Below are 144,179 nucleotides of genomic sequence, written 5' to 3'. Positions count from 1 at the left end.
AACTGACAGGTACAGAGTAAAATCAACATTTACGTAACAGGAACTGACAGGTACAGAGTAAAATCAACACTCACATACCAGGAACTGACAGGTACAGAGTAAAATCAAAATTCACACTCCAGGAACAGAAAGGTATAGAGTAAAATCAACATTCACTGACCAGGAACTGACAGGTACAGAGTAAAATCAACATTCACAGACCAGGAACTGACAGGTACAGAGTAAAATAAACATTCACAGACCAGGAACTGACAGGTTCAGAGTAAAATCAACATTCACAGACCAGGAATTGACAGGTACAGAGTAAAATCAACATTCACATACCAGGAACTGACAGGTACAGAGTAAAATCAACATTCACATACCAGGAACTGAAAGGTATAGAGTAAAATCAACATTCACATACCAGAAACTGACAGATACAGAGGAAAATCAACATTCACATACCAGGAACTGACAGGTACAGAATTAAATCAACATTCACATACCAGGAACTGACAGGTACAGAGTAAAATCAACATTTACAGACCAGGAACTGACAGGTACAGAGTAAAATCAACATTCACATACCAGGAACTGACAGGTACAGAGTAAAATCAACATTCTCATACCAGGAACTGACAGGTACAGAGTAAAATCAACATTCACATCCCAGAAACTGACAGGTACAGAGTAAAATCAACATTCACATACCAGGAACTGACAGGTACAGAGTAAAATCAACATTCACATACCAGGAACTGACAGGTACATAGTAAAATCAACATTCACATACCAGGAACTGACAGGTACAGAGTAAAATCAACATTCACAGACCAGGAACTGACAGGTACAGAGTAAAATCAACATTCACATACCAGGAACTGACAGGTACAGAGTAAAATCAACATTCACAGACCAGAAATTGACAGGTACAGAGTAAAATCAACATTCACATACCAGGAACTGACAGGTACAGAGTAAAATCAACATTCACATACCAGGAACTGACAGGTACAGAGTAAAATCAACATTCACATACCAGGAACTGACAGGTATAGAGTAAAATCAACAGTCACATGCCAGGAACTGAAAGGTACAGAGTAAAATCAACATTCACATACCAGGAACTGACAGGTACAGAGTAAAATCAACATTCACATACCAGGAACTGAAAGGTACAGAGTAAAATCAACATTCACATACCAGGAACTGACAGGTACAGAGTAAAATCAACATTCACATACCAGGAACTGACAGGTACAGAGTAAAATCAACATTCACATACCAGGAACTGACAGGTACAGAGTAAAATCAACATTCACAGACCAGAAATTGACAGGCACAGAGTAAAATCAACATTCACATACCAGGAACTGACAGGTACAGAGTAAAATCAACATTCACATACCAGGAACTGAAAGGTACAGAGTAAAATCAACATTCACATACCAGGAACTGACAGGTATAGAGTAAAATCAACATTCACATGCCAGGAACTGACAGGTACAGAGTAAAATCAACATTTACGTAACAGGAACTCTCAGGTACAGAGTAAAATCAACACTCACATACCAGGAACTGACAGGTACAGAGTAAAATCAAAATTCACACTCCAGGAACAGAAAGGTATAGAGTAAAATCAACATTCACTGACCAGGAACTGACAGGTACAGAGTAAAATCAACATTCACAGACCAGGAACTGACAGGTACAGAGTAAAATAAATATTCACAGACCAGGAACTGACAGGTTCAGAGTAAAATCAACATTCACATGCCAGGAACTGACAGGTACAGAGTAAAATCAACATTCACATACCAGGAACTGACAGGTACAGAGTAAAATCAACATTCACATACCAGGAACTGAAAGGTATAGAGTAAAATCAACATTCACATACCAGAAACTGACAGATACAGAGGAAAATCAACATTCACATACCAGGAACTGACAGGTCCAGAGTAAAATCAACATTCACATACCAGGAACTGACAGGTACAGAGTAAAATCAACATTTACAGACCAGGAACTGACAGGTACAGAGTAAAATCAACATTCACATACCAGGAACTGACAGGTACAGAGTAAAATCAACATTCACATACCAGGAACTGACAGGTACAGAGTAAAATCAAAATTCACATCCCAGAAACTGACAGGTACAGAGTAAAATCAACATTCACATACCAGGAACTGACAGGTACAGAGTAAAATCAACATTCACATACCAGGAACTGACAGGTACATACTAAAATCAACATTCACATACCAGGAACTGACAGGTACAGAGTAAAATCAACATTCACATACCAGGAACTGACAGGTACAGAGTAAAATCAACATTCACATACCAGGAACTGACAGGTACAGAGTAAAATCAACATTCACAGACCAGAAATTGACAGGTACAGAGTAAAATCAACATTCACATACCAGGAACTGACAGGTACAGAGTAAAATCAACATTCACATACCAGGAACTGACAGGTACAGAGTAAAATCAACATTCACATACCAGGAACTGACAGGTATAGAGTAAAATCAACAGTCACATGCCAGGAACTGAAAGGTACAGAGTAAAATCAACATTCACATACCAGGAACTGACAGGTACAGAGTAAAATCAACATTCACATACCAGGAACTGAAAGGTACAGAGTAAAATCAACATTCACATACCAGGAACTGACAGGTACAGAGTAAAATCAACATTCACATACCAGGAACTGACAGGTACAGAGTAAAATCAACATTCACATACCAGGAACTGACAGGTACAGAGTAAAATCAACATTCACAGACCAGAAATTGACAGGTACAGAGTAAAATCAACATTCACATACCAGGAACTGACAGGTACAGAGTAAAATCAACATTCACATACCAGGAACTGAAAGGTAAAGAGTAAAATCAACATTCACATACCAGGAACTGACAGGTATAGAGTAAAATCAACATTCACATGCCAGGAACTGACAGGTACAGAGTAAAATCAACATTTACGTAACAGGAACTGACAGGTACAGAGTAAAATCAACACTCACATACCAGGAACTGACAGGTACAGAGTAAAATCAAAATTCACACTCCAGGAACAGAAAGGTATAGAGTAAAATCAACATTCACTGACCAGGAACTGACAGGTACAGAGTAAAATCAACATTCACAGACCAGGAACTGACAGGTACAGAGTAAAATAAACATTCACAGACCAGGAACTGACAGGTTCAGAGTAAAATCAACATTCACATGCCAGGAACTGACAGGTACAGAGTAAAATCAACATTCACATACCTGGAACTGACAGGTACAGAGTAAAATCAACATTCACATACCAGGAACTGAAAGGTATAGAGTAAAATCAACATTCACATACCAGAAACTGACAGATACAGAGGAAAATCAACATTCACATACCAGAAACTGACAGATACAGAGGAAAATCAACATTCACATACCAGGAACTGACAGGTCCAGAGTAAAATCAACATTCACATACCAGGAACTGACAGGTACAGAGTAAAATCAACATTTACAGACCAGGAACTGACAGGTACAGAGTAAAATCAACATTCACATACCAGGAACTGACAGGTACAGAGTAAAATCAACATTCACATACCAGGAACTGACAGGTACAGAGTAAAATCAACATTCACATCCCAGAAACTGACAGGTACAGAGTAAAATCAACATTCACATACCAGGAACTGACAGGTACAGAGTAAAATCAACATTCACATACCAGGAACTGACAGGTACATAGTAAAATCAACATTCACATACCAGGAACTGACAGGTACAGAGTAAAATCAACATTCACATACCAGGAACTGACAGGTACAGAGTAAAATCAACATTCACATACCAGGAACTGACAGGTACAGAGTAAAATCAACATTCACAGACCAGAAATTGACAGGTACAGAGTAAAATCAACATTCACATACCAGGAACTGACAGGTACAGAGTAAAATCAACATTCACATACCAGGAACTGACAGGTACAGAGTAAAATCAACATTCACATACCAGGAACTGACAGGTATAGAGTAAAATCAACAGTCACATGCCAGGAACTGAAAGGTACAGAGTAAAATCAACATTCACATACCAGGAACTGACAGGTACAGAGTAAAATCAACATTCACATACCAGGAACTGAAAGGTACAGAGTAAAATCAACATTCACATACCAGGAACTGACAGGTACAGAGTAAAATCAACATTCACATACCAGGAACTGACAGGTACAGAGTAAAATCAACATTCACATACCAGGAACTGACAGGTACAGAGTAAAATCAACATTCACAGACCAGAAATTGACAGGTACAGAGTAAAATCAACATTCACATACCAGGAACTGACAGGTACAGAGTAAAATCAACATTCACATACCAGGAACTGAAAGGTACAGAGTAAAATCAACATTCACATACCAGGAACTGACAGGTATAGAGTAAAATCAACATTCACATGCCAGGAACTGACAGGTACAGAGTAAAATCAACATTTACGTAACAGGAACTGACAGGTACAGAGTAAAATCAACACTCACATACCAGGAACTGACAGGTACAGAGTAAAATCAAAATTCACACTCCAGGAACAGAAAGGTATAGAGTAAAATCAACATTCACTGACCAGGAACTGACAGGTACAGAGTAAAATCAACATTCACAGACCAGGAACTGACAGGTACAGAGTAAAATAAACATTCACAGACCAGGAACTGACAGGTTCAGAGTAAAATCAACATTCACATGCCAGGAACTGACAGGTACAGAGTAAAATCAACATTCACATACCAGGAACTGACAGGTACAGAGTAAAATCAACATTCACATACCAGGAACTGAAAGGTATAGAGTAAAATCAACATTCACATACCAGAAACTGACAGATACAGAGGAAAATCAACATTCACATACCAGGAACTGACAGGTCCAGAGTAAAATCAACATTCACATACCAGGAACTGACAGGTACAGAGTAAAATCAACATTTACAGACCAGGAACTGACAGGTACAGAGTAAAATTAACATTCACATACCAGGGACTGACAGGTACAGAGTAAAATCAACATTCACATAGCAGGAACTGACAGGTACAGAGTAAAATCAACATTCACATCCCAGAAACTGACAGGTACAGAGTAAAATCAACATTCACATACCAGGAACTGACAGGTACAGAGTAAAATCAACATTCACATACCAGGAACTGAAAGGTACAGAGTAAAATCAACATTCACATAGCAGGAACTGACAGGTACAGAGTAAAATCAACATTTACATCCCAGAAACTGACAGGTGCAGAGTAAAATCAACATTCACATACCAGGAACTGACAGGTACAGAGTAAAATCAACATTCACATACCAGGAACTGACAGGTACAGAGTAAAATCAACATTCACATATCAGGAACTGAAAGGTACAGAGTAAAATCAACCTTCACATACCAGGAACTGACAGGTACAGAGTAAAATCAACATTCACATACCAGGAACTGAAAGGTACAGAGTAAAATCAACATTCACATACCAGGAATTGACAGGTACAGAGTAAAATCAACATTCACATCCCAGGAACTGACAGGTACAGAGTAAAATCAACATTCACATACCAGGAACTGACAGGTGCCGAGTAAAATCAACATTCACATACCAGGAACTGACAGGTACAGAGTAAAATCAACATTCACATACCAGGAACTGAAACTACAGAGTAAAATCAACATTCACATACCAGGAACTGACAGGTACAGAGTAAATTCAACATTCACATACCAGGAACTGACAGGTACAGAGTAAAATCAACATTCACATACCAGGAACTGACAGGTACAGAGTAAAATCAAAATTCACACTCCAGGAACTGACAGGTACAGAGTAAAATCAACATTCACATACCAGGAATTGACAGGTACAGAGCAAAATCAACATTCACATCCCAGAAACTGACAGGTGCAGAGTAAAATCAACATTCACATCCCAGAAACTGACAGGTACAGAGTAAAATCAACCTTCACATACCAGGAACTGACAGGTACAGAGTAAAATCAACATTCACATCCCAGAAACTGACAGGTACAGAGTAAAATCAACATTCACATACCAGGAACTGACAGGTACAGAGTAAAATCAACATTCACATACCAGAAACTGATAGATACAGAGTAAAATCAACATTCACATACCCGGAACTGACAGGTACAGAGTAAAATCAACATTCACATACCAGGAACTGACAGACACAGAGTAAAATCAACCTTCACATAACAGGAACTGACAGGTACAGAGTAAAATCAACATTCACATACCAGGAACTGACAGGTACAGAGTAAAATCAACATTCACATCCCAGGAACTGACAGGTACAGAGTAAAATCAACATTCACATACCAGGAACTGACAGGTACAGAGTAAAATCAACATTCACATACAAGGAACTGACAGGTACAGAGTAAAATCAACATTCACATACCAGGAACTGACAGGTACAGAGTAAAATCAACATTCACATACCAGGAACTGACAGGTACAGAGTAAAATCTACATTCACATACCAGGAACTGACAGGTACAGAGTAAAATCAACATTCACATACCAGGAACTGACAGGTACAGAGTAAAATCAACCTTCACATACCAGGAACTGACAGGTACAGAGTAAAAACAACATTCACATACCAGGAACTGACAGATACAGAGTAAAATCAACATTCACATACCAGGAACTGAAAGGTACAGAGTAAAATCAACATTCACAGACCAGGAACTGACAGGTACAGAGTAAAATCAACATTCACATACCAGGAACTGACAGGTACAGAGTAAAATCAACATTCACATACCAGGAGCTGACAGGTACAGAGTAAAATCAACATTCACATATCAGGAACTGAAAGGTACAGAGTAAAATCAACCTTCACATACCAGGAACTGACAGGTACAGAGTAAAATCAACATTCACATACCAGGAACTGAAAGGTACAGAGTAAAATCAACATTCACATACCAGTAATTGACAGGTACAGAGTAAAATCAACATTCACATCCCAGGAACTGACAGGTACAGAGTAAAATCAACATTCACATACCAGGAACTGACAGGTGCCGAGTAAAATCAACATTCACATACCAGGAACAGACAGGTACAGAGTAAAATCAACATTCACATACCAGGAACTGAAACTACAGAGTAAAATCAACATTCACATACCAGGAACTGACAGGTACAGAGTAAATTCAACATTCACATACCAGGAACTGACAGGTACAGAGTAAAATCAACATTCACATACCAGGAACTGACAGGTACAGAGTAAAATCAAAATTCACACTCCAGGAACTGACAGGTACAGAGTAAAATCAACATTCACATACCAGGAATTGACAGGTACAGAGCAAAATCAACATTCACATCCCAGGAACTGACAGGTACAGAGTAAAATCAACATTCACATACCAGGAACTGAGAGGTACAGAGTAAAATCAACATTCACATGCCAGGAACTGACAGGTACAGAGTAATATCAGCATTCACATCCCAGGAACTGAAAGGTACAGAGTAAAATCAACATTCACATACCAGGAACTGAAAGGTACAGAGTAAAATCAACATTCACATACCAGGAACTGACAGGTACAGAGTAAAATCAACATTCACATATCAGGAACTGAAAGGTACAGAGTAAAATCAACCTTCACATACCAGGAACTGACAGGTACAGAGTAAAATCAACATTCACATACCAGGAACTGAAAGGTACAGAGTAAAATCAACATTCACATACCAGTAATTGACAGGTACAGAGTAAAATCAACATTCACATCCCAGGAACTGACAGGTACAGAGTAAAATCAACATTCACATACCAGGAACTGACAGGTGCCGAGTAAAATCAACATTCACATACCAGGAACTGACAGGTACAGAGTAAAATCAACATTCACATACCAGGAACTGAAACTACAGAGTAAAATCAACATTCACATACCAGGAACTGACAGGTACAGAGTAAATTCAACATTCACATACCAGGAACTGACAGGTACAGAGTAAAATCAACATTCACATACCAGGAACTGACAGGTACAGAGTAAAATCAAAATTCACACTCCAGGAACTGACAGGTACAGAGTAAAATCAACATTCACATACCAGGAATTGACAGGTACAGAGCAAAATCAACATTCACATCCCAGGAACTCACAGGTACCGAGTAAAATCAACATTCACATACCAGGAACTGAGAGGTACAGAGTAAAATCAACATTCACATGCCAGGAACTGACAGGTACAGAGTAATATCAGCATTCACATCCCAGGAACTGAAAGGTACAGAGTAAAATCAACATTCACATACCAGGAACTGAAAGGTACAGAGTAAAATCAACATTCACATACCAGAAACTGACAGGTACAGAGTAAAATCAACAATCACATACCAGGAACTGACAGGTACAGAGTAAAATCAACATTCACATACAAGGAACTGACAGGTACAGAGTAAAATCAACATTCACATACCTGGAACTGACAGGTACAGAGTAAAATCAACATTCACATACCAGGAACTGACAGATACAGAATAAAATCAACATTCACATACCAGAAACTGACAGGTACAGAGTAAAATCAACATTCAAATACCAGGAACTGGCAGGTACAGAATAAAATCAACATTCACATACCAGGAACTGACAGGTACAGAGTAAAATCAACATTCACATACCAGGAACTGACAGGTATAGAGAAAAATCAACATTCACATGCCAGGAACTGACAGGTACAGAGTAAAATCAACATTTACATAACAGGAACTGACAGGTACAGAGTAAAATCACCATTCACATACCAGGAACTGACAGGTACAGAGTAAAATCAACATTCACACTCCAGGAACTGAAAGGTATAGAGTAAAATCAACATTCACAGACCAGGAACTGACAGGTACAGAATTAAATCAACATTCACATACCAGGAACTGACAGGTACAGAGTAAAATCAACATTCACATACAAGGAACTGACGGGTACAGAGTAAAATCAACATTCCCATACCAGGAACTGAAAGGTATAGAGAAAAATCAACATTCACGTACCAGAAAATGACAGATACAGAGTAAAATCAACATTCACATACCAGGAACTGACAGGTACAGAGTAAAATCAACATTCACATACCAGGAACTGACAGGTATAGAGTAAAATCAACATTCACAGACCAGGAACTGACATGTACAGAGTAAAATCAACATTCACATACCAGGAACTGACAGCTAGAGTAAAATCAACATTCACACTCCAGGAACTGACAGGTACAGAGTAAAATCAACATTCACATACCAGGAACTGAAAGGTACAGAGTAAAATCAACATTCACATACCAGGAATTGACAGGTACAGAGCAAAATCAACATTCACATCCCAGGAACTGACAGGTACAGAGTAAAATCAACATTCACATACGAGGAACTGAGAGGTAAAGAGTAAAATCAACATTCACATGCAAGGAACTGACAGGTACAGAGTAATATCAACATTCACATACCAGGAACTGAAAGGTACAGAGTAAAATCAACATTCACATACCAGGAACTGAAAGGTACAGAGTAAAATCAACATTCACATACCAGGAACTGACAGGTACAGAGTAAAATCAACATTCACATACCAGAAACTGACAGGTACAGAGTAAAATCAACATTCACATACCAGGAACTGAGAGGTACAGAGTAAAATCAACATTCACATGCCAGGAACTGACAGGTACAGAGTAATATCAACATTCACATACCAGGAACTGAAAGGTACAGAGTAAAATCAACATTCACATACCAGGAACTGAAAGGTACAGAGTAAAATCAACATTCACATACCAGGAACTGACAGGTACAGAGTAAAATCAACATTCACATACCAGAAACTGACAGGTACAGAGTAAAATCAACATTCACATACAAGGAACTGACAGGTACAGAGTAAAATCAACATTCACATACCAGGAACTGACAGGTACAGAGTAAAATCAACATTCACATACCAGGAACTGACAGATACAGAATAAAATCAACATTCACATACCAGAAACTGACAGGTACAGAGTAAAATCAACATTCAAATACCAGGAACTGGCAGGTACAGAGTAAAATCAACATTCACATACCAGGAACTGACAGGTACAGAGTAAAATCAACATTCACATACCAGGAACTGACAGGTATAGAGTAAAATCAACATTCACATGCCAGGAACTGACAGGTCCAGAGTAAAATCAACATTTCCATAACAGGAACTGACAGGTACAGAGTAAAATCACCATTCACATACCAGGAACTGACAGGTACAGAGTAAAATCAACATTCACATACCCGGAACTGACAGGTACAGAGTAAAATCAACATTCACATACCAGGAACTGACAGGTACAGAGTAAAATCAACATTCACACTCCAGGAACTGAAAGGTATAGAGTAAAATCAACATTCACTGACCAGGAACTGACAGGTACAGAGTAAAATCAACATTCACAGACCAGGAACTGACAGGTACAGAGTAAAATCAACATTCACAGACCAGGAACTGACAGGTACAGAATTAAATCAACATTCACATACCAGGAACTGACAGGTACAGAGTAAAATCAACATTCACATACAAGGAACTGAAAGGTATAGAGTAAAATCAACATTCACGTACCAGAAACTGACAGATACAGAGTAAAATCAACATTCACATACCAGGAACTGACAGGTACAGAGTAAAATCAACATTCACATACCAGGAACTGACAGGTATAGAGTAAAATCAACATTCACAGACCAGGAACTGACAGGTGCAGAGTAAAATCAACATTCACATACCAGGAACTGAAAGGTACAGAGTAAAATCAACATTCACATACCAGGAACTGACAGGTACAGAGTAAAATCAACATTCACATCCCAGAAACTGACAGGTACAGAGTAAAATCAACATTCACATCCCAGAAACTGACAGGTACAGAGTAAAATCAACCTTCACATACCAGGAACTGACAGGTACAGAGTAAAATCAACATTCACATCCCAGAAACTGACAGGTACAGAGTAAAATCAACATTCACATACCAGGAACTGACAGGTACAGAGTAAAATCAACATTCACATCCCAGAAACTGATAGATACAGAGTAAAATCAACCTTCACATACCCGGAACTGACAGGTACAGAGTAAAATCAACATTCACATACCAGGAACTGACAGACACAGAGTAAAATCAACCTTCACATACCAGGAACTGACAGGTACAGAGTAAAATCAACATTCACATACCAGGAACTGACAGGTACAGAGTAAAATCAACATTCACATACCAGGAACTGACAGGTACAGAGTAAAATCAACATTCACATACCAGGAACTGACAGGTACAGAGTAAAATCAACATTCACATACCAGGAACTGACAGGTACAGAGTAAAATCAACATTCACAGACCAGGAACTGACAGGTACAGAATTAAATCAACATTCACATACCAGGAACTGACAGGTACAGAGTAAAATCAACATTCACATACAAGGAACTGACGGGTACAGAGTAAAATCAACATTCCCATACCAGGAACTGAAAGGTATAGAGAAAAATCAACATTCACGTACCAGAAAATGACAGATACAGAGTAAAATCAACATTCACATACCAGGAACTGACAGGTACAGAGTAAAATCAACATTCACATACCAGGAACTGACAGGTATAGAGTAAAATCAACATTCACAGACCAGGAACTGACAGGTACAGAGTAAAATCAACATTCACATACCAGGAACTGACAGCTAGAGTAAAATCAACATTCACACTCCAGGAACTGACAGGTACAGAGTAAAATCAACATTCACATACCAGGAACTGAAAGGTACAGAGTAAAATCAACATTCACATACCAGGAATTGACAGGTACAGAGCAAAATCAACATTCACATCCCAGGAACTGACAGGTACAGAGTAAAATCAACATTCACATACCAGGAACTGAGAGGTAAAGAGTAAAATCAACATTCACATGCCAGGAACTGACAGGTACAGAGTAATATCAACATTCACATACCAGGAACTGAAAGGTACAGAGTAAAATCAACATTCACATACCAGGAACTGAAAGGTACAGAGTAAAATCAACATTCACATACCAGGAACTGACAGGTACAGAGTAAAATCAACATTCACATACCAGAAACTGACAGGTACAGAGTAAAATCAACATTCACATACCAGGAACTGAGAGGTACAGAGTAAAATCAACATTCACATGCCAGGAACTGACAGGTACAGAGTAATATCAACATTCACATACCAGGAACTGAAAGGTACAGAGTAAAATCAACATTCACATACCAGGAACTGAAAGGTACAGAGTAAAATCAACATTCACATACCAGGAACTGACAGGTACAGAGTAAAATCAACATTCACATACCAGAAACTGACAGGTACAGAGTAAAATCAACATTCACATACAAGGAACTGACAGGTACAGAGTAAAATCAACATTCACATACCAGGAACTGACAGGTACAGAGTAAAATCAACATTCACATACCAGGAACTGACAGATACAGAATAAAATCAACATTCACATACCAGAAACTGACAGGTACAGAGTAAAATCAACATTCAAATACCAGGAACTGGCAGGTACAGAGTAAAATCAACATTCACATACCAGGAACTGACAGGTACAGAGTAAAATCAACATTCACATACCAGGAACTGACAGGTCCAGAGTAAAATCAACATTTCCATAACAGGAACTGACAGGTACAGAGTAAAATCACCATTCACATACCAGGAACTGACAGGTACAGAGTAAAATCAACATTCACATACCCGGAACTGACAGGTACAGAGTAAAATCAACATTCACATACCAGGAACTGACAGGTACAGAGTAAAATCAACATTCACACTCCAGGAACTGAAAGGTATAGAGTAAAATCAACATTCACTGACCAGGAACTGACAGGTACAGAGTAAAATCAACATTCACAGACCAGGAACTGACAGGTACAGAGTAAAATCAACATTCACAGACCAGGAACTGACAGGTACAGAATTAAATCAACATTCACATACCAGGAACAGACAGGTACAGAGTAAAATCAACATTCACATACAAGGAACTGAAAGGTATAGAGTAAAATCAACATTCACGTACCAGAAACTGACAGATACAGAGTAAAATCAACATTCACATACCAGGAACTGACAGGTACAGAGTAAAATCAACATTCACATACCAGGAACTGACAGGTATAGAGTAAAATCAACATTCACAGACCAGGAACTGACAGGTGCAGAGTAAAATCAACATTCACATACCAGGAACTGAAAGGTACAGAGTAAAATCAACATTCACATACCAGGAACTGACAGGTACAGAGTAAAATCAACATTCACATCCCAGAAACTGACAGGTACAGAGTAAAATCAACATTCACATCCCAGAAACTGACAGGTACAGAGTAAAATCAACCTTCACATACCAGGAACTGACAGGTACAGAGTAAAATCAACATTCACATCCCAGAAACTGACAGGTACAGAGTAAAATCAACATTCACATACCAGGAACTGACAGGTACAGAGTAAAATCAACATTCACATCCCAGAAACTGATAGATACAGAGTAAAATCAACCTTCACATACCCGGAACTGACAGGTACAGAGTAAAATCAACATTCACATACCAGGAACTGACAGACACAGAGTAAAATCAACCTTCACATACCAGGAACTGACAGGTACAGAGTAAAATCAACATTCACATACCAGGAACTGACAGGTACAGAGTAAAATCAACATTCACATACCAGGAACTGACAGGTACAGAGTAAAATCAACATTCACATACCAGGAACTGACAGGTACAGAGTAAAATCAACATTCACATACCAGGAACTGACAGGTACAGAGTAAAATCAACATTCACATACCAGGAACTGACAGGTACAGAGTAAAATCAACATTCACATACCAGGAACTGACAGGTACAGAGTAAAATCTACATTCACATACCAGGAACTGACAGGTACAGAGTAAAATCAACATTCACATACCAGGAACTGACAGGTACAGAGTAAAATCAACATTCACATACCAGGAACTGACAGGTACAGAGTAAAATCAACATTCACATACCAGGAACTGACAGATACAGAGTAGAATCAACATTCACATACCAGGAACTGAAAGGTACAGAGTAAAATCAACATTCACAGACCAGGAACTGACAGGTACAGAGTAAAATCAACATTCACATACCAGGAACTGACAGGTACAGAGTAAAATCAACATTCACATACCAGGAACTGACAGGTACATAGTAAAATCAACATTCACATACCAGGAACTGACAGGTACAGAGTAAAATCAACCTTCACATTCCAGGAACTGACAGGTACAGAGTAAAATCAACATTCACATACCAGGAACTGAAAGGTACAGAGTAAAATCAACATTCACATACCAGGAACTGACAGGTACAGAGTAAAATCAACATTCACATCCCAGGAACTGACAGGTACAGAGTAAAATCAACATTCACATACCAGGAACTGACAGGTGCCGAGTAAAATCAACATTCACATACCAGGAACTGGCAGGGACAGAGTAAAATCAACATTCACATACCAGGAACTGAAACGACAGAGTAAAATCAACATTCACATACCAGGAACTGACAGGTACAGAGTAAATTCAACATTCACATACCAGGAACTGACAGGTACAGAGTAAAATCAACATTCACATACCAGGAACTGACAGGTACAGAGTAAAATCAACATTCACATACCAGGAACTGACAGGTACAGAGTAAAATCAACATTCACAGACCAGACATTGACAGGTACAGAGTAAAATCAACATTCACATACCAGGAACTGACAGGTATAGAGTAAAAGCAACATTCACATGCCAGGAACTGACAGGTACAGAGTAAAATCAACATTCACAGACCAGGAACTGACAGGTACAGAGTAAAATCAACACTCACATACCAGGAACTGACAGGTACAGAGTAAAATCAACACTCACATACCAGGAACTGACAGGTACAGAGTAAAATCAACATTCACACTCCAGGAACAGAAAGGTATAGAGTAAAATCAACATTCACTGACCAGGAACTGACAGATACAGAGTAAAATCAACATTCACATACCAGGAACTGACAGGTACAGAGTAAAATCAACATTCACATACCAGGAACTGACAGGTACAGAGTAAAATCAACATTCACACTCCAGGAACAGAAAGGTATAGAGTAAAATCAACATTCACTGACCAGGAACTGACAGATACAGAGTAAAATCAACATTCACATACCAGGAACTGACAGGTACAGAGTAAAATCAACATTCACATACCAGGAACTGACAGGTACAGAGTAAAATCAACATTCACATACCAGGAACTGACAGGTGCTGAGTAAAATCAACATTCACATACCAGGAACTGGCAGGGACAGAGTAAAATCAACATTCACATACCAGGAACTGACAGGTACAGAGTAAAATCAACATTCACATACCAGGAACTGACAGGTACAGAGTAAAATCAACATTCACATACCAGGAACTGACAGGTACATAGTAAAATCAACATTCACATACCAGGAACTGACAGGTACAGAGTAAAATCAACCTTCACATTCCAGGAACTGACAGGTACAGAGTAAAATCAACATTCACATACCAGGAACTGGCAGGGACAGAGTAAAATCAACATTCACATACCAGGAACTGACAGGTACAGAGTAAAATCAACATTCACATCCCAGGAACTGACAGGTACAGAGTAAAATCAACATTCACATACCAGGAACTGACAGGTGCCGAGTAAAATCAACATTCACATACCAGGAACTGGCAGGGACAGAGTAAAATCAACATTCACATACCAGGAACTGAAACGACAGAGTAAAATCAACATTCACATACCAGGAACTGACAGGTACAGAGTAAATTCAACATTCACATACCAGGAACTGACAGGTACAGAGTAAAATCAAAATTCACATACCAGGAACTGACAGGTACAGAGTAAAATCAACATTCACATACCAGGAACTGACAGGTACAGAGTAAAATCAACATTCACAGACCAGACATTGACAGGTACAGAGTAAAATCAACATTCACATACCAGGAACTGACAGGTATAGAGTAAAAGCAACATTCACATGCCAGGAACTGACAGGTACAGAGTAAAATCAACATTCACAGACCAGGAACTGACAGGTACAGAGTAAAATCAACATTCACATACCAGGAACTGACAGGTACAGAGTAAAATCAACATTCACATACCAGGAACTGACAGGTACAGAGTAAAATCAACATTCACACTCCAGGAACAGAAAGGTATAGAGTAAAATCAACATTCACTGACCAGGAACTGACAGATACAGAGTAAAATCAACATTCACATACCAGGAACTGACAGGTACAGAGTAAAATCAACATTCACATACCAGGAACTGACAGGTACAGAGTAAAATCAACATTCACGTACCAGGAACTGACAGGTGCTGAGTAAAATCAACATTCACATACCAGGAACTGGCAGGGACAGAGTAAAATCAACATTCACATACCAGGAACTGACAGGTACAGAGTAAAATCAACATTCACATACCAGGAACTGACAGGTACAGAGTAAAATCAACATTCACATACCAGGAACTGACAGGTACATAGTAAAATCAACATTCACATACCAGGAACTGACAGGTACAGAGTAAAATCAACCTTCACATTCCAGGAACTGACAGGTACAGAGTAAAATCAACATTCACATACCAGGAACTGAAAGGTACAGAGTAAAATCAACATTCACATACCAGGAACTGACAGGTACAGAGTAAAATCAACATTCACATCCCAGGAACTGACAGGTACAGAGTAAAATCAACATTCACATACCAGGAACTGACAGGTGCCGAGTAAAATCAACATTCACATACCAGGAACTGGCAGGGACAGAGTAAAATCAACATTCACATACCAGGAACTGAAACGACAGAGTAAAATCAACATTCACATACCAGGAACTGACAGGTACAGAGTAAATTCAACATTCACATACCAGGAACTGACAGGTACAGAGTAAAATCAACATTCACATACCAGGAACTGACAGGTACAGAGTAAAATCAACATTCACATACCAGGAACTGACAGGTACAGAGTAAAATCAACATTCACAGACCAGACATTGACAGGTACAGAGTAAAATCAACATTCACATACCAGGAACTGACAGGTATAGAGTAAAAGCAACATTCACATGCCAGGAACTGACAGGTACAGAGTAAAATCAACATTCACAGACCAGGAACTGACAGGTACAGAGTAAAATCAACACTCACATACCAGGAACTGACAGGTACAGAGTAAAATCAACACTCACATACCAGGAACTGACAGGTACAGAGTAAAATCAACATTCACACTCCAGGAACAGAAAGGTATAGAGTAAAATCAACATTCACTGACCAGGAACTGACAGATACAGAGTAAAATCAACATTCACATACCAGGAACACACAGGTACAGAGTAAAATCAACATTCACATACCAGGAACTGGCAGGTACAGAGTAAAATCAACATTCACATCCCAGAAACTGATAGATACAGAGTAAAATCAACCTTCACATACCCGGAACTGACAGGTACAGAGTAAAATCAACATTCACATACCAGGAACTGACAGACACAGAGTAAAATCAACCTTCACATACCAGGAACTGACAGGTACAGAGTAAAATCAACATTCACATACCAGGAACTGACAGGTACAGAGTAAAATCAACATTCACATACCAGGAACTGACAGGTACAGAGTAAAATCAACATTCACATACCAGGAACTGACAGGTACAGAGTAAAATCAACATTCACATACCAGGAACTGACAGGTACAGAGTAAAATCAACATTCACAGACCAGGAACTGACAGGTACAGAGTAAAATCAACACTCACATACCAGGAACTGACAGGTACAGAGTAAAATCAACACTCACATACCAGGAACTGACAGGTACAGAGTAAAATCAACATTCACACTCCAGGAACAGAAAGGTATAGAGTAAAATCAACATTCACTGACCAGGAACTGACAGATACAGAGTAAAATCAACATTCACATACCAGGAACACACAGGTACAGAGTAAAATCAACATTCACATACCAGGAACTGACAGGTACAGAGTAAAATCAACATTCACATCCCAGAAACTGATAGATACAGAGTAAAATCAACCTTCACATACCCGGAACTGACAGGTACAGAGTAAAATCAACATTCACATACCAGGAACTGACAGACACAGAGTAAAATCAACCTTCACATACCAGGAACTGACAGGTACAGAGTAAAATCAACATTCACATACCAGGAACTGACAGGTACAGAGTAAAATCAACATTCACATACCAGGAACTGACAGGTACAGAGTAAAATCAACATTCACATACCAGGAACTGACAGGTACAGAGTAAAATCAACATTCACATACCAGGAACTGACAGGTACAGAGTAAAATCTACATTCACATACCAGGAACTGACAGGTACAGAGTAAAATCAACATTCACATACCAGGAACTGACAGGTACAGAGTAAAATCAACCTTCACATACCAGGAACTGACAGGTACAGAGTAAAATCAACATTCACATACCAGGAACTGACAGATACAGAGTAGAATCAACATTCACATACCAGGAACTGAAAGGTACAGAGTAAAATCAACATTCACAGACCAGGAACTGACAGGTACAGAGTAAAATCAACATTCACATACCAGGAACTGACAGGTACAGAGTAAAATCAACATTCACATACCAGGAACTGACAGGTACATAGTAAAATCAACATTCACATACCAGGAACTGACAGGTACAGAGTAAAATCAACCTTCACATTCCAGGAACTGACAGGTACAGAGTAAAATCAACATTCACATACCAGGAACTGAAAGGTACAGAGTAAAATCAACATTCACATACCAGGAACTGACAGGTACAGAGTAAAATCAACATTCACATCCCAGGAACTGACAGGTACAGAGTAAAATCAACATTCACATACCAGGAACTGACAGGTGCCGAGTAAAATCCACATTCACATACCAGGAACTGGCAGGGACAGAGTAAAATCAACATTCACATACCAGGAACTGAAACGACAGAGTAAAATCAACATTCACATACCAGGAACTGACAGGTACAGAGTAAATTCAACATTCACATACCAGGAACTGACAGGTACAGAGTAAAATCAACATTCACATACCAGGAACTGACAGGTACAGAGTAAAATCAACATTCACATACCAGGAACTGACAGGTACAGAGTAAAATCAACATTCACAGACCAGACATTGACAGGTACAGAGTAAAATCAACATTCACATCCCAGGAACTGACAGGTATAGAGTAAAAGCAACATTCACATGCCAGGAACTGACAGGTACAGAGTAAAATCAACATTCACAGACCAGGAACTGACAGGTACAGAGTAAAATCAACACTCACATACCAGGAACTGACAGGTACAGAGTAAAATCAACACTCACATACCAGGAACTGACAGGTACAGAGTAAAATCAACATTCACACTCCAGGAACAGAAAGGTATAGAGTAAAATCAACATTCACTGACCAGGAACTGACAGATACAGAGTAAAATCAACATTCACATACCAGGAACTGACAGGTACAGAGTAAAATCAACATTCACATACCAGGAACTGACAGGTACAGAGTAAAATCAACATTCACACTCCAGGAACAGAAAGGTATAGAGTAAAATCAACATTCACTGACCAGGAACTGACAGATACAGAGTAAAATCAACATTCACATACCAGGAACTGACAGGTACAGAGTAAAATCAACATTCACATACCAGGAACTGACAGGTACAGAGTAAAATCAACATTCACATACCAGGAACTGACAGGTGCTGAGTAAAATCAACATTCACATACCAGGAACTGGCAGGGACAGAGTAAAATCAACATTCACATACCAGGAACTGACAGGTACAGAGTAAAATCAACATTCACATACCAGGAACTGACAGGTACAGAGTAAAATCAACATTCACATACCAGGAACTGACAGGTACATAGTAAAATCAACATTCACATACCAGGAACTGACAGGTACAGAGTAAAATCAACCTTCACATTCCAGGAACTGACAGGTACAGAGTAAAATCAACATTCACATACCAGGAACTGAAAGGTACAGAGTAAAATCAACATTCACATACCAGGAACTGACAGGTACAGAGTAAAATCAACATTCACATCCCAGGAACTGACAGGTACAGAGTAAAATCAACATTCACATACCAGGAACTGACAGGTGCCGAGTAAAATCAACATTCACATACCAGGAACTGGCAGGGACAGAGTAAAATCAACATTCACATACCAGGAACTGAAACGACAGAGTAAAATCAACATTCACATACCAGGAACTGACAGGTACAGAGTAAATTCAACATTCACATACCAGGAACTGACAGGTACAGAGTAAAATCAACATTCACATACCAGGAACTGACAGGTACAGAGTAAAATCAACATTCACATACCAGGAACTGACAGGTACAGAGTAAAATCAACATTCACAGACCAGACATTGACAGGTACAGAGTAAAATCAACATTCACATACCAGGAACTGACAGGTATAGAGTAAAAGCAACATTCACATGCCAGGAACTGACAGGTACAGAGTAAAATCAACATTCACAGACCAGGAACTGACAGGTACAGAGTAAAATCAACACTCACATACCAGGAACTGACAGGTACAGAGTAAAATCAACACTCACATACCAGGAACTGACAGGTACAGAGTAAAATCAACATTCACACTCCAGGAACAGAAAGGTATAGAGTAAAATCAACATTCACTGACCAGGAACTGACAGATACAGAGTAAAATCAACATTCACATACCAGGAACTGACAGGTACAGAGTAAAATCAACATTCACATACCAGGAACTGACAGGTACAGAGTAAAATCAACATTCACACTCCAGGAACAGAAAGGTATAGAGTAAAATCAACATTCACTGACCAGGAACTGACAGATACAGAGTAAAATCAACATTCACATACCAGGAACTGACAGGTACAGAGTAAAATCAACATTCACATACCAGGAACTGACAGGTACAGAGTAAAATCAACATTCACATACCAGGAACTGACAGGTGCTGAGTAAAATCAACATTCACATACCAGGAACTGGCAGGGACAGAGTAAAATCAACATTCACATACCAGGAACTGAAAGGTACTGAGTAAAATCAACATTCACATACCAGGAACTGACAGGTACAGAGTAAAATCAACATTCACATACCAGGAACTGAAAGGTACAGAGTAAAATCAACATTCACATACCAGGAACTGACAGGTACAGAGTAAAATCAACATTCACATACCAGGAACTGACAGGTACAGAGTAAAATCAACATTCACATACCAGGAACTGACAGGTATAGAGTAAAATCAACATTCACATACCAGGAACTGACAGGTACAGAGTAAAATCAACATTCACATACCAGGAACTGACAGGTACAGAGTAAAATCAACATTCACATGCCAGGAACTGAAAGGTACAGAGTAAAATCAACATTCACATACCAGGAACTGACAGGTACAGAGTAAAATCAACATTCACATACCAGGAACTGAAAGGTACAGAGTAAAATCAACATTCACATACCAGGAACTGACAGGTACAGAGTAAAATCAACATTCACATACCAGGAACTGACAGGTACAGAGTAAAATCGACATTCACATACCAGGAACTGACAGGTACAGAGTAAAATCAACATTCACATACCAGGAACTGACAGGTACAGAGTAAAATCAACATTCACAGACCAGAAATTGACCGGTACAGAGTAAAATCAACATTCACATACCAGGAACTGACAGGTACAGAGTAAAATCAACATTCACATACCAGGAACTGACAGGTATAGAGTAAAATCAACATTCACATGCCAGGAACTGACAGGTACAGAGTAAAATCAACATTTACGTAACAGGAACTGACAGGTACAGAGTAAAATCAACACTCACATACCAGGAACTGACAGGTACAGAGTAAAATTAAAATTCACACTCCAGGAACAGAAAGGTATAGAGTAAAATCAACATTCACTGACCAGGAACTGACAGGTACAGAGTAAAATCAACATTCACAGACCAGGAACTGACAGGTACAGAGTAAAATAAACATTCACAGACCAGGAACTGACAGGTTCAGAGTAAAATCAACATTCACATGCCAGGAATTGACAGGTACAGAGTAAAATCAACATTCACATACCAGGAACTGACAGGTACAGAGTAAAATCAACATTCACATACCAGGAACTGAAAGGTATAGAGTAAAATCAACATTCACATACCAGAAACTGACAGATACAGAGGAAAATCAACATTCACATACCAGGAACTGACAGGTCCAGAGTAAAATCAACATTCACATACCAGGAACTGACAGGTACAGAGTAAAATCAACATTTACAGACCAGGAACTGACAGGTACAGAGTAAAATCAACATTCACATACCAGGAACTGACAGGTACAGAGTAAAATCAACATTCACATACCAGGAACTGACAGGTACAGAGTAAAATCAACATTCACATCCCAGAAACTGACAGGTACAGAGTAAAATCAACATTCACATACCAGGAACTGACAGGTACAGAGTAAAATCAACATTCACATACCAGGAACTGACAGGTACATAGTAAAATCAACATTCACATACCAGGAACTGACAGGTACAGAGTAAAATCAACATTCACATACCAGGAACTGACAGGTACAGAGTAAAATCAACATTCACATACCAGGAACTGACAGGTACAGAGTAAAATCAACATTCACATACCAGGAACTGACAGGTACAGAGTAAAATCAACATTCACAGACCAGAAATTGACAGGTACAGAGTAAAATCAACATTCACATACCAGGAACTGACAGGTACAGAGTAAAATCAACATTCACATACCAGGAACTGACAGGTACAGAGTAAAATCAACATTCACATACCAGGAACTGACAGGTATAGAGTAAAATCAACAGTCACATGCCAGGAACTGAAAGGTACAGAGTAAAATCAACATTCACATACCAGGAACTGACAGGTACAGAGTAAAATCAACATTCACATACCAGGAACTGAAAGGTACAGAGTAAAATCAACATTCACATACCAGGAACTGACAGGTACAGAGTAAAATCAACATTCACATACCAGGAACTGACAGGTACAGAGTAAAATCAACATTCACATACCAGGAACTGACAGGTACAGAGTAAAATCAACATTCACAGACCAGAAATTGTCAGGTACAGAGTAAAATCAACATTCACATACCAGGAACTGACAGGTACAGAGTAAAATCAACATTCACATACCAGGAACTGAAAGGTACAGAGTAAAATCAACATTCACATACCAGGAACTGACAGGTATAGAGTAAAATCAACATTCACATGCCAGGAACTGACAGGTACAGAGTAAAATCAACATTTACGTAACAGGAACTGACAGGTACAGAGTAAAATCAACACTCACATACCAGGAACTGACAGGTACAGAGTAAAATCAAAATTCACACTCCAGGAACAGAAAGGTATTGAGTAAAATCAACATTCACTGACCAGGAACTGACAGGTACAGAGTAAAATCAACATTCACAGACCAGGAACTGACAGGTTCAGAGTAAAATCAACATTCACATACCAGGAATTGACAGGTACAGAGTAAAATCAACATTCACATACCAGGAACTGACAGGTACAGAGTAAAATCAACATTCACATACCAGGAACTGAAAGGTATAGAGTAAAATCAACATTCACATACCAGAAACTGACAGATACAGAGGAAAATCAACATTCACATACCAGGAACTGACAGGTCCAGAGTAAAATCAACATTCACATACCAGGAACTGACAGGTACAGAGTAAAATCAACATTTACAGACCAGGAGCTGACAGGTACAGAGTAAAATCAACATTCACATACCAGGAACTGACAGGTACTGAGTAAAATCAACATTCACATACCAGGAACTGACAGGTACAGAGTAAAATCAACATTCACATACCAGGAACTGACAGGTACAGAGTAAAATCAACATTCACATACCAGGAACGAACAGGTATAGAGTAAAATCAACATTCACATGCCAGGAACTGACAGGTACAGAGTAAAATCAACATTTACGTAACAGGAACTGACAGGTACAGAGTAAAATCAACACTCACATACCAGGAACTGACAGGTACAGAGTAAAATCAAAATTCACACTCCAGGAACAGAAAGGTATAGAGTAAAATCAACATTCACTGACCAGGAACTGACAGGTACAGAGTAAAATCAACATTCACAGACCAGGAACTGACAGGTACAGAGTAAAATCAACATTCACAGTCCAGGAACTGACAGGTTCAGAGTAAAATCAACATTCACATGCCAGGAATTGACAGGTACAGAGTAAAATCAACATTCACATACCAGGAACTGACAGGTACAGAGTAAAATCAACATTCACATACCAGGAACTGAAAGGTATAGAGTAAAATCAACATTCACATACCAGAAACTGACAGATACAGAGGAAAATCAACATTCACATACCAGGAACTGACAGGTCCAGAGTAAAATCAACATTCACATACCAGGAACTGACAGGTACAGAGTAAAATCAACATTTGCAGACCAGGAACTGACAGGTACAGAGTAAAATCAACATTCACATACCAGGAACTGACAGGTACAGAGTAAAATCAACATTCACATACCAGGAACTGACAGGTACAGAGTAAAATCAACATTCACATCCCAGAAACTGACAGGTACAGAGTAAAATCAACATTCACATACCAGGAACTGACAGGTACAGAGTAAAATCAACATTCACATACCAGGAACTGACAGGTACATAGTAAAATCAACATTCACATACCAGGAACTGACAGGTACAGAGTAAAATCAACATTCACATACCAGGAACTGACAGGTACAGAGTAAAATCAACATTCACATACCAGGATCTGACAGGTACAGAGTAAAATCAACATTCACATACCAGGAACTGACAGGTATAGAGTAAAATCAACAGTCACATGCCAGGAACTGAAAGGTACAGAGTAAAATCAACATTCACATACCAGGAACTGACAGGTACAGAGTAAAATCAACATTCACATACCAGGAACTGACAGGTACAGAGTAAAATCAACATTCACATCCCAGAAACTGACAGGTACAGAGTAAAATCAACATTCACATACCAGGAACTGACAGGTACAGAGTAAAATCAACATTCACATACCAGGAACTGACAGGTACATAGTAAAATCAACATTCACATACCAGGAACTGACAGGTACAGAGTAAAATCAACATTCACAGACCAGGAACTGACAGGTACAGAATTAAATCAACATTCACATACCAGGAACTGACAGGTACAGAGTAAAATCAACATTCACATACCAGGAACTGAAAGGTATAGAGTAAAATCAACATTCACGTACCAGAAACTGACAGATACAGAGTAAAATCAACATTCACATACCAGGAACTGACAGGTACAGAGTAAAATCAACATTCACATACCAGGAACTGACAGGTATAGAGTAAAATCAACATTCACAGACCAGGAACTGACAGGTACAGAGTAAAATCAACATTCACATACCAGGAACTGAAAGGTACAGAGTAAAATCAACATTCACATACCAGGAACTGACAGGTACAGAGTAAAATCAACATTCACATCCCAGAAACTGACAGGTACAGAGTAAAGTCAACATTCACATCCCAGAAACTGACAGGTACAGAGTAAAATCAACCTTCACATACCAGGAACTGACAGGTACAGAGTAAAATCAACATTCACATCCCAGAAACTGACAGGTACAGAGTAAAATCAACATTCACATACCAGGAACTGACAGGTACAGAGTAAAATCAACATTCACATTCCAGAAACTGATAGATACAGAGTAAAATCAACCTTCACATACCCGGAACTGACAGGTACAGAGTAAAATCAACATTCACATACCAGGAACTGACAGACACAGAGTAAAATCAACCTTCACATACCAGGAACTGACAGGTACAGAGTAAAATCAACATTCACATACCAGGAACTGACAGGTACAGAGTAAAATCAACATTCACATACCAGGAACTGACAGGTACAGAGTAAAATCAACATTCACATACCAGGAACTGACAGGTACAGAGTAAAATCAACATTCACATACCAGGAACTGACAGGTACAGAGTAAAATCAACATTCACATACCAGGAACTGACAGGTACAGAGTAAAATCAACATTCACATACCAGGAACTGACAGGTACAGAGTAAAATCTACATTCACATACCAGGAACTGACAGGTACAGAGTAAAATCAACATTCACATACCAGGAACTGACAGGTACAGAGTAAAATCAACCTTCACATACCAGGAACTGACAGGTACAGAGTAAAATCAACATTCACATACCAGGAACTGACAGATACAGAGTAGAATCAACATTCACATACCAGGAACTGAAAGGTACAGAGTAAAATCAACATTCACAGACCAGAAACTGACAGGTACAGAGTAAAATCAACATTCACATACCAGGAACTGACAGGTACAGAGTAAAATCAACATTCACATACCAGGAACTGACAGGTACATAGTAAAATCAACATTCACATACCAGGAACTGACAGGTACAGAGTAAAATCAACCTTCACATTCCAGGAACTGACAGGTACAGAGTAAAATCAACATTCACATACCAGGAACTGAAAGGTACAGAGTAAAATCAACATTCACATACCAGGAACTGACAGGTACAGAGTAAAATCAACATTCACATCCCAGGAACTGACAGGTACAGAGTAAAATCAACATTCACATACCAGGAACTGACAGGTGCCGAGTAAAATCAACATTCACATACCAGGAACTGGCAGGGACAGAGTAAAATCAACATTCACATACCAGGAACTGAAACGACAGAGTAAAATCAACATTCACATACCAGGAACTGACAGGTACAGAGTAAATTCAACATTCACATACCAGGAACTGACAGGTACAGAGTAAAATCAACATTCACATACCAGGAACTGACAGGTACAGAGTAAAATCAACATTCACATACCAGGAACTGACAGGTACAGAGTAAAATCAACATTCACAGACCAGACATTGACAGGTACAGAGTAAAATCAACATTCACATACCAGGAACTGACAGGTATAGAGTAAAAGCAACATTCACATGCCAGGAACTGACAGGTACAGAGTAAAATCAACATTCACAGACCAGGAACTGACAGGTACAGAGTAAAATCAACACTCACATACCAGGAACTGACAGGTACAGAGTAAAATCAACACTCACATACCAGGAACTGACAGGTACAGAGTAAAATCAACATTCACACTCCAGGAACAGAAAGGTATAGAGTAAAATCAACATTCACTGACCAGGAACTGACAGATACAGAGTAAAATCAACATTCACATACCAGGAACTGACAGGTACAGAGTAAAATCAACATTCACATACCAGGAACTGACAGGTACAGAGTAAAATCAACATTCACACTCCAGGAACAGAAAGGTATAGAGTAAAATCAACATTCACTGACCAGGAACTGACAGATACAGAGTAAAATCAACATTCACATACCAGGAACTGACAGGTACAGAGTAAAATCAACATTCACATACCAGGAACTGACAGGTACAGAGTAAAATCAACATTCACATACCAGGAACTGACAGGTGCTGAGTAAAATCAACATTCACATACCAGGAACTGGCAGGGACAGAGTAAAATCAACATTCACATACCAGGAACTGACAGGTACAGAGTAAAATCAACATTCACATACCAGGAACTGACAGGTACAGAGTAAAATCAACATTCACATACCAGGAACTGACAGGTACATAGTAAAATCAACATTCACATACCAGGAACTGACAGGTACAGAGTAAAATCAACCTTCACATTCCAGGAACTGACAGGTACAGAGTAAAATCAACATTCACATACCAGGAACTGAAAGGTACAGAGTAAAATCAACATTCACATACCAGGAACTGACAGGTACAGAGTAAAATCAACATTCACATCCCAGGAACTGACAGGTACAGAGTAAAATCAACATTCACATACCAGGAACTGACAGGTGCCGAGTAAAATCAACATTCACATACCAGGAACTGGCAGGGACAGAGTAAAATCAACATTCACATACCAGGAACTGAAACGACAGAGTAAAATCAACATTCACATACCAGGAACTGACAGGTACAGAGTAAATTCAACATTCACATACCAGGAACTGACAGGTACAGAGTAAAATCAACATTCACATACCAGGAACTGACAGGTACAGAGTAAAATCAACATTCACATACCAGGAACTGACAGGTACAGAGTAAAATCAACATTCACAGACCAGACATTGACAGGTACAGAGTAAAATCAACATTCACATACCAGGAACTGACAGGTATAGAGTAAAAGCAACATTCACATGCCAGGAACTGACAGGTACAGAGTAAAATCAACATTCACAGACCAGGAACTGACAGGTACAGAGTAAAATCAACACTCACATGCCAGGAACTGACAGGTACAGAGTAAAATCAACACTCACATACCAGGAACTGACAGGTACAGAGTAAAATCAACATTCACACTCCAGGAACAGAAAGGTATAGAGTAAAATCAACATTCACTGACCAGGAACTGACAGATACAGAGTAAAATCAACATTCACATACCAGGAACTGACAGGTACAGAGTAAAATCAACATTCACATACCAGGAACTGACAGGTACAGAGTAAAATCAACATTCACATCCCAGAAACTGATAGATACAGAGTAAAATCAACCTTCACATACCCGGAACTGACAGGTACAGAGTAAAATCAACATTCACATACCAGGAACTGACAGACACAGAGTAAAATCAACCTTCACATACCAGGAACTGACAGGTACAGAGTAAAATCAACATTCACATACCAGGAACTGACAGGTACAGAGTAAAATCAACATTCACATACCAGGAACTGACAGGTACAGAGTAAAATCAACATTCACATACCAGGAACTGACAGGTACAGAGTAAAATCAACATTCACATACCAGGAACTGACAGGTACAGAGTAAAATCAACCTTCACATACCAGGAACTGACAGGTACAGAGTAAAATCAACATTCACATACCAGGAACTGACAGGTACAGAGTAAAATCTACATTCACATACCAGGAACTGACAGGTACAGAGTAAAATCAACATTCACATACCAGGAACTGACAGGTACAGAGTAAAATCAACCTTCACATACCAGGAACTGACAGGTACATAGTAAAATCAACATTCACATACCAGGAACTGACAGATACAGAGTAGAATCAACATTCACATACCAGGAACTGAAAGGTACAGAGTAAAATCAACATTCACAGACCAGGAACTGACAGGTACAGAGTAAAATCAACATTCACATACCAGGAACTGACAGGTACAGAGTAAAATCAACATTCACATACCAGGAACTGACAGGTACATAGTAAAATCAACATTCACATACCAGGAACTGACAGGTACAGAGTAAAATCAACCTTCACATTCCAGGAACTGACAGGTACAGAGTAAAATCAACATTCACATACCAGGAACTGAAAGGTACAGAGTAAAATCAACATTCACATACCAGGAACTGACAGGTACAGAGTAAAATCAACATTCACATCCCAGGAACTGACAGGTACAGAGTAAAATCAACATTCACATACCAGGAACTGACAGGTGCCGAGTAAAATCAACATTCACATACCAGGAACTGGCAGGGACAGAGTAAAATCAACATTCACATACCAGGAACTGAAACGACAGAGTAAAATCAACATTCACATACCAGGAACTGACAGGTACAGAGTAAATTCAACATTCACATACCAGGAACTGACAGGTACAGAGTAAAATCAACATTCACATACCAGGAACTGACAGGTACAGAGTAAAATCAACATTCACATACCAGGAACTGACAGGTACAGAGTAAAATCAACATTCACAGACCAGACATTGACAGGTACAGAGTAAAATCAACATTCACATACCAGGAACTGACAGGTATAGAGTAAAAGCAACATTCACATGCCAGGAACTGACAGGTACAGAGTAAAATCAACATTCACAGACCAGGAACTGACAGGTACAGAGTAAAATCAACACTCACATACCAGGAACTGACAGGTACAGAGTAAAATCAACACTCACATACCAGGAACTGACAGGTACAGAGTAAAATCAACATTCACACTCCAGGAACAGAAAGGTATAGAGTAAAATCAACATTCACTGACCAGGAACTGACAGATACAGAGTAAAATCAACATTCACATACCAGGAACTGACAGGTACAGAGTAAAATCAACATTCACATACCAGGAACTGACAGGTACAGAGTAAAATCAACATTCACACTCCAGGAACAGAAAGGTATAGAGTAAAATCAACATTCACTGACCAGGAACTGACAGATACAGAGTAAAATCAACATTCACATACCAGGAACTGACAGGTACAGAGTAAAATCAACATTCACATACCAGGAACTGACAGGTACAGAGTAAAATCAACATTCACATACCAGGAACTGACAGGTGCTGAGTAAAATCAACATTCACATACCAGGAACTGACAGGTACAGAGTAAAATCAACATTCACATACCAGGAACTGACAGGTACAGAGTAAAATCAACATTCACATACCAGGAACTGACAGGTACAGAGTAAAATCAACATTCACATACCAGGAACTGACAGGTACATAGTAAAATCAACATTCACATACCAGGAACTGACAGGTACAGAGTAAAATCAACCTTCACATTCCAGGAACTGACAGGTACAGAGTAAAATCAACATTCACATACCAGGAACTGAAAGGTACAGAGTAAAATCAACATTCACATACCAGGAACTGACAGGTACAGAGTAAAATCAACATTCACATCCCAGGAACTGACAGGTACAGAGTAAAATCAACATTCACATACCAGGAACTGACAGGTGCCGAGTAAAATCAACATTCACATACCAGGAACTGGCAGGGACAGAGTAAAATCAACATTCACATACCAGGAACTGAAACGACAGAGTAAAATCAACATTCACATACCAGGAACTGACGGGTACAGAGTAAATTCAACATTCACATACCAGGAACTGACAGGTACAGAGTAAAATCAACATTCACATACCAGGAACTGACAGGTACAGAGTAAAATCAACATTCACATACCAGGAACTGACAGGTACAGAGTAAAATCAACATTCACAGACCAGACATTGACAGGTACAGAGTAAAATCAACATTCACATACCAGGAACTGACAGGTATAGAGTAAAAGCAACATTCACATGCCAGGAACTGACAGGTACAGAGTAAAATCAACATTCACACTCCAGGAACAGAAAGGTATAGAGTAAAATCAACATTCACTGACCAGGAACTGACAGATACAGAGTAAAATCAACATTCACATACCAGGAACTGACAGGTACAGAGTAAAATCAACATTCACATACCAGGAACTGACAGGTACAGAGTAAAATCAACATTCACACTCCAGGAACAGAAAGGTATAGAGTAAAATCAACATTCACTGACCAGGAACTGACAGATACAGAGTAAAATCAACATTCACATACCAGGAACTGACAGGTACAGAGTAAAATCAACATTCACATACCAGGAACTGACAGGTACAGAGTAAAATCAACATTCACATACCAGGAACTGACAGGTGCTGAGTAAAATCAACATTCACATACCAGGAACTGGCAGGGACAGAGTAAAATCAACATTCACATACCAGGAACTGACAGGTACAGAGTAAAATCAACATTCACATACCAGGAACTGACAGGTACAGAGTAAAATCAACATTCACATACCAGGAACTGACAGGTACATAGTAAAATCAACATTCACATACCAGGAACTGACAGGTACAGAGTAAAATCAACCTTCACATTCCAGGAACTGACAGGTACAGAGTAAAATCAACATTCACATACCAGGAACTGAAAGGTACAGAGTAAAATCAACATTCACATACCAGGAACTGACAGGTACAGAGTAAAATCAACATTCACATCCCAGGAACTGACAGGTACAGAGTAAAATCAACATTCACATACCAGGAACTGACAGGTGCCGAGTAAAATCAACATTCACATACCAGGAACTGGCAGGGACAGAGTAAAATCAACATTCACATACCAGGAACTGAAACGACAGAGTAAAATCAACATTCACATACCAGGAACTGACAGGTACAGAGTAAATTCAACATTCACATACCAGGAACTGACAGGTACAGAGTAAAATCAACATTCACATACCAGGAACTGACAGGTACAGAGTAAAATCAACATTCACATACCAGGAACTGACAGGTACAGAGTAAAATCAACATTCACAGACCAGACATTGACAGGTACAGAGTAAAATCAACATTCACATACCAGGAACTGACAGGTATAGAGTAAAAGCAACATTCACATGCCAGGAACTGACAGGTACAGAGTAAAATCAACATTCACAGACCAGGAACTGACAGGTACAGAGTAAAATCAACACTCACATACCAGGAACTGACAGGTACAGAGTAAAATCAACACTCACATACCAGGAACTGACAGGTACAGAGTAAAATCAACATTCACACTCCAGGAACAGAAAGGTATAGAGTAAAATCAACATTCACTGACCAGGAACTGACAGATACAGAGTAAAATCAACATTCACATACCAGGAACTGACAGGTACAGAGTAAAATCAACATTCACATACCAGGAACTGACAGGTACAGAGTAAAATCAACATTCACACTCCAGGAACAGAAAGGTATAGAGTAAAATCAACATTCACTGACCAGGAACTGACAGATACAGAGTAAAATCAACATTCACATACCAGGAACTGACAGGTACAGAGTAAAATCAACATTCACATACCAGGAACTGACAGGTACAGAGTAAAATCAACATTCACATACCAGGAACTGACAGGTGCTGAGTAAAATCAACATTCACATACCAGGAACTGGCAGGGACAGAGTAAAATCAACATTCACATACCAGGAACTGAAAGGTACTGAGTAAAATCAACATTCACATACCAGGAACTGACAGGTACAGAGTAAAATCAACATTCACATACCAGGAACTGAAAGGTACAGAGTAAAATCAACATTCACATACCAGGAACTGACAGGTACAGAGTAAAATCAACATTCACATACCAGGAACTGACAGGTACAGAGTAAAATCAACATTCACATACCAGGAACTGACAGGTATAGAGTAAAATCAACATTCACATACCAGGAACTGACAGGTACAGAGTAAAATCAACATTCACATACCAGGAACTGACAGGTACAGAGTAAAATCAACATTCACATGCCAGGAACTGAAAGGTACAGAGTAAAATCAACATTCACATACCAGGAACTGACAAGTACAGAGTAAAATCAACATTCACATACCAGGAACTGAAAGGTACAGAGTAAAATCAACATTCACATACCAGGAACTGACAGGTACAGAGTAAAATCAACATTCACATACCAGGAACTGACAGGTACAGAGTAAAATCGACATTCACATACCAGGAACTGACAGGTACAGAGTAAAATCAACATTCACATACCAGGAACTGACAGGTACAGAGTAAAATCAACATTCACAGACCAGAAATTGACCGGTACAGAGTAAAATCAACATTCACATACCAGGAACTGACAGGTACAGAGTAAAATCAACATTCACATAACAGGAACTGACAGGTACAGAGTAAAATCAACATTCACATACCAGGAACTGACAGGTATAGAGTAAAATCAACATTCACATGCCAGGAACTGACAGGTACAGAGTAAAATCAACATTTACGTAACAGGAACTGACAGGTACAGAGTAAAATCAACACTCACATACCAGGAACTGACAGGTACAGAGTAAAATCAAAATTCACACTCCAGGAACAGAAAGGTATAGAGTAAAATCAACATTCACTGACCAGGAACTGACAGGTACAGAGTAAAATCAACATTCACAGACCAGGAACTGACAGGTACAGAGTAAAATAAACATTCACAGACCAGGAACTGACAGGTTCAGAGTAAAATCAACATTCACATGCCAGGAATTGACAGGTACAGAGTAAAATCAACATTCACATACCAGGAACTGACAGGTACAGAGTAAAATCAACATTCACATACCAGGAACTGAAAGGTATAGAGTAAAATCAACATTCACATACCAGAAACTGACAGATACAGAGGAAAATCAACATTCACATACCAGGAACTGACAGGTCCAGAGTAAAATCAACATTCACATACCAGGAACTGACAGGTACAGAGTAAAATCAACATTTACAGACCAGGAACTGACAGGTACAGAGTAAAATCAACATTCACATACCAGGAACTGACAGGTACAGAGTAAAATCAACATTCACATACCAGGAACTGACAGGTACAGAGTAAAATCAACATTCACATCCCAGAAACTGACAGGTACAGAGTAAAATCAACATTCACATACCAGGAACTGACAGGTACAGAGTAAAATCAACATTCACATACCAGGAACTGACAGGTACATAGTAAAATCAACATTCACATACCAGGAACTGACAGGTACAGAGTAAAATCAACATTCACATACCAGGAACTGACAGGTACAGAGTAAAATCAACATTCACATACCAGGAACTGACAGGTACAGAGTAAAATCAACATTCACATACCAGGAACTGACAGGTACAGAGTAAAATCAACATTCACAGACCAGAAATTGACAGGTACAGAGTAAAATCAACATTCACATACCAGGAACTGACAGGTACAGAGTAAAATCAACATTCACATACCAGGAACTGACAGGTACAGAGTAAAATCAACATTCACATACCAGGAACTGACAGGTATAGAGTAAAATCAACAGTCACATGCCAGGAACTGAAAGGTACAGAGTAAAATCAACATTCACATACCAGGAACTGACAGGTACAGAGTAAAATCAACATTCACATACCAGGAACTGAAAGGTACAGAGTAAAATCAACATTCACATACCAGGAACTGACAGGTATAGAGTAAAATCAACATTCACATACCAGGAACTGACAGGTACAGAGTAAAATCAACATTCACATACCAGGAACGAACAGGTATAGAGTAAAATCAACATTCACATGCCAGGAACTGACAGGTACAGAGTAAAATCAACATTTACTTAACAGGAACTGACAGGTACAGAGTAAAATCAACACTCACATACCAGGAACTGACAGGTACAGAGTAAAATCAAAATTCACACTCCAGGAACAGAAAGGTATAGAGTAAAATCAACATTCACTGACCAGGAACTGACAGGTACAGAGTAAAATCAACATTCACAGACAAGGAACTGACAGGTACAGAGTAAAATAAACATTCACAGACCAGGAACTGACAGGTTCAGAGTAAAATCAACATTCACATGCCAGGAATTGACAGGTACAGAGTAAAATCAACATTCACATACCAGGAACTGACAGGTACAGAGTAAAATCAACATTCACATACCAGGAACTGAAAGGTATAGAGTAAAATCAACATTCACATACCAGAAACTGACAGATACAGAGGAAAATCAACATTCACATACCAGGAACTGACAGGTCCAGAGTAAAATCAACATTCACATACCAGGAACTGACAGGTACAGAGTAAAATCAACATTTACAGACCGGGAACTGACAGGTACAGAGTAAAATCAACATTCACATACCAGGAACTGACAGGTACAGAGTAAAATCAACATTCACATACCAGGAACTGACAGGTACAGAGTAAAATCAACATTCACATCCCAGAAACTGACAGGTACAGAGTAAAATCAACATTCACATACCAGGAACTGACAGGTACAGAGTAAAATCAACATTCACATACCAGGAACTGACAGGTACATAGTAAAATCAACATTCACATACCAGGAACTGACAGGTACAGAGTAAAATCAACATTCACATACCAGGAACTGACAGGTACAGAGTAAAATCAACATTCACATACCAGGAACTGACAGGTACAGAGTAAAATCAACATTCACATACCAGGAACTGACAGGTATAGAGTAAAATCAACAGTCACATGCCAGGAACTGAAAGGTACAGAGTAAAATCAACATTCACATACCAGGAACTGACAGGTACAGAGTAAAATCAACATTCACATACCAGGAACTGACAGGTACAGAGTAAAATCAACATTCACATCCCAGAAACTGACAGGTACAGAGTAAAATCAACATTCACATACCAGGAACTGACAGGTACAGAGTAAAATCAACATTCACATACCAGGAACTGACAGGTACATAGTAAAATCAACATTCACATACCAGGAACTGACAGGTACAGAGTAAAATCAACATTCACATACCAGGAACTGACAGGTACAGAGTAAAATCAACATTCACATACCAGGAACTGACAGGTACAGAGTAAAATCAACATTCACATACCAGGAACTGACAGGTATAGAGTAAAATCAACAGTCACATGCCAGGAACTGAAAGGTACAGAGTAAAATCAACATTCACATACCAGGAACTGACAGGTACAGAGTAAAATCAACATTCACATACCAGGAACTGAAAGGTACAGAGTAAAATCAACATTCACATACCAGGAACTGACAGGTACAGAGTAAAATCAACATTCACATACCAGGAACTGACAGGTACAGAGTAAAATCAACATTCACATACCAGGAACTGACAGGTACAGAGTAAAATCAACATTCACAGACCAGAAATTGTCAGGTACAGAGTAAAATCAACATTCACATACCAGGAACTGACAGGTACAGAGTAAAATCAACATTCACATACCAGGAACTGAAAGGTACAGAGTAAAATCAACATTCACATACCAGGAACTGACAGGTATAGAGTAAAATCAACATTCACATGCCAGGAACTGACAGGTACAGAGTAAAATCAACATTTACGTAACAGGAACTGACAGGTACAGAGTAAAATCAACATTCACAGACCAGGAACTGACAGGTTCAGAGTAAAATCAACATTCACATACCAGGAATTGACAGGTACAGAGTAAAATCAACATTCACATACCAGGAACTGACAGGTACAGAGTAAAATCAACATTCACATACCAGGAACTGAAAGGTATAGAGTAAAATCAACATTCACATACCAGAAACTGACAGATACAGAGGAAAATCAACATTCACATACCAGGAACTGACAGGTCCAGAGTAAAATCAACATTCACATACCAGGAACTGACAGGTACAGAGTAAAATCAACATTTACAGACCAGGAACTGACAGGTACAGAGTAAAATCAACATTCACATACCAGGAACTGACAGGTACAGAGTAAAATCAACATTCACATACCAGGAACTGACAGGTACAGAGTAAAATCAACATTCACATCCCAGAAACTGACAGGTACAGAGTAAAATCAACATTCACATACCAGGAACTGACAGGTACAGAGTAAAATCAACATTCACATACCAGGAACTGACAGGTACATAGTAAAATCAACATTCACATACCAGGAACTGACAGGTACAGAGTAAAATCAACATTCACATACCAGGAACTGACAGGTACAGAGTAAAATCAACATTCACATACCAGGAACTGACAGGTACAGAGTAAAATCAACATTCACAGACCAGGAACTGACAGGTACAGAGTAAAATCAACATTCACATACCAGGAACTGACAGGTACAGAGTAAAATCAACATTCACATACCAGGAACTGACAGGTATAGAGTAAAATCAACAGTCACATGCCAGGAACTGAAAGGTACAGAGTAAAAGCAACATTCACATACCAGGAACTGACAGGTACAGAGTAAAATCAACATTCACATACCAGGAACTGAAAGGTACAGAGTAAAATCAACATTCACATACCAGGAACTGACAGGTACAGAGTAAAATCAACATTCACATACCAGGAACTGACAGGTACAGAGTAAAATCAACATTCACATACCAGGAACTGACAGGTACAGAGTAAAATCAACATTCACAGACCAGAAATTGACAGGTACAGAGTAAAATCAACATTCACATACCAGGAACTGACAGGTACAGAGTAAAATCAACATTCACATACCAGGAACTGAAAGGTACAGAGTAAAATCAACATTCACATACCAGGAATGACAGGTATAGAGTAAAATCAACATTCACATGCCAGGAACTGACAGATACAGAATAAAATCAACCTTCACATACCAGGAACTGACAGGTACAGAGTAAAATCAACACTCACATACCAGGAACTGACAGGTACAGAGTAAAATCAAAATTCACACTCCAGGAACAGAAAGGTATAGAGGAAAATCAACATTCACATGCCAGGAACTGACAGGTACAGAGTAAAATCAACATTCACAGACCAGGAACTGACAGGTACAGAGTAAAATAAACATTCACGGACCAGGAACTGACAGGTACAGAGTAAAATCAACATTCACATACCAGGAACTGACAGGTACAGAGTAAAATCAACATTCACATACCAGGAACTGACAGGTACAGAGTAAAATCAACATTCACATACCAGGAACTGAAAGGTATAGAGTAAAATCAACATTCACATACCAGAAACTGACAGATACAGAGTAAAATCAACATTCACATACCAGCAACTGACAGGTAAAGAGTAAAATCAACATTCACATACCAGGAACTGACAGGTACAGAGTAAAATCAACATTTACAGACCAGGAACTGACAGGTACAGAGTAAGATCAACATTCACATCCCAGAAACTGACAGGTACAGAGTAAAATCAACATTCACATCCCAGAAAATGACAGGGACAGAGTAAAATCAACCTTCACATGCCAGGAACTGACAGGTACAGGGTAAAATCAGCATTCACATCCCAGAAACTGACAGGAACAGAGTAAAATCAACGTTCACATACCAGGAACTGGCAGGTACAGAGTAAAATCAACATTCACATACCAGGAACTGACAGATACAGAGTAAAATCAACCTTCACATACCAGGAACTAACAGGTACAGTGTAAAATCAACATTCACATACCAGGAACTGACAGACACAGAGTAAAATCAACCTTCACATACCAGGAACTGACAGGTACAGAGTAAAATCAACATTCACATACCAGGAACTGACAGGTACAGAGTACAATCAACATTCACATACCAGGAACTGACAGATACAGAGTAAAATCAACATTCACATACCAGGAACTGACAGGTACAGAGTAAAATCAACATTCACATACCAGGAACTGACAGGTACAGAGCAAAATCAACATTCACATACCAGGAACTGACAGGTACAGAGTAAAATCAACATTCACATACCAGGAACTGACAGGTACAGAGTAAAATCAACATTCACATACCAGGAACTGACAGGTACAGAGTAAAATCAACATTCAAATACCAGGAACTGACAGGTACAGAGTAAAATCAACATTCACATACCAGGAACTGACAGGTACAGAGTAAAATCAACATTCACATACCAGGAACTGACAGGTACAGAGTAAAATCAACATTCACATACCAGGAACTGACAGATACAAAGTAAAATCAACATTCACATACCATGAACTGAAAGGTACAGAGTAAAATCAACATACACATACCAGGAACTGACAGGTACAGAGTAAAATCAACATTCACATACCAGGAACTGACAGGTACAGAGTAAAATCAACATTCACATACCAGGAACCGACAGGTACAGAGTAAAATCAACATTCACATACCAGGAACCGACAGGTACAGAGTAAAATCAACATTCACATACCAGGAACTGACAGGTACAGAGTAAAATCAACATTCACATACCAGGAACTGAAAGGTACAGAGTAAAATCAACATTCACATACCAGGAATTGACAGTTACAGAGTTAAATCAACATTCACATCCCAGGAACTGACAGGTACAGAGTGAAATCAACATTCACATACCAGGAACTGACAGGTACCGAGTAAAATCAACATTCACATACCAGGAACTGGCAGGGACAGAGTAAAATCAACATTCACATACCAGGAACTGAAAGGTACAGAGTAAAATCAACATTCACATACCAGGAACTGACAGGTACAGAGTAAAATCAACATTCACATACCAGGAACTGAAAGGTACAGAGTAAAATCATCATTCACATACCAGGAACTGACAGGTACAGAGTAAAATCAACATTCACATACCAGGAACTGACAGGTACAGAGTAAAATCAACATTCACAGACCAGGAACTGACAGGTACATAGTAAAATCAACATTCACAGACCAGGAACTGACAGGTACATAGTAAAATCAACATTCACATACCAGGAACTGACAGATACAGAGTAAAATCAACATTCACATACCAGGAACTGACAGGTACAGAGTAAAATCAACATTCACAGACCAGGAACTGACAGGTACAGAGTAAAATCAACATTCACATACCAGGTACTGACAGGTACAGAGTAAAATCAACATTCACATACCAGGAACTGACAGGTACAGAGTAAAATCAACATTCACATACCAGGAACTGACAGGTACAGAGTAAAATCAACATTCACAGACCAGGAACTGACAGGTACAGAGTAAAATCAACATTCACATACCAGGTACTGACAGGTACAGAGTAAAATCAAAATTCACAGACCAGGAACTGAAAGTTACAGAGTAAAATCAACATTCACATACCAGGAACTGAAAGGTGCAGAGTAAAATCAACATTAACAGACCAGGAACTGACAGGTACAGAGTAAAATCAACATTCACATACCAGGAACTGACAGGTACAGAGTAAAATCAACATTCACATACCAGGAACTGAGAGGTACAGAGTAAAATCAACATTCACATACCAGGAACCGACAGGTACAGAGTAAAATCAACATTCACATACCAGGAACCGACAGGTACAGAGTAAAATCAACATTCACATACCAGGAACTGACAGGTACAGAGTAAAATCAACATTCACATACCAGGAACTGACAGGTACAGAGTAAAATCAACATTCACAGACCAGGAACTGACAGGTACAGAGTAAAATCAACATTCACATACCAGGTACTGACAGGTACAGAGTAAAATCAACATTCACATACCAGGAACTGACAGGTACAGAGTAAAATCAACATTCACATACCAGGAACTGACAGGTACAGAGTAAAATCACATTCACAGACCAGGAACTGACAGGTACAGAGTAAAATCAACATTCACATACCAGGTACTGACAGGTGCAGAGAAAAATCAAAATTCACAGACCAGGAACTGAAAGTTACAGAGTAAAATCAACATTCACATACCAGGAACTGAAAGGTGCAGAGTAAAATCAACATTAACAGACCAGGAACTGACAGGTACAGAGTAAAATCAACATTCACATACCAGGAACTGACAGGTACAGAGTAAAATCAACATTCACATACCAGGAACTGAGAGGTACAGAGTAAAATCAACATTCACAGACCAGGAACTGAAAGGTACAGAGTAAAATCAACATTCACATCCCAGGAACTGACAGGTACAGAGTAAAATCAACATTCACAGACCAGGAACTGACAGGTACAGAGTAAAATCAACATTCACATACCGGGAACTGACAGGTACAGAGTAAAATCAACATTCACAGACCAGGAACTGACAGGTACAGAGTAAAATCAACATTCACAGACCAGGAACTGACAGGTGCAGAGTAAAATCAACATTCACATACCAGGAACTGACAGGTACAGAGTAAAATCAACATTCACACACCAGGAACTGACAGGTGCAGAGTAAAATCAACATTCACAGACCAGGAACTGACAGGTACAGAGTAAAATCAACATTCACAAACCAGGAACTGACAGATACAGAGTAAAATCAACATTCACAGACCAGGAACTGACAGGTACAGAGTAAAATCAACATTCACATACCAGGAACTGACAGGTCCCGAGTAAAATCAACATTCACATGCCAGGAACTGGCAGGGACAGAGTAAAATCAACATTCACATACCAGGAACTGAAAGGTACAGAGTAAAATCAACATTCACATACCAGGAACTGACAGGTACAGAGTAAAACCAACATTCACATACCAGGAACTGAAAGGTACAGAGTAAAATCATCATTCACATACCAGGAACTGACAGGTACAGAGTAAAATCAACATTCACATACCAGGAACTGACAGGTGCAGAGTAAAATCAACATTCACAGACCAGGAACTGACAGGTACAGAGTAAAATCAACATTCACAAACCAGGAACTGACAGATACAGAGTAAAATCAACATTCACAGACCAGGAACTGACAGGTACAGAGTAAAATCAACATTCACATACCAGGAACTGACAGGTACCGAGTAAAATCAACATTCACATGCCAGGAACTGGCAGGGACAGAGTAAAATCAACATTCACATACCAGGAACTGAAAGGTACAGAGTAAAATCAACATTCACATACCAGGAACTGACAGGTACAGAGTAAAACCAACATTCACATACCAGGAACTGAAAGGTACAGAGTAAAATCATCATTCACATACCAGGAACTGACAGGTACAGAGTAAAATCAACATTCACATACCAGGAACTGACAGGTACAGAGTAAAATCAACATTCACAGACCAGGAACTGACAGGTACATAGTAAAATCAACATTCACAGACCAGGAACTGACAGGTACATAGTAAAATCAACATTCACATACCAGGAACTGACAGATACAGAGTAAAATCAACATTCACATACCAGGAACTGACAGGTACAGAGTAAAATCAACATTCACAGACCAGGAACTGACAGGTACAGAGTAAAATATACATTCACATACCAGGTACTGACAGGTACAGAGTAAAATCAACATTCACATACCAGGAACTGACAGGTACAGAGTAAAATCAACATTCACATACCAGGAACTGACAGGTACAGAGTAAAATCAACATTCACAGACCAGGAACTGACAGGTACAGAGTAAAATCAACATTCACATACCAGGTACTGACAGGTACAGAGTAAAATCAAAATTCACAGACCAGGAACTGAAAGTTACAGAGTAAAATCAACATTCACATACCAGGAACTGAAAGGTGCAGAGTAAAATCAACATTAACAGACCAGGAACTGACAGGTACAGAGTAAAATCAACATTCACATACCAGGAACTGACAGGTACAGAGTAAAATCAACATTCACATACCAGGAACTGAGAGGTACAGAGTAAAATCAACATTCACATACCAGGAACCGACAGGTACAGAGTAAAATCAACATTCACATACCAGGAACTGACAGGTACAGAGTAAAATCAACATTCACATACCAGGAACTGACAGGTACAGAGTAAAATCAACATTCACATACCAGGAACTGACAGGTACAGAGTAAAATCAACATTCACAGACCAGGAACTGACAGGTACAGAGTAAAATCAACATTCACATACCAGGTACTGACAGGTACAGAGTAAAATCAACATTCACATACCAGGAACTGACAGGTACAGAGTAAAATCAACATTCACATACCAGGAACTGACAGGTACAGAGTAAAATCAACATTCACAGACCAGGAACTGACAGGTACAGAGTAAAATCAACATTCACATACCAGGTACTGACAGGTGCAGAGAAAAATCAAAATTCACAGACCAGGAACTGAAAGTTACAGAGTAAAATCAACATTCACATACCAGGAACTGAAAGGTGCAGAGTAAAATCAACATTAACAGACCAGGAACTGACAGGTACAGAGTAAAATCAACATTCACATACCAGGAACTGACAGGTACAGAGTAAAATCAACATTCACATACCAGGAACTGAGAGGTACAGAGTAAAATCAACATTCACAGACCAGGAACTGAAAGGTACAGAGTAAAATCAACATTCACATCCCAGGAACTGACAGGTACAGAGTAAAATCAACATTCACAGACCAGGAACTGACAGGTACAGAGTAAAATCAACATTCACATACCAGGAACTGACAGGTACAGAGTAAAATCAACATTCACAGACCAGGAACTGACAGGTACAGAGTAAAATCAACATTCACAGACCAGGAACTGACAGGTACAGAGTAAAATCAACATTCACATACCAGGAACTGACAGGTACAGAGTAAAATCAACATTCACATACCAGGAACTGACAGGTGCAGAGTAAAATCAACATTCACAGACCAGGAACTGACAGGTACAGAGTAAAATCAACATTCACAAACCAGGAACTGACAGATACAGAGTAAAATCACCATTCACAGACCAGGAACTGACAGGTACAGAGTAAAATCAACATTCACAGACCAAGAACTGACAGGTACAGAGTAAAATCAACATTCACATACCAGGTACTGACAGGTACAGAGTAAAATCAACATTCACATACCAGGAACTGACAGGTACAGAGTAAAATCAACATTCACATACCAGGAACTGACAGGTACAGAGTAAAATCAACATTCACAGACCAGGAACTGACAGGTACAGAGTAAAATCAACATTCACATACCAGGTACTGACAGGTACAGAGTAAAATCAAAATTCACAGACTAGGAACTGAAAGTTACAGAGTAAAATCAACATTCACATACCAGGAACTGAAAGGTGCAGAGTAAAATCAACATTAACAGACCAGGAACTGACAGGTACAGAGTAAAATCAACATTCACATACCAGGAACTGACAGGTACAGAGTAAAATCAGCATTCACATACCAGGAACTGAGAGGTACAGAGTAAAATCAACATTCACATACCAGGAACCGACAGGTACAGAGTAAAATCAACATTCACATACCAGGAACTGACAGGTACAGAGTAAAATCAACATTCACATACCAGGAACTGACAGGTACAGAGTAAAATCAACATTCACATACCAGGAACTGACAGGTACAGAGTAAAATCAACATTCACAGACCAGGAACTGACAGGTACAGAGTAAAATCAACATTCACATACCAGGTACTGACAGGTACAGAGTAAAATCAACATTCACATACCAGGAACTGACAGGTACAGAGTAAAATCAACATTCACATACCAGGAACTGACAGGTACAGAGTAAAATCAACATTCACAGACCAGGAACTGACAGGTACAGAGTAAAATCAACATTCACATACCAGGTACTGACAGGTGCAGAGAATAATCAAAATTCACAGACCAGGAACTGAAAGTTACAGAGTAAAATCAACATTCACATACGAGGAACTGAAAGGTGCAGAGTAAAATCAACATTAACAGACCAGGAACTGACAGGTACAGAGTAAAATCAACATTCACATACCAGGAACTGACAGGTACAGAGTAAAATCAACATTCACATACCAGGAACTGAGAGGTACAGAGTAAAATCAACATTCACAGACCAGGAACTGAAAGGTACAGAGTAAAATCAACATTCACATCCCAGGAACTGACAGGTACAGAGTAAAATCAACATTCACAGACCAGGAACTGACAGGTACAGAGTAAAATCAACATTCACATACCAGGAACTGACAGGTACAGAGTAAAATCAACATTCACAGACCAGGAACTGACAGGTACAGAGTAAAATCAACATTCACAGACCAGGAACTGACAGGTACAGAGTAAAATCAACATTCACATACCAGGAACAGACAGGTACAGAGTAAAATCAACATTCACATACCAGGAACTGACAGGTACAGAGTAAAATCAACATTCACAGACCAGGAACTGACAGGTACAGAGTAAAATCAACATTCACAAACCAGGAACTGACAGATACAGAGTAAAATCAACATTCACAGACCAGGAACTGACAGGTACAGAGTAAAATCAACATTCACAGACCAGGAACTGACAGGTACAGAGTAAAATCAACATTCACAGACCAGGAACTGACAGGTACATAGTAAAATCAACATTCACATACCAGGAACTGACAGATACAGAGTAGAATCAACATTCACATACCAGGAACTGACAGGTACAGAGTAAAATCAACATTCACAGACCAGGAACTGACAGGTACAGAGTAAAATCAACATTCACATACAAGGTACTGACAGGTACAGAGTAAAATCAACATTCACATACTAGGAACTGACAGGTACAGAGTAAAATCAACATTCACATACCAGGAACTGACAGGTACAGAGTAAAATCAACATCACAGACCAGGAACTGACCGATACAGAGTAAAATCAACATTCACATACCAGGAACTGAAAGGTGCAGAGTAAAATCAACATTCAGCTACCAGGAACTGACAGGTACAGAGTAAAATCAACATTCACATACCAGGAACTGAAAGGTACAGAGTAAAATCAACATTCACATACCAGGAACTGACAGATACAGAGTAAAATCAACATTCACATACCAGGAACTGACAGATACAGAGTAAAATTAACATTCACATACCAGGAACTGACAGATACAGAGTAAAATCAACATTCACATACCAGGAACTGAAAGGTACAGAGTAAAATCAACATTCACATACCAGGAACTGACAGATGCAGAGTAAAATCAGCATTCACAGACCAGGAACTGACAGGTACAGAGTAAAATCAACATTCACAGACCAGGAACTGACAGGTACAGAGTAAAATCAACATTCACATACCAGGTACTGACAGGTACAGAGTAAAATCAAAATTCACAGACCAGGAACTGAAAGTTACAGAGTAAAATCAACATTCACATACCAGGAACTGAAAGGTGCAGAGTAAAATCAACATTAACAGACCAGGAACTGACAGGTACAGAGTAAAATCAACATTCACATACCAGGAACTGACAGGTACAGAGTAAAATCAACATTCACATACCAGGAACTGAGAGGTACAGTGTAAAATCAACATTCACATACCAGGAACCGACAGGTACAGAGTAAAATCAACATTCACATACCAGGAACTGACAGGTACAGAGTAAAATCAACATTCACATACCAGGAACTGACAGGTACAGAGTAAAATCAACATTCACATACCAGGAACTGAAAGGTACAGAGTAAAATCAACATTCACATACCAGGAATTGACAGTTCCAGAGTAAAATCAACATTCACATCCCAGGAACTGACAGGTACAGAGTGAAATCAACATTCACATACCAGGAACTGACAGGTACCGAGTAAAATCAACATTCACATACCAGGAACTGGCAGGGACAGAGTAAAATCAACATTCACATACCAGGAACTGAAAGGTACAGAGTAAAATCAACATTCACATACCAGGAACTGACAGGTACAGAGTAAAATCAACATTCACATACCAGGAACTGAAAGGTACAGAGTAAAATCATCATTCACATACCAGGAACTGACAGGTACAGAGTAAAATCAACATTCACATACCAGGAACTGACAGGTACAGAGTAAAATCAACATTCACAGACCAGGAACTGACAGGTACATAGTAAAATCAACATTCACAGACCAGGAACTGACAGGTACATAGTAAAATCAACATTCACATACCAGGAACTGACAGATACAGAGTAAAATCAACATTCACATACCAGGAACTGACAGGTACAGAGTAAAATCAACATTCACATACCAGGAACTGACAGGTACAGAGTAAAATCAACATTCACATACCAGGAACTGACAGGTACAGAGTAAAATCAACATTCACAGACCAGGAACTGACAGGTACAGAGTAAAATCAACATTCACATACCAGGTACTGACAGGTGCAGAGTAAAATCAAAATTCACAGACCAGGAACTGAAAGTTACAGAGTAAAATCAACATTCACATACCAGGAACTGAAAGGTGCAGAGTAAAATCAACATTAACAGACCAGGAGCTGACAGGTACAGAGTAAAATCAACATTCACATACCAGGAACTGACAGGTACAGAGTAAAATCAACATTCACATACCAGGAACTGAGAGGTACAGAGTAAAATCAACATTCACAGACCAGGAACTGAAAGGTACAGAGTAAAATCAACATTCACATACCAGGAACTGACAGGTACAGAGTAAAATCAACATTCACAGACCAGGAACTGACAGGTACAGAGTAAAATCAACATTCACATCCCAGGAACTGGCAGGGACAGAGTAAAATCAACATTCACATACCAGGAACTGACAGGTACAGAGTAAAATCAACATTCACATACCAGGAACTGGCAGGGACAGAGTAAAATCAACATTCACATACCAGGAACTGAAAGGTACAGAGTAAAATCAACATTCACATACCAGGAACTGACAGGTACAGAGTAAAATCAACATTCACATACCAGGAACTGACAGGTACAGAGTAAAATCAACATTCACATACCAGGAACTGAAAGGTACAGAGTAAAATCAACATTCACATACCAGGAACTGACAGGTACCGAGTAAAATCAACATTCACATACCAGGAACTGGCAGGGACAGAGTAAAATCAACATTCACATACCAGGAACTGAAAGGTACAGAGTAAAATCAACATTCACATACCAGGAACTGGCAGGGACAGAGTAAAATCAACATTCACATACCAGGAACTGAAAGGTACAGAGTAAAATCAACATTCACATAGCAGGAACTGAAAGGTACAGAGTAAAATCAACATTCATATACCAGGAACTGACAGGTACAGAGTAAAATCAACATTCACATACCAGGAACTGACAGGTACAGAGTAAAATCAACATTCACATACCAGGAACTGAAAGGTACAGAGTAAAATCAACCTTCACATACCAGGAACTGACAGGTACAGAGTAAAATCAACATTCACATACCAGGAACTGAAAGGTACAGAGTAAAATCAACATTCACATATCAGGAATTGACAGTTACAGAGTAAAATCAACATTCACATACCAGGAACTGACAGGTACAGAGTAAAATCAACATTCACATACCAGGAACTGACAGGTACCGAGTAAAATCAACATTCACATACCAGGAACTGGCAGGGACAGAGTAAAATCAACATTCACATCCCAGGAACTGACAGGTACAGAGTAAAATCAACATTCACATATCAGGAACTGACAGTTACAGAGTACAATCAACATTCACATAGCAGGAACTGAAAGGTTCAGAGTAAAATCAACAATCATATACCAGGAACTGACAGGTCCCGAGTAAAATCAACATTCACATACCAGGAACTGACAGGTACAGAGTAAAATCAACATTCACATACCAGGAACTGACAGGTACAGAGTAAAATCAACATTCACTGACCAGGAACTGACAGGTACAGAGTAAAATTAACATTCACATACCAGGAACTGACAGGTACAGAGAAAAATCAACATTCACATACCAGGAACTGACAGGTACTGAGTAAAATCAACATTCACATACCAGGTACTGACAGGTACAGAGTAAAATCAAAATTCACAGACCAGGAACTGAAAGGTACAGAGTAAAATCAACATTCACATACCAGGAACTGACAGGTACAGAGTAAAATCAACATTCACATACCAGGAACTGACAGGTACAGAGTAAAATCAACATTCACATACCAGGTACTGACAGGTACAGAGTAAAATCAAAATTCACAGACCAGGAACTGAAAGGTACAGAGTAAAATCAACATTCACATACCAGGAACTGACAGGTACAGAGTAAAATCAACATTCACAGACCAGGAACTGACAGGTACAGAGTAAAATCAACATTCACATACCAGGAACTGACAGATACAGAGTAAAATCAACATTCACAGACCTGGAACTGACAGGTACAGAGTAAAATCAACATTCACAGACCAGGAACTGACAGGTACAGAGTAAAATCAACATTCACATACCAGGAACTGACAGGTACAGAGTAAAATCAACATTCACATGCCAGGAACTGACAGGTACAGGGTTAAATCAACATTCACATACCAGGAACTGACAGGTACAGAGTAAAATCAACATTCACTTACCAGGAACTGAAAGGTACAGAGTAAAATCAACCTTCATATACCAGGAACTGACAGGTACAGAGTAAAATCAACATTCACATACCAGGAACTGAAAGGTACAGAGTAAAATCAACATTCACATATCAGGAATTGACAGTTACAGAGTAAAATCAACATTCACATACCAGGAACTGACAGGTACAGAGAAAAATCAACATTCACATACCAGGAACTGACAGGTACAGAGTAAAAGCAACATTCACATACCAGGAACTGTCAGGTACTGAGTAAAATCAACATTCACATACCAGGTACTGACAGGTACAGAGTAAAATCAAAATTCACAGACCAGGAACTGAAAGGTACAGAGTAAAATCAACATTCACATACCAGGAACTGACAGGTACAGAGTAAAATCAACATTCACATACCAGGAACTGACAGGTACAGAGTAAAATCAACATTCACATACCAGGTACTGACAGGTACAGAGTAAAATCAAAATTCACAGACCAGGAACTGAAAGGTACAGAGTAAAATCAACATTCACATACCAGGAACTGACAGGTACAGAGTAAAATCAACATTCACAGACCAGGAACTGACAGGTACAGAGTAAAATCAACATTCACATACCAGGAACTGACAGATACAGAGTAAAATCAACATTCACAGACCTGGAACTGACAGGTACAGAGTAAAATCAACATTCACAGACCAGGAACTGACAGGTACAGAGTAAAATCAACATTCACATACCAGGAACTGACAGGTACAGGGTTAAATCAACATTCACATACCAGGAACTGACAGGTACAGAGTAAAATCAACATTCACTTACCAGGAACTGAAAGGTACAGAGTAAAATCAACCTTCATATACCAGGAACTGACAGGTACAGAGTAAAATCAACATTCACATACCAGGAACTGAAAGGTACAGAGTAAAATCAACATTCACATATCAGGAATTGACAGTTACAGAGTAAAATCAACATTCACATACCAGGAACTGACAGGTACCGAGTAAAATCAACATTCACATACCAGGAACTGGCAGGGACAGAGTAAAATCAACATTCACATCCCAGGAACTGACAGGTACAGAGTAAAATCAACATTCACATATCAGGAACTGACAGTTACAGAGTACAATCAACATTCACATAGCAGGAACTGAAAGGTTCAGAGTAAAATCAACAATCATATACCAGGAACTGACAGGTCCCGAGTAAAATCAACATTCACATACCAGGAACTGACAGGTACAGAGTAAAATCAACATTCACATACCAGGAACTGACAGGTACAGAGTAAAATCAACATTCACTGACCAGGAACTGACAGGTACAGAGTAAAATTAACATTCACATACCAGGAACTGACAGGTACAGAGAAAAATCAACATTCACATACCAGGAACTGACAGGTACTGAGTAAAATCAACATTCACATACCAGGTACTGACAGGTACAGAGTAAAATCAAAATTCACAGACCAGGAACTGAAAGGTACAGAGTAAAATCAACATTCACATACCAGGAACTGACAGGTACAGAGTAAAATCAACATTCACATACCAGGAACTGACAGGTACAGAGTAAAATCAACATTCACATACCAGGTACTGACAGGTACAGAGTAAAATCAAAATTCACAGACCAGGAACTGAAAGGTACAGAGTAAAATCAACATTCACATACCAGGAACTGACAGGTACAGAGTAAAATCAACATTCACAGACCAGGAACTGACAGGTACAGAGTAAAATCAACATTCACATACCAGGAACTGACAGATACAGAGTAAAATCAACATTCACAGACCTGGAACTGACAGGTACAGAGTAAAATCAACATTCACAGACCAGGAACTGACAGGTACAGAGTAAAATCAACATTCACATACCAGGAACTGACAGGTACAGAGTAAAATCAACATTCACATGCCAGGAACTGACAGGTACAGGGTTAAATCAACATTCACATACCAGGAACTGACAGGTACAGAGTAAAATCAACATTCACTTACCAGGAACTGAAAGGTACAGAGTAAAATCAACCTTCATATACCAGGAACTGACAGGTACAGAGTAAAATCAACATTCACATACCAGGAACTGAAAGGTACAGAGTAAAATCAACATTCACATATCAGGAATTGACAGTTACAGAGTAAAATCAACATTCACATACCAGGAACTGACAGGTACAGAGAAAAATCAACATTCACATACCAGGAACTGACAGGTACAGAGTAAAAGCAACATTCACATACCAGGAACTGTCAGGTACTGAGTAAAATCAACATTCACATACCAGGTACTGACAGGTACAGAGTAAAATCAAAATTCACAGACCAGGAACTGAAAGGTACAGAGTAAAATCAACATTCACATACCAGGAACTGACAGGTACAGAGTAAAATCAACATTCACATACCAGGAACTGACAGGTACAGAGTAAAATCAACATTCACATACCAGGTACTGACAGGTACAGAGTAAAATCAAAATTCACAGACCAGGAACTGAAAGGTACAGAGTAAAATCAACATTCACATACCAGGAACTGACAGGTACAGAGTAAAATCAACATTCACAGACCAGGAACTGACAGGTACAGAGTAAAATCAACATTCACATACCAGGAACTGACAGATACAGAGTAAAATCAACATTCACAGACCTGGAACTGACAGGTACAGAGTAAAATCAACATTCACAGACCAGGAACTGACAGGTACAGAGTAAAATCAACATTCACATACCAGGAACTGACAGGTACAGGGTTAAATCAACATTCACATACCAGGAACTGACAGGTACAGAGTAAAATCAACATTCACTTACCAGGAACTGAAAGGTACAGAGTAAAATCAACCTTCATATACCAGGAACTGACAGGTACAGAGTAAAATCAACATTCACATACCAGGAACTGAAAGGTACAGAGTAAAATCAACATTCACATATCAGGAATTGACAGTTACAGAGTAAAATCAACATTCACATACCAGGAACTGACAGGTACAGAGTAAAATCAACATTCACATACCAGGAACTGACAGGTACCGAGTAAAATCAACATTCACATACCAGGAACTGGCAGGGACAGAGTAAAATCAACATTCACATACCAGGAACTGACAGGTACAGAGTAAAATCAACATTCACATATCAGGAACTGACAGTTACAGAGTACAATCAACATTCACATAGCAGGAACTGAAAGGTACAGAGTAAAATCAACATTCACATACCAGGAACTGACATACAGAATAAAATCAACATTCACAGACCAGGAACTGACAGGTACAGAGTAAAATCAACATTCACATACCAGGAACTGACAGATACAGAGTAAAATCAACATTCACAGATCAGAAACTGACAGGTACAGAGTAAAATCAACATTCACAGACCAGGAACTGACAGGTACAGAGTAAAATCAACATTCACATACCAGGAACTGACAGGTACAGAGTAAAATCAACATTCACATACCAGGAACTGACAGGTACAGAGTAAAATCAACATTCACATACCAGGAACTGACAGGTACAGAGTAAAATCTACATTCACATACCAGGAACTGACAGGTACAGAGTAAAATCAACATTCACATACCAGGAACTGACAGGTACAGAGTAAAATCAACCTTCACATACCAGGAACTGACAGGTACAGAGTAAAATCAACATTCACATACCAGGAACTGACAGATACAGAGTAGAATCAACATTCACATACCAGGAACTGAAAGGTACAGAGTAAAATCAACATTCACAGACCAGTAACTGACAGGGACAGAGTAAAATCAACATTCACATACCAGGAACTGACAGGTACAGAGTAAAATCAACATTCACATACCAGGAACTGACAGGTACAGAGTAAAATCAACATTCACATACCAGGAACTGAAAGGTACAGAGTAAAATCAACCTTCACATACCAGGAACTGACAGGTACAGAGTAAAATCAACATTCACATACCAGGAATTGACAGGTACAGAGTAAAATCAACATTCACATCCCAGGAACTGACAGGTACAGAGTAAAATCAACATTCACATACCAGGAACTGACAGGTGCCGAGTAAAATCAACATTCACAGACCAGGAATTGACAGGTACAGAGTAAAATCAACATTCACATCCCAGGAACTGACAGGTACAGAGTAAAATCAACATTCACATACCAGGAACTGGCAGGGACAGAGTAAAATCAACATTCACATACCAGGAACTGACAGGTACAGAGTAAAATCAACATTCACATACCAGGAACTGAAAGGTACAGAGTAAAATCAACATTCACAGACCAGTAACTGACAGGTACAGAGTAAAATCAACATTCACATCCCAGGAACTGACAGGTACAGAGTAAAATCAACATTCACATACCAGGAACTGACAGGTACAGAGTAAAATCAACATTCACATACCAGGAACTGAAAGGTACAGAGTAAAATCAACCTTCACATACCAGGAACTGACAGGTACAGAGTAAAATCAACATTCCCATACCAGGAACTGAAAGGTACAGAGTAAAATCAACATTCACATACCAGGAATTGACAGGTACAGAGTAAAATCAACATTCACATCCCAGGAACTGACAGGTACAGAGTAAAATCAACATTCACATACCAGGAACTGACAGGTGCCGAGTAAAATCAACATTCACAGACCAGGAATTGACAGGTACAGAGTAAAATCAACATTCACATCCCAGGAACTGACAGGTACAGAGTAAAATCAACATTCACATACCAGGAACTGGCAGGGACAGAGTAAAATCAACATTCACATCCCAGGAACTGACAGGTACAGAGTAAAATCAACATTCCCATACCAGGAACTGAAAGGTACAGAGTAAAATCAACATTCACATACCAGGAATTGACAGGTACAGAGTAAAATCAACATTCACATCCCAGGAACTGACAGGTACAGAGTAAAATCAACATTCACATACCAGGAACTGACAGGTGCCGAGTAAAATCAACATTCACAGACCAGGAATTGACAGGTACAGAGTAAAATCAACATTCACATCCCAGGAACTGACAGGTACAGAGTAAAATCAACATTCACATACCAGGAACTGGCAGGGACAGAGTAAAATCAACATTCACATACCAGGAACTGACAGATACAGAGTAAAATCAACATTCACATACCAGGAACTGAAAGGTACAGAGTAAAATCAACATTCACAGACCAGTAACTGACAGGTACAGAGTAAAATCAACATTCACATCCCAGGAACTGACAGGTACAGAGTAAAATCAACATTCACATACCAGGAACTGACAGGTGCCGAGTAAAATCAACATTCACATACCAGGAACTGGCAGGGACAGAGTAAAATCAACATTCACATACCAGGAACTGAAACTACAGAGTAAAATCAACATTCACATACCAGGAACTGACAGGTACAGAGTAAATTCAACATTCACATACCAGGAACTGACAGGTACAGAGTAAAATCAACATTCACATACCAGGAACTGACAGGTACAGAGTAAAATCAACATTCACATACCAGGAACTGACAGGTACAGAGTAAAATCAACATTCACAGACCAGACATTGACAGGTACAGAGTAAAATCAACATTCACATACCAGGAACTGACAGGGACAGAGTAAAATCAACATTCACATACCAGGAACTGACAGGTACAGAGTAAAATCAACATTCACATACCAGGAACTGACAGGTATAGAGTAAAATCAACATTCACATGCCAGGAACTGACAGGTACAGAGTAAAATCAACATTTACATAACAGGAACTGACAGGTACAGAGTAAAATCAACACTCACATACCAGGAACTGACAGGTACAGAGTAAAATCAACATTCACACTCCAGGAACAGAAAGCTATAGAGTAAAATCAACATTCACAGACCAGGAACTGACAGGTACAGAGTAAAATCAACATTCACAGACAAGGAACAGACAGGTACAGAGTAAAATCAACATTCACATACCAGGAACTGACAGGTACAGAGTAAAATCAACATTCACATCCCAGAAACTGACAGGTACAGAGTAAAATCAACATTCACATACCAGGAACTGACAGGTACAGAGTAAAATCAACATTCACATACCAGGAACTGACAGGTACAGAGTAAAATCAACATTCACATACCAGGAACTGAAAGGTACAGAGTAAAATCAACCTTCACATACCAGGAACTGACAGGTACAGAGTAAAATCAACATTCCCATACCAGGAACTGAAAGGTACAGAGTAAAATCAACATTCACATACCAGGAATTGACAGGTACAGAGTAAAATCAACATTCACATCCCAGGAACTGACAGGTACAGAGTAAAATCAACATTCACATACCAGGAACTGACAGGTGCCGAGTAAAATCAACATTCACAGACCAGGAATTGACAGGTACAGAGTAAAATCAACATTCACATCCCAGGAACTGACAGGTACAGAGTAAAATCAACATTCACATACCAGGAACTGGCAGGGACAGAGTAAAATCAACATTCACATACCAGGAACTGACAGGTACAGAGTAAAATCAACATTCACATACCAGGAACTGAAAGGTACAGAGTAAAATCAACATTCACAGACCAGTAACTGACAGGTACAGAGTAAAATCAACATTCACATCCCAGGAACTGACAGGTACAGAGTAAAATCAACACTCACATACCAGGAACTGACAGGTACAGAGTAAAATCAACATTCACACTCCAGGAACAGAAAGCTATAGAGTAAAATCAACATTCACAGACCAGGAACTGACAGGTACAGAGTAAAATCAACATTCACAGACAAGGAACAGACAGGTACAGAGTAAAATCAACATTCACATACCAGGAACTGACAGGTACAGAGTAAAATCAACATTCACATCCCAGAAACTGACAGGTACAGAGTAAAATCAACATTCACATACCAGGAACTGACAGGTACAGAGTAAAATCAACATTCACATACCAGGAACTGACAGGTACAGAGTAAAATCAACATTCACATACCAGGAACTGAAAGGTACAGAGTAAAATCAACCTTCACATACCAGGAACTGACAGGTACAGAGTAAAATCAACATTCCCATACCAGGAACTGAAAGGTACAGAGTAAAATCAACATTCACATACCAGGAATTGACAGGTACAGAGTAAAATCAACATTCACATCCCAGGAACTGACAGGTACAGAGTAAAATCAACATTCACATACCAGGAACTGACAGGTGCCGAGTAAAATCAACATTCACAGACCAGGAATTGACAGGTACAGAGTAAAATCAACATTCACATCCCAGGAACTGACAGGTACAGAGTAAAATCAACATTCACATACCAGGAACTGGCAGGGACAGAGTAAAATCAACATTCACATACCAGGAACTGACAGGTACAGAGTAAAATCAACATTCACATACCAGGAACTGAAAGGTACAGAGTAAAATCAACATTCACAGACCAGTAACTGACAGGTACAGAGTAAAATCAACATTCACATCCCAGGAACTGACAGGTACAGAGTAAAATCAACATTCACATACCAGGAACTGACAGGTGCCGAGTAAAATCAACATTCACATACCAGGAACTGGCAGGGACAGAGTAAAATCAACATTCACATACCAGGAACTGAAACTACAGAGTAAAATCAACATTCACATACCAGGAACTGACAGGTACAGAGTAAATTCAACATTCACATACCAGGAACTGACAGGTACAGAGTAAAATCAACATTCACATACCAGGAACTGACAGGTACAGAGTAAAATCAACATTCACATACCAGGAACTGACAGGTACAGAGTAAAATCAACATTCACAGACCAGACATTGACAGGTACAGAGTAAAATCAACATTCACATACCAGGAACTGACAGGGACAGAGTAAAATCAACATTCACATACCAGGAACTGACAGGTACAGAGTAAAATCAACATTCACATACCAGGAACTGACAGGTATAGAGTAAAATCAACATTCACATGCCAGGAACTGACAGGTACAGAGTAAAATCAACATTTACATAACAGGAACTGACAGGTACAGAGTAAAATCAACACTCACATACCAGGAACTGACAGGTACAGAGTAAAATCAACATTCACACTCCAGGAACAGAAAGCTATAGAGTAAAATCAACATTCACAGACCAGGAACTGACAGGTACAGAGTAAAATCAACATTCACAGACAAGGAACAGACAGGTACAGAGTAAAATCAACATTCACATACCAGGAACTGACAGGTACAGAGTAAAATCAACATTCACATCCCAGAAACTGACAGGTACAGAGTAAAATCAACATTCACATACCAGGAACTGACAGGTACAGAGTAAAATCAACATTCACATACCAGGAACTGACAGGTACAGAGTAAAATCAACATTCACATACCAGGAACTGAAAGGTACAGAGTAAAATCAACCTTCACATACCAGGAACTGACAGGTACAGAGTAAAATCAACATTCCCATACCAGGAACTGAAAGGTACAGAGTAAAATCAACATTCACATACCAGGAATTGACAGGTACAGAGTAAAATCAACATTCACATCCCAGGAACTGACAGGTACAGAGTAAAATCAACATTCACATACCAGGAACTGACAGGTGCCGAGTAAAATCAACATTCACAGACCAGGAATTGACAGGTACAGAGTAAAATCAACATTCACATCCCAGGAACTGACAGGTACAGAGTAAAATCAACATTCACATACCAGGAACTGGCAGGGACAGAGTAAAATCAACATTCACATACCAGGAACTGACAGGTACAGAGTAAAATCAACATTCACATACCAGGAACTGAAAGGTACAGAGTAAAATCAACATTCACAGACCAGTAACTGACAGGTACAGAGTAAAATCAACATTCACATCCCAGGAACTGACAGGTACAGAGTAAAATCAACATTCACATACCAGGAACTGACAGGTGCCGAGTAAAATCAACATTCACATACCAGGAACTGGCAGGGACAGAGTAAAATCAACATTCACATACCAGGAACTGAAACTACAGAGTAAAATCAACATTCACATACCAGGAACTGACAGGTACAGAGTAAATTCAACATTCACATACCAGGAACTGACAGGTACAGAGTAAAATCAACATTCACATACCAGGAACTGACAGGTACAGAGTAAAATCAACATTCACATACCAGGAACTGACAGGTACAGAGTAAAATCAACATTCACAGACCAGACATTGACAGGTACAGAGTAAAATCAACATTCACATACCAGGAACTGACAGGGACAGAGTAAAATCAACATTCACATACCAGGAACTGACAGGTACAGAGTAAAATCAACATTCACATACCAGGAACTGACAGGTATAGAGTAAAATCAACATTCACATGCCAGGAACTGACAGGTACAGAGTAAAATCAACATTTACATAACAGGAACTGACAGGTACAGAGTAAAATCAACACTCACATACCAGGAACTGACAGGTACAGAGTAAAATCAACATTCACACTCCAGGAACAGAAAGCTATAGAGTAAAATCAACATTCACAGACCAGGAACTGACAGGTACAGAGTAAAATCAACATTCACAGACAAGGAACAGACAGGTACAGAGTAAAATCAACATTCACATACCAGGAACTGACAGGTACAGAGTAAAATCAACATTCACATCCCAGAAACTGACAGGTACAGAGTAAAATCAACATTCACATACCAGGAACTGACAGGTACAGAGTAAAATCAACATTCACATACCAGGAACTGACAGGTACAGAGTAAAATCAACATTCACATACCAGGAACTGAAAGGTACAGAGTAAAATCAACCTTCACATACCAGGAACTGACAGGTACAGAGTAAAATCAACATTCCCATACCAGGAACTGAAAGGTACAGAGTAAAATCAACATTCACATACCAGGAATTGACAGGTACAGAGTAAAATCAACATTCACATCCCAGGAACTGACAGGTACAGAGTAAAATCAACATTCACATACCAGGAACTGACAGGTGCCGAGTAAAATCAACATTCACAGACCAGGAATTGACAGGTACAGAGTAAAATCAACATTCACATCCCAGGAACTGACAGGTACAGAGTAAAATCAACATTCACATACCAGGAACTGGCAGGGACAGAGTAAAATCAACATTCACATACCAGGAACTGACAGGTACAGAGTAAAATCAACATTCACATACCAGGAACTGAAAGGTACAGAGTAAAATCAACATTCACAGACCAGTAACTGACAGGTACAGAGTAAAATCAACATTCACATCCCAGGAACTGACAGGTACAGAGTAAAATCAACATTCACATACCAGGAACTGACAGGTGCCGAGTAAAATCAACATTCACATACCAGGAACTGGCAGGGACAGAGTAAAATCAACATTCACATACCAGGAACTGAAACTACAGAGTAAAATCAACATTCACATACCAGGAACTGACAGGTACAGAGTAAATTCAACATTCACATACCAGGAACTGACAGGTACAGAGTAAAATCAACATTCACATACCAGGAACTGACAGGTACAGAGTAAAATCAACATTCACATACCAGGAACTGACAGGTACAGAGTAAAATCAACATTCACAGACCAGACATTGACAGGTACAGAGTAAAATCAACATTCACATACCAGGAACTGACAGGGACAGAGTAAAATCAACATTCACATACCAGGAACTGACAGGTACAGAGTAAAATCAACATTCACATACCAGGAACTGACAGGTATAGAGTAAAATCAACATTCACATGCCAGGAACTGACAGGTACAGAGTAAAATCAACATTTACATAACAGGAACTGACAGGTACAGAGTAAAATCAACACTCACATACCAGGAACTGACAGGTACAGAGTAAAATCAACATTCACACTCCAGGAACAGAAAGCTATAGAGTAAAATCAACATTCACAGACCAGGAACTGACAGGTACAGAGTAAAATCAACATTCACAGACAAGGAACAGACAGGTACAGAGTAAAATCAACATTCACATACCAGGAACTGACAGGTACAGAGTAAAATCAACATTCACATACCAGGAACTGACAGGTACAGAGTAAAATCAACATTCTCATACCAGGAACTGCAAGGCATAGAGTAAAATCAACATTCACATACCAGAAACTGACAGATACAGAGTAAAATCAACATTCACATACCAGGAACTGACAGGTACAGAGTAAAATCAACATTCACATACCAGGAACTGACAGGTACAGAGTAAAATCAACATTCACATACCAGGAACTGACAGGTGCTGAGTAAAATCAACATTCACATACCAGGAACTGTCAGGGACAGAGTAAAATCAACATTCACATACCAGGAACTGAAAGGTACTGAGTAAAATCAACATTCACATACCAGGAACTGACTGGTACAGAGTAAAATCAACATTCACATACCAGGAACTGAAAGGTACAGAGTAAAATCAACATTCACATACCAGGAACTGACAGGTACAGAGTAAAATCAACATTCACATACCAGGAACTGACAGGTACAGAGTAAAATCAACATTCACATACCAGGAACTGACAGGTATAGAGTAAAATCAACATTCACATACCAGGAACTGACAGGTACAGAGTAAAATCAACATTCACATACCAGGAACTGACAGGTACAGAGTAAAATCAACATTCACATGCCAGGAACTGAAAGGTACAGAGTAAAATCAACATTCACATACCAGGAACTGACAGGTACAGAGTAAAATCAACATTCACATACCAGGAACTGAAAGGTACAGAGTAAAATCAACATTCACATACCAGGAACTGACAGGTACAGAGTAAAATCAACATTCACATACCAGGAACTGACAGGTACAGAGTAAAATCAACATTCACATACCAGGAACTGACAGGTACAGAGTAAAATCAACATTCACATACCAGGAACTGACAGGTACAGAGTAAAATCAACATTCACATACCAGGAACTGACAGGTACAGAGTAAAATCAACATTCACATACCAGGAACTGACAGGTACAGAGTAAAATCAACATTCACATACCAGGAACTGACAGGTACAGAGTAAAATCAACATTCACATACCAGGAACTGACAGGTATAGAGTAAAATCAACATTCACATACCAGGAACTGACAGGTACAGAGTAAAATCAACATTCACATACCAGGAACTGACAGGTACAGAGTAAAATCAACATTCACATGCCAGGAACTGAAAGGTACAGAGTAAAATCAACATTCACATACCAGGAACTGACAGGTACAGAGTAAAATCAACATTCACATACCAGGAACTGAAAGGTACAGAGTAAAATCAACATTCACATACCAGGAACTGACAGGTACAGAGTAAAATCAACATTCACATACCAGGAACTGACAGGTACAGAGTAAAATCAACATTCACATACCAGGAACTGACAGGTACAGAGTAAAATCAACATTCACATACCAGGAACTGACAGGTACAGAGTAAAATCAACATTCACATACCAGGAACTGACAGGTACAGAGTAAAATCAACATTCACATACCAGGAACTGACAGGTACAGAGTAAAATCAACATTCACATACCAGGAACTGACAGGTATAGAGTAAAATCAACATTCACATGCCAGGAACTGACAGGTACAGAGTAAAATCAACATTTACGTAACAGGAACTGACAGGTACAGAGTAAAATCAACACTCACATACCAGGAACTGACAGGTACAGAGTAAAATCAAAATTCACACTCCAGGAACAGAAAGGTATAGAGTAAAATCAACATTCACTGACCAGGAACTGACAGGTACAGAGTAAAATCAACATTCACAGTCCAGGAACTGACAGGTACAGAGTAAAATAAACATTCACAGACCAGGAACTGACAGGTTCAGAGTAAAATCAACATTCACATACCAGGAACTGACAGGTACAGAGTAAAATCAACATTCACATACCAGGAACTGACAGGTACAGAGTAAAATCAACATTCACATACCAGGAACTGAAAGGTATAGTGTAAAATCAACATTCAAACACCCGAAACTGACAGATACAGAGGAAAATCAACATTCACATACCAGGAACTGACAGGTCCAGAGTAAAATCAACATTCACATACCAGGAACTGACAGGTACATAGTAAAATCAACATTCACATACCAGGAACTGACAGGTACAGAGTAAAATCAACATTCACATACCAGGAACTGACAGGTACAGAGTAAAATCAACATTCACATACCAGGAACTGACAGGTACAGAGTAAAATCAACATTCACAGACCAGAAATTGACAGGTACAGAGTAAAATCAACATTCACATACCAGGAACTGACAGGTACAGAGTAAAATCAACATTCACATACCAGGAACTGACAGGTACAGAGTAAAATCAACATTCACATACCAGGAACTGACAGGTATAGAGTAAAATCAACAGTCACATGCCAGGAACTGAAAGGTACAGAGTAAAATCAACATTCACATACCAGGAACTGACAGGTATAGAGTAAAATCAACAGTCACATGCCAGGAACTGAAAGGTACAGAGTAAAATCAACATTCACATACCAGGAACTGACAGGTACAGAGTAAAATCAACATTCACATACCAGGAACTGACAGGTACAGAGTAAAATCAACATTCACATACCAGGAACTGACAGGTACAGAGTAAAATCAACATTCACACACCAGGAACTGACAGGTACAGAGTAAAATCAACATTCACATACCAGGAACTGAAAGGTACAGAGTAAAATCAACATTCACATACCAGGAACTGACAGGTACAGAGTAAAATCAACATTCACATACCAGGAACTGACAGGTACAGTGTAAAATCAACATTCACATACCAGGAACTGACAGGTACAGAGTAAAATCAACATTCACAGACCAGAAATTGACAGGTACAGAGTAAAATCAACATTCACATACCAGGAACTGACAGGTACAGAGTAAAATCAACATTCACATACCAGGAACTGAAAGGTACAGAGTAAAATCAACATTCACATACCAGGAACTGACAGGTATAGAGTAAAATCAACATTCACATGCCAGGAACTGACAGGTACAGAGTAAAATCAACATTTACGTAACAGGAACTGACAGGTACAGAGTAAAATCAACACTCACATACCAGGAACTGACAGGTACAGAGTAAAATCAAAATTCACACTCCAGGAACAGAAAGGTATAGAGTAAAATCAACATTCACTGACCAGCAACTGACAGGTACAGAGTAAAATCAACATTCACAGACCAGGAACTGACAGGTACAGAGTAAAATAAACATTCACAGACCAGGAACTGACAGGTTCAGAGTAAAATCAACATTCACATACCAGGAACTGACAGGTACAGAGTAAAATCAACATTCACATACCAGGAACTGACAGGTACAGAGTAAAATCAACATTCACATACCAGGAACTGAAAGGTATAGAGTAAAATCAACATTCACATACCAGAAACTGACAGATACAGAGGAAAATCAACATTCACATACCAGGAACTGACAGGTCCAGAGTAAAATCAACATTCACATACCAGGAACTGACAGGTACAGAGTAAAATCAACATTTACAGACCAGGAACTGACAGGTACAGAGTAAAATTAACATTCACATACCAGGGACTGACAGGTACAGAGTAAAATCAACATTCACATAGCAGGAACTGACAGGTACAGAGTAAAATCAACATTCACATCCCAGAAACTGACAGGTACAGAGTAAAATCAACATTCACATACCAGGAACTGACAGGTACAGAGTAAAATCAACATTCACATCCCAGAAACTGACAGGTACAGAGTAAAATCAACATTCACATACCAGGAACTGACAGGTACAGAGTAAAATCAACATTCACATCCCAGAAACTGACAGGTACAGAGTAAAATCAACATTCACATACCAGGAACTGACAGGTACAGAGTAAAATCAACATTCACATCCCAGAAACTGACAGGTACAGAGTAAAATCAACATTCACATACCAGGAACTGACAGGTACAGAGTAAAATCAACATTCACATACCAGGAACTGACAGGTACAGAGTAAAATCAACATTCACAGACCAGAAATTGACAGGTACAGAGTAAAATCAACATTCACATACCAGGAACTGACAGGTACAGAGTAAAATCAACATTCACATACCAGGAACTGACAGGTACAGAGTAAAATCAACATTCACATACCAGGAACTGACAGGTATAGAGTAAAATCAACATTCACATGCCAGGAACTGACAGGTACAGAGTAAAATCAACATTTACGTAACAGGAACTGACAGGTACAGAGTAAAATCAACACTCACATACCAGGAACTGACAGGTAAAGAGTAAAATCAAAATTCACATTCCAGGAACAGAAAGGTATAGAGTAAAATCAACATTCACTGACCAGGAACTGACAGGTACAGAGTAAAATAAACATTCACAGACCAGGAACTGACAGGTACAGAGTAAAATCAACATTCACTGACCAGGAACTGACAGGTACAGAGTAAAATCAACATTCACAGACCAGGAACTGACAGGTACAGAGTAAAATAAACATTCACAGACCAGGAACTGACAGGTTCAGAGTAAAATCAACATTCACATACCAGGAACTGACAGACACAGAGTAAAATCAACATTCACAAACCAGGAACTGACAGGTACAGAGTAAAATCAACATTCACATACCAGGAACTGAAAGGTATAGAGTAAAATCAACATTCACATACCAGAAACTGACAGATACAGAGGAAAATCAACATTCACATACCAGGAACTGACAGGTCCAGAGTAAAATCAACATTCACATACCAGGAACTGACAGGTACAGAGTAAAATCAACATTTACAGACCAGGAACTGACAGGTACAGAGTAAAATCAACATTCACATACCAGGAACTGACAGGTATAGAGTAAAATCAACATTCACATGCCAGGAACTGACAGGTACAGAGTAAAATCAACATTCACATAGCAGGACCGGCAGGTACAGAGTAAAATCAACATTCACATCCCAGAAACTGACAGGTACAGAGTAAAATCAACATTCACATGCCAGGAAGTGACAGGTACAGGGTAAAATCAACATTCACATCCCAGAAAATGACAGGAACAGAGTAAATTCAACGTTCACATACCAGGAACTGGCAGGTACAGAGTAAAATCAACATTCACAGACCAGGAACTGACAGATACAGAGTAAAATCAACATTCACATACCAGGAACTGACAGGTACAGAGTAAAATCAACACTCACATACCAGGAACTGACGGGTACAGAGTAAAATCAAAATTCACACTCCAGGAACAGAAAGGTATAGAGTACAATCAACATTCACAGACCAGGAACTGACAGGTACAGAGTAAAATAAACATTCACGGACCAGGAACTGACAGGTACAGAGTAAAATAAACATTCACGGACCAGGAACTGACAGGTACAGAGTAAAATCAACATTCACATACCAGGAACTGAAAGGTACAGAGTAAAATCAACATTCACATACCAGGAACTGACAGGTATAGAGTAAAATCAACATTCACATGCCAGGAACTGACAGGTACAGAGTAAAATCAACATTTACGTAACAGGAACTGACAGGTACAGAGTAAAATCAACACTCACATACCAGGAACAGACAGGTACAGAGTAAAATCAAAATTCACATACCAGGAACTGAAAGGTATAGAGTAAAATCAACATTCACATACCAGAAACTGACAGATACAGAGCAAAATCAACATTCACATACCAGGAACTGACAGGTACAGAGTAAAATCAACATTCACATACCAGGAACTGACAGGTACAGAGTAAAATCAACATTCACATACCAGGAACTGACAGGTACAGAGTAAAATCAACATTCACATACCAGGAACTGACAGGTACAGAGTAAAATCAACATTCACAGACCAGAAATTGACAGGTACAGAGTAAAATCAACATTCACATACCAGGAACTGACAGGTACAGAGTAAAATCAACATTCACATACCAGGAACTGAAAGGTACAGAGTAAAATCAACATTCACATACCAGGAACTGACAGGTATAGAGTAAAATCAACATTCACATGCCAGGAACTGACAGGTACAGAGTAAAATCAACACTCACATACCAGGAACAGACAGGTACAGAGTAAAATCAAAATTCACACTCCAGGAACAGAAAGGTATAGAGTAAAATCAACATTCACTGACCAGCAACTGACAGGTACAGAGTAAAATCAACATTCACAGACCAGGAACTGACAGGTACAGAGTAAAATAAACATTCACAGACCAGGAACTGACAGGTTCAGAGTAAAATCAACATTCACATACCAGGAACTGACAGGTACAGAGTAAAATCAACATTCACATACCAGGAACTGACAGGTACAGAGTAAAATCAACATTCACACACCAGGAACTGAAAGGTATAGAGTAAAATCAACATTCACATACCAGAAACTGACAGATACAGAGGAAAATCAACATTCACATACCAGGAACTGACAGGTCCAGAGTAAAATCAACATTCACATACCAGGAACTGACAGGTACAGAGTAAAATCAACATTCACATACCAGGAACTGACAGGTACAGAGTAAAATCAACATTCACATAGCAGGAACTGACAGGTACAGAGTAAAATCAACATTCACATCCCAGAAACTGACAGGTACAGAGTAAAACCAACATTCACATACCAGGAACTGACAGGTACAGAGTAAAATCAACATTCACATCCCAGAAACTGACAGGTACAGAGTAAAATCAACATTCACATACCAGGAACTGACAGGTACAGAGTAAAATCAACATTCACATCCCAGAAACTGACAGGTACAGAGTAAAATCAACATTCACATACCAGGAACTGACAGGTACAGAGTAAAATCAACATTCACAGACCAGAAATTGACAGGTACAGAGTAAAATCAACATTCACATACCAGGAACTGACAGGTACAGAGTAAAATCAACATTCACATACCAGGAACTGACAGGTACAGAGTAAAATCAACATTCACATACCAGGAACTGACAGGTATAGAGTAAAATCAACATTCACATGCCAGGAACTGACAGGTACAGAGTAAAATCAACATTTACGTAACAGGAACTGACAGGTACAGAGTAAAATCAACACTCACATACCAGGAACTGACAGGTACAGAGTAAAATCAAAATTCACACTCCAGGAACAGAAAGGTATAGAGTAAAATCAACATTCACTGACCAGGAACTGACAGGTACAGAGTAAAATAAACATTCACAGACCAGGAACTGACAGGTACAGAGTAAAATCAACATTCACTGACCAGGAACTGACAGGTACAGAGTAAAATCAACATTCACAGACCAGGAACTGACAGGTACAGAGTAAAATAAACATTCACAGACCAGGAACTGACAGGTTCAGAGTAAAATCAACATTCACATACCAGGAACTGACAGACACAGAGTAAAATCAACATTCACAAACCAGGAACTGACAGGTACAGAGTAAAATCAACATTCACATACCAGGAACTGAAAGGTATAGAGTAAAATCAACATTCACATACCAGAAACTGACAGATACAGAGGAAAATCAACATTCACATACCAGGAACTGACAGGTCCAGAGTAAAATCAACATTCACATACCAGGAACTGACAGGTACAGAGTAAAATCAACATTTACAGACCAGGAACTGACAGGTACAGAGTAAAATCAACATTCACATACCAGGAACTGACAGGTATAGAGTAAAATCAACATTCACATGCCAGGAACTGACAGGTACAGAGTAAAATCAACATTCACATAGCAGGACCGGCAGGTACAGAGTAAAATCAACATTCACATCCCAGAAACTGACAGGTACAGAGTAAAATCAACATTCACATGCCAGGAAGTGACAGGTACAGGGTAAAATCAACATTCACATACCAGAAACTGACAGGAACAGAGTAAATTCAACGTTCACATACCAGGAACTGGCAGGTACAGAGTAAAATCAACATTCACATACCAGGAACTGACAGATACAGAGTAAAATCAACATTCACATACCAGGAACTGACAGGTACAGAGTAAAATCAACACTCACATACCAGGAACTGACAGGTACAGAGTAAAATCAAAATTCACACTCCAGGAACAGAAAGGTATAGAGTACAATCAACATTCACAGACCAGGAACTGACAGGTACAGAGTAAAATAAACATTCACGGACCAGGAACTGACAGGTACAGAGTAAAATCAACATTCACATACCAGGAACTGACAGGTACAGAGTAAAATCAACATTCACATACCAGGAACTGAAAGGTATAGAGTAAAATCAACATTCACATACCAGAAACTGACAGATACAGAGGAAAATCAACATTCACATACCAGGAACTGACAGGTCCAGAGTAAAATCAACATTCACATACCAGGAACTGACAGGTACAGAGTAAAATCAACATTTACAGACCAGGAACTGACAGGTACAGAGTAAAATTAACATTCACATACCAGGGACTGACAGGTACAGAGTAAAATCAACATTCACATAGCAGGAACTGACAGGTACAGAGTAAAATCAACATTCACATCCCAGAAACTGACAGGTACAGAGTAAAATCAACATTCACATACCAGGAACTGACAGGTACAGAGTAAAATCAACATTCACATCCCAGAAACTGACAGGTACAGAGTAAAATCAACATTCACATACCAGGAACTGACAGGTACAGAGTAAAATCAACATTCACATCCCAGAAACTGACAGGTACAGAGTAAAATCAACATTCACATACCAGGAACTGACAGGTACAGAGTAAAATCAACATTCACATCCCAGAAACTGACAGGTACAGAGTAAAATCAACATTCACATACCAGGAACTGACAGGTACAGAGTAAAATCAACATTCACATACCAGGAACTGACAGGTACAGAGTAAAATCAACATTCACAGACCAGAAATTGACAGGTACAGAGTAAAATCAACATTCACATACCAGGAACTGACAGGTACAGAGTAAAATCAACATTCACATCCCAGAAACTGACAGGTACAGAGTAAAATCAACATTCACATACCAGGAACTGACAGGTACAGAGTAAAATCAACATTCACAGACCAGAAATTGACAGGTACAGAGTAAAATCAACATTCACATACCAGGAACTGACAGGTACAGAGTAAAATCAACATTCACATACCAGGAACTGACAGGTACAGAGTAAAATCAACATTCACATACCAGGAACTGACAGGTATAGAGTAAAATCAACATTCACATGCCAGGAACTGACAGGTACAGAGTAAAATCAACATTTACGTAACAGGAACTGACAGGTACAGAGTAAAATCAACACTCACATACCAGGAACTGACAGGTACAGAGTAAAATCAAAATTCACACTCCAGGAACAGAAAGGTATAGAGTAAAATCAACATTCACTGACCAGGAACTGACAGGTACAGAGTAAAATAAACATTCACAGACCAGGAACTGACAGGTACAGAGTAAAATCAACATTCACTGACCAGGAACTGACAGGTACAGAGTAAAATCAACATTCACAGACCAGGAACTGACAGGTACAGAGTAAAATAAACATTCACAGACCAGGAACTGACAGGTTCAGAGTAAAATCAACATTCACATACCAGGAACTGACAGACACAGAGTAAAATCAACATTCACAAACCAGGAACTGACAGGTACAGAGTAAAATCAACATTCACATACCAGGAACTGAAAGGTATAGAGTAAAATCAACATTCACATACCAGAAACTGACAGATACAGAGGAAAATCAACATTCACATACCAGGAACTGACAGGTCCAGAGTAAAATCAACATTCACATACCAGGAACTGACAGGTACAGAGTAAAATCAACATTTACAGACCAGGAACTGACAGGTACAGAGTAAAATCAACATTCACATACCAGGAACTGACAGGTATAGAGTAAAATCAACATTCACATGCCAGGAACTGACAGGTACAGAGTAAAATCAACATTCACATAGCAGGACCGGCAGGTACAGAGTAAAATCAACATTCACATCCCAGAAACTGACAGGTACAGAGTAAAATCAACATTCACATGCCAGGAAGTGACAGGTACAGGGTAAAATCAACATTCACATACCAGAAACTGACAGGAACAGAGTAAATTCAACGTTCACATACCAGGAACTGGCAGGTACAGAGTAAAATCAACATTCACATACCAGGAACTGACAGATACAGAGTAAAATCAACATTCACATACCAGGAACTGACAGGTACAGAGTAAAATCAACACTCACATACCAGGAACTGACAGGTACAGAGTAAAATCAAAATTCACACTCCAGGAACAGAAAGGTATAGAGTACAATCAACATTCACAGACCAGGAACTGACAGGTACAGAGTAAAATAAACATTCACGGACCAGGAACTGACAGGTACAGAGTAAAATCAACATTCACATACCAGGAACTGACAGGTACAGAGTAAAATCAACATTCACATACCAGGAACTGAAAGGTATAGAGTAAAATCAACATTCACATACCAGAAACTGACAGATACAGAGGAAAATCAACATTCACATACCAGGAACTGACAGGTCCAGAGTAAAATCAACATTCACATACCAGGAACTGACAGGTACAGAGTAAAATCAACATTTACAGACCAGGAACTGACAGGTACAGAGTAAAATTAACATTCACATACCAGGGACTGACAGGTACAGAGTAAAATCAACATTCACATAGCAGGAACTGACAGGTACAGAGTAAAATCAACATTCACATCCCAGAAACTGACAGGTACAGAGTAAAATCAACATTCACATACCAGGAACTGACAGGTACAGAGTAAAATCAACATTCACATCCCAGAAACTGACAGGTACAGAGTAAAATCAACATTCACATACCAGGAACTGACAGGTACAGAGTAAAATCAACATTCACATCCCAGAAACTGACAGGTACAGAGTAAAATCAACATTCACATACCAGGAACTGACAGGTACAGAGTAAAATCAACATTCACATCCCAGAAACTGACAGGTACAGAGTAAAATCAACATTCACATACCAGGAACTGACAGGTACAGAGTAAAATCAACATTCACATACCAGGAACTGACAGGTACAGAGTAAAATCAACATTCACAGACCAGAAATTGACAGGTACAGAGTAAAATCAACATTCACATACCAGGAACTGACAGGTACAGAGTAAAATCAACATTCACATACCAGGAACTGACAGGTACAGAGTAAAATCAACATTCACATACCAGGAACTGACAGGTATAGAGTAAAATCAACATTCACATGCCAGGAACTGACAGGTACAGAGTAAAATCAACATTTACGTAACAGGAACTGACAGGTACAGAGTAAAATCAACACTCACATACCAGGAACTGACAGGTACAGAGTAAAATCAAAATTCACACTCCAGGAACAGAAAGGTATAGAGTAAAATCAACATTCACTGACCAGGAACTGACAGGTACAGAGTAAAATAAACATTCACAGACCAGGAACTGACAGGTACAGAGTAAAATCAACATTCACTGACCAGGAACTGACAGGTACAGAGTAAAATCAACATTCACAGACCAGGAACTGACAGGTACAGAGTAAAATAAACATTCACAGACCAGGAACTGACAGGTTCAGAGTAAAATCAACATTCACATACCAGGAACTGACAGACACAGAGTAAAATCAACATTCACAAACCAGGAACTGACAGGTACAGAGTAAAATCAACATTCACATACCAGGAACTGAAAGGTATAGAGTAAAATCAACATTCACATACCAGAAACTGACAGATACAGAGGAAAATCAACATTCACATACCAGGAACTGACAGGTCCAGAGTAAAATCAACATTCACATACCAGGAACTGACAGGTACAGAGTAAAATCAACATTTACAGACCAGGAACTGACAGGTACAGAGTAAGATCAACATTCACATCCCAGAAACTGACAGGTACAGAGTAAAATCAACATTCACATCCCAGAAACTGACAGGGACAGAGTAAAATCAACCTTCACATGCCAGGAACTGACAGGTACAGGGTAAAATCAACATTCACATCCCAGAAACTGACAGGAACAGAGTAAAATCAACGTTCACATACCAGGAACTAACAGGTACAGAGTAAAATCAACATTCACATACCAGGAACTGACAGACACAGAGTAAAATCAACCTTCACATACCAGGAACTGACAGGTACAGAGTAAAATCAACATTCACATACCAGGAACTGACAGGTACAGAGTACAATCAACATTCACATACCAGGAACTGACAGATACAGAGTAAAATCAACATTCACATACCAGGAACTGACAGGTACAGAGTAAAATCAACATTCACATACCAGGAACTGACAGGTACAGAGTAAAATCAACGTTCACATACCAGGAACTGACAGGTACAGAGTAAAATCAACATTCACATACCAGGAACTGACAGGTACAGAGTAAAATCAACATTCACATACCAGGAACTGACAGGTACAGAGTAAAATCAACATTCACATACCAGGAACTGACAGGTACAGAGTAAAATCAACATTCACATACCAGGAACTGACAGGTACAGAGTAAAATCAACATTCACATACCAGGAACTGACAGGTACAGAGTAAAATCAACCTTCACATACCAGGAACTGACAGGTACAGAGTAAAATCAACATTCACATACCAGGAACTGACAGGTACAGAGTAAAATCAACATTCACATACCAGGAACCGACAGGTACAGAGTAAAATCAACATTCACATACCAGGAACTGACAGGTACAGAGTAAAATCAACATTCACATACCAGGAACTGACAGGTACAGAGTAAAATCAACATTCACATACCAGGAATTGACAGTTACAGAGTAAAATCAACATTCACATCCCAGGAACTGACAGGTACAGAGTGAAATCAACATTCACATACCAGGAACTGACAGGTACCGAGTAAAATCAACATTCACATACCAGGAACTGGCAGGGACAGAGTAAAATCAACATTCACATACCAGGAACTGAAAGGTACAGAGTAAAATCAACATTCACATACCAGGAACTGACAGGTACAGAGTAAAATCAACATTCACATACCAGGAACTGAAAGGTACAGAGTAAAATCAACATTCACATACCAGGAACTGACAGGTACAGAGTAAAATCAACATTCACATACCAGGAACTGACAGGTACAGAGTAAAATCAACATTCACATACCAGGAACTGACAGGTACAGAGTAAAATCAACATTCACATACCAGGAACTGACAGGTACAGAGTAAAATCAACATTTACAGACCAGGAACTGACAGGTACAGAGTAAGGTCAACATTCACATCCCAGAAACTGACAGGTACAGAGTAAAATCAACATTCACATCCCAGAAACTGACAGGGACAGAGTAAAATCAACCTTCACATGCCAGGAACTGACAGGTACAGGGTAAAATCAACATTCACATCCCAGAAACTGACAGGAACAGAGTAAAATCAACGTTCACATACCAGGAACTAACAGGTACAGAGTAAAATCAACATTCACATACCAGGAACTGACAGACACAGAGTAAAATCAACCTTCACATACCAGGAACTGACAGGTACAGAGTAAAATCAACATTCACATACCAGGAACTGACAGGTACAGAGTACAATCAACATTCACATACCAGGAACTGACAGATACAGAGTAAAATCAACATTCACATACCAGGAACTGACAGGTACAGAGTAAAATCAACATTCACATACCAGGAACTGACAGGTACAGAGTAAAATCAACATTCACATACCAGGAACTGACAGGTACAGAGTAAAATCAACATTCACATACCAGGAACTGACAGGTACAGAGTAAAATCAACATTCACATACCAGGAACTGACAGGTACAGAGTAAAATCAACATTCACATACCAGGAACTGACAGGTACAGAGTAAAATCAACATTCACATACCAGGAACTGACAGGTACAGAGTAAAATCAACCTTCACATACCAGGAACTGACAGGTACAGAGTAAAATCAACATTCACATACCAGGAACTGACAGATTCAAAGTAAAATCAACATTCACATACCATGAACTGAAAGGTACAGAGTAAAATCAACATTCACATACCAGGAACTGAAAGGTACAGAGTAAAATCAACATTCACATACCAGGAATTGACAGTTACAGAGTAAAATCAACATTCACATCCCAGGAACTGACAGGTACAGAGTGAAATCAACATTCACATACCAGGAACTGACAGGTACCGTGTAAAATCAACATTCACATACCAGGAACTGGCAGGGACAGAGTAAAATCAACATTCACATCCCAGAAACTGACAGGTACAGAGTAAAATCAACATTCACATACCAGGAACTGACAGGTACAGAGTAAAATCAACATTCACATCCCAGAAACTGACAGGTACAGAGTAAAATCAACATTCACATACCAGGAACTGACAGGTACAGAGTAAAATCAACATTCACATCCCAGAAACTGACAGGTACAGAGTAAAATCAACATTCACATACCAGGAACTGACAGGTACAGAGTAAAATCAACATTCACAGACCAGAAATTGACAGGTACAGAGTAAAATCAACATTCACATACCAGGAACTGACAGGTACAGAGTAAAATCAACATTCACATACCAGGAACTGACAGGTACAGAGTAAAATCAACATTCACATACCAGGAACTGACAGGTATAGAGTAAAATCAACATTCACATGCCAGGAACTGACAGGTACAGAGTAAAATCAACATTTACGTAACAGGAACTGACAGGTACAGAGTAAAATCAACACTCACATACCAGGAACTGACAGGTACAGAGTAAAATCAAAATTCACACTCCAGGAACAGAAAGGTATAGAGTAAAATCAACATTCACTGACCAGGAACTGACAGGTACAGAGTAAAATAAACATTCACAGACCAGGAACTGACAGGTACAGAGTAAAATCAACATTCACTGACCAGGAACTGACAGGTACAGAGTAAAATCAACATTCACAGACCAGGAACTGACAGGTACAGAGTAAAATAAACATTCACAGACCAGGAACTGACAGGTATAGAGTAAAATCAACATTCACATGCCAGGAACTGACAGGTACAGAGTAAAATCAACATTTACGTAACAGGAACTGACAGGTACAGAGTAAAATCAACACTCACATACCAGGAACTGACAGGTACAGAGTAAAATCAAAATTCACACTCCAGGAACAGAAAGGTATAGAGTAAAATCAACATTCACTGACCAGGAACTGACAGGTACAGAGTAAAATAAACATTCACAGACCAGGAACTGACAGGTACAGAGTAAATTCAACATTCACTGACCAGGAACTGACAGGTACAGAGTAAAATCAACATTCACAGACCAGGAACTGACAGGTACAGAGTAAAATAAACATTCACAGACCAGGAACTGACAGGTTCAGAGTAAAATCAACATTCACATACCAGGAACTGACAGACACAGAGTAAAATCAACATTCACAAACCAGGAACTGACAGGTACAGAGTAAAATCAACATTCACATACCAGGAACTGAAAGGTATAGAGTAAAATCAACATTCACATACCAGAAACTGACAGATACAGAGGAAAATCAACATTCACATACCAGGAACTGACAGGTCCAGAGTAAAATCAACATTCACATACCAGGAACTGACAGGTACAGAGTAAAATCAACATTTACAGACCAGGAACTGACAGGTACAGAGTAAAATCAACATTCACATACCAGGAACTGACAGGTATAGAGTAAAATCAACATTCACATGCCAGGAACTGACAGGTACAGAGTAAAATCAACATTCACATAGCAGGACCGGCAGGTACAGAGTAAAATCAACATTCACATCCCAGAAACTGACAGGTACAGAGTAAAATCAACATTCACATGCCAGGAAGTGACAGGTACAGGGTAAAATCAACATTCACATCCCAGAAACTGACAGGAACAGAGTAAATTCAACGTTCACATACCAGGAACTGGCAGGTACAGAGTAAAATCAACATTCACATACCAGGAACTGACAGATACAGAGTAAAATCAACATTCACATACCAGGAACTGACAGGTACAGAGTAAAATCCACACTCACATACCAGGAACTGACAGGTACAGAGTAAAATCAAAATTCACACTCCAGGTACAGAAAGGTATAGAGTACAATCAACATTCACAGACCAGGAACTGACAGGTACAGAGTAAAATAAACATTCACGGACCAGGAACTGACAGGTACAGAGTAAAATCAACATTCACATACCAGGAACTGACAGGTACAGAGTAAAATCAACATTCACATACCAGGAACTGAAAGGTATAGAGTAAAATCAACATTCACATACCAGAAACTGACAGATACAGAGGAAAATCAACATTCACATACCAGGAACTGACAGGTCCAGAGTAAAATCAACATTCACATACCAGGAACTGACAGGTACAGAGTAAAATCAACATTTACAGACCAGGAACTGACAGGTACAGAGTAAAATTAACATTCACATACCAGGGACTGACAGGTACAGAGTAAAATCAACATTCACATAGCAGGAACTGACAGGTACAGAGTAAAATCAACATTCACATCCCAGAAACTGACAGGTACAGAGTAAAATCAACATTCACATACCAGGAACTGACAGGTACAGAGTAAAATCAACATTCACATCCCAGAAACTGACAGGTACAGAGTAAAATCAACATTCACATACCAGGAACTGACAGGTACAGAGTAAAATCAACATTCACATCCCAGAAACTGACAGGTACAGAGTAAAATCAACATTCACATACCAGGAACTGACAGGTACAGAGTAAAATCAACATTCACATCCCAGAAACTGACAGGTACAGAGTAAAATCAACATTCACATACCAGGAACTGACAGGTACAGAGTAAAATCAACATTCACATACCAGGAACTGACAGGTACAGAGTAAAATCAACATTCACAGACCAGAAATTGACAGGTACAGAGTAAAATCAACATTCACATACCAGGAACTGACAGGTACAGAGTAAAATCAACATTCACATACCAGGAACTGACAGGTACAGAGTAAAATCAACATTCACATACCAGGAACTGACAGGTACAGAGTAAAATCAACATTCACATGCCAGGAACTGACAGGTACAGAGTAAAATCAACATTTACGTAACAGGAACTGACAGGTACAGAGTAAAATCAACACTCACATACCAGGAACTGACAGGTACAGAGTAAAATCAAAATTCACACTCCAGGAACAGAAAGGTATAGAGTAAAATCAACATTCACTGACCAGGAACTGACAGGTACAGAGTAAAATAAACATTCACAGACCAGGAACTGACAGGTACAGAGTAAAATCAACATTCACTGACCAGGAACTGACAGGTACAGAGTAAAATCAACATTCACAGACCAGGAACTGACAGGTACAGAGTAAAATAAACATTCACAGACCAGGAACTGACAGGTTCAGAGTAAAATCAACATTCACATACCAGGAACTGACAGACACAGAGTAAAATCAACATTCACAAACCAGGAACTGACAGGTACAGAGTAAAATCAACATTCACATACCAGGAACTGAAAGGTATAGAGTAAAATCAACATTCACATACCAGAAACTGACAGATACAGAGGAAAATCAACATTCACATACCAGGAACTGACAGGTCCAGAGTAAAATCAACATTCACATACCAGGAACTGACAGGTACAGAGTAAAATCAACATTTACAGACCAGGAACTGACAGGTACAGAGTAAGATCAACATTCACATCCCAGAAACTGACAGGTACAGAGTAAAATCAACATTCACATCCCAGAAACTGACAGGGACAGAGTAAAATCAACCTTCACATGCCAGGAACTGACAGGTACAGGGTAAAATCAACATTCACATCCCAGAAACTGACAGGAACAGAGTAAAATCAACGTTCACATACCAGGAACTAACAGGTACAGAGTAAAATCAACATTCACATACCAGGAACTGACAGACACAGAGTAAAATCAACCTTCACATACCAGGAACTGACAGGTACAGAGTAAAATCAACATTCACATACCAGGAACTGACAGGTACAGAGTACAATCAACATTCACATACCAGGAACTGACAGATACAGAGTAAAATCAACATTCACATACCAGGAACTGACAGGTACAGAGTAAAATCAACATTCACATACCAGGAACTGACAGGTACAGAGTAAAATCAACGTTCACATACCAGGAACTGACAGGTACAGAGTAAAATCAACATTCACATACCAGGAACTGACAGGTACAGAGTAAAATCAACATTCACATACCAGGAACTGACAGGTACAGAGTAAAATCAACATTCACATACCAGGAACTGACAGGTACAGAGTAAAATCAACATTCACATACCAGGAACTGAAAGGTACAGAGTAAAATCAACATTCACATACCAGGAACTGACAGGTACAGAGTAAAATCAACATTCACATACCAGGAACTGACAGGTACAGAGTAAAATCAACATTCACATACCAGGAACTGACAGGTACAGAGTAAAATCAACATTCACATACCAGGAACTGACAGGTACAGAGTAAAATCAACATTTACAGACCAGGAACTGACAGGTACAGAGTAAGATCAACATTCACATCCCAGAAACTGACAGGTACAGAGTAAAATCAACATTCACATCCCAGAAACTGACAGGGACAGAGTAAAATCAACCTTCACATGCCAGGAACTGACAGGTACAGGGTAAAATCAACATTCACATCCCAGAAACTGACAGGAACAGAGTAAAATCAACATTCACATACCAGGAACTAACAGGTACAGAGTAAAATCAACATTCACATACCAGGAACTGACAGACACAGAGTAAAATCAACCTTCACATACCAGGAACTGACAGGTACAGAGTAAAATCAACATTCACATACCAGGAACTGACAGGTACAGAGTACAATCAACATTCACATACCAGGAACTGACAGATACAGAGTAAAATCAACATTCACATACCAGGAACTGACAGGTACAGAGTAAAATCAACATTCACATACCAGGAACTGACAGGTACAGAGTAAAATCAACATTCACATACCAGGAACTGACAGGTACAGAGTAAAATCAACATTCACATACCAGGAACTGACAGGTACAGAGTAAAATCAACATTCACATACCAGGAACTGACAGGTACAGAGTAAAATCAACATTCACATACCAGGAACTGACAGGTACAGAGTAAAATCAACATTCACATACCAGGAACTGACAGGTACAGAGTAAAATCAACCTTCACATACCAGGAACTGACAGGTACAGAGTAAAATCAACATTCACATACCAGGAACTGACAGATACAAAGTAAAATAAACATTCACATACCATGAACTGAAAGGTACAGAGTAAAATCAACCTTCACATACCAGGAACTGAAAGGTACAGAGTAAAATCAACATTCACATACCAGGAATTGACAGTTACAGAGTAAAATCAACATTCACATCACAGGAACTGACAGGTACAGAGTGAAATCAACATTCACATACCAGGAACTGACAGGTACCGAGTAAAATCAACATTCACATACCAGGAACTGGCAGGGACAGAGTAAAATCAACATTCACATCCCAGAAACTGACAGGTACAGAGTAAAATCAACATTCACATACCAGGAACTGACAGGTACTGAGTAAAATCAACATTCACATCCCAGAAACTGACAGGTACAGAGTAAAATCAACATTCACATACCAGGAACTGACAGGTACAGAGTAAAATCAACATTCACATCCCAGAAACTGACAGGTACAGAGTAAAATCAACATTCACATACCAGGAACTGACAGGTACAGAGTAAAATCAACATTCACATCCCAGAAACTGACAGGTACAGAGTAAAATCAACATTCACATACCAGGAACTGACAGGTACAGAGTAAAATCAACATTCACATACCAGGAACTGACAGGTACAGAGTAAAATCAACATTCACAGACCAGAAATTGACAGGTACAGAGTAAAATCAACATTCACATACCAGGAACTGACAGGTACAGAGTAAAATCAACATTCACATACCAGGAACTGACAGGTACAGAGTAAAATCAACATTCACATACCAGGAACTGACAGGTATAGAGTAAAATCAACATTCACATGCCAGGAACTGACAGGTACAGAGTAAAATCAACATTTACGTAACAGGAACTGACAGGTACAGAGTAAAATCAACACTCACATACCAGGAACTGACAGGTACAGAGTAAAATCAAAATTCACACTCCAGGAACAGAAAGGTATAGAGTAAAATCAACATTCACTGACCAGGAACTGACAGGTACAGAGTAAAATAAACATTCACAGACCAGGAACTGACAGGTACAGAGTAAAATCAACATTCACTGACCAGGAACTGACAGGTACAGAGTAAAATCAACATTCACAGACCAGGAACTGACAGGTACAGAGTAAAATAAACATTCACAGACCAGGAACTGACAGGTTCAGAGTAAAATCAACATTCACATGCCAGGAACTGACAGGTACAGAGTAAAATCAACATTTACGTAACAGGAACTGACAGGTACAGAGTAAAATCAACACTCACATACCAGGAACTGACAGGTACAGAGTAAAATCAAAATTCACACTCCAGGAACAGAAAGGTATAGAGTAAAATCAACATTCACTGACCAGGAACTGACAGGTACAGAGTAAAATAAACATTCACAGACCAGGAACTGACAGGTACAGAGTAAAATCAACATTCACTGACCAGGAACTGACAGGTACAGAGTAAAATCAACATTCACAGACCAGGAACTGACAGGTACAGAGTAAAATAAACATTCACAGACCAGGAACTGACAGGTTCAGAGTAAAATCAACATTCACATACCAGGAACTGACAGACACAGAGTAAAATCAACATTCACAAACCAGGAACTGACAGGTACAGAGTAAAATCAACATTCACATACCAGGAACTGAAAGGTATAGAGTAAAATCAACATTCACATACCAGAAACTGACAGATACAGAGGAAAATCAACATTCACATACCAGGAACTGACAGGTCCAGAGTAAAATCAACATTCACATACCAGGAACTGACAGGTACAGAGTAAAATCAACATTTACAGACCAGGAACTGACAGGTACAGAGTAAAATCAACATTCACATACCAGGAACTGACAGGTACAGAGTAAAATCAACATTCACATAGCAGGAACTGAAAGGTACAGAGTAAAATCAACATTCACATACCAGGAACTGACAGGTACAGAGTAAAATCAACATTCACATACCAGGAACTGACAGGTACAGAGTAAAATCAACATTCACATACCAGGAACTGACAGGTACAGAGTAAAATCAACATTCACATACCAGGAACTGACAGGTACAGAGTAAAATCAACATTTACAGACCAGGAACTGACAGGTACAGAGTAAAATCAACATTCACATACCAGGAACTGACAGGTACAGAGTAAAATCAACATTCACATACCAGGAACTGAAAGGTACAGAGTAAAATCAACATTCACATACCAGGAACTGACAGGTACAGAGTAAAATCAACATTCACATACCAGGAACTGAAAGGTACAGAGTAAAATCAACATTCACATACCAGGAACTGACAGGTACAGAGTAAAATCAACATTCACATACCAGGAACTGACAGGTACAGAGTAAAATCAACATTCACATACCAGGAACTGACAGGTACAGAGTAAAATCAACATTCACATACCAGGAACTGACAGGTACAGAGTAAAATCAACATTTACAGACCAGGAACTGACAGGTACAGAGTAAGATCAACATTCACATCCCAGAAACTGACAGGTACAGAGTAAAATCAACATTCACATCCCAGAAACTGACAGGGACAGAGTAAAATCAACCTTCACATGCCAGGAACTGACAGGTACAGGGTAAAATCAACATTCACATCCCAGAAACTGACAGGAACAGAGTAAAATCAACGTTCACATACCAGGAACTAACAGGTACAGAGTAAAATCAACATTCACATACCAGGAACTGACAGACACAGAGTAAAATCAACCTTCCACATACCAGGAACTGACAGGTACAGAGTAAAATCAACATTCACATACCAGGAACTGACAGGTACAGAGTACAATCAACATTCACATACCAGGAACTGACAGATACAGAGTAAAATCAACATTCACATACCAGGAACTGACAGGTACAGAGTAAAATCAACATTCACATACCAGGAACTGACAGGTACAGAGTAAAATCAACATTCACATACCAGGAACTGACAGGTACAGAGTAAAATCAACATTCACTTACCAGGAACTGACAGGTACAGAGTAAAATCAACATTCACATACCAGGAACTGACAGGTACAGAGTAAAATCAACATTCACATACCAGGAACTGACAGGTACAGAGTAAAATCAACATTCACATACCAGGAACTGACAGGTACAGAGTAAAATCAACCTTCACATACCAGGAACTGACAGGTACAGAGTAAAATCAACATTCACATACCAGGAACTGACAGATACAAAGTAAAATAAACATTCACATACCATGAACTGAAAGGTACAGAGTAAAATCAACATTCACATACCAGGAACTGAAAGGTACAGAGTAAAATCAACATTCACATACCAGGAATTGACAGTTACAGAGTAAAATCAACATTCACATCCCAGGAACTGACAGGTACAGAGTGAAATCAACATTCACATACCAGGAACTGACAGGTACCGAGTAAAATCAACATTCACATACCAGGAACTGGCAGGGACAGAGTAAAATCAACATTCACATCCCAGAAACTGACAGGTACAGAGTAAAATCAACATTCACATACCAGGAACTGACAGGTACTGAGTAAAATCAACATTCACATCCCAGAAACTGACAGGTACAGAGTAAAATCAACATTCACATACCAGGAACTGACAGGTACAGAGTAAAATCAACATTCACATCCCAGAAACTGACAGGTACAGAGTAAAATCAACATTCACATACCAGGAACTGACAGGTACAGAGTAAAATCAACATTCACATCCCAGAAACTGACAGGTACAGAGTAAAATCAACATTCACATACCAGGAACTGACAGGTACAGAGTAAAATCAACATTCACATACCAGGAACTGACAGGTACAGAGTAAAATCAACATTCACAGACCAGAAATTGACAGGTACAGAGTAAAATCAACATTCACATACCAGGAACTGACAGGTACAGAGTAAAATCAACATTCACATACCAGGAACTGACAGGTACAGAGTAAAATCAACATTCACATACCAGGAACTGACAGGTATAGAGTAAAATCAACATTCACATGCCAGGAACTGACAGGTACAGAGTAAAATCAACATTTACGTAACAGGAACTGACAGGTACAGAGTAAAATCAACACTCACATACCAGGAACTGACAGGTACAGAGTAAAATCAAAATTCACACTCCAGGAACAGAAAGGTATAGAGTAAAATCAACATTCACTGACCAGGAACTGACAGGTACAGAGTAAAATAAACATTCACAGACCAGGAACTGACAGGTACAGAGTAAAATCAACATTCACTGACCAGGAACTGACAGGTACAGAGTAAAATCAACATTCACAGACCAGGAACTGACAGGTACAGAGTAAAATAAACATTCACATACCAGGAACTGACAGGTTCAGAGTAAAATCAACATTCACATGCCAGGAACTGACAGGTACAGAGTAAAATCAACATTTACGTAACAGGAACTGACAGGTACAGAGTAAAATCAACACTCACATACCAGGAACTGACAGGTACAGAGTAAAATCAAAATTCACACTCCAGGAACAGAAAGGTATAGAGTAAAATCAACATTCACTGACCAGGAACTGACAGGTACAGAGTAAAATAAACATTCACAGACCAGGAACTGACAGGTACAGAGTAAAATCAACATTCACTGACCAGGAACTGACAGGTACAGAGTAAAATCAACATTCACAGACCAGGAACTGACAGGTACAGAGTAAAATAAACATTCACAGACCAGGAACTGACAGGTTCAGAGTAAAATCAACATTCACATACCAGGAACTGACAGACACAGAGTAAAATCAACATTCACAAACCAGGAACTGACAGGTACAGAGTAAAATCAACATTCACATACCAGGAACTGAAAGGTATAGAGTAAAATCAACATTCACATACCAGAAACTGACAGATACAGAGGAAAATCAACATTCACATACCAGGAACTGACAGGTCCAGAGTAAAATCAACATTCACATACCAGGAACTGACAGGTACAGAGTAAAATCAACATTTACAGACCAGGAACTGACAGGTACAGAGTAAAATCAACATTCACATACCAGGAACTGACAGGTACAGAGTAAAATCAACATTCACATAGCAGGACCGGCAGGTACAGAGTAAAATCAACATTCACATCCCAGAAACTGACAGGTACAGAGTAAAATCAACATTCACATGCCAGGAAGTGACAGGTACAGGGTAAAATCAACATTCACATCCCAGAAACTGACAGGAACAGAGTAAATTCAACGTTCACATACCAGGAACTGGCAGGTACAGAGTAAAATCAACATTCACATACCAGGAACTGACAGATACAGAGTAAAATCAACATTCACATACCAGGAACTGACAGGTACAGAGTAAAATCAACACTCACATACCAGGAACTGACAGGTACAGAGTAAAATCAAAATTCACACTCCAGGAACAGAAAGGTATAGAGTACAATCAACATTCACAGACCAGGAACTGACAGGTACAGAGTAAAATAAACATTCACGGACCAGGAACTGACAGGTACAGAGTAAAATAAACATTCACGGACCAGGAACTGACAGGTACAGAGTAAAATCAACATTCACTTACCAGGAACTGACAGGTACAGAGTAAAATCAACATTCACATACCAGGAACTGACAGGTACAGAGTAAAAGCAACATTCACATACCAGGAACTGAAAGGCATAGAGTAAAATCAACATTCACATACCAGAAACTGACAGATACAGAGTAAAATCAACATTCACATACCAGGAACTGACAGGTACAGAGTAAAATCAACATTCACATACCAGGAACTGACAGGTACAGAGTAAAATCAACATTTACAGACCAGGAACTGACAGGTACAGAGTAAGATCAACATTCACATCCCAGAAACTGACAGGTACAGAGTAAAATCAACATTCACATCCCAGAAACTGACAGGGACAGAGTAAAATCAACCTTCACATGCCAGGAACTGACAGGTACAGGGTAAAATCAACATTCACATCCCAGAAACTGACAGGAACAGAGTAAAATCAACGTTCACATACCAGGAACTAACAGGTACAGAGTAAAATCAACATTCACATACCAGGAACTGACAGACACAGAGTAAAATCAACCTTCACATACCAGGAACTGACAGGTAAAGAGCAAAATCAACATTCACATACCAGGAACTGCCAGGTACAGAGTACAATCAACATTCACATACCAGGAACTGACAGATACAGAGTAAAATCAACATTCACATACCAGGAACTGACAGGTACAGAGTAAAATCAACATTCACATATCAGGAACTGACAGGTACAGAGTAAAATCAACGTTCACATACCAGGAACTGACAGGTACAGAGTAAAATCAACATTCACATACCAGGAACTGACAGGTACAGAGTAAAATCAACATTCACATACCAGGAACTGACAGGTACAGAGTAAAATCAACATTCACATACCAGGAACTGACAGGTACAGAGTAAAATCAACATTCACATACCAGGAACTGACAGGTACAGAGTAAAATCAACATTCACATACCAGGAACTGACAGGTACAGAGTAAAATCAACCTTCACATACCAGGAACTGACAGGTACAGAGTAAAATCAACATTCACATACCAGGAACTGACAGGTACAGAGTAAAATCAACATTCACATACCAGGAACCGACAGGTACAGAGTAAAATCAACATTCACATACCAGGAACTGACAGGTACAGAGTAAAATCAACATTCACATACCAGGAACTGACAGGTACAGAGTAAAATCAACATTCACATACCAGGAATTGACAGTTACAGAGTAAAATCAACATTCACATCCCAGGAACTGACAGGTACAGAGTGAAATCAACATTCACATACCAGGAACTGACAGGTACCGAGTAAAATCAACATTCACATACCAGGAACTGGCAAGGACAGAGTAAAATCAACATTCACATACCAGGAACTGAAAGGTACAGAGTAAAATCAACATTCACATACCAGGAACTGACAGGTACAGAGTAAAATCAACATTCACATACCAGGAACTGAAAGGTACAGAGTAAAATCAACATTCACATACCAGGAACTGACAGGTACAGAGTAAAATCAACATTCACATACCAGGAACTGACAGGTACAGAGTAAAATCAACATTCACATAACAGGAACTGACAGGTACAGAGTAAAATCAACATTCACATACCAGGAACTGACAGGTACAGAGTAAAATCAACATTTACAGACCAGGAACTGACAGGTACAGAGTAAGATCAACATTCACATCCCAGAAACTGACAGGTACAGAGTAAAATCAACATTCACATCCCAGAAACTGACAGGGACAGAGTAAAATCAACCTTCACATGCCAGGAACTGACAGGTACAGGGTAAAATCAACATTCACATCCCAGAAACTGACAGGAACAGAGTAAAATCAACGTTCACATACCAGGAACTAACAGGTACAGAGTAAAATCAACATTCACATACCAGGAACTGACAGACACAGAGTAAAATCAACCTTCACATACCAGGAACTGACAGGTACAGAGTAAAATCAACATTCACATACCAGGAACTGACAGGTACAGAGTACAATCAACATTCACATACCAGGAACTGACAGATACAGAGTAAAATCAACATTCACATACCAGGAACTGACAGGTACAGAGTAAAATCAACATTCACATACCAGGAACTGACAGGTACAGAGTAAAATCAACATTCACATACCAGGAACTGACAGGTACAGAGTAAAATCAACATTCACATACCAGGAACTGACAGGTACAGAGTAAAATCAACATTCACATACCAGGAACTGACAGGTACAGAGTAAAATCAACATTCACATACCAGGAACTGACAGGTACAGAGTAAAATCAACATTCACATACCAGGAACTGACAGGTACAGAGTAAAATCAACATTCACATACCAGGAACTGACAGGTACAGAGTAAAATCAACATTCACATACCAGGAACTGACAGATACAAAGTAAAATCAACATTCACATACCATGAACTGAAAGGTACAGAGTAAAATCAACATTCACATACCAGGAACTGACAGGTACAGAGTAAAATCAACATTCACATACCAGGAACTGACAGGTACAGAGTAAAATCAACATTCACATACCAGGAACTGACAGACACAGAGTAAAATCAACCTTCACATACCAGGAACTGACAGGTACAGAGTAAAATCAACATTCACATACCAGGAACTGACAGGTACAGAGTACAATCAACATTCACATACCAGGAACTGACAGATACAGAGTAAAATCAACATTCACATACCAGGAACTGACAGGTACAGAGTAAAATCAACATTCACATACCAGGAACTGACAGGTACAGAGTAAAATCAACATTCACATACCAGGAACTGACAGGTACAGAGTAAAATCAACATTCACATACCAGGAACTGACAGGTACAGAGTAAAATCAACATTCACATACCAGGAACTGACAGGTACAGAGTAAAATCAACATTCACATACCAGGAACTGACAGGTACAGAGTAAAATCAACATTCACATACCAGGAACTGACAGGTACAGAGTGAAATCAACCTTCACATACCAGGAACTGACAGGTACAGAGTAAAATCAACATTCACATACCAGGAACTGACAGATACAAAGTAAAATCAACATTCACATACCATGAACTGAAAGGTACAGAGTAAAATCAACATTCACATACCAGGAACTGACAGGTACAGAGTAAAATCAACATTCACATACCAGGAACTGACAGGTACAGAGTAAAATCAACATTCACATACCAGGAACCGACAGGTACAGAGTAAAATCAACATTCACATACCAGGAACTGACAGTTACAGAGTAAAATCAACATTCACATACCAGGAACTGACAGGTGCAGAGTAAAATCAACATTCACATACCAGGAACTGAAAGGTACAGAGTAAAATCAACATTCACATACCAGGAATTGACAGTTACAGAGTAAAATCAACATTCACATCCCAGGAACTGACAGGTACAGAGTGAAATCAACATTCACATACCAGGAACTGACAGGTACCGAGTAAAATCAACATTCACATACCAGGAACTGGCAGGGACAGAGTAAAATCAACATTCACATACCAGGAACTGAAAGGTACAGAGTAAAATCAACATTTACATACCAGGAACTGACAGGTACAGAGTAAAATCAACATTCACATACCAGGAACTGAAAGGTACAGAGTAAAATCACCATTCACATACCAGGAACTGACAGGTACAGTGTAAAATCAACATTCACATACCAGGAACTGACAGGTACAGAGTAAAATCAACATTCACAGACCAGGAACTGACAGGTACATAGTAAAATCAACATTCACAGACCAGGAACTGACAGGTACAGAGTAAAAGCAACATTCACATACCAGGAACTGACAGGTACAGAGTAAAATCAACATTCACATACCAGGAACTGACAGGTACAGAGTAAAATCAACATTCACATACCAGGAACTGAGAGGTACAGAGTAAAATCAACATTCACAGACCAGCAACTGAAAGGTACAGAGTAAAATCAACATTCACATACCAGGAACTGACAGGTACAGAGTAAAATCAACATTCACAGACCAGGAACTGACAGGTGCAGAGTAAAATCAACATTCACATACCAGGAACTGACAGGTACAGAGTAAAATCAACATTCACAGACCAGGAACTGACAGGTACAGAGTAAAATCAACATTCACAGACCAGGAACTGACAGGTACAGAGTAAAATCAACATTCACATACCAGGAACTGACAGGTACAGAGTAAAATCAACATTCACATACGAGGAACTGACAGGTGCAGAGTAAAATCAACATTCACAGACCAGGAACTGACAGGTACAGAGTAAAATCAACATTCACAAACCAGGAACTGACAGATACAAAGTAAAATCAACATTCACAGACCAGGAACTGACAGGTACAGAGTAAAATCAACATTCACAGACCAGGAACTGACAGGTACAGAGTAAAATCAACATTCACAGACCAGGAACTGACAGGTACATAGTAAAATCAACATTCACATACCAGGAACTGACAGATAGAGAGTAGAATCAACATTCACATACCAGGAACTGACAGGTACAGAGTAAAATCAACATTCACAGACCAGGAACTGACAGGTACAGAGTAAAATCAACATTCACATACAAGGTACTGACAGGTACAGAGTAAAATCAACATTCACATACCAGGAACTGACAGGTACAGAGTAAAATCAACATTCACATACCAGGAACTGACAGGTACAGAGTAAAATCAACATCACAGACCAGGAACTGACCGATACAGTTTAAAATCAACATTCACATACCAGGAACTGAAAGGTACAGAGTAAAATCAACATTCAGCTACCAGGAACTGACAGGTACAGAGTAAAATCAACATTCACATACCAGGAACTGAAAGGTACAGAGTAAAATCAACATTCACATACCAGGAACTGACAGATACAGAGTAAAATCAACATTCACATACCAGGAACTGACAGATACAGAGTAAAATTAACATTCACATACCAGGAACTGACAGATACAGAGTAAAATCGACATTCACATACCAGGAACTGAAAGGTACAGAGTAAAATCAACATTCACATACCAGGAACTGACAGATGCAGAGTAAAATCAGCATTCACAGACCAGGAACTGACAGGTACAGAGTAAAATCAACATTCACATACCAAGAACTGACAGGTACAGAGTAAAATCAACATTCACATACCAGGAACTGACAGGTACAGAGTAAACTCAACATTCACATACCAGGAACTGACAGGTACAGAGTAAAATCAACATTCACATACCAGGAACTGACAGGTACAGAGTAAAATCAACATTCACATACCAGGAACTGACAGGTACAGAGTAAAATTAACATTCACATACCAGGAACTGACAGGTACAGAGTAAAATCAACATTCACATACCAGGAACTGACAGGTACAGAGTAAAATCAACATTCACATACCAGGAACTGACAGGTACAGAGTAAAATCAACATTCACATACCAGGAACTGAAAGGTACAGAGTAAAATCAACATTCACATACCAGGAACTGAAAGGTACAGAGTAAAATTAACATTCACATACCAGGAACTGACATACAGAGTAAAATCAACATTCACATACCAGGAACTGAAAGGTACAGAGTAAAATCAACATTCACATACCAGGAACTGACAGGTACAGAGTAAAATCAACATTCACATACCAGGAACTGAAAGGTACAGAGTAGAATTAACATTCACATACCAGGAACTGACAGATACAGAGTAAAATCAACATTCACATACCAGGAACTGACAGGCACAGAGTAAAATCAACATTCACATACCAGGAACTGACAGGTACAGAGTAAAATCAACATTCACATACCAGGAACTGACAGGTACAGAGTAAAGTCAACATTCACATACCAGGAACTGACAGGTACAGAGTAAAATCAACATTCACATACCAGGAACTGACAGGTACAGAGTAAAATCAACATTCGCATACCAGGAACTGACAGGTACATGTAAAATCAACATTCACATACCAGGAACTGAAAGGTACAGAGTAAAATCAACCTTCACATACAAGGAACTGACAGGTACAGAGTAAAATCAACATTCACATACCAGGAACTGAAAGGTACAGAGTAAAATCAACATTCACATATCAGGAATTGACAGTTACAGAGTAAAATCAACATTCACATACCAGGAACTGACAGGTACAGAGTAAAATCAACATTCACATACCAGGAACTGACAGGTACCGAGTAAAATCAACATTCACATACCAGGAACTGGCAGGGGCAGAGTAAAATCAACATTCACATCCCAGGAACTGACAGGTACAGAGTAAAATCAACATTCACATATCAGGAACTGACAGTTACAGAGTACAATCAACATTCACATAGCAGGAACTGAAAGGTTCAGAGTAAAATCAACATTCATATACCAGGAACTGACAGGTACAGAGTAAAATCAACATTCACATACCAGGAATTGACAGGTACAGAGTAAAATCAACATTCACATACCAGGAACTGACAGGTACAGAGTAAAATCAACATTCACTGACCAGGAACTGACAGGTACAGAGTAAAATTAACATTCACATACCAGGAACTGACAGGTACAGAGAAAAATCAACATTCACATACCAGGAACTGACAGGTACAGAGTAAAAGCAACATTCACATACCAGGAACTGACAGTTACTGAGTAAAATCAACATTCACATACCAGGTACTGACAGGTACAGAGTAAAATCAAAATTCACAGACCAGGAACTGAAAGGTACAGAGTAAAATCAACATTCACATACCAGGAACTGACAGGTACAGAGTAAAATCAACATTCACATACCAGGAACTGACAGGTACAGAGTAAAATCAACATTCACATACCAGGTACTGACAGGTACAGAGTAAAATCAAAATTCACAGACCAGGAACTGAAAGGTACAGAGTAAAATCAACATTCACATACCAGGAACTGACAGGTACAGAGTAAAATCAACATTCACAGACCAGGAACTGACAGGTACAGAGTAAAATCAACATTCACATACCAGGAACTGACAGATACAGAGTAAAATCAACATTCACAGACCTGGAACTGACAGGTACAGAGTAAAATCAACATTCACAGACCAGGAACTGACAGGTACAGAGTAAAATCAACATTCACAAACCAGGAACTGAAAGGTACAGAGTAAAATCAACATTCACATACCAGGTACTGACAGGTACAGAGTAAAATCAACATTCACATTCCAGGAACTGACAGGTACAGAGTAAAATCAACATTCACATACCAGGAACTGACAGGTACAGAGTAAAATCAACATTCACATGCCAGGAACTGACAGGTACAGAGTTAAATCAACATTCACATACCAGGAACTGAAAGGTACAGAGTAAAATCAACATTCACATATCAGGAATTGACAGTTACAGAGTAAAATCAACATTCACATACCAGGAACTGACAGGTACAGAGTAAAATCAACATTCACTTACCAGGAACTGAAAGGTACAGAGTAAAATCAACCTTCATATACCAGGAACTGACAGGTACAGAGTAAAATCAACATTCACATACCAGGAACTGAAAGGTACAGAGTAAAATCAACATTCACATATCAGGAATTGACAGTTACAGAGTAAAATCAACATTCACATACCAGGAACTGACAGGTACAGAGTAAAATCAACATTCACATACCAGGAACTGACAGGTACCGAGTAAAATCAACATTCACATACCAGGAACTGGCAGGGACAGAGTAAAATCAACATTCACATACCAGGAACTGACAGTTACAGAGTACAATCAACATTCACATAGCAGGAACTGAAAGGTACAGAGTAAAATCAACATTCACATACCAGGAACTGACAGGTACAGAATAAAATCAACATTCACAGACCAGGAACTGACAGGTACAGAGTAAAATCAACATTCACATGCCAGGAACTGACAGTTACAGAGTACAATCAACATTCACATAGCAGGAACTGAAAGGTACAGAGTAAAATCAACATTCACATACCAGGAACTGACAGGTACAGAATAAAATCAACATTCACATACCAGGAACTGACAGGTACAGAATAAAATCAACATTCACAGACCAGGAACTGACAGATACAGAGTAAAATCAACATTCACATATCAGGAACTGACAGTTACAGAGTACAATCAACATTCACATAGCAGGAACTGAAAGGTACAGAGTAAAATCAACATTCACATACCAGGAACTGACAGGTACAGAATAAAATCAACATTCACAGACCAGGAACTGACAGGTACAGAGTAAAATCAACACTCACATACAAGGAACTGACAGGTACAGAGTAAAATCAACATTCACAGACCAGTAACTGACAGGTACAGAGTAAAATCAACATTCACAGACCAGGAACTGACAGGTACAGAGTAAAATCAACATTCACATACCAGGAACTGACAGGTACAGAGTAAAATCAACATTCACATACCAGGAACTGACAGGTACAGAGTAAAATCAACATTCACATATCAGGAACTGACAGTTACAGAGTACAATCAACATTCACATAGCAGGAACTGAAAGGTACAGAGTAAAATCAACATTCACATACCAGGAACTGACAGGTACAGAATAAAATCAACATTCACAGACCAGGAACTGACAGGTACAGAGTAAAATCAACATTCACATACAAGGAACTGACAGGTACAGAGTAAAATCAACATTCACAGACCAGGAACTGACAGGTACAGAGTAAAATCAACATTCACAGACCAGGAACTGACAGGTACAGAGTAAAATCAACATTCACATACCAGGAACTGACAGGTACAGAGTAAAATCAACATTCACATACCAGGAACTGACAGGTACAGAGTAAAATCAACATTCACATACCAGGAACTGACAGGTACAGAGTAAAACCAACATTCACTTACCAGGAACTGAAAGGTACAGAGTAAAATCAACCTTCATATACCAGGAACTGACAGGTACAGAGGAAAATCAACATTCACATACCAGGAACTGAAAGGTACAGAGTAAAATCAACATTCACATATCAGGAATTGACAGTTACAGAGTAAAATCAACATTCACATACCAGGAACTGACAGGTACAGAGTAAAATCAACATTCACATACCAGGAACTGACAGGTACCGAGTAAAATCAACATTCACATACCAGGAACTGGCAGGGACAGAGTAAAATCAACATTCACATACCAGGAACTGAAAGGTACAGAGTAAAATCAACATTCACATATCAGGAACTGACAGTTACAGAGTACAATCAACATTCACATAGCAGGAACTGAAAGGTACAGAGTAAAATCAACATTCATATACCAGGAACTGACAGGTACAGAGTAAAATCAACATTCACATACCAGGAACTGACAGGTACAGAGTAAAATCAACATTCACATACCAGGAACTGACAGGTACAGAGTAAAATCAACATTCACATACCAGGAACTGACAGGTACAGAGTAAAATCAACATTCACATATCAGGAACTGACAGTTACAGAGTACAATCAACATTCACTTAGCAGGAACTGAAAGGTACAGAGTAAAATCAACATTCACATACCAGGAACTGACAGGTACAGAATAAAATCAACATTCACAGACCAGGAACTGACAGGTACAGAGTAAAATCAACATTCACATACAAGGAACTGACAGGTACAGAGTAAAATCAACATTCACAGACCAGGAACTGACAGGTACAGAGTAAAATCAACATTCACATACCAGGAACTGACAGGTACAGAGTAAAATCAACATTCACATACCAGGAACTGACAGGTACAGAGTAAAATCAACATTCACATACCAGGAACTGACAGGTACAGAGTAAAATCAACATTCACATATCAGGAACTGACAGTTACAGAGTACAATCAACATTCACATAGCAGGAACTGAAAGGTACAGAGTAAAATCAACATTCACATACCAGGAACTGACAGGTACAGAATAAAATCAACATTCACAGACCAGGAACTGACAGGTACAGAGTAAAATCAACATTCACATACAAGGAACTGACAGGTACAGAGTAAAATCAACATTCACAGACCAGGAACTGACAGGTACAGAGTAAAATCAACATTCACAGACCAGGAACTGACAGGTACAGAGTAAAATCAACATTCACATACCAGGAACTGACAGGTACAGAGTAAAATCAACATTCACATACCAGGAACTGACAGGTACAGAGTAAAATCAACATTCACATACCAGGAACTGACAGGTACAGAGTAAAATCAACATTCACTTACCAGGAACTGAAAGGTACAGAGTAAAATCAACCTTCATATACCAGGAACTGACAGGTACAGAGTAAAATCAACATTCACATACCAGGAACTGAAAGGTACAGAGTAAAATCAACATTCACATATCAGGAATTGACAGTTACAGAGTAAAATCAACATTCACATACCAGGAACTGACAGGTACAGAGTAAAATCAACATTCACATACCAGGAACTGACAGGTACCGAGTAAAATCAACATTCACATACCAGGAACTGGCAGGGACAGAGTAAAATCATCATTCACATACCAGGAACTGAAAGGTACAGAGTAAAATCAACATTCACATATCAGGAACTGACAGTTACAGAGTACAATCAACATTCACATAGCAGGAACTGAAAGGTACAGAGTAAAATCAACATTCATATACCAGGAACTGACAGGTACAGAGTAAAATCAACATTCACATACCAGGAACTGACAGCTACAGAGTAAAATCAACATTCACATACCAGGAACTGACAGGTACAGAGTAAAATCAACATTCACTTACCAGGAACTGAAAGGTACAGAGTAAAATCAACATTCATATACCAGGAACTGACAGATACAGAGTAAAATCAACATTCACATACCAGGAACTGACAGGTGCAGAGTAAAATCAACATTCACTTACCAGGAACTGAAAGGTACAGAGTAAAATCAACCTTCATATACCAGGAACTGACAGGTACAGAGTAAAATCAACATTCACATACCAGGAACTGAAAGGTACAGAGTAAAATCAACATTCACATATCAGGAATTGACAGTTACAGAGTAAAATCAACATTCACATACCAGGAACTGACAGGTACAGAGTAAAATCAACATTCACATACCAGGAACTGGCAGGGACAGAGTAAAATCAACATTCACATACCAGGAACTGACAGGTACAGAGTACAATCAACATTCACATAGCAGGAACTGAAAGGTACAGAGTAAAATCAACATTCACATACCAGGAACTGACAGTTACAGAGTAAAATCAACATTCACATACCAGGAACTGACAGGTACAGAGTAAAATCAACATTCACATACCAGGAACTGACAGGTACAGAGTAAAATCAACATTCACAGACCAGGAACTGACAGGTACAGAGTAAAATCAACATTCACATACCAGGAACTGACAGGTACAGAGAAAAATCAACATTCACATACCAGGAACTGACAGGTACAGAGTAAAATCAACATTCACATATCAGGAACTGACAGTTACAGAGTACAATCAACATTCACATAGCAGGAACTGAAAGGTACAGAGTAAAATCAACATTCATATACCAGGAACTGACAGGTACAGAGTAAAATCAACATTCACATACCAGGAACTGACAGGTACAGAGTAAAATCAACATTCACATACCAGGAACTGACAGGTACAGAGTAAAATCAACATTCACAGACCAGGAACTGACAGGTACAGAGTAAAATCAACATTCACATACTAGGAACTGACAGGTACAGAGAAAAATCAACATTCACATACCAGGAACTGACAGGTACAGAGTAAAAGCAACATTCACATACAAGGAACTGACAGGTACTGAGTAAAATCAACATTCACATACCAGGTACTGACAGGTACAGAGTAAAATCAAAATTCACAGACCAGGAACTGAAAGGTACAGAGTAAAATCAACATTCACATACCAGGAACTGACAGGTACAGAGTAAAATCAACATTCACATACCAGGAACTGACAGGTACAGAGTAAAATCAACATTCACATACCAGGTACTGACAGGTACAGAGTAAAATCAAAATTCACAGACCAGGAACTGAAAGGTACAGAGTAAAATCAACATTCACATACCAGGAACTGACAGGTACAGAGTAAAATCAACATTCACAGACCAGGAACTGACAGGTACAGAGTAAAATCAACATTCACATACCAGGAACTGACAGATACAGAGTAAAATCAACATTCACAGACCAGGAACTGACAGGTACAGAGTAAAATCAACATTCACAGACCAGGAACTGACAGGTACAGAGTAAAATCAACATTCACATACCAGGTACTGACAGGTACAGAGTAAAATCAACATTCACATACCAGGAACTGACAGGTGCAGAGTAAAATCAACATTCACATACCAGGAACTGACAGGTACAGAGTAAAATCAACATTCACAAACCAGGAACTGATAGATACAGAGTAAAATCAACATTCACAGACCAAGAACTGACAGGTACAGAGTAAAATCAACATTCACAGACCAGGAACTGACAGGTACAGAGTAAAATCAACATTCACAGACCAGGAACTGACAGGTACATAGTAAAATCAACATTCACATACCAGGAACTGACAGATACAGAGTAAAATCAACATTCACATACCAGGAACTGACAGGTACAGAGTAAAATCAACATTCACAGACCAGGAACTGACAGGTACACAGTAAAATCAACATTCACATACAAGGTACTGACAGGTACAGAGTAAAATCAACATTCTCATACCAGGAACTGACAGGTACAGAGTAAAATCAACATTCACATACCAGGAACTGACAGGTACAGAGTAAAATCAACATCACAGACCAGGAACTGACCGATACAGAGTAAAATCAACATTCACATACCAGGAACTGAAAGGTACAGAGTAAAATCAACATTCAGCTACCAGGAACTGACAGGTACAGAGTAAAATCAACATTCACATACCAGGAACTGAAAGGTACAGAGTAAAATTTCCGGCGGAGAAGCAGGAGAAGGTAGCGACTCTTCGGTGGGTAAGTGAAGGCAACAGGAGCTGTGTTTTAAAAGTTGTTTTAAAAGTTGTACTTACTGTTTTCCTTGTGTTCAAGTTAACCCGAGACACTACACATGTAGTGTCTCCCACCCATCCTCCTCCTCTAACCTAATAATAAGACCCTTTTTACCCTCCTCCTCTAGCCAAAAAGGACTGAACAGGTAAGCTATTTCACTGTTTTTGTTAATATCTATATTTGTACTTAATTAAGGGGTAATTGAGTAAAAGAAATGGCAGCCAGGGGAGTGCAGTGCTCCTCCTGCAGTATGTTCGAGGTGAGGGGAACCTCCGGTGACCCTGCCGACTTCACCTGCTGGAAGTGCATCCGTCTCCAGCTCCTATCAGACCGTGTTAGGGAACTGGAGCTGGAGCTGGATGAACTGAGGATCATTCGGGAAGCTGAGGGGGTGATAGATAGAAGCTACAGGGATGTCGTTACTCCACAAAACAAAGACAGCTGGGTAACAGAGGTGGGAAGAGGTCAGTGCAGGGATCTCCTGTGGTCGTTCCCCTCAGCAACAAGTATACAGTTTTAGATACTGTTGGGGGGGACGGCCTATCGGGGGCAGGCTGCAGTGAACGGGCCTCTGGCACGGGGTCCTGCACTGTGGCTCAGAAGGGAAGGAGGGAGAATGGGAGAGCACTAGTCATCGGGGACTCGATGGTGAGGAGTACCGACAGGCGGTTCTGTGGGCGCAAGCGAGACGCACGGATGGTTTGTTGCCTACCTGGTGCCAGGGTCCGTGATGTTTGTGATCGCGTCTTCAGGATCCTTAAAGGGGAGGGGGAGCAGCCAGAGGTCGTGGTGCACATTGGCACCAACGACGTAGGAAGGAAGGGTGGCACAGATGTTAGAAGTGAGTTTAGGGAGTTAGGCTGGAAGCTGAAAGCTCGGACGGACAGAGTTGTTATCTCTGGTTTGTTGCCGGCGCCACGTGATAGTGAGGCTAGGAATAGGGAGAGAGCACAGCTGAACACGTGGCTGCAGGAATGGTGTAGAAGAGAGGGCTTCCAGTTCTTGGATAATTGGACTGCATTCTGGGGAAGATGGGACCTGTTCAGACAGGACGGGCTGCATCTGAACCAGAGGGGCACCAATATCCTGGGAGGGAGGTTTGCTAGTACTGTTCGGGAGGGTTTAAACTAGTTTGGGAGGGGGATGGGAACCGGACTTGTAGTCCAGGGACCAGTGGGTCCACTCAGAAAGACAAAGAGTGTAGTGAGGTATTGGGGAAGGTAGCACTGTCGCAGAGGACAGATGGGCACGGAGAAGGGTTAAAGTGCGTATACTTCAACGCAAGAAGCATCAGGAATAAGGTGAGTGAATTAAAGGCGTGGATGGGCACTTGGGACTACGATGTTGTGGCCATCACTGAAACGTGGATAGGTGAGGGGGAGGAATGGTTCTTGGAGGTACCTGGTTATAGATGTTTTCATAAGATTAGGAATGGTGGTAAAAGAGGTGGGGGGGTGGCATTGTTAGTTAGAAATAGTGTAACAACTGCTGAAAGAATTTTCGAGGAGGATCTGCCGACTGAGGCACTGTGGGTTGAGGTCAGGAACAGGAAAGGAGCAGTCACCTTGATGGGAGTTTTCTATCGGCCCCCCAATAGCAGCAGGGAGGTGGAAGAGCAGATTGGGAAACAGATTTTGGAAAGGAGCAGAAGTCACAGGGTAGTAATTATGGGGGATTTCAACTTCCCAAATATTGATTGGCAACTCTTTAGGTCGAATAGTTTGGATGGGGTAGTGTTTGTGCAGTATGTCCAGGAAGCTTTTCTGACTCAGTATGTAGACTGCCCGACCAGAGGGGAGGCAATATTGGATTTGGTACTAGGTAATGAACCAGGGCAAGTGATAGAGCTGTTGGTGGGCGAGCACTTTGGAGATAGTGATCACAATTCTGTAGCATTCACTGTGGTAATGGAGAGGGATAGGTATGTGCAACAGGGCAAGGTTTACAATTGGGGGAAGGGTAGATATGATGCTGTCAGGCAGGAACTGAGGAGCATAAGTTGGGAGCATATGCTGGCAGGGAAGGGCACGGTCGAAATGTGGAACTTTTTCAAGGAGCAGATAGTAGGGGCCATTGATAAGCATGTCCCTGTCAGACAGGGAAGGGATGGTCATGTGAGGGAACCGTGGTTGACAAGAGAGGTTGAGAGTCTTGTTAGGAAGAAGAAGGATGCGTATATAAGGTTGAGGAAAAAGGGCACAGGCATAGCTCTGGAGGGATACAAGATGGCCAGGAAGGATCTGAAGAAAGGGATTAGGAGAGCTAAGAGAGGGCATGAAAAATGCTTGGCGGGTAGGATAAAAGAAAACCCTAAGGCCTTTTACGCGTATGTCAGAAATATGAGGATGACTAGGGGGACCGTAGGTCCGGTCAAGGACAATAGCGGGAGACTGTGTGTTGAGCCGGAAGAGATAAGTGAGGTTTTGAATGAGTACTTCTCTTCGGTATTTACGAATGAGAAGGGGTGTATTACTGAAGAGGACGGTGTGAAACAGACTGGTAAGCTCGAGGAAGTGCTCGTTAGGAGGGAAGATGTGTTGGGGTTTTTGAATAACTTGAAGATAGACAAGTCTCCCGGGCCTGACGGGGTATATCCAAGGATGTTATGGGAAGCAAGGGATGAAATTGCAGAGCCGCTGGCAATGATCTTTTCATCTTCTCTGTTGACGGGGGTGGTACCAGGTGATTGGAGGGTGGCAAATGTTGTGCCCCTGTTTAAGAAAGGGAATAGGAACAACCCTGGGAATTACAGGCCAGTTAGTCTTACTTCGGTGGTAGGCAAGTTGATGGAAAAGGTGCTGAGGGATAGGATTTCTGAGCATCTGGAAAGACACTGCTTGATTCGGGACAGTCAGCACGGTTTTGTGAGGGGTAGGTCTTGCCTCACAAGCCTGATTGAATTCTTTGAGCAGGTGACCAAGCAAGTGGATGAGGTTAAACCAGTGGATGTGGTGTACATGGATTTTAGTAAGGCATTTGATAAGGTCCCCCATGGTAGACTTATGGAGAAAGTCAGGAGGCATGGGATAGTGGGGAATGTGGCCAGTTGGATTAAGAATTGGCTAACTGATAGAAGGCAGAGAGTGGTCTTAGATGGTAAATACTCAGCCTGGAGCCCAGTTACCAGTGGCGTGCCACAGGGATCAGTTCTGGGTCCTCTCCTGTTTGTGATTTTTATTAACGACTTGGATGAGGAAGTCGAAGGGTGGGTCAGTAAATTTGCAGATGATACAAAGGTTGGTGGAGTTGTGGATACCGAGGAGGGCTATTGTCGTCTGCAAAGGGACTTGGATAGGTTGCAGTGCTGGGCTGAAAAGTGGCAGATGGAGTTTAACCCTGAAAAGTGTGAGGTCGTCCATTTTGGAAGGACAAACACGAATGCAAAATACTGGGTTAACGGTAGGGTTCTTGGGCATGTGGAGGAGCAGAGAGACCTTGGGGTCTATGTGCATAGATCGTTGAAAGTTGCAACTCAAGTGGATAGGGCTGTGAAGAAGGCATATGGGGTGTTAGCGTTCATTAGCAGAGGGATTGAATTTAAGAGCCGTGAGGTGATGATGCAGCTGTACAGGACCTTGGTAAGGCCTCATTTGGAGTACTGTGTGCAGTTCTGGTCGCCTCATTTTAGGAAGGATGTGGAAGCCTTGGAGAGGGTGCAGAGGAGATTTACCAGGATGTTGCCTGGAATGGAGAATAAGTCTTACGAGGAAAGGCTGAACATTCTAGGCCTCTTCTCATTAGAACGGAGAAGGATGAGGGGTGACATGATAGAGGTTTATAAGATGATCAGGGGAATAGATAGGGTAGACAGTCAGAAACTTTTTCCCCGGGTGGAGCAAAGCGTTACAAGGGGTCATAAATTTAAGGTGAAGGGTGGGAGATATAAGGGGGATGTCAGGGGAAGGTTCTTTACCCAGAGAGTGGTCGGGGCATGGAATGCCTTGCCTGGGGAAGTTGTTGAGTCAGAAACTTTAGGGACTTTCAAACGGCTTTTAGATAGGTATATGGATAAAGGAGAATGATGGGGTATAGATTAAATTGTCCTTGACAGAGGACAAAGGATCGGCACAACATCGTGGGCCGAAGGGCCTGTTCTGTGCTGTATTTTTCTATGTTCTATGTTCTATGTTCTAAAATCAACATTCACATACCAGGAACTGACAGATACAGAGTAAAATCAACATTCACATACCAGGAACTGACAGACACAGAGTAAAATTAACATTCACATACCAGGAACTGACAGATACAGAGTAAAATCAACATTCACATACCAGGAACTGAAAGGTACAGAGTAAAATCAACATTCACATACCAGGAACTGACAGGTACAGAGTAAAATCAACATTCACATACCAAGAACTGACAGGTACAGAGTAAAATCAACATTCACATACCAGGAACTGAAAGGTACAGAGTAAAATCAGCATTCACAGACCAGGAACTGACAGGTACAGAGTAAAATCAACATTCACATACCAAGAACTGACAGGTACAAAGTAAAATCAACATTCACATACCAGGAACTGACAGGTACAGAGTAAACTCAACATTCACATACCAGGAACTGACAGGTACAGAGTAAAATCAACATTCACATACCAGGAACTGACAGGTACAGAGTAAAATCAACATTCACATACCAGGAACTGACAGGTACAGAGTAAAATTAACATTCATATACCAGGAACTGAAAGGTACAGAGTAAAATCAACATTCACATACCAGGAACTGACAGGTACAGAGTAAAATCAACATTCACATACCAGGAACTGACAGGTACAGAGTAAAATCAACATTCACATACCAGGAACTGAAAGGTACAGAGTAAAATCAACATTCACATACCAGGAACTGAAAGGTACAGAGTAAAATTAACATTCACATACCAGGAACTGACAGATACAGAGTAAAATCAACATTCACATACCAGGAACTGACAGGTACAGAGTAAAATCAACATTCACATACCAGGAACTGAAATGTACAGAGTAGAATTAACATTCACATACCAGGAACTGACAGATACAGAGTGAAATCAACATTTAAAAACCAGGAATTGACAGGCACAGAGTTAAATCAACATTCACATACCAGGAACTGACAGGTACAGAGTAAAATCAACATTCACATACCAGGAACTGACAGGTACAGAGTAAAATCAACATTCACATACCAGGAACTGACAGGTACAGAGAAAAATCAACATTCAATAACCAGGAACTGACAGGTAAAGAGTAAAATCAACATTCACATACCAGGATCTGACAGGTACAGTGTAAAATCAACATTCAAATACCAGGAATTGACAGGTACAGAGTAAAATCAACATTCACATACCAGGAACTGACAGGTACAGAGAAAAATCAACATTCACATACCTGGAATTGACAGGTACAGAGTAAAATCAACATTCACATACCAGGAACTGACAGGTACAGAGTAAAATTAACATTCACATACCAGGACCTGACAGGTACAGAGTGAAATCAACATTCACATACCAGGAACTGACAGGTACAGAGTAAAATCAACATTCACATACCAGGAACTGACAGGTACAGAGTAAAATCAACATTCACATACCAGGAACTGACAGGTACAGAGTAAAATTAACATTCACATACCAGGACCTGACAGGTACAGAGTGAAATCAACATTCACATACCAGGAACTGACAGGTACAGAGTAAAATCAACATTCACATACCAGGAACTGACAGGTACAGAGTGAAATCAACATTCACATACCAGGAACTGACAGGTACAGAGTAAAATCAACATTCACATACCATGAACTGACAGGTACAATACAGATCGTTGGCCGGTATTTATTTTAAGTCAGGGAATTAAAAATTGACACAATGATCGAACCGATCCATGAATGTTCTTGTCAGAGATCTCGAAATTACCTCCAGCTGAAATGTTAGCAGTTGGTATTCAAATTACTGCAGTAAATTGATTCTTTCAGAGAGGCTGTCAGTGGATCTTAAAAGAGCCGGTATGCTTGGTGCTTTATTGTTGTACATTGTGGAGATCTGCAAGGAGCTGTTGTGCTTCGTCACCCCAATGTCCAATCGCAGGTCAAATTTATGTTGCAGTATTTTACAAAGGAAAAAAATGTCAAAGCCATTACCGAATAGAAGTTGATAAAATATTCTCATCATCCAATCAGATTCATTCTCCTGCTGGTTCGACGTCGCCCTGGAGCAAGTTTGTTTCATTCAAGTGTTTCTCCAATTTCCTATTGAAATCATTGATTGTCTCTGCTTCCACCACACTTGTGGACAGACATTGCAGTTGCAATGTAGCAGGTAAAGCAAAAAGTGCTTCCTCACATTTCCCGGCATCTCTTTCCCAAAACCATCAATCTGTGTCTCCTAGTCCTTGTACCATCAACTAATGGGAACGGGTTATCCCTGTCTAACTTACCTACACCTGCATCAGATCTCCCCTCAATCCACATTGCTGGAAGGAGAACAACCACTTACTTAGATAACACAATCCAGAGCCATCTATCCAAGCTTTTCAATAACAAAAGAATAGTTGTGTTGTAAGTAGTATAGATAGGAGCATAACATCAAGAGACTTTGATAGATTAACTGATTGTCTCTGCCCAACGCACCAGATTTTCTGTATCACCTGAACACTGCTCACCGCTGAGTAAAGTTTAGATCATTTTCATAGCTTACATTTATGCAAGAATTGCAATGTCAAGTTTGGATTGTGAAGCATGACGGTCATCTTCACTGAACTATGTTAAAATGTCATGTTGAGAGATGTGTCAGTGTGGAAGATGCACGTAGCCATAGGGAAAAAAAAGGCAAGTCATGTAGCTGGAGGAGAATCCACAATGTGGGCGCGATGGACCGTGACATATTTTACGTTTGTGCCAAATAAGGACAGCTAAAATAATAGGATTAATGATATGCTTTGTACATCAATATATTGAAGTCTGTTTGATCTGTTGCTTGCTTTATTATGAAATGTGTTTTCAAGGCTATACTTTGTTTAAACCTTTTTGTGAGAACGATGGGAGAGACACCAGCACTCCTTGCATGGAGAGAGATGAGATAAAGGCAGAATTAAAGAAAAAAATGTCTGGGATCAGCAAGAATGTAACCTTTAGGATCCTTGCTAAAATAGAAAGAGACGGGAAACATCTGTAATGTGTGTAGATTCAACCATTAACTAACTAGTGTCAAACAATGATGTCAACCTGGACCAATTAGGACACTTGGAACAATTCAAAACTAATATGGTAACATCCTTGCACCACAAGAAGGATAAAAGAAAGGGTGTTACAGGACATCGTCAGCACACTTAGAGAGGGGTCAACAGAAGATCGTTGGAACTGAAAAGGGGAAGATAGAATACAGTCAAGAAAACACAGCAAGGGATGAAGAAGGAGAGAAGTCCTTGCGGCAGCAAGCACAGAAACAAGAATGGGTGTTGCGTGTTACTGAATATCTATTACCATTGTTAAGTATTAACTTTGTGCATCTTAGTTAAGCCTAATAAACTCGCTGACTTGGTCACAGAACCTGAGTTTGTACCTTGCAGGTCAATCTTGGTCAGGAATCTAAAGGTGAGACGGGTTGGGTATTCTCTGTCTCACCTCTGTTCAGGTAACATCTACCTGAAACTTACAGCTCTTTACTATATGCATACATTACTCTGTATTTTGTCCTCCTTAAACTTCGAAATTGTGGGCCCGTTAAAAACATTGTTCTTCGTACAGTTTTCTGCGTCACTCCACTGCATAGTTCTGCCCAGTAAGCAAAAAGGATCAGTTCACTACTGAACTCTAAAATAAAAGCAAAATACTGCAGATGCTGGAAATCTGAAATAAAAACAAGAAATGCTGGGTATACTCAGCAGGTCTGGCAGCATCTGTGGAGAGAGAAGCAGAGTTAACGTTTCAGGTGAGTGACCATTGATGAGAATATTTGCAGCACTTTCTGATTTTATTTCAGATTTCCAGCATTCACAGTATTGTGTTTCTGTGAACATAATCGTATTGCTCAGGTGCAAGTTGAAACCATTGTACAGCATTCTATTAATCAAAACGCTGGACCAACATAGTACAGTAAGCGATGGTGGTATAGTGGTGAGCATAGCTGCCTTCCAAGCAGTTGACCTGGGTTCGATTCCCGGCCATCGCAACCTTAAATTGCTGGTTTACTTTATGTTGCAGTATTTTACAAACGAAAAAAATGTCAAAGCTTTGACAGAATTGAAATTGATAAAATATTCTTATCATCCAATCAGATTCATTCTCCCGCTTGATTGGCGTCACCCTGGAGCAAGTTTGTTTCCTTCAAGTGTTTCTCCAATTTCCTATTGAAATCATTGATTGTCTCTGCTTCCACCGCACTTGTGGACAGACATTGCAGTTGCAATGTAGCAGGTAAAGCAAAAAGTGCTTCCTCAAATTTCCCTGCATCTCTTTCCCAAAACCATCAATCTGTGTCTCCTAGTCCTTGTACCATCAACTAATGGGAACGGGTTATCCTTGTCTAACTTACCTACACCTGCATCAGATCTCCCCTCAATCCACATTGCTGTGAGGAGAACAACCACCTACTTAGATAACACAATCCAGAGCCATCTATCCAAGCTTTTCAATAACAAAAGAATAGTTGTGTTGTAAGTAGTATAGATAGGAGCATAACATCAAGAGAATTTGATAGATTAACTGATTGTCTCTGCTCAACGCACCAGATTTTCTGTATCACCTGAACACTGCTCACCGCTGAGTAAAGTTTAGAGTATTTTCATGGCTTACATTTATGCAAGAACTGCAATGTTAAGGTTGGATTGTGAAGCATGACGGTCATCTTCTCTGAACTATGTTAAAATGTCATGTTGAGAGATGTGTCAGTGTGGAAGATGCACGTAGCCATAGGGAAAACAAAAGGCAAGTCATGTAGCTGGAGGAGAATCCACAATGTGGGCGCGATGGACCGTGACATATTTTACATTTGTGACAAATAAGGACAGCTAAAATAATAGGATTAATGATATGCTTTGTACATCAATATATTGAAGTCTGTTTGATCTGTTGCTTGCTTTATTATGAAATGTGTTTTCAAGGCTATACTTTGTTTAAACCTTTTTGTGAGAACAATGGGAGAGTCACCAGCACTCCTTGCATGGAGAGAGATGGGATAAAGGCAGAATTAAAGAAAAAATGTCTGGGATCAGCAAGAATGTAACCTTTTGTATCCTTGCTAAAATAGAAGGAATCGGGAAACATCTGTAATGTGTGTAGATTCAACCATTAACTAACTAGTGTCAAACAGTGATGTCAACCTGCACCAATTAGGACACTTGGAACAATTCAAAACTAATATGGTAACATCCTTGCACCACAAGAAGGATAAAAGAAAGGGTGTTACAGGACATCGTCAGCACACTTAGAGAGGGGTCAACAGAAGATCGTTGGTACTTAAAAGGAGAAGATAGAATATAGTCAAAAAAACACAGCAAGGGATGAAGAAGGAGAGAAGTCCGTGCGGCAGCAAGCACAGAAACAAGAACGGGTGTTGTGTGTTACTGAATATCTATTACCATTGTTAAGTATTAACTTTGTACATCTTAGTTAAGCCGAATTAACTCTCTGACTTGGTCACAGAACCTGAGTTTGTACCTTGTCGGTCTATCTTGGTCAGGAATCTAAAGGTGAGACGGGTTGGGTATTCTCTGTCTCACCTCTGTTCAGGTAACATCTACCTGAAACTTACAGCTCTTTACTATTTGCATACATTACTGTGTATTTTGTCCTCCTCAAACTTCAACATTGTGGGCCCTATTGAAGTAATGTTCTTTGTACAGTTTTCTGCGTCACCCCACTGCATAGTTCTGCCCAGTCAGCAGAAAGGATCAGTTCACTACTGAACTCTGAAATAAAAGCAAAATACTGCGGATGCTGGAAATCTGAAATAAAAACAAGAAATACTGGAAATACTCAGCAGGTCTGGCAGCATCTGTGGAGAGAGAAGCAGAATTAACGTTTCAGGTCAGTGACCCTACTTCAAAACGAGCAAATATTAGAATTGTAAAAGGTTATAAGCAAGTAAAGCGGGAGTGGGCAAGAGATAACAAAGGAGAAGGTGTAATTAAGACAAGGTCACAGAATTGCCTCCTATCCTTGAACCAACTACCATCTCAGGATACCAGTGTCAATTTTAACATGCATTTCTATTCTCCATGTAAGTCTGTTATGCACTACTTGATTGAATGCCTTTGGAAGAGCAAATATCCAATAATTACTGTACTACCTTCAGTAACTTCAACCACAAGAATTCAATCATGTTCGTCGCACATGATTTGCCCTGAGCAAATCCGTACTGGTTGTCCTTTATTAACTCAGCACTGATATCAAAAATAATAGTCTTTATTACGAGATTTTTCCTTCCCATGGCTCTGCCTGGTTGTAATCATGGTGATAGGATGGATATGGGATGTTTATTACAAATCACTGTCATCATTATTTCAATGATTGTCGCTGCAAACAACCTTTGAATTATATTGATCAAAAGCAAATTAATGGTAACGTGTGTGACACTGAGACTGGAAGATGGTCGGAATAAAGTGGAGGAAGGGGTGAGGGGGCAGCTCCTAAACTGTCCACACGGATCTCGTCGAAGTGTAAAAGTGAATCCGAGTGTTTGAGGGATGAAAGTTAAACATCTGATAGTCTCTGCTTAATGTCATCAGAATGAATCTCTTAGTGACTGAAAATATATCTGAATGGCCTTGTCCTGCGAATCTGCAGAGAGTCCAACAGGTAAAAGTGGTTCAGTGAGAAATACAGTATTTGTTTATAATCTGGCCCTGTTTTGAGTTTGGAAATAATAGAGAGGTTGTCTCTCGTACAATATGTCAGCGAGAGACCAGTTTACATTTTTCTATCTTGAATAAGTCTTTACCCAAATAGAACAGGATCTCTGTCAATGTGTTACATTATATAAACGTCACAGGCCACTTCCCCTCCCTATTCTATCGCCCTGCTCTCGATCCCCTCCCTATCCAGTTCATTATTATTGCTGATCATTATATTGGCCTATTTATTCTCTTCCATCTCAGACAGTCCCTAGCGATCAAGGATGACTTTTTTCCACTCCAGTTTGATGGGTTCTGAAATGGCTGATAAGTCCAATTCATGATCTGCAGACTCTGTCACATCAGGGACAGGTGGTGCTGGAAGGGTCAGGTAAATGACTGCATCGGAGGTGTGGGTGCTTCCTTCGCTGCCTTCGCTGCCTCGAGTTCGCCTTTGCATGTTCCTGACAAATATCCCTGAAGAGTACAATGTCTTCCCAAATGAGGGATGATTTGAGGACATCTCTAAAGTGTTTCCACTGTCCTCCTGGGGTTCTCCTACCATGACCAAGTTCTGAGTAGAACAGCTGCTTCGGGATATTGGATTTACAGGTTCTTGGAGTGGCGCCTACTCATGGTTAGTGAAAGACTAACACTGACTGTCTGAATACATGTCAGTTGTTGTCTGAGAGTGAGAGGTACTGGAACACTTTCCCTCACATAATGTACCAGATACAGTAAGGAAAGATGGAGTGGACAAGCCTCTGTCTTTCTCCAGTACTGAATTATAGTGAGTTGGATGTTTAGTCAGTCCCGAACTGTCCTTGTTGGGTGAGTAGGCAACGGAATCGAGAGGTGTTCCCGTCCCTGTGTGACTGTCACTCAAACTGCCCTGTGTGTGCAGGATTAACCCTGAGTCCCTCTATCCAGCTCTGTCTGTTATATCTAGAAAAATGCTGAAGCTTTCACTTGTTGATCTGCTCAAACCGAGTTCAAGACCCAAGTAGTGAACAGAATGTCCCATTAATTGTTTGAATAATACTATACTTGATCAGCAGGTTATGATCGACTCAGCCAAAGTTTGGAAAAATTCCTGTCCATAAATCTTTCAAAATGGAGTGTGAGGATCTCCTGGCTCCGAGTGTTTCAGGGATACAGAAGTAGACATCGGCAACTGAACCCTGAAAATTCACAGCAAAGACTGTGTACATGAGGACATTTAACAACCAGGAGCTGAAACTCGGGGACGGGCTCTATTGTCACTCTGTTTGTGTGTCCGGTATAATCGCGGCAGCTCCGTGTCTCTCTTGTTTAGAATGAAACGATGAAGATCACCATTCGGTATTACTCACATTGACCGCGGGTTTCACTCCGGTTAGACAAACCTTTGCTGACTGAAATGAATTCTACAAGGTCCCAGCAAACACACCGACTCCCTCCTTCCTCCCATGTTTCTGTCGGATTGTTTTGAGAGGAGGGTCTCAATAATAACAAACACCCTGCAGGGAGAGACGGCAATTTGAACATCTAAATGGGATCAGCTCCCGGCTTTCTAGGTTATAGATTCCCTCCACCCCTCCCCACCCTCCCTCCACCCTAACCCCATGTTCAGTTTCATTGTTCACACATTGATGAGGGTGAAATGGGAAAGTTCCCATTGAGTTTTGTTGCAGAGATCTGCGCACGCGCGATATAGCCCCGCCCACTGGGACGTCATAATGAAGCGAAGAGCGCATGCGCTCCCCTTCCCCCAACACTGTCTCTGAGCGTCATTCAGTGAGTGAGCGGAAGATTGTTTAAATCAGCTGCGAATGGAGACATCCGGGTCCCGGGGTAAGTGAACAAACAACATCTGCTTCCAGCAGCAACACCAGGTTTGGGAGCGAGTCTGCAGATGTGTTCAGAGATTAACATTGAATAGCGGGGAAGTTCAGCGGGAGTCGGGGACTGTGTGGAATGTACACTAGAGGCCTGGATACCCGAGTCCAACCCGAGCGGGACCCGAGCACATGTGTCCGCCTCGGCTCGGGCCCAGCTTGCGGCACCGGCTTTCGGGCTCGGGTCGAGTTCGGGTTCGGGTCGGACACACTCGGTCAGTCTCTGCTGGTCAGTATTGAAATTTAAAAAAAACTGACCGGAGCTGGGAGTCCGGGTCGGAACTGAGTCTGCGCAGTGAGCCGGTGCCGTCAGGGTCATCACGCATGCGCTGCAGCTTTTTGCAGGTTGGGGGTCAGGAAGGGTTGGGTCGGGTCCGGTGTTGTTCGGTCGGGTTCTTGGTGTGTGTGTCGACTCGAGTCCTAACAGTGAACAGTTTAATTTTTTTTATATAAATACTGAATATTTTATAATCATTTTATGATAATTATTCATTCAAGACCTTCCTGCTCTCTGCATCTCAGCTGCTCACTGGATAAACTTGCAGCAAGTATCTCAACCTGTAAAGCAGGAGTTTACATAATGTATAATGATATTTACTGAGCCTCCGGGCAATTGCTGTGATTAGTTTAAGCAATACAGATACTGGTACAGTGCGGCACAACTCATGGGTTTCTATTTAACTCATGACCAAACAATCATTGACAATGTGGCTCCAATCTTCATCTTTTATACAATCTTTCAACCAGCTGAAACAGATTGTTTATCTGGCAGTGCTACAAAAACTTACAAAGATGTCAAAGGATAGATGGACACTCTGAAAACTTTGGAGGTTTGAGATTCATCCATGACATCAAATAATCTAGACTAAGAATATTTTTCTTTAAAAAAAGTGATAGATAACTTCATGCAAAATTGTATTAAATGTCAATGCTGGAAATTGTTCAACATGCTTTGTCAATGTTAACATATATGTTTTGTTTTGCTTTGTCAGCTATTCAAGGTGCTGGCCATTATGTGTATACTGATCAACCAGAAGTCTTCAATCTGCAGTACTGTAGACTAATGATCAGACAGCACCGGGAATCTGCAGTACTGTAGACTAATGATCAGACAGCACCGGGAATCTGCAGTACTGTACATTAACAATCACACAGCACAGGGAAAGCCTGCTATCTGATCTGTCATTTATCCAAACAATCAATCTTTCCTTTCACTGAAGGTAACTTGCAGGTACAGCAAGCAATTAACAAGGTAAATGGTATGTTGGTCTTCATTGCAAGAGGATGAGTATAGGAGTAAAGATGTCTTGCTGCAATGAAATAGAGCCTTGTTGAGACTGTACCTGGAGTATTGTGTGCAGTTTTGGTCTCTTGCCTATAAAAAGATATACTTGTCACCGAGGGAGTGCAATGAAGGTTCACCAAACTAATTCCTGGGATGAAGGGATTGCGTGATGAGGGAAGATTAAACAGACTGGGCCTTTATTCTCTGGAGTTTAGAAGAATGAGAGGTGATCTCATTCAAACATACAAAATTCTTACGGGACTCGACAGGGTAGATGCAGGAAGGATGTTTCCCCTGACTGGGGATCTCGAACCAGGGGATACAGTCTCAGAATAAGGAGCAGACCATTTAGGACTGAGAATAGGAGGAATTTCTTACACTCAGAGGCTGGTGAATCTTGGGAATTCTCTACCCAGAGGGCTGTGGAGACTCAGTCATTGAGTATGTTCAGGATGGGGATCGGTACATTTCTATATACTAAAAACATCAAGGGTTACAGGGATAGTGCAGGAAGATGGTGTTGAAGTAGATCAACCTTGATCTCATTGAATGGTGGAGAGGGCTCAAAGGGCTGAATGACCTAGTCCTGTTCCTAGTTCTTCTGTTAATGTGTTGTAGTCAGGTTAAGGGGGAACAAAACTGTGCTGCTGTACTACAGTGCTGTCCAACACGGACACTTTGTATCACCGGGTTCCTAATGTGGAAATGACAATGATGAAACTGTAAAGATCTAACCCTCACCTGTTCTTGTCTTACAGGGAATACTTCTCCTTTGTGCAGGAACCGGAATAGATGTGATGTTTCCCAGGACCAAGGAACCGTGCAGCCCAGCTCCTTCTAACGCACAGTAGGTAAGTGATCATTCCCATCGTGTAAAGGTACAGACAGCTCACCAGTTCCACTGTCAGGGACACCAGAAGGAGTCAGTCTCAAACTGATCCCAAGATCCAGACACACATTTTCAATCCCAACAAGGTAAATAGAGCAGGAGAGACAGACATTGTATCCAGTTCAAACCAATTCAGTACTGCTGACAGGTAGAGACATGAATCCCAGGTCAACTATCAGATTTAAATAGAGTCATATACAGCAGAGGAGGCTATTCGGCCCATTGACTCCATGTTTACTCTCCACAAAGGAATACAGTCAGTCCCACTCCCTGGCTCGATCCCCGTAGCCCTGCAAGTCTATTTCTCTCAGGTGACCATCCAACATCCTACTGAAGTCAGTGATTGTCTCCACTTCCACCTCCCTTGTGGGCAGTGAGTTCCAGGTCATTACCACCCCCTGTGTAAAACAGTGTTTCCTCATATTCCCCCTGAATCTCTGGTCAAAAACATTCAATCTGTGTAAACTAGTCCTTGTACCATTTGTTAATGGGAACAGTTTTTCGCTTTCCAGCTTGCCTGTTAATATATTGTACATTTCAGTTAAATCTCCCCTCAATCTCCTTTGTTCTGAGGAGCCGTGCCCGTGCCACGTGATAGCGAAGCGAGGAATTGGGAGAGAGAGGAGTTGAACACGTGGCTGCAGGGATTGTGTAGGAGGGAGGGTTTTGGTTTCCTGGATAATTGGGGCTCTTTCTGGGGTAGGTGGGACCTCTACAAACAGGATGGTCTTCACCTGAACCAGAGGGGTACCAATATCCTGGAGCGGGGGAGATTTGCTAGTGCTCTTCGGGGGGGTTTAAACTAATTCAGCAGGAGAATGGGAACCTAAATTGTAGTTCCAGTGTACAGGATGTTGAGAGTAGTGAGGTTAGGGATAAGGTTACAAGGACGCAAGAGGGCACTGGAGAGCAAGAACTTGGTTTAAGTGTGTCTACTTCAATGCCAGGAGCATCCGGAATAAGGTGGGTGAGCTTGCAGCATGGGTTGGTACCTGGGATCTCGATGTTGTGGCCATTTCGGAGACATGGGTAGAGCAGGGGCAGAAATGGATGTTGCAAGTTCCGGGATTTAGATGTTTCAGTAAGAACAGAGAAGATGGTAAAAGAGGTGGGGGGCGGGGGGTGGCATTGTTAATCAACGAGAGTATTACAGCGACAGAAAGGACGTTTGAAGACTCGTCTACTGAGGTAGTATGGGCCGAGGTTAGAAACAGGAGAGGAGAGGTCACCCTGTTGGGAGTCTTCTATAGACCTCCGAATAGTTCCAGAGATGTAGAGGAAAGGATAGCGAAGATGATTCTCGACAGGGGCGAGAGTAACAGGGTAGTTGTTATGGGGGACTTTAACTTTCCAAATATTGACTGGAAATACTATAGTTCGAGTACTTTAGATGGGTCTGTTTTTGTCCAGTGTGTGCAGGAGGGTTTTCTGACACAGTATGTAGACAGGCCAACCAGGGGCGATGCCACATTGGATTTGGTACTGGGTAATGAACCCGGCCAGGTGTTAGATTTAGATGTAGGTGAGCACTTTGGTGATAGTGATCACAATTCGGTTAGGTTTACCTTAGCGATGGGCAGGGACAGGTATATACCGCAGGGCAAGAATTATAGCTGGGGGAAAGGAAATTATGATGCGATTAGGCAAGATTTAGGATGCGTAGGATGGGGAAGGAAACTGCAGGGGATGGGAACAATCGAAATTCAAGGAGCAGCTACTGCGTGTCCTTGATAAGTATGTACCTGTCAGGCTGGGAGGAAGTTGTCGAGCGAGGGAGCCGTGGTTTACTAAAGAAGTTGAAGCGCTTGTCAAGAGGAAGAAGGCGGCTTATGTTAGGATGAGACGTGAAGGCTCAGTTAGGGCGCTTGAGAGTTACAAGCTAGCCAGGAAGGATCTAAAGGGAGAGCTAAGAAGAGCGAGGAGAGGACACGAGAAGTCATTGGCGGATTGGATCAAAGAAAACCCTAAGGCTTTCTATAGGTAATCAGGAATAAAAGAATGACTAGAGTTAGATTAGGGCCAATCAAGGATAGTAGTGGGAAGTTGTGTGTGGAATCAGAGGAGATAGGGGAAGCATTAAATGAATATTTTTTGTCAGTATTTACAGTAGAGAAAGAAAATGTTGTCGAGGAGAATACTGAGATTCAGACTACTAGGCTAGATGGGATTGAGGTTCACAAGGAGGAGGTGTTAGCAATTTTGGAAAGTGTGAAAATAGATAAGTCCCCTGGGCCAGATGGGATTTATCCTAGGCTTCTCTGGGAAGCTAGGGAGGAGATTGCAGAGCCTTTGTCCTTGATCTTTATGTCGTCATTGTCGACAGGAATAGTGCCGGAAGACTGGAGGATAGCAAATGTTGTCCCCTTGTTCAAGAAGGGGAGTAGAGACAGCCCTGGTAATTATAGACCTGTGAGCCTTACTTCGGTTGTGGGTAAAATGTTGGAAAAGGTTATGAGACAGGATTTATAATCATCTTGAAAAGAATAAGTTCATTTGATACAGTCAGCACGGTTTTGTGAAGGGTAGGTCGTGCCTCACAAACCTTATTGAGTTTTTCGAGAAGGTGACCAAACAGGTGGATGAGGGTAAAGCAGTGGATGTGGTGTATATGGATTTCAGTAAGGCGTTTGATAAGGTTCCCCACGGTAGGCTATTGCAGAAAATACGGAAGTATGGGGTTGAAGGTGATTTAGAGCTTTGGATCAGAAATTGGCTAGCTGAAAGAAGACAGAGTGTGGTGGTTAATGGCAAATGTTCATCCTGGAGTTTAGTTACTCGTGGTGTACCGCAAGGATCTGTTTTGGGGCCACTGCTGTTTGTCATTTTTATAAATGACCTGGAAGAGGGTGTAGACGGGTGGGTTGGTAAATTTGCGGATGACACTAAGGTCGGTGGAGTTGTGGATAGTGCCGAAGGATGTTGTAGGGTACAGAGGGACATAGATAGGCTGCAGAGCTGGGCTGAGAGATGGCAAATGGAGTTTAATGCGGAAAAGTGTGAGGTGATTTACTTTGGAAGGAGTAACAGGAATGCAGAGTACTGGGCTAATGGGAAGATTCTTGGTAGTGTAGATGAACAGAGAGATCTTGGTGTCCAGGTACATAAATCCCTGAAAGTTGCTACCCAGGTTAATAGGGATGTTAAGAAGGCATATAGTGTGTTCGCTTTTATTAGTAGGGGGATCGAGTTTCGGAGCCACAAGGTCATGCTGCAGCTGTACAAAACTCTGGTGAGACCGCACCTGGAGTATTGCGTGCAGTTCTGGTCACCGCATTATAGGAAGGATGTGGAAGCTTTGGAAAGGGTGCAGAGGAGATTTACTCGGATGTTGCCTGGTATGGAGGGAAGGTCTTACGAGGAAAGGCTGAGGGACTTGAGGTTGTTTTCGTTGGAGAGAAGGAGGAGGAGAGGTGACTTAATAGAGACATATAAGATAATCAGAGGGTTAGATAGGGCGGATAGTGAGAGTCTTTTTCCTCGGATGGTGATGGCAAACACGAGGGGACATAGCTTTAAGTTGAAGGGTGACAGATATAGGACAGATGTGAGAGGTAGTTTCTTTACTCAGAGTAGTAGGGGCGTGGAACGCCCTGCCTGCAACAGTAGTAGACTCGCCAACTTTAAGGGCATTTAAGTGGTCATTGGATAGACATATGGATGAAAATGGAATAGTGTAGGTCGGATGGTTTTACAGGTCGGCGCAACATCGAGGGCCGAAGGGCCTGTACTGCGCTGTAATGTTCTAAAAAAAAAACAAGCCCAGATTTTCCAGCCTAACCTTGTAACTAAAATCCTCCATCCCTGAAACCATTCTGGTAAATCTCCTCTGCACCCTCTCAAGGACCCTCCCATCCATGCTGAGGTATGGTGACCAGAACTGGACCAGAGCTTTGTAAAGGTTCAGCATAACTTCCCTGCCTTTGTACTCAATGCCGCTGTTTATAAAGCCCAAGATCCCATATGTTTTACTAACCACTCTCAATACCTCCTGCCACCTACAATGATCCCTTGCACCCTCAGGACCCTCTATTCCTGCAAACTCTTTAGAACTGGGCCAATAATTATATATTGCCTCTCCCTATTCCTTCTGCCAAAATGCATCACCTCACACTTGTCAGTATTAAATTCCATCTGCCACCTCTCTGCCCATTCTACTAGCCTGTCTATGTGCTGTTGCAGGCGGTTTATCTCATCCTCACTGTTTGCCTCACCTCCATGTTTGGTGCCGTCAACAAATTTGGAAATAGACTCTGTTCAGCCTGAGCTACAAATTAAATATAAGATAGATCTGACACATGTACCCGATTGAAAGGTGTAGAATTCATCCCAGAAAAGGTGAACGAGGACTCAAATTAAAAAAAAAACAACCCACTTAACCTGCTCTATCAGTTTAAACAATATTCATCCCAATAGTGTAACCTCACACCCAGCTTAGATGCAAGTTCAAAATTCTCTGCAGTATCAGATTGAGTGATGCTGTAAAATAAAGAAACCCCGAGGGACAACTTTGATCACAGTTCAGCATTCATCCACATTATGCAGCTGCAAGATGCAGTTTCAATTGTTTTCGGCCCAGAGCTACACATTACATCCCATTTCAAACTGAAAGATACAGTGTCAATTCCATCACTGTAGATTGAGCTCCAGGATACAAGCCAGTCTAAAAACCTCATGCACTATCATTAGTGCTGTAAAGGTTGGGTTAAAATGATGTATCACTGATGTGTTTACAGGGAGACTGAGTCAATAGTAGTTATAACACTCTCATATTCATTAAATAACATCTACAGAATCAAACCCAGTGTTGTCATAATTTAAATTAAATGTGACGTAAATACCTACTGAGGTATTAATGTGAAATATATTATTTGAGAGACCAGAAGTGAGATGCAAATGAAATACATCTGACAAATGAACAGCAGATGCACAAACATACAAGAGACTGACAGATACAGACTAAATCTCACACTCTCCTCCAGTACCACAAACAGAATGAATCACATGCTTACACACAGTAGCAGGGAATGTCAGACCCCTCAAACAGTACCACAGACTGATAGGTACAGACAGAATGCCACACTCACACACTACTGACATAGACAAAATGAACCACACATTCACATACAGTGCCAGAGACTGAAAAATACAGAATTAATCCCACTTATACACAGTACCAGATTCTGACAGAGAATGAATTTCTCTCTCTCTCACACAGAAAACACACACACATTCAGATCCAGTACCAGAGACTTACAGATAAAAAAGGTAGTGCAGACTGACAATAAACTACATAGACTGACAAATACTGAATGAATCCCACATTCACAAACAATACCAGACACTGAGAAATACAGAATTAAACTCGAACCTATAGACTGCAACAGAGAATGACACAAACAGCATTAATCACTCACTCGTACTTTAGCACAAACTGACATAGACAGAAAGAATCCAACAAACACAAACAGTACCAGTGACTGAGAGATACAGAATGAACCTCACATTCACAGACAGTAGCAGAGACAGATGCAGAAAGAATTAATCTCTCATTCATATTGAATCAGAGTGTCAGAGGCAGAATGAATCTCACACTAACAAACTGCACCAGGGACTGAGATCCAGAATCAATTTCTCTCACACAAAGATACAATAGCAGAGACAGTCAGATACAGAATGAATCCAGATTCCCATCGAGCGGCAGATACAGACTGAAACACTCACTAACATACTATAGCAGAGCAGAGTGAATACAGAATAAATTCCACACACACGGACAACAGAGAGAGAGAGAGAGAGAGAGAAAGATCCAGAACTAATTTCACACTTACACAGTAACAGATTATGACAGGTCGAGACTTAGACCCAAACCACATACTGTACGAGAGAGTGACAGCTAGAGAATTAATTCCACAGTCACACACAGAAACAGACACTGACAGATACTGAACTAATCCCAGTCACACACAGTAACAGACACTGAAACTAACAGAATTAATCCCACACAATATATTGGCTTGACGTTTAATTTAAATGATGGCAACACAGTGTTTGATGCTGTTGGTTTTATTTAACTATTATGAGAGTCTTTTTAACTACTATTGCCTCAGTCTCCCTATAAACTCAAGAGAGATACATAATATTAGTCCAGCCTTTACAGCACTAATAATAGTGCATGAGGTTTTTGGACTGGCTTGTATTCTGGAGCTCAATCTACAGTGATGGAATTGACAATGTATCTTTCAGTTTGAAATGGGATGTAATGTGCAGCTCTGGGCTGAAAACAATTGATACTGCATCTTGCAGCTGTATAATGTGGATGAATGCTGAACTGTGATCAAAGTTGTCCCTCGGGGTTTCACTATTTTACAGCATCACTCAATCTGATACTGCACAGAATTTTGAACTTGCATCTAAGCTGGGTGTGAGGTTACACTATTGGGATGAATATTGTTTAAACTCATACTGTAGGTTAAGTGGGTGACATTTTAATTTGTGTCCTGGAGCATCTTCCTGGTATGAATTCAACACCTTTCAATCGAGTACAGTGTGTCAGATCTATCTAATATTTAATTTATAGCTCAGCCTGCACAGAGTCTATTTCAAAATTTGCTGACAACACCAAACATGGAGGTGAGGCAAACAGTGAGGATGATATGAACCGCCTGCAACAGAACATAGATAGGCAAGTAGAATGGGCAGAGAGGTGGCAGATGGAATTTAATACTGACAAGTGTGAGGTGATGCATTTTGGCAGAAGGAATAGGGAGAAGCAATATATAATCATTGGCACAGTTCTAAACGTTTGCAGGAATAGAGGGTCCTGAGGGTGCAAGTGCAGAGATCATTGTAACTGGCAGGACATATTGAGAGAGTGGATAATAAAGCATATGGGATCTTGGGCTTTATAAACAGAGGCATTGAGTACAAAGGCAGGGCGATTATGCTGAACCTTTATAAAGCTCTGGTTAGACCCCAACTGGAGTAGTGTGTCCAGTTCTGGTCACCATACCTCAGCATGGATGGGAGGGTCGTTGAGAGGCTGCAGAGGAGATTTACCAGAATGGTTTCAGGGATGGAGGATTTTAGTCACAAGGTTAGGTTGGAAAATCTGGGCTTGTTTTCCTCAGAACAAAGGAGATTGAGGGGAGATTTAACAGAAGTGTACAAGATTTTAACAGGCAAACTGGAAAGGGAAAAACTGTTCCCATTAACAAATGGTACAAGGACTAGTTTACACAGATGGAATGTTTTTGACCAGAGATTCAGGGGGAATATGAGGAAACACTGTTTTACACAGGGGGTGATAATGACCTGGAACTCTCTGCCCACAAGGGAGGTGGAAGTGGAGACAATCACTGACTTCAGTAGGATGTTGGATGGTCACCTGAGAGAAATAGACGCGCAGGTCTACGGGGATCGAGCAGGGGAGTGGGACTGACTGTATTCCTTTGTGGAGAGTAAACATGGAGTCAATGGGCCGAATAGCCTCCTCTGTGCTGTAAATGACTATGACTTTATTTAAATCTGGTAGTTGACCTGGGATTCATGTCTCTCCCTGTCAGCAGTACTGAATTGGTTTGAACTGGATACAATGTCTGTCTCTCCTGCTCTATTTACCTTGTTGGGATTGAAAATGTGTGTCTGGATCTTGGGATCAGTTTGAGACTGACTCCTTCTGGTGTCTCTGACAGTGGAACTGGTGAGCTGTCTGTACCTTTACACTCTGGGAATGATCACGTACCTACTGAGTGTTAGAAGGAGCTGGGCTGCACGGTTCCTTGGTCCTGGGAAACATCACATCTATTCTGGTTCCTGCACAAAGGAGAAGTATTCCTTGTAAGACAAGAACAGGTGAGGGTTAGAACTTTACAGTTTCATCATTGTCATTTCCACAGTGGGAACACGGTGATACAAAGTGTCAGTGTTGGACAGCACTGCAGTACAGCAGCACAGTTTTGTTCCCCCTTATCCTGTCCACAGCACAAGAACATAAGAACTAGGAACAGGAGGAGGCCATTCAGCCCTTTGAGCCCTCTCCACCATTCAATGAGATCATGGTTGATCTACTTCAACACCATTTTCCTGCACTATCCCTGTAACCCTTGATGTTTTTAGTATATAGAAATGTTTCGCTCTCCATCCTGAACATACTCAATGACTGAGCATCCACAGCCCTCTGGGGTAGAGAATTCCAAAGATTCACCAGCCTCTGAGTGAAGAAATTCCTCCTCATCTCAGTCCTAAATGTCCTGCTCCTTATTCTGAGACTGTGTCCCCTGGTTCTAGATCCCCAGTCCGGGGAAACATCCTTCCTGCATCTACCTTATCGAGCCCTGTAAGAATTTTGTATGTTTGAATGAGATCACCTCTCATTCTTCTAAACTCCAGAGAATAAAGGCCCAGTCTGTTTAATCTTCCCTCATAAGGCAATCCCTTCATCCCAGGAATTAGTTTGGTGAACCTTCATTGCACTCCCTCGATGACAAGTAGATCATTTTTATAGGTAAGAGACCAAAACTGCACACAATACTCCAGGTACAGTCTCAACAAGGCTCTATTTCATTGCAGCAAGACATCTTTACTCCTATACTCATCCTCTTGCAATGAAGGCCAACACACCATTTACCTTGTTAATTGCTTCCTGTACCTGCAAGTTACCTTCAGTGAAAGGAAAGATTGATTGGTTGGAAAAATGACAGATCAGATAGCAGGCTTTCCCTGTGCTGTGTGATTGTTAATGTACAGTACTGCAGATTCCCAGTGCTGTCTGATCATTAGTCTACAGTACTGCAGATCTACAATACTGTTTGATTGAAGACTTCTGGTTGATCAGCATACACATAATGGCCAGCACCTCAAATAGCCTACAAAACAAAACAAAACATATATGTTAATGTTGACAAAGTATGTTGAACAATTTCTAGCATTAACATTTAATACAATTTTACATAAAGCTTCCTATCACTTTTTTTTCAAATAAAAATATTCTTACCCTAGATTATTTGATGTCATGGGTGAATCTCAACCCTCCAAAGCTTTCAGATTGTCCATCTATCCTTTGAGATCTTTGTAAGTGTTTATCTGGCAGTACTACAAAAAATCAGCAAGTGCTGCTTGTTCATTGCTTTTACACACTGGACTGCCCTGTTCCTCAAAAAATTACAGTTCAGTCTTAGAGATAAAACATCCCAGAAACCCTGATGTTAACAAAGAACAAAGAACAGTACAGCACAGGAACAGGCCATTCGGCCCTCCAAGCCTGCGCCGATCTTGATGCCTGCTGAAACTAACACCTTCTGCACTTCTGGGGCCCATATCCCTCTAATCCCTTCCTATTCATATATTTGTCAAGATGGCTCTTGAAGGTCGCTATCGTATCTGCTTCCACCACCTCCCCTGGCAGCTAGTTCCAGGCACTCACCACCCTCTGTGTAAAAAATTTGCCTCGCACATCCCCTCTAAACTTTGCCCCTCGCACCTTAAATCTATGTCCCCTAGTAACTGACTCTTCCACCCTGGGAAAAAGCTTCTGACTATCCACTCTGTTCATGCACTCATAACTTTGTAAACCTCTATCATGTCGCCCCTCCACCTCCGTCGTCCCAGTGAAATCAATCCGAGTTTTTCCAACCTCTCCTCATAGCTAATGCCCTGCAGACCGGGCAACATCCCGGTAAACCTCTTCTGTACCCTCTCCAAAGCCTTCACGTCCTTCTGGTAGTGTGGCGACCAGAACTGCATGCTATATTCTAAGTGGGTCCGAACTAAGGTTCTGTACAGCTGCAACATGACTTACCAATTTTTATACTCTATGCCCCGACCGATGAAGGCAAGCATGCCGTATGCCTTCTTGACTACCTTATCCACCTGCGTTGCCACTTTCAGTGACCTGTGGACCTATACGCCCAGATCTCTCTGCCTGTCAATGCTCCTAAGGGTTCTGCCATTTACTGTGTACTTCCCACCTGCATTAGACCTTCCAAAATGCATTACCTCACATTTGTCTGGATTAAACTCCATCTGCCATTTCTCCGCCCAAGTCTCCAACCGATCGATATCCTGTTGTAACCTCTGACAATCCTCATCACTATCCGTAACTCCACCAACCTTTGTGTCGTCCGCAAACTTACTAATCAGACCAGCTACATTTTCCTCCAAATCATTTATATATACTACAAACAGCAAAGGTCCCAGCTCTGATCCCTGTGGAACACCACTAGTCACATCCCTCCATTCAGAAAAACACCCATCCACTGTTACCCTCTGTCTTCTGTGACTGAGCCAGTTCTGTATCCATCTTGCCAGCTCACCTCTGAAACCGTGTGACTTCACCTTTTGCACCAGTCTGCCATGCGGGACCTTGTCAAAGGCTTTACTAAAATCCATATAGACAACATCCACTGCCCTTCCCTCATCAATCATCTTCGTCACTTCCTCAAAAAAGTCAATCAAATTAGTAAGACACGACCTCCCCTTCACAAAACCATGCTGTCTCTCGCTAATAAGTTTGTTTGTTTCCAAATGGGATTAAATCCTGTCCTGAAGAATCCTTTCCAATAGTTTCCCTACCACTGACGTCAGGCTCACCGGCCTAGAATTTCCTGGATTATCCTTGCCACCCTTCTTAAACAAAGGAACAACATTGGCTATTCTCCAGTCCTCAGGGACCTCACCTATAGCCAATGAGGATGCAAAGATTTCTGTCAAGGCCCCAGCAATTTCTTCCCTTGCATCCCTCAGAATTCTAGGGTAGATCCCATCAGGCCCAGGGGACTTATCTAACTTAATGCTCTGCAAGTATTAAAATGCAAAACAAATAATCTAACAATGATCAAATACAGTTATGTATTTATTGAACATCTTTCTTCCAACTGCTTGAGTACATAAAATTCAAGATCCCAACTCTAGGAACCAAAATAAGTTTTTGTTGATAACTTATAAATACACACAGTATTTATCTTTTCTGTCAGAAATATCAGCCTGTCTCTTGAGACTTTCAAACAACTTCTTGACTCCCTCATGATTTTTACGCAGTCTTCTCATGAGATTATCCATTTTCTCTCCACAAAGAAAGACTTGCTCTTCTCGAGCACCTTTCACAATCTCAGGACGTCCCAAACCACATTCCACCCAATGAAGATCTTTGTGAATTGTCATCACTGTTGTACAGTAGGAAACACAGCAGTCATTGCCCACAGCAAGTTCCCACAAACAGCACTGTGATAATAACCAGATAAAACAGAAATAAATCGTGTCAAACCATAGTTTAGTTTAGTGATACAGCACTGAAACAGGCCCTTCGGCCCACCGAGTCTGTGCCGACCATCAACCACCCATTTATAATAATCCTACACTAATCCCATATCCCGACCACCTACCGAGACAAGAGGCAATTTATAATGGCCAATTAACCTACCAACCTGTGTGTCTTTGGCATGTGGGAGGAAACCGGAGCACCCGGAGGAAACCCACGCAGACACAGGGAGAACTTGCAAACTCCACACAGACAGTACCCAGAATTGAACCCGGGTCGCTGGAGCTGTGAGACTGCGGTGCTAATGACTGCGCCACTGTGCCGCCCAAATAGATTAAAAAGAAAACTAATAACCTACTCCAACAAGGCACCCAATCAGCAGTGAGGTGAACATTGGATGTGATAGTCTCAGTCGCAGACAGAGCAAGTGAGTAGTCTCAGTCGCAGACAGAGCAAGTGAGTAGTCTCAGTCGCAGACAGAGCAAGTGAGTAGTCTCAGTCGCAGACAGAGCAAGTGAGTAGTCTCAGTCGCAGACAGAGCAAAAAAAACAAAATGTCTTATAAATTGTCATGTAAAAAAAGAATAGAGTCAACAGTGGAAGGCTGAAGGACAGTCCTCCACTGGTTGATTGTCCTTCCAGCTACACTGAAGTTCCGCTCCCTGATGCTACAGCTCGCCGGAATGCAAAGTATACTTCTAGCCAGCCTGGTCAATTTAGGGTATGTAACACTGTGTTCCTTCCACCAGCCCAACAGATCACGTTCGTTTTCCATCGCCAACACAGCAGGTCTCTGTGCTGTGTACTGCTGCACTTCATCATTTGTGTCTATTTCTTCATGAACATTCTCCCATTCAGCAAATGCAGTCACTGCTTTTTTGGCAGCTGTAGGTTCATTCTCAACCACTGTCGTTTCCTTCACCGGGTCTTCTGTTTTAATGTTGTTAAGTCTGCGCACTTCAGAATAAACTACTTCCCTATCATGGCTGGATAACATTCGTAGCTGATTAAATTTAGGCCAGAGAAATGTTGCTATTTTGTGCTCGTCATTTATTTTAACTTTCTTCAGAAGCCACTGTCTGTGCCGTTCCCTGACAACTGCTTGCGTTGGAGTATCTGAAGAATGTGGCATACAGAGACGTTTAAGTTTCTCAAACCACGGAATTACCAGGTTCAATGTAGGATATTGGTCTCCCTCCAGTTCCCTCTGAGCTTCACAAAATGGTCGGAGGAAATCCACCAAAAACTGCAAGACATCAGGGGTGATATTTTCCAGCCTGTAGCTTTCCCCACGCTGTTCCAGTTTCTCGTACAGCTCATGATAAATATCCTGAATTGAATTCAGTGTCAGATACACAGTACTGTACCTCGTTTCTTCCATTGGATTTAAAGTTTTAGACAACTGTGCAGCAAGACCAGACTGTTTAATATATGTCACCAAGTCTTTGGCATGATGTATAGTTTCTACAACATCCGGAGCTTCAGAAGATAATTCCTTTGGATCAAGTGAATGTTGAAGGACTGTGTTATATACATGGCCCTGACAATCCAGACGTCGATATGGTCTCAGATCAAACACTATGTTAGTGCCTTGATCTGTCACCCAGACCAGTTTATATAAATTTGCTGGGTCGAATCCAAATGTATTCACGAGCAGAATTAAAATCTCCTGCCTGATGTTTTTACCAGTTTTGACGTCCTCCAGTGGAAACATTGCTGTTGTTAAAACTTTGACATGAAGTTTAAAATCTACTGTGATGTAATGACAAGTTATCGACATATAATGGATTTTATTGTAGTCGTCTGTCCACATGTCAGTTGTCATTCCCACATTCACATCCTTCAGTATGTCAGTAATCTGAGAAATTAGTTCTTTTCTCTTTTCTTTGGCCACATCACAACACCTTCTTGAAACTGTACTTGGATTTGGTAACACACTTGATGCTGATACTTGACCGTATGTCGCACCCACATTGATAAGCTCTTGTGCTAGCTCAACAAACCCTTCACCAGAAACAGTTTGGAAAGATCGAATATCTTTGCAACAGAAACTCACGCATTTGTCTATAATTTCTGATTTCGTGTGAGTGGGTATGTTTTTCTTTCTTGTCCGTACAAAGGAAGTTAAGTCTGACCGACTTGGCCCTGCTGTGGGTCGAGTACATCCTTTTACAGTGTGTCGCTGCAAAGATGAATTTCCTGTCTTTTTGCTGTGATATTTTAGTAGAAGTTTGCAAGATTTACATTGTACAAATCCACTTGAACTTTTACTATTGTGGAAAACAACAACATTGCAATGTTCCCACACGGAAGATTTACGTTTTCCGGCTACAGGACTTTCCACTGCTAAACATTCTCCAGTGGACAGCATTTGTTTTACATCCATAGTGTACAGTAATGTAAAATCACCTTTGGACACATATAGTCGGGTCTAGTCGTGTTTGGGTCAGGCAGCCAGGCTTTCAGTCAGATTTCTACTTCCAAGTCCTATTGTTGAAGGGGAAAACAAGCAGACACTGTTTAAAATATGTGTCCTTAAACTTCTCACCTCGTCTTTAAAAAAATCGCCGCATCGTTAGTGCGGCCATTTTTTTCTGCTGTTCACTGTCCAATAACAATGAACAGAGAGACTCTGGATCTGAACCAGGAACCTTCATTACAGTTTGGAGACAGAAAGCAGCAATGATTTTCAATAGTGAGTACTTCTCATTCTGTCTCTCTCACCCTGTCCAGACACTGCCTGAGAAATACCTCTCTCTTCTCCTGACTCACTCCATGTCCCAAAACCAGTACCTGCTAAAGGCCTGCTACCAGACAGGACCTGACGACATGTGTCGGGTTTGGGTCGGTCACTCTTCCGGGTCGAGCTCTTGGGCTCGGGTCGGACAAACACAGTATTAATCGGACATGAAAGGTTGTTTAAAAAGATGAAGATTGGAGCCACGAAGTCAGTGAGTGTTTGGTCATGAGTTAGACAGAAACCCATGGAGTTGTGTCCAGACAGGTTGTGCCACACTGTACCAGTATCTGTATTGCTTAGACTAAACACAGCAATTGCCAGAAGGCTCAGTAAATATCATTATACATTACCTAGACTCCTGCTTTCCAGGTTGAAATACTTGCTGCAAGTTTATCCAGTGAGCAGCTGAGATGCAAAGAGCAGGAATGTTCTGAGTGATTAATTATTACAAAATGATTATAAAATATACAGTATTTGTATTAAAAATATAACCTGTTCACTGTCAGGACTCTAGTCCACACACACACACAGTACCTGACCGGACCCGAACCCGACCCGACCATCCCTTCACTTCCCTTCCTGACACCCAACCTGCAAGATGCTACACCGCATGCGTGATGACGGCAAATTGACGGCAACGGCTCACTGCGCCGACTCAATTCCGACCCGGACTCCCAGCTCCGGTCAGTTTTTTTAAATTTCAATACTGACCAGCAGAGACTGACCGAGTGTGTCCGACCCGAACCCGAACTGGACCCGAGCCCGAAAGCCGGAGCCGCAAGCTAGGCCCGAGCCGAGGCGGACACATGTGCTCGGGTCCCGCTCGGGTTGGACTCGGGTATCCAGGCCTCTAGTGTACATTCCACACAGTCCCCGACTCCCGCTGAACTTCCCCGCTATTCAATGTTAATCTCTGAACACATCTGCAGACTCGCTCCCAAACCTGGTGTTGCTGCTGGAAGCAGATGTTGTTTGTTCACTTCCCCCGGGACCCGGATGTCTCCATTCGCAGCTGATTTAAACAATCTTCCGCTCACTCACTGAATGACGGTCAGAGACAGTGTTGGGGGAAGTGGAGCGCATGCGCTCTTATCCTCATGATGACGTCCAGTGGGCGGGGTTATATCGCGCGTGCGCAGCTCTCTGCAACAAAAAGCAATGGGAACTTTCCCCATTTCACCCTCATCAATGTGTGAACAATGAAACTGAACATGGGGTTAGGGTGGAGGGAGGGTGGGGAGGGGTGGAGGGAATCTATAACCTAGAAAGCCGGGAGCTGATCCCATTTAGATGTTCAAATGGCCGTCTCTCCCTGCAGGGTCTTTAGAATTAGAATATTACTGCGCAGTACAGGCCCTTCGGCCCTCAATGTTGCGCCGATCATCTGACCTACACTATTCCATTTACATCCATATGTCTATCCAATGACCACTTAAATGCCCTTAAAGTTGGCGAGTCTACTACTGTTGCAGGCAGGGCGTTCCACGCCCCTACTACTCTCTGCGTAAAGAAACTACCTCTGACATCTGTCCTATATCTTTCACCCCTCAACTTAAAGCTATGTCCCCTCGTGTTTGCCATCCTCATCCGAGGAAAAAGACTCTCACTATCCACCCTATCTAACCCTCTGATTATCTTGTATGTCTCTATTAAGTCACCTCTCCTCCTCCTTCTCTCTAACGAAAACAACCCCAAGTCCCTCAGCCTTTCCTCGTAAGACCTTCCTTCCATACCAGGCAACATCCTAGTAAATCTCCTCTGCACCCTTTCCAAAGCTTCCACATCCTTCCTATAATGCGGTGACCAGAACTGCACGCAATACTCAAGGTGCGGCCTCACCAGAGTTTTGCACAGCTGCATCATGACCTCGTGGCTCTGAAACTCGATCCCCCTACTAATAAAAGCTAACACACCATATGCCTTCTTAACAGCCCTATTAACCTGGGTAGCAACTTTCAGGGATTTATGCACCTGGATACCAAGAACTCTCTGCTCATCTACACTACAAAGAATCTTCCCATTAGCCCAGTACTCTGCATTGCTGTTACTCCTTCCAAAGTGAATCACCTCACACTTCTCCGCATTAAACTCCATTTGCCATCTCTCAGCCCAGCTCTGCAGCCTATCTATGTCCCTCTGTACCCTACAACACCCTTCGACACTATCCACAACTCCACCGACCTTCGTGTCATCCGCAAATTTCCTAACCCACCCGTCTACACCCTCTTCCAGGTCATTTATAAAAATGACAAACAGCAGTGGCCCCAAAACAGAACCTTGCGGTACACCACTAGTAACTAAACACCAGGATGAACATTTGCCATCAACCACCACACTCTCTTCTTTCAGCTAGCCAATTTCTGATCCAAAGCTCTAAATCACCTTTAACCCCATACTTCCGTATTTTCTGCAATAGCCTACCGTGGGGAACCTTATCAAACGCAACGTTATTATTGAGACCCTCCTCTCAAAACAATCCGACAGAAACATGGGAGGAAGGAGGGAGTCGGTGTGTTTGCTGGGACCTTGTAGAATTCATTTCAGTCAGCAAAGGTTTGTCTAACCGGAGTGAAACCCGCGGTCAATGTGAGTAATACCGAATGGTGATCTTCATCGTTTCATTCCAAACAAGAGAGACACGGAGCTGCCGCGATTATACCAGACACACAAACACAGTGACAATAGAGCCCGTCCCAGAGTTTCAGCTCCCGGTTGTTAAATGTCCTCATGTACACAGTCTTTGCTGTGAATCTCTGGAGTTAGTTGCCGATTCCTATTCCTGTATCCCTTAAACATTCGGAGCCAGGAGATCCTCACATTCCATTTTGAAAGATTTATGGACAGGAATTTTTCCAAACTTTGGCTGAGTCGATCATAACCTGCTGATCAAGCATAGTATTATTCAAGGAATTAATGAGACATTCTGTTCACTACTTGGGTCTTGAACTCGGTTTGAGCAGATCAACAAGTGAAAGGTTCAGCATTTTTCCAGATATAGCAGACAGAGCTGGATAGAGGGACTCAGGGTTTAATCCGGCACACACAGGACAGGTTGAGTGACAGTCACACAGGGACGGGAACACCTCTCGATTCCGTTGCCTACTCACCCAACAAGGACAGTTCGGGACTGACTAAACATCCAACTCACTATAATTCAGGACTGGAGAAAGACAGAGGCTTGTCCACTCCATCTTTCCTTACTGTATCTGGTACATTATGTAAGGGAAAGTGTTCCAGTACCTCTCACTCTCAGACAGCAACTGACATGTGTTCAGACAGTCAGTGTTAGTCTTTCACTTACCATGAATAGGCGCCTCTCCAAGAACCTGTAAATCCAATATCCCGAAGCAGCTGTTCTACTCAGAACATGGTCATGGTAGGAGAACCCCAGGAGGACAGTGGAAACACTTCAGAGATGTCCTCAAATCATCCCTCATTTGGGAAGACATTGTACTCTTCAGGGATATTTGTCAGGAACATGTAAAGGCGAACTCGAGGCAGCGAAGGCAGCGAAGGGAGCACCCACACGTCCGATGCAGTCATTTACCTGACCCTTCCAGCACCACCTGTCCCTGATGTGACAGAATCTGCAGATCATGCATTGGACTTATCAGCCATTTCAGAACTCATCAAACTGGAGTGGAGAAAAGTCATCCTTGATCGCTAGGGACTGTCTGAGATGGAAGAGAATAAATAGGCCAATATAATGATCAGCAATAATAATGAACTGGATAGGGAGGAGATCGAGAGCAGGGAGATAGAATAGGGAGCGGAAGTGGCCTGTGACGTTTATATAATGTAACACATTGACCGAGATCCTGTTCCATTTGGTACACGAATTATTCAAGATAGAAAAATGTAAACTAGTCTCTCGCTGACATATTGTACCAGAGACAAGCTCTCTATTATTTCCAAACTCAAAACAGGCCCAGATTATAAACAAATACTGTATTTCTCACTGAACCACTTTTACCTGTTGGACTCTCTGCAGATTCGCAGGACAAGGCCATTCAGATATATTTTCAGTCACTAAGAGATTCATTCTGATGACATTAAGCAGAGACTATCAGATGTTTAACTTTCATCCCTCAAACACTCGGATTCACTTTTACACTTCGACGAGATCCGTTTGGACAGTTTAGGAGCCGCCCCCTCACCCCTTCCTCCGCTTTATTCCGACCATCTTCCAGTCTCACTGTCACACACGTTACCATTAATTTGCTTTTGATCAATATAATTCAAAGGTTGTTTGCAGCGACAATCATTGAAATAATGATGACAGTGATTTGTACAAAACATCCCATATCCACCCTATCACCATGATTACAAGCAGGCAGAACCAGGGGAAGGAAAAATCTGGTAACAAAGACTATTATTTTTGACATCAGTGCTGAGTTAATAAAGGACAACCAGTACGGATTTGCTCAGGGCAAATCATGTGCGACTAACATGATTGAATTCTGGTGGTTGAAGTTACTGAAGGTAGTACAGTAATTATTGGATATATGCTCTTCCAAAGGCATTCAATCCAGTAGTGAATAACAGACTTACATGGAGAATAGAAATGCATGTTAAAATTGACACTGGTATTCTGAGATGGTAGTTGGTTAAAGGATCGGAGGTTATTCTGTGACCTTGTCCTATTTACACCTTCTCCTTTGTTATCTCTTGCCCCACTCCCGCTTTACTTGCTTATAACCTTTTACAATTCTAATATTTGCTCGTTCTGAAGTAGGGTCACAGACCTGAAATGTTAACTCTGCTTCTCTCTCCACAGATGCCTCCAGACCTGTTGAGTATTTCCAGCATTTCTTGTTTTTACTTCAGATTTCCAGCATCCGCAGTATTTTGCTTTTATTTTAGAGTTTAGTAGTGAACTGATTCTTTCTGCTGACTGGCAGAACTATGCAGTGGGGTGACGCAGAAAACTTCAATCGGGCCGACAATGTCGAAGTTTGAGGATGACAGAATACACAGTAATGTATGCAAATAGTAAAGATTTGTAAGGTTCAGGTAGATGTTACCTGCACAGAGGTGAGACTGAGAATACCCAACCCTTCTCACCTTTAGATTCCGGACCAAGATAGACCTACAAGGTACAAACTCAAGTTATGTGACCAAGTCAGAGAGTTTATTAGGCTTAACTAAGATGTACAAAGTTAATACTTAACAATGGTAATAGATATTCAGTAACACACAACACCCGTTCTTGTTTCTGTGCTTGCTGCCGCACGGACTTCTCTCCTTCTTCATCCCTTGCTGTGTTTTTTTGACTATATTCTATCTTCTCCTTTTAAGTACCAACGATCTTCTGTTGACCCCTCTCAAAGTGTGCTGACGATGTCCTGTAACACCCTTTCTTTTATCCTTCTTGTGGTGCAAGGATGTTACCATATTAGTTTTGAATTGTTCCAAGTGTCCTAATTGGTCCAGGTTGACATCATTGTTTGACACTAGTTAGTTAATGGTTGAATCTACACACATTACAGATGTTTCCCGATTCTTTCTATTTTAACAAAGATCCTGAAGGTTACATTCTTGCTGATCCAAGACATTTTTTTTATTTAATTCTGCCTTTATCTCTTCTCTCTCCCTGCAAGGAGTGCTGGTGTCTCTCCCAATGTTCTCACACACAGGTTTAAACAAAGTATAGCCTTGAAAACACATTTCATAATAAAGCAAGCAACAGATCAAACAGACTTCAATATATTGATGTACAAAGCATATCATTAATCCTATTATTTTAGCTGTCCTTATTTGTCACAAACGTAAAATATGTCACGGTCCATCGCGCCCACATTGTGGATTCTCCTCCAGCTACATGACTTGCCTTTTTTTTCCCAATGGCTACGTGCATCTTCCACACTGACACATCTCTCAACATGACATTTTAACATAGTTCAGTGAAGATGACCGTCATGCTTCACAATCCAACATTAATATTGCAGTTCTTGCATAAATGTAAGCCATGAAAATACTCTAAACTTTATACAGCTGTGAGCAGTGTTCAGGTGATACAGAAAATCTGGTGCGTTGGGCAGAGACAATCAGTTAATCTATCAAAGTCTCTTGATGTTATGCTCCTATCTATACTAATTACAACACAACTATTCTTTTGTTATTGAAAAGCTAGGATAGATGGCTCTGGATTGTGTTATCTAAGTAAGTGGTTGTTCTCCTTACAGCAATGTGGATTGAGGGGAGATCTGATGCAGGTGTAGGTAAGTTAGACAAGGATAACCCGTTCCCATTAGTTGATGGTACAAGGACTAGGAGACACAGATTGATGGTTTTGGGAAAGAGATGCCGGGAAATGTGAGGAAGCACTTTTTGCTTTCCCTGCGACATTGCAACTGCAATGTCTGTCCACAAGTGTGGTGGAAGCAGAGACAATCAGTGATTTCAATAGGAAATTGGAGAAACACTTGAAGGAAACAAACTTGCTCCAGGGCGACGCCAATCAAGCGGGAGAATGAATCTGATTGGATGATAAGAATATTTTATCAATTTCAATTCTGTCAAAGCTTTGACATTTTTTTCGTTTGAAAAATACTGCAACATAAAGTAAACCTGCAATTTAAGGTTGCGATGGCCAGCAATCAAACCCAGATCAACTGCTTAGAAGGCAGCGATGCTCACCATTATAACACCACCGCTTACTGTACTGTGTTGTACCAGCGTTTTGATTAATAGAATGCTGTACAATGGTTTCAACTTGTACCTGAGCAATACGATTATGTTAACAGAAACACAATACTGTGAATGCTGGAAATCTGAAATAAAATCAGAAAGTGCTGCAAATATTCTGATCAATGGTCACTCACCTGAAACGTTAACTCTGCTTCTCTCTCCACAGATGCTGCCAGACCTGCTGAGTATTTCCAGCATTTCTTGTTTTTATTTCAGATTTCCAGCATCTGCAGTATTTTGCTTTTATTTTTGAGTTGAGTCGCGAACTGATCCTTTTTGCTTACTGGGCAGAACTATGCAGTGGAGTGACGCAGAAAACTGTACGAAGAACAATGTTTTTAACGGGCCCACAATTTCGAAGTTTAAGGAGGACAAAATACACAGCAATGTATGCATATAGTAAAGAGCTGTAAGTTTCAGCTAGATATTACCTGAACAGAGGTGAGACAGAGAATACCCAACCCGTCTCACCTTTAGATTCCTGACCAAGATAGACCGACAAGGTACAAACTCAAGTTATGTGACCAAGTCAGAGAGATTATTAGGCTTAACTAAGATGTACAAAGTTAATACTTAACAATGGTAATAGATATTCAGTAACAAACAACACCCGTTCTTGTTTCTGTGCTTGCTGCCGCACGGACTTCTCTCCTTCTTCATCCCTTGCTGTGTTTTTTCGACTATATTCTATCTTCTCCTTTTAAGTACCAACGATCTTCTGTTGACCCCTCTCTAAGTGTGCTGACGATGTCCTGTAACACCCTTTCTTTTATCCTTCTTGTGGTGCAAGGATGTTACCATATTAGTTTTGAATTGTTCCAAGTGTCCTAATTGGTCCAGGTTGACATCATTGTTTGACACTTGTTAGTTAATGGTTGAATCTACACACAGTACAGATGTTTCCCGACTCTTTCTATTTTAGCAAGGATCCTAAAGGTTACATTCCTGCTGATCCCAGACATTTTTTTCTTTAATTCTGCCTTTATCTCATCTCTCTCCATGCAAGGAGTGCTGGTGACTCTCCCATTGTTCTCACAAGAAGGTTTAAACAAAGTATAGCCTTGAAAACACATTTCATAATAAAGCAAGCAACAGATCAAACAGACTTCAATATATTGATGTACAAAGCATATCATTAATCCTATTATTTTAGCTGTCCTTATTTGTCACAAACGTAAAATATGTCACGGTCCATCGCGCCCACTTTGTGGATTCTCCTCCAGCTACATGACTTGCCTTTTTTTTTCCTATGGCTACGTGCATCTTCCACACTGACACATCTCTCAACATGACATTTTAACATAGTTCAGAGAAGATGACCGTCATGCTTCACAATCCAACATTAACATTTCAGTTCTTGCATAAATGTCAGCCATGAAAATACTCTAAACTTTACACAGTGGTGAGCAGTGTTCAGGTGATACAGAAAATCTGGTGCGTTGGGCAGAGACAATCAGTTAATCTATCAAAGTCTCTTGATGTTATGCTCCTATCGAGACTACTTACAACACAACTATTCTTTTGTTATTGAAAAGCTTGGATAGATGGCTCTGGATTGTGTTATCTAAGTAAGTGGTTGTTCTCCTTACAGCAATGTGGATTGAGGGGAGATCTGATGCAGGTGTAGGTAAGTTAGACAAGGATAACCCGTTCCCATTAGTTGATGGTACAAGGATTAGGAGACACAGATTGATGGTTTTGGGAAAGAGATGCAGGGAAATGTGAGGAAGCACCTTTTGCTTTACCTGCTACATTGCAACTGCAATGTCTGTCCACAAGTGTGGTGGAAGCAGAGACAATCAATGATTTCAATAGGAAATTGGAGAAACACTTGAATGAAACAAACTTGCTCCAGGGCGACGTCGAACCAGCAGGAGAATGAATCTGATTGGATGATGAGAATATTTTATCAACTTCTATTCAGTAATGGCTTTGACATTTTTTTCCTTTGTAAAATACTGCAACATAAATTTGACCTGCGATTGGACATTGGGGTGACCAAGCACAACAGCTCCTTGCAGATCTCCACAATGTACAACAATAAAGCACCAAGCATACTGGCTCTTTTAAGATCCACTGACAGCCTCTCTGAAAGAATCGATTTACTGCAGTAATTTGAATACCAACTGCTAACATTTCAGCTGGAGGTAATTTCGAGATCTCCGACAAGAACATTCATGGATCGGTTCGATCATTGTGTCAATTTTTAATTCCCTGCCTTAAAATAAATACCGGCCAACGATCTGTATTGTACCTGTCAGTTCATGGTATGTGAATGTTGATTTTACTCTGTACCTGTCAGTTCCTGGTATGTGAATGTTGATTTTACTCTGTACCTGTCAGTTCCTGGTATGTGAATGTTGATTTTACTCTGTACCTGTCAGTTCCTGGTATGTGAATGTTGATTTTACTCTGTATCTGTCAGTTCCTGGTATGTGAATGTTGATTTTACTCTGTACCTGTCAGTTCCTGGTATGTGAATGATGATTTTACTCTGTACCTGTCAGTTCCTGGTATGTGAATGTTGATTTTACTCTGTACCTTTCAGTTCCTGGTATGTGAATGTTGATTTTACTCTGTACCTGTCAGTTCCTGGTATGTGAATGTTGATTTTACTCTGTACCTGTCAGTTCCTGGTATGTGAATGTTGATTTTACTCTGTACCTGTCAGTTTGTGGTATGTGAATGTTGATTTTACTCTGTACCTTTCAGTTCCTGGTATGTGAATGTTGATTTTACTCTGTACCTTTCAGTTCCTGGTATGTGAATGTTGATTTTACTCTGTACCTGTCAGTTTGTGGTATGTGAATGTTGATTTTACTCTGTACCTGTCAGTTCCTGGTATGTGAATGTTGATTTTACTCTGTACCTGTCAGTTCCTGGTATGTGAATGTTGATTTTACTCTGTACCTGTCAGTTTGTGGTATGTGAATGTTGATTTTACTCTGTACCTTTCAGTTCCTGGTATGTGAATGTTGATTTTACTCTGTACCTTTCAGTTCCTGGTATGTGAATGTTGATTTTACTCTGTACCTGTCAGTTTGTGGTATGTGAATGATGATTTTACTCTGTACCTGTCAGTTCCTGGTATGTGAATGTTGATTTTACTCTGTACCTGTCAGCTCCTGGTATTTGAATGTTGATTTTACTCTGTACCTTTCAGTTCCTGGTATGTGAATGTTGATTTTACTCTGTACCTTTGAGTTCCTGGTATGTGAACGTTGATTTTACTCTGTACCTGTCAGTTCCTGGTATGTGAATGTTGATTTTACTCTGTACCTGTCAGTTCCTGGTATGTGAATGTTGATTTTACTCTGTACCTGTCAGTTTGTGGTATGTGAATGTTGATTTTACTCTGTACCTTTCAGTTCCTGGTATGTGAATGTTGATTTTACTCTGTACCTTTCAGTTCCTGGTATGTGAATGTTGATTTTACTCTGTACCTGTCAGTTTGTGGTATGTGAATGTTGATTTTACTCTGTACCTGTCAGTTCCTGGTATGTGAATGTTGATTTTACTCTGTACCTGTCAGTTCCTGGTATGTGAATGTTGATTTTACTCTGTACCTGTCAGTTTCTGGTATGTGAATGTTGTTTTACTCTGCACCTGTCAGTTCCTGGTATGTGAATGTTGATTTTACTCTGTACCTGTCAGTTCCTGGTATGTGAATGTTGATTTTACTCTGTACCTGTCAGTTTGTGGTATGTGAATGTTGATTTTACTCTGTACCTTTCAGTTCCTGGTATGTGAATGTTGATTTTACTCTGTACCTTTCAGTTCCTGATATGTGAATGTTGATTTTACTCTGTACCTTTCAGGTCCTGGTATGTGAATGTTGATTTTACTCTGTATCTGTCAGTTCTTGGTATGTGAATGTTGATTTTACTCTGTACCTGTCAGTTCCTGGTATGTGAATGTTGATTTTACTCTGTACCTGTCAGTTCCTGGTATGTGAATGTTGATTTTACTCTGTACCTGTCAGTTCCTGGTCTGTGAATGTTGATTTTACTCTGTACCTGTCAGTTCCTGGTATGTGAATGTTGATTTTACTCTGTACCTGTCAGTTCCTGGTATGTGAATGTTGATTTTACTCTGTACCTGTCAGTTCCTGGCATGTGAATGTTGATTTTACTCTGTACCTGTCAGTTCCTGGTATGTGAATGTTGATTTTACTCTGTACCTGTCAGTTCCTAGTATGTGAATGTTGATTTTACTCTGTACCTTTCAGTTCCTGGTATGTGAATGTTGATTTTACTCTGTACCTGTCAGTTCCTGGTATGTGAATGTTGATTTTACTCTGTACCTGTCAGTTTGTGGTATGTGAATGTTGATTTTACTCTGTACCTGTCAGTTCCTGGTATGTGAAGGTTGATTTTACTCTGTATCTGTCAGTTTCTGCAATGAGAGGGGTCAACAGAAGATTGTTACCTCTTGGAAGGTGAAGGTAGAACACAGTCAAGAAAACACAGCAAAGGAAGACGAAGGAGAGAAGTCATATCACCTGTCTCTAGATGCAGAAATCAACAAGCGCATGGGTAAGGCTTCCACAGCTATGTCCAATCTGGCCAAGAGAGTGTGGGAAAATGGCGCACTGACACGGGACACAAAAGTCCGAGTGCATCAGGCCTGTGTCCTCATTACCTTGCTCTACGGCAGCGAGGACTGGACAACGTATGCCAGCCAAGAGCGACGTCTCAATTCATTCCATCTTCGCTGCCTTTGGAGAATACTTGGCATCAGGTGGCAGGACTATATCTCCAACACAGAAGTCCTTGAAGCGGCCAACACCCCCAGCTTATACACACTACTGAGTCAGCGGTGCTTGAGATGGCTTGGCCATGTGAGCCGCATGGAAGATGGCAGGAACCCCAAAGACACATTGTACAGCGAGCTCGCCACTGGTATCAGACCCACCGGCCGTCCATGTCTCCGCTATAAAGACGTCTGCAAACACGACATGAAATCGTGTGACATTGATCACAAGTCGTGGGAGTCAGTTGCCAGCATTCGCCAGAGCTGGCGGGCAGCCATAAAGACAGGGCTAAATTGTGGCGAGTCGAAGAGACTTAGTAGTTGGCAGGAAAAAAGACAGAGGCGCAAGGGGAGAGCCAACTGTGCAACAGCCGCAACAAACAAATTTCTCTGCAGCACCTGTGGAAGAGCCTGTAACTCCAGAATTGGCCTTTATAGCCACTCCAGGCGCTGCTTCACAAACCACTGACCACCTCCAGGTGCGTATAAACTGTCTCTTGAGATAAGGAGGCCCAAAAGAAGAAAAAAAGAAAAAGAAGGAGAACAACCACTTACTTAGATAACATAGTCCAGAGCCATCTATCCAAGCTTTTCAATAACAAAAGAATAGTTGTGTTGTAAGTAGTATAGATAGGAGCATTACATCAAGAGACTTTGATAGATCAACTGATTGTCTCTGCCCAACGCACCAGATTTTCTGTATCACCTGAACACTGCTCACCGCTGTGTAAAGTTTAGAGTATTTTCATAGTTTACATTTATGCAAGAACTGCAATGTTAATGTTGGATTGTAAAGCATGACGGTCATCTTCACTGAACTATGTTAAAATGTCATGTTGAGAGATGTGTCAGTGTGGAAGATGCACGTAGCCAAAGGAAAAAAAAAGGCAAGTCATGTAGCTGGAGGAGAATCCACAATGTGGGCGCGATGGACCGTGACACATTTTACGTTTGTGACAAATAAGGACAGCTAAAATAATAGGATTAATGATATGCTTTGTACATCAATATATTGAAGTCTGTTTGATCTGTTGCTTGCTTTATTATGAAATGTGTTTTCAAGGCTATAATTTGTTTAAACCTTTTTGTGAGAACAATGGGAGAGTCACCAGCACTCCTTGCAGGGAGAGAGATGGGATAAAGGCAGAATTAAAGAAAAAAATGTCTGGGATCAGCAAGAATGTAACCTTTAGGATCCTTGCTAAAATAGAAAGAATCGGGAAGCATCTGTAATGTGTGTAGATTCAACCATTAACTAACTAGTGTCAAACAATGATGTCAACCTGGACCAATTAGGACACTTGGAACAATTCAAAACTAATATGGTAACATCCTTGCACCACAAGAAGGATAAAAGAAAGGGTGTTACAGGACATCGTCAGCACACTTAGAGAGGGGTCAACAGAAGATCGTTGGTACTTAAAAGGAGAAGATAGAATACAGTCAAAAAAACACAGCAAGGGATGAAGAAGGAGAGAAGTCCGTGCGGCAGCAAGCACAGAAACAAGAACGGGTGTTGTGTGTTACTGAATATCTATTACCATTGTTAAGTATTAACTTTGTACATCTTAGTAAAAACTAATAAACTCTCTGACTTGGTCACAGAACCTGAGTTTGTACCTTGTAGGTCTATCTTGGTCAGGAATCTAAAGGTGTGACGGGTTGGGTATTCTCTGTCTCACCTCTGTTCAGGTAATATCTACCTGAAACTTACAGCTCTTTAATATTTGCATACATTGCTGTGTATTTTGTCCTCCTCAAACTTCAACATTGTGGGCCCTATTGAAGTAATGTTCTTCGGACAGTTTTCTGCATCACCCCACTGCATAGTTCTGCCCAGTCAGCAGAAAGGATCAGTTCACGACTAAACTCTAAAATAAAAGCAAAATACTGCGGATGCTGGAAATCTGAAATAAAAACAAGAAATACTGGAAATACTCAGCAGGTCTGGCAGCATCTGTGGAGAGAGAAGCAGAATTAACGTTTCAGGTCAGTGACCCTACTTCAGAACGAGCAAATATTAGAATTGTAAAAGGTTATAAGCAAGTAAAGCGGGAGTGGGCAAGAGATAACAAAGGAGAAGGTGTAATTAAGACAAGGTCACAGAATTGCCTCCTATCCTTGAACCAACTACTATCTCAGGATACCAGTGTCAATTTTAACATGCATTTCTATTCTCCATGTAAGTCTGTTATTCACTACTTGATTGAATGCCTTTGGAAGAGCATGTATCCAATAATTACTGTACTACCTTCAGTAACTTCTACCACAAGAATTCAATCATGTTAGCAGCACATGATTTGCCCTGAGCAAATCCGTACTGGTTGTCCTCTATTAACTCACCACTGATATCAAAAATAATAGTCTTTATTACGAGTTTTTTCCTTCCCCTGGCTCTGCCTGCTTGTAATCATGGTGATAGGGTGGATATGGGATGTTTATTCACAAAACACAAAAGTCCGAGTGTATCAGGCCTGTGTCCTCAGTACCTTGCTCTTCGGCAGCGAGGCCTGGACAACGTATGCCAGCCAAGAGCGACGTCTCAATTCATTCCATCTTCGCTGCCTTCGTAGAATACTTGGCATCAGGTGGCAGGACTATATCTCCAACACAGAAGTCCTTGAAGCGGCCAACACCCCCAGCTTATACACACTACTGAGTCAGCGGCGCTTGAGATGGCTTGGCCATGTGAGCCGCATGGAAGATGGCAGGATCCCCAAAGACACATTGTACAGCGAGCTCGCCACTGGTATCAGACCCACCGGCCGTCCATGTCTCCGTTATAAAGACGTCTGCAAACGCGACATGAAATCGTGTGACATTGATCACAAGTCGTGGGAGTCAGTTGCCAGCATTCGCCAGAGCTGGCGGGCAGCCATAAAGACAGGGCTAAATTGTGGCGAGTCGAAGAGACTTAGTAGTTGGCAGGAAAAAAGACAGAGGCGCAAGGGGAGAGCCAACTGTGCAACAGCCCCAACAAACAAATTTCTCTGCAGCACCTGTGTAAGAGCCTGTCACTCCAGAATTGGCCTTTATAGCCACTCCAGGCGCTGCTTCACAAACCACTGACCACCTCCAGGCGCGGATCCATTGTCTCTCGAGATAAGGAGGCCCAAAAGAAGAAAGAATTACAAATCACTGTCATCATTATTTCAATGATTGTCGCTGCAAACAACCTTTGAATTATATTGATCAAAAGCAAATTAATGGTAACGTGTGTGACACTGAGACTGGAAGATGGTCGGAATAAAGTGGAGGAAGGGGTGAGGGGGCGGCTCCTAAACTGTCCAAACGGATCTCGTCGAAGTGTAAAAGTGAATCCGAGTGTTTGAGGGATGAAAGTTAAACATCTGATAGTCTCTGCTTAATGTCATCAGAATGAATCTCTTAGTGACTGAAAATATATCTGAATGGCCTTGTCCTGCGAATCTGCAGAGAGTCCAACAGGTAAAAGTGGTTCAGTGAGAAATACAGTATTTGTTTATAATCTGGCCCTGTTTTGAGTTTGGAAATAATAGAGAGGTTGTCTCTGGTACAATATGTCAGCGTGAGATTGTTTACGTTTTTCTATCTTGAATAAGTCTTTACCCAAATAGAACAGGATCTCTGTCAATGTGTTACATTATATAAACGTCACAGGCCACTTCCCCTCCCTATTCTATCGCCCTGCTCTTGATCTCCTCCCTATCCAGTTCATTATTATTGCTGATCATTATATTGGCCTATTTATTCTCTTCCATCTCAGACAGTCCCTAGCGATCAAGGATGACTTTTTTCCACTCCAGTTTGATGGGTTCTGAAATGGCTGATAAGTCCAATTCATGATCTGCAGACTCTGTCACATCAGGGACAGGTGGTGCTGGAAGGGTCAGTAAATGACTGCATCGGATGTGTGGGTGCTCCCTTCGCTGCCTTCGCTGCGTCGAGTTCACCTTTGCATGTTCCTGACAAATATCCCTGAAGAGTACAATGTCTTCCCAAATGAGGGATGATTTGAGGACATCTCTAAAGTGTTTCCACTGTCCTCCTGGGGTTCTCCTACCATGACCAAGTTCTGAGTAGAACAGCTGCTTCGGGATATTGGATTTACAGGTTCTTGAAGAGGCGCCTATTCATGGTAAGTGAAAGACGAACACTGACTGTCTGAACACATGTCAGTTGTTGTCTGAGAGTGAGAGGTACTGGAACACTTTCCCTCACATAATGTCCCAGATACAGTAAGGACAGATGGAGTGGACAAGCCTCTGTCTTTCTCCAGTACTGAATTATGGTGAGTTGGATGTTTAGTCAGTCCCGAACTGTCCTTGTTGGGTGAGTAGGCAACGGAATCGAGATCAGTTCCCGTCCCTGTGTGACTGTCACTCAAACTGTCCTGTGTGTGCAGGATTAACCCTGAGTCCCTCTATCCAGCTCTGTCTGTTATATCTAGAAAAATGCTGAAGCTTTCACTTGTTGATCTGCTCAAACCGAGTTCAAGACCCAAGTAGTGAACGGAATGTCTCATTAATTCCTTGAATAATACTATGATTGAACAGCAGGTTATGATCGACTCAGCCAAAGTTTGGAAAAATTCCTGTCCATAAATCTTTCAAAATGGAGTGTGAGGATCTCCTGGCTCCGAGTGTTTCAGGGATACAGGAATAGGAATCGGCAACTAACTCCAG

At 40.4% G+C, this 144,179-nt stretch overlaps 1 non-coding gene across 1 annotated transcript; it reads left to right on the top strand.

The window, feature by feature from the left end:
• Positions 1-107,295: 107,295 nt before the first annotated feature.
• On the top strand, positions 107,296-107,367 carry trnag-ucc (transfer RNA glycine (anticodon UCC)). The gene has a single exon. It is a non-coding gene; the product is annotated as a tRNA-Gly (tRNA).
• The last annotated feature ends 36,812 nt before the right edge of the window (positions 107,368-144,179 follow it).

Source organism: Heterodontus francisci, chromosome 45 (genome assembly GCF_036365525.1).
Source record: "Heterodontus francisci isolate sHetFra1 chromosome 45, sHetFra1.hap1, whole genome shotgun sequence".
NCBI classification, from domain to species: domain Eukaryota; kingdom Metazoa; phylum Chordata; class Chondrichthyes; order Heterodontiformes; family Heterodontidae; genus Heterodontus; species Heterodontus francisci.
This window is presented reverse-complemented; position numbering and strand designations above follow the sequence as displayed.